Source organism: Girardinichthys multiradiatus, chromosome 23 (assembly GCF_021462225.1).
Source record: "Girardinichthys multiradiatus isolate DD_20200921_A chromosome 23, DD_fGirMul_XY1, whole genome shotgun sequence".
Lineage (NCBI taxonomy): Eukaryota > Metazoa > Chordata > Actinopteri > Cyprinodontiformes > Goodeidae > Girardinichthys > Girardinichthys multiradiatus.
Genome location: NC_061815.1, coordinates 47,554,537 through 47,698,715, shown reverse-complemented (window position 1 = coordinate 47,698,715; position 144,179 = coordinate 47,554,537). Strand labels below are relative to the sequence as shown.

At 39.0% G+C, this 144,179-nt stretch overlaps 2 protein-coding genes and 1 long non-coding RNA gene across 3 annotated transcripts; 2 read left to right on the top strand and 1 right to left on the bottom strand.

The window, feature by feature from the left end:
• Positions 1–31,915: 31,915 nt before the first annotated feature.
• pdgfc (platelet derived growth factor c) lies at positions 31,916–101,566 on the bottom strand. Its single transcript, XM_047352637.1, has 6 exons — positions 100,816–101,566; positions 57,334–57,526; positions 50,012–50,192; positions 38,231–38,438; positions 37,781–37,998; positions 31,916–33,017 (listed from the first exon to the last, which is right to left on the bottom strand). The coding sequence occupies exons 1-6, from the start codon at positions 100,925–100,927 to the stop codon at positions 32,904–32,906; spliced, it is 1,026 nt and encodes a 341-aa protein (XP_047208593.1). The 5' UTR covers positions 100,928–101,566; the 3' UTR covers positions 31,916–32,903.
• On the top strand, positions 32,919–37,945 carry LOC124859798. Its single transcript, XR_007036191.1, has 3 exons — positions 32,919–33,053; positions 36,003–36,101; positions 37,810–37,945. It is a non-coding gene; the product is annotated as an uncharacterized LOC124859798 (long non-coding RNA).
• A 7,595-nt stretch (positions 101,567–109,161) lies between the features above and the next one.
• On the top strand, positions 109,162–142,757 carry glrbb (glycine receptor, beta b). Its single transcript, XM_047354588.1, has 10 exons — positions 109,162–109,698; positions 112,242–112,380; positions 115,333–115,439; positions 124,786–124,853; positions 130,229–130,455; positions 131,312–131,394; positions 131,601–131,741; positions 132,945–133,097; positions 138,781–139,073; positions 141,686–142,757. Exons 2-10 carry the CDS (start codon positions 112,259–112,261, stop codon positions 141,977–141,979), a joined length of 1,488 nt encoding a protein of 495 aa, XP_047210544.1. The 5' UTR covers positions 109,162–109,698; positions 112,242–112,258; the 3' UTR covers positions 141,980–142,757.
• The last annotated feature ends 1,422 nt before the right edge of the window (positions 142,758–144,179 follow it).

The following is a 144,179-nucleotide window of genomic DNA, read 5'->3' as shown; positions in this document are numbered from 1 at the left end:
CTTTTAACTGCATTTTGTGGACATCCTGATAGTAAAGAATTACAATAGTCCAGCCTTGAAGTAACAAATGCATGAACTAGTTTTTCAGCGTCACTCCTGGACAGGATATTTGTAATTTTGGCAATGTTCCAGAGGCGAAAGAAGGAAATCCTAGAAACCTGTTTAATATGGGATTTAAACATGTCCTGGTTAAAAGTAACACCAATGTTTTTACTTTGTTAACAGAGTTCAGTTTAATGCCATCCAGGTTAATTGACTTGACTGAGCAGTTTCTTTTTCAAAGACTCCATCCAAAGACGACAACTTCTGACTGTGACAATCTTTTCACCGATATGTTGCCAATATTTGTGCAAAGAGAGACATTCACTGTTCAGACGGATGTAAAAAGATGTGTCGGTAATGCAAATAAAACATTAGTGAGTAAGGAGTAAGAAACAAGTGCATATGTTTAGATTGCCTCTTCCATTTTTAAATGCATTCATATTTTATGAGTTGGGAATTTGATGGATTAATAGACAAAAAAGGAGTAACAGAGGTACAATAAAGAAATAGAGACAGAGAACAGTCTGTCAAAATATGACTCAAAAAAGAAGAGTCCAGACGAACCACATAAAAAACTGTGCAGCCTTCTGAGCACCTTTAAATCATCTGACTGCTTTCATACTGAAACCTCTAGCTAAGCGTGGTCATAAAAAATCCAAAGAGGAAAACACAGACAGCAAGATGATGTGGGTGTAATTTATCTCTAGACAAAACAGAAAGTATTTTACAAGGTCTCAAACACGTCCGGGCATTTCAATGGGCAGAATCACCCACACACAGAACGGTTTATATTGTATGAGCTTAATACAGGTGAAAAATGGATAAATGTTTATTATAATATCATTTAGATGCATCAGAATCTACTGCTACTGTTTAATTTGTCCCTATTTTTAATCAGTAGAATCTGTTTTATTAGTTTAAGTTACATCTCAACAGAAACCATATCACTTCTGAGTCTATTGCCTTCTGTGTGAGAATATTCACGTCTTATCAACCTACTTGTCAAAGGCTGCACTGTGGGGCAGTGGTTAGCATTGTTGCTGGGGAGCAAAAATGTTCTGGGTTCAAATCCTGAACTGGGCAGTGTCTTCATTGAATTTACATGTTCTCCATACATGTCACCTTCTACACCATATCCATATATACATCTTCATTGGATATCTAAATATCTATATATATATATAGATATATATCTATATATCTATATATATATATAACTATATATATATATAGTACAGACCAAAATTTTGGACACACCTTCTCATTCAAAGAGTTTTCTTTATTTTCATGACTATGAATATTGTAGCTTCACACTGAAGGCATCAAAACTATGAATTAACACATGTGGAATTATATACTGAACAAAAAAGTGTGAAACAATTGAAAATATGTCTTATATTCTAGGTGCTTCAAAGTAGCCACCTTTTGCTTTGATTACTGCTCCGCACACTCTTGGCATTATGTTGATGAGCTTCAAGAGGTAGTCACCTGAAATGATTTTCCAACAGTCTTGAAGGAGTTCCCAGAGATGCTTAGCACTTGTTTCCTTCACTCTGCGGTCCAGCTCACCCCAAACCATCAATTGGGTTCAGGTCCAGTGACTGTGGAGGCCAGGTCATCTGGCGCAGCACCCCATCACTCTCCTTCTTGGTCAAATAGCCCTTACACAGCCTGGAGGTGTGTTTGGGGTCATTGTCCTGTTGAAAAATAAATGATGGTCCAACTAAACGCAAACCGGATGGAATAGCATGCCGCTGCAAGATGCTGTGGTAGCCATGCTGGTTCAGTATGCTTTTAATCTTGAATAAATCCCCAACAGTGTCACCAGCAAAGCACCCCCACACCATCACACCTCCTCCTCCATGCTTCACGGTGGGAACCAGGCATCCGTTCACCTCTTCTGCGCTGCACAAAGAAACGGTGGTTGGAACCAAAGATCTCAAACTTGGACTCATCAGACCAAAGCACAGATTTCCACTGGTCTAATGTCCATTCCTTGTGTTCTTTAGCCCAAACAAGTCTCTTCTGCTTGTTGCCTGTCCTCAGCAGTGGTTTCCTAGCAGCTATTTTACCAAGAAGGCCTGATTCACACAGTCTCCTCTTAACAATTGTTCTAGAGATGTGTCTGCTGCTAGAACTCTGTGTGGCAATGTCTTGTTCTCTAATCTGAGCTGCTGTTAACCTGCGATTTCTGAGGCTGGTGACTTGGATGAACTTATCGTCCGCAGCAGAGGTGACTCTTGGTCTTCCTTTCCTGGGGCGGTCCTCATGTGAGCCAGTTTCTTTGTAGCGCTTGATGGTTTTTGCGACTGCACTTGGGGACACTTTCAAAGTTTTCCCAATTGTTCGGACTGACTGACCTTCATTTCTTAAAGTAATGATGGCCACTCGTTTTTCTTTACTTAGCTGCTTTTTTCTTGCCATAATACAAATTCTAACAGTCTATTCAGTAGGACTATCAGCTGTGTACTGTATCCACCTCCTGCACAACACAACTAATGGTCCCAACCCCATTTATAAGGCTTGAAATCCCACTTATTAAACCTGACAGGACACACCTGTGAAGTGAAAACCATTTCAAGTGACTACCTCTTGAAGCTCATCAACAGAATGCCAAGAGTGTGCGGAGCAGTAATCAAAGCAAAAGGTGGCTACTTTGAAGAACCTGGAATATAAGACATATTTTCAATTGTTTCACACTTTGTTGTTCAGTATATAATTCCACATGTGTTAATTCATAGTTTTGATGCCTTCAGTGTGAAGCTACAATATTCATAGTCAAGAAAATAAAGGCAACTCTTTGAATGAGAAGGTGTGTCCAAACTTTTGGTCTGTACTGTATATACATATATATATATATATATATATATATATGTGTGTGAGTGTTCCTGTACTTGCTGCGGAGGGAGAACCATTTTTCATATTTTACCAGCAATGTAAGGACATTTTTGGAAAGTAAGGACATTTTCCTGGTCCTCATTTTTTGAATGCTGTTCTTGGGTTATGGTTTAGGTTTAGGACTAATGTGTGAATTGAGTTTAGGTAAGGGTTTGGGTAAGGTAGGCACTGGTAATGGTTAGGGTTAGGGTCAGGGTTAAGTCGTGTGAATGAAAATGAATGGAAGTCAATGAAAAGTCCTCATAAAGATGGTTAAACATGGAAGTGTGTGTGTGTGTGTGTGTATGTGTGTGTGTGTGTGTGTGTGCATTCGTGTCATGATGGGTATGAAAATGTGTATATATATATATATATATATATATATATATATATATATATATATATACATTTTAATTAATTATTTAAATCCTGTAAGACTCACAATGAAAAGACACATAAGTGGCAATTAGAGAAGTATATTTCCAAATATTTCTTTGGCGCTTGGACCCCGGAGGAAGACACAAACGCTGAGAATGACTTGAGCTTGAATGAACAACTTATGAATAGAATTAGAGGTGTCTTCCCCCTGGGATCTGACTGGTGGTGGAGTGGAGGCCTGAGGAGGTTAGGAAACAGGGAGGAGCTAGGAAGCCAGATGGTGGAGGTGGGGAGGAGGAGGGTCGCAGCTCAGCTTGAAGAGCGAGGAAGCCCATGAGTGAAGATCTTTAAAGCGGAGCCTTGGACGTTGATTGGCTGAAGTGGAAATGGGGACTCGATGCTGATTGGCTGGAGCGGGTACGCATGGTGGAGTCATTGGACGGAGCAGAGGAGGGGGTGAGTCTTCCAGATTGAATTTTCATCAAAACTCCATTTTTTATGAGGGTCGCCTACGAAAACCTCTCAACCCAGGGGCCTACCGGTAGGTTAAGGTGGCCCTGAATGCCACATATGCCATAGAAAGGTATGGCAGAAATAGAATAATGTTATTGGACTATTAAGGCCAGTTTTGCATATATGGATCTTGTGGTATTTTAAAAGCTCTATGGAAATACAATATTCCAGAGCTATGGGAACTGGGGATCTGAGGGCCACTTTAATATGGATAAACTCCAAGGTTTGAAACTCCAGAGGAAAGGGTTTATATTTTTGACCTTGCAGCTTCTAATCTTAGACTACATAAACGGTTACCAAGCAACTGAGAGCTGCTGGCACTGATGTCTTTTCCACAAAACTTCCTGCACAGAAAGTTCCAATAGGAAGCCACCCAAACAAAAACAGAAATGTCATTTACACAGCCTAAAACACTGTTTGATTTTCAAACACAGTAAACAACAGATGCAAACATGAACCCATTTAAACAAATTTTAAAGGTTAAATTCAACATATTGTGTGAACCATCTTTACCACAGTAGTATACCGCAGTGCTTTATTTCACTAGTGTAGTGAAATAAATTTGTCTTTTAAAATATTGTGTTGATATTTTTTTGAAAAATATATTTTTAACCTAAAGTGTAGTAAAAGTTCACATATTTAAATTAACTCCAGAGGTAGAAAGAAATTATACATTATATTATTATGTAATTATATTTTTTTATGCTATTGTGTTTTCATTATTATTGTACTGTTGTTGAAAAGGTAACACACCTCTCTGACAACTTGTTTTAGTTATAATTTCAGAAAGGTGTGAATATGATTGAGCTCTGAACAATCTTGCCATTCTTTGGACAGGCTGTTTAAACATTAAATTGTATTGTAATAAAATGCTTTGTCCATTAAAAGTTGTTTGCATAATCTTGCAGCACGCACGGGCTAAAATATAATGTGCTGATAGTTTAGAACGTTAAGCTAATGTTACTTTTAGACAAAAACGCAATATAACAATCAAAGTCATTCTAATGTAAACATCATGGAAATAAAGCAACTGGAATTCTTGTTGATAATAAATCATTTATTAATGATGAGGCTTTCAAAGTAATAGCAAAAAATGGTCAAAATGAGCTTGAAGTAAAGCAGTTAATAAAATGCAGTTGAAACCTTGCAACCATGAAGAATCTACCAACAGTGCTCTACAATAATTCATGTTTACAATACATTTATTCTCTCACTGTCTGAATTCGATTGATCAGAGATCATCATCCAGTTTCGTCATATTTTGTGTTTGGCTCCAACTGTTAGTCACTGAATCCAGAGTATGTAAGTCATTTTCATCATAAATTAAAGTTTCATCTCCACGCTGATTCTTGTAACTTGCCAAAAGAAATTTCAGCTATGGACTTTAAAATATTGATAGAAATATGATTTCCTGATATTTACATGGTTTCTATGACATCTCAAATAAAAGCCCAAAGGCATTTAAAAGCCTGTATACGTGCAGGATGTATTAGTGAATCTCAACAACTGGAGCGGACATTCTAGTTGTAAATAGGCAGGCTTGTACAAACCATTTCCTGCTGATATTATGTTCATGGATGAAATAATAATCCACGGAGATACCAATGACAGCCTACACTGTGTTAACACAGCCAGTCGGGTGTAAAGGTTTAATGACAGAATTAACTATTAAAAGCAAATGTTAACAAGTTTGTCCCAGTTACTATTTGTTGAATGTTAACTTTAACCAGAGGCATGCAAAGCGACAATTTTTGTTCATAATGCAGACAAAGTATCATCATTTAAACAGACTTCAGAGAAGATATAGTAAATGGTCTAAAACCTCTAAAAACATTTAACCAAAAAAAGTATTAGGATGGGCACATGTTTTCTCAAACTCACATCTTTGAGCCTGGAATGTGTTTCTATTAAATGTACTAAAACATTTCATATTTGACCTCTGCAGGGTTTACCCTGCCTCTAGCCTGCAGACTGCTGAAGATAAGCACCAGCTCACCCGCAACCCTGTACGGAAGAAGTGGGTATAGACAATGGAAGAATGGATGGATGGATGGATGGATATTTCACTCCTTTCTTTGTAAAGAAAACAGTCAATAATTTAGGTAAATCTGTTTGTAAAGTGTGTTATAGAGTTGTCCCCAATTTTAATGTTTAAGTGTGTTTTTAAGCAGCTGATTTAGTCTCAATAACTTTCTGGGACCTCTCTGACTCTCAGCTCAGCTTAATTTCACACATTATATATAATACATATTTAAATAAAGTCTACACACCTTAGGTCTAATAATTCCTTCTTAGCCATTGTAACATAGGCGTGCTCACACACACACACACACACACACACACACACACTCTTGTTTTGCTATATGTAGTGAGGACCATGTGTTGACTCCCATTGACTTCCATTGATTTTCAGTCATTTTCAACCCTTTCTATGCCCTAACCCTGACAATAGCCCTAAACCTAACCATTACCAGTGTATACCTAAATCTAAATCTAACCTTAACCTAAAGTCAATTCACACCTTAGTCCTAATTCTAACTGTTAGCAAAATAGGTCGTGAGGACCAGCAAAATGTCCTCACTTTGGTACAAATGGTCCTCAATTTGATGGTGAAATCGGGAAAATGGTTCTCACTGTGATGCCAAGACAGGAACACACACACACACACTCTTGTTTTGCTATGTGTAGTGAGGACCATGTGTTGACTCCCATTGACTTCCATTGATTTTCAGTCCTTTTCAACCCTTTCTATGCCCTAAACCTGACAATAAACTCACCCTATACCTAATCATTACCAGTGCATGCCTAACCCTAACCTTGACCTAAAGTCAATTCACACCTTAGTCCTAAACCTAACCGTTAGCAAAATAGGTCGTGAGGACCAGCAAAATGTCCTCACTTTGGTACAAACGGCCCTCAATTTGATGGTGAAATCGGGAAAATGGTTCTCACTGTGATGCCAAGACAGGAACACACACACACACACACACACACAATTGAGAATCATTAGAATCAGAAAAGCTTTATTGCCAAGTACGTTTTTGGACATACAAGGAATTTGTTTTGGCGTAGTCAGTGCAATACAATACAAATTACACAGTATAAACATATCTACAATATAATATAAATATATGAGCACAGTTTTAAGTGAGTGAGAGTAAATGTAGAGCAGTATAAGATGCGAGAGCAGTACAACAGTGTAGGTGATCAGTGTGCAAGTATGGCAGTGCAAGTAAAGCAGGAGTCCAAGCTGAGCGTTAATGTAACACATAGAGTTGCAAGTTACAAGTGTCCTGTCAGCAAAAAAAAAGGGGGGGGGGGGGGGGGGAGGCAGAGTGTCAGGGTGGTTTCCGAGCTTTGTTGACAAGGCTGGTGGCAGATGGGAAAAAACTGTTCTTCCGGATGGACCGCAGCCTCCTGCCAGAGGGGAGAGTTTCAAAGAGTCTGTGACCGGGGTGGGAGGGATCAGCCAGAATCTTCCTTGCCCGCTTCAGGGTCCTGGACGTGTACAGTTCCTGGAGCGACAGTAGACTGCAGCCAATCACCTTCTCAGCAGACCGAATGACACGCTGCAGGCTGCCCTTATCCTTGGCTGTAGATAGCAACAAGGCTTAAATGCCAGGCAGGTATCACTACAGCATAGTAGCATGTGGTTTCCAGAAACATACACCTGGAAGGTAATAAAGAGTTAACTGTCTTACCTTTTTAGATTTTTTTTGCCTGGTGTTTTTAGCAGAAAAAACCCTGATTATGTCCTTAAAATTCAAATTATGAAAAATGTCATGCTTGATGGACATCAGTGTGAGGTTACTGACTTGGTCTTGCTGTATGCTTGATCTCAGTCTATTTTTTACCAAGCCCAGATTGGTAAAGGACCGCTCTTCACTTGAGTTGGTAACTGGCATAGTCAGAAATAGCTTTAGAGCTATGTATGTCTGTGTTTGGAAACACTGTATAGAGTTTTCCCTATCTCAGAAGTTTCAATAACTGCAATGAAGACATGCTGGTCATCTTCCTATCTCCTACAAACTGTCTGAACTGTACCACCTGCTCCACAAAGTCTTCTTCTAAGTCACTGTTATATTTTCTTTTTAGGCTCAATGCTGCTGACTGGAGGACATGATTGGGGGACATCAAGTTAGTTTTGTTTGAAAAGCCAAAGTTTTCACAAACATCATTGAATGACCAGTATCTTCTGTCCAGTTTTGACACTAACCGGTCAACGATGCAGATGTACACAAATACAGAAAAGCGCATGCGGCTCACACTCAGGCTCAGATGACTGGTCAACCTGTCTCTTCCTATTTTTCGTTCATTGGGTGTCTGCTTTATACTCATTGAACACAGTTGGGGACATGTTCTTTGTAGATGTCTCAAAGAGAGCAGGGCCGCAGGCCTGTGAATTAGTCACGCAATGACCGAACCAAATCCACAGAATTGCACAAGTCAAATTCCACTGCTTGTAGTGCAGTACTCACTCTGAAGGGTGGCATTCCACATTGAGCACATAAATGTCATTTCTAGTTTGTTCATCTTTTTGTGCAGTGCCTTTGCTTCTTCTTTTGAGGTCAAATTCTGGTGCATGAGCTATGTTGACTGATGATTGACTGCCGGATTCCTGCGTAATTCTGGCACAGGGCTTTGGTTGCAACAGCGTGTGCTGATCACTTTGTCCCTAAAAGCGATTTTAAAGTTTATATTCTTTGATTATTATTGGGCTGCAGCCCTGCCCTGATCATCTGCCATCGTGAGGTGCTCTTTGATAAAAGGTTTAACAGAGCTTGAATAAAACTGAAAAACTGCTCAGTCTCCTTACAGCAGTTCTCACTGGTAACTCCCATCCGGTTTAGAGTGTGTGCTGCACAGGCTCATTGGCCAAGACCCACTTGGCCAATGAGCTGATCTGCTTGATGCGGGCCTGTACACCTTTGTAGCTCCCTGACATATTGCAAGCATTGTCATAACACTGCGCACTACAGTTGTTAATGTCTATACCCAACTCCTCTAAAACATTAATCACCGAGTTGAACAGGATCATACTGATTAGCTTCATGCCGCCCAAATAGTTGCTATTATTGATGTCTCCAAACCTGTGGCTATCACCCCTAAAAGCAAGTCCCTCTGTAGAACCTGTTGCCAATATTCACACTCATCATTGAACTGTTTTTCAGTTCTGAGTCTACTGCTCCATGGTCAGCTGCTAGACTGACATAGGAAATCATGGATTTTCTGTGGCTGTCAAAACCTTCATGTTCTGCTATACGGTCCCTGGCATGCTTCCAATCTGAGTAACCTTCACTGACAAAGGTTGATTTTTCCTTGCTCTCACCAGCTGTCTTACATGCAAAACAGAACACATTGTCTTTTAAAGGTGACTAGCTCAGTCATTCTCTCTGGGTTTAGTAGGCGGCTGAAAAGAATTTTCGAAAATAATCTTTTCTGTGTCTTATACTACTGTTGAGATGCAGAAATATCGCTATCGTTGCTTTGGCACAACTGTGGCCCAGTTTTTGCCCAGGAAAACATACTTGTTCATTAAAGTTGTTGCCCTGCAGCCTGCATCATTGCTGAAGGGGTCTTCTGTCTGCTTGGCTTCCTCCTCTCCATGCTGATCTGCTTCTAGCTCCTCACCCACTCCACTTGCCCGCTGCTCCTCTTTTGATTAGAAAAATTCCGTCTGCTTTGGTATGTTTTGGAGTAGTTCTTTATCACAAAACTCCTTGCGAAACACTTTTCTTTTTTGAGCACCATTTTCTAATTTGTACGACATTTTTCAAACTCAATCACGGGGACAAACCCTGAAAGCATTAATATGCGTTCTGATTGGTCAGCTCATTGTCCAATAAACCTTAGATGTGTGGGTAACTTGTATTTTGGACTACTCAGCGGCCACAAATGAACAAATAATACCAATGATCGCAAACCTGACAAATAACAAAACAATATGATTTTTTCACCTCATCACGACCCAAATTGGTAGGCCCCCTAGCCTCGTAGGCCCCCTAGCCATGTAGGCCCGTGGATTAAGGCAGCCTTGGTGGCATTGAGTAAATAACCTTCTAACCAGGCATGTGTGGATATGTCCAAAAATTCTGTCAACTAAGAGTCACAATATACTCTAAATCTAAATAAATAAACAAATATATATACAAAATTTAGATTTGTGCTATGGAAAAGTCCTGATAACATTGTCATCCTTCTACGCTGATGTTCTATCTGCACTGATTCACTCACCTTGACATGCTTAGTGCATCAAGTTGCCAAACAGGTATAATTGACTATTTGCCAATTGATTCAGCTGTTCACTTAGAGGCACCCATACACTGTGTATTAGGCAATGAACTTCAGCAGATGGAAATCATTATGCATTTGACAAAAAAAGAGATAATTACAGTTTTCCACAGTTACACTACATCCCAAAGCAGAGTCAACATAGAATAGCTAACAAAGGTTCATCATTAATGATATACATACTTCATGCACATAATAGAATATTGTTAACCGTGTAATTGATAATGTTAAACTAAATCTATTTAATTTCTTCGTACTTGGATCAATGTAAAAAGTATTTTAAGATTTGCCAACATACGTGGCAGGCTGAGAAATTATGTGACCATAGCTTTTATGTCAAAATATAAAAAACGTTGCAGCTGAATGTTCTTTTATATTTTCTGAAGTATTTTATCCTTATTCCACACTATGTTTGTCACCTATCCATCTTCATGTTCTGTGTACTGATCCATGCCACCTGAAAATGAGAGAGAATGTTTCATGTTCTCCTTCTTGTCTTCGGTCACCATTCAAGTCAAGCATATGTAGTCCGTAACACTTTACCTGATATGATTATTGTGGATAAAAAGCATACATATATTCTTTACATCATACATTTTTTTTATACCTTTTAAGAGATTGTGTCTTCTCTGTCACTATACCATAAACCCTAAAGTAACTCTCTCAATGTATGATGCCAGTATGATCCGCTTCTAACCACTGCACCTCCAGGCAGCTTTTCTGTCATTTATACTCCGCCTCTGGGTGATCTTAACATTCAACGACTCAGCTTTTAGAGGCTTTCTCCCTTGTGTACTTGCCAGGATGCTTATTACCATAGCAACACAATCTCTCACAGAGCTAGAGGAGAGCTTTGAACCAACAAAAAGGCTGTTGCACCAATCCTTCTAGCCATTTGCAGAAATGCCGGATCAATGGAAAAACAGTCCCTTTATTCAATGGTAATGCATTTAGACAAGGCACATCAACATGTACATAATGTCTCTCAATACTATATTGAGTGTATATGGTGCGCTTTTGTGTAAAGCCTTTTTTTAAAGCTTCTTTCCAGCTGCAAATAAAATAGCTTAATGTACTTAGAATATAATCACATGTGATGCATAATGTGCCCCAGGGATGAATACGGTGGCCGACAGGTGCAAAGGCAGTGCAAACACATTGATAGTGCAAACTCCAAAACATACAAACGGAAAAACAAATGCAGCATAAAAACGTTGCAAAAGAAAAATCCTGCAAAAACATACAACCAGCAAAACAAAACACCCTAGTGGTCTGGCACACTTCTGTTTTGTGGAGCGAGTTTGCAGTTTTCTTAACTTGTTGTTATTTTGTTGTTTACCTTGCATGTGTCCTGTTGGTCTCTCTATTTTTTGTGATGCAGGATTTTTTTTTTTTTTTGCATCGATATTCGTCACATTTGTTTTTTGTGGGTTTATTAGCTTGCATCATTGCGTTTGCAGTTTTCAGCTCATTTAACAGTTTGCTATGTGTTTGCAGCTGTCGGCCACTGTAGAGGAAATTGCTAGATTTTTTTTATTGTTCCAACTTTAATGATTTAAATTGAATATAATTTAAAACAGAAGCAATGCCTTAAGTAAGTTTAAAAATGGCAAACAAGTCTGTATAAGTGGTATAATGTTAAATTTAAGGGAAAAAGTTCACTGTGCCATGCTGTTGACAAAGTGAAAAAAAAGCAAAACATAGGGCACAACAGATAGGGAAAATGTTTATTTCTTTAATTTTCTTTTAATTTAAAAGTCTTTATTGCTTATTTCCCTTTTAAGGTTGCACAGATGTGGCCACGAAAGGGTCAGGGCTCCAGTGGTTGAAGGTGTGGCCAAAAAAAAGGAAAGGGTTTGTTTTAATATGTCCATTTGGAAAATCCTCAGGGGAAATATCATGGATTCTGCTGCAGATGTTTCACTCTGTTTGTGTGCATGGAATTGGGGTTTGGCCCTTTGATCTGAGAGAAAACGTTCCTCAGAGGTTTGCTGCACCAATGAGTCAAAGTTCTATTCAGACCAAATCAGAAACCCTTCCCATCTCCGGATTTTCCCTGTTTCCCTGCAGAGTGTACCTTCTGTGATCAGAGATGTGGGAATACCACAGCCCCTCGCCTTGATCTTTCTCTGTCTTGGCACAACCTGTGACCATTTGGCATCTCCAGTGGAAACACTCTCTCAGTGCCAACACCAACAGACCACCAACCTGCATTCTTCTTCCCACAGAGTTCATTTTTATTTTGTCTCTGCTCTATCATTAGCCTGTCATGCCTGTGCTTTTTCACCACATTGAAATCTTTAACAAATGAAGATCCTTGCAAACATACAAGTGCTGAATCTAAGTATTTGTTTAAGCAATATAGGCAGAGATGTACAACCTGACCACAAGTTAAGGACATTGGTTGGTTTAAGATGTCAAGTGAAAATTATTGTCTTTAAAGCCTCCTTTACATTGGATAAAATATAAAACTACAACATTAGAACTCAGCAAGAATGTGGATGGTCTTTGGCATGTTATGTTTTCACAGCATTGATTTGTTTTAACTTTTTTATGTAGGTTTATTCCTTGTGCTCAACATTACATTGCATCAGTGTTCACCTCTACCTGTATCGTCCCCCAGCCGTCATCATCACTGATTGCCCTGAGCAGTTCTGTAAACATCTAACTGTCAAATCCAATTACACCACAATCTTTGTGGCTGTGATGTGGACTTCTGGGGTACAAAAATGCAGTGCACTCCTCATTAACTAAATGGAGAGTAAGGACCTTCTGACTATTTTAAGCATGGACCAAACTTCTGTAGGCAGGCCATGATGGTTTATTATTATGGTTGCAGCATATTGGGGTCCTGGGTGTTGCAAGGGAGAGCATGGGGATAGCAGTGAGAGCTTATCCATACGGTCTGATGTGAGTGTCCTACTATGGATTGTTAATTGCAAAATCTGAAGCAGGACTGGTAATGCTGGCTTTAAACCAGGCCACAACCTGACATTCCCTTGTTTGTTCAGAGGGGCAGTCCCAGAGGATATTCCCAAGGGAAATTCAGTGATTAAAAAAGAGGACACAGAGGTCACATATATAGTGCCTTGTGAAAGTACTCGGCCCCCTTGAACTGGTCAACCTCTTGCCACATTTCAGGCTTCAAACATAAAGATATAAAATTAAAATCTTTTGTGAAGAATCAACAACAAGGGGGACACAATCGTGAAGTGGAATGAAATTTATTGGATGTGTCGAACTTTTTTAACAAGTAAAACACTGAAGAGCAGGGTGTGCAATATAATTTGCCCCCTTGCGTTAGTACTTTGTAGCGCCACCCTTTGCTGCAATTACAGCTGCAAGTCGCTTGGGGTTTGTCTCTATCAGTTTTGCACATCGAGAGACTGAAATTCTTGCCCATTCTTCCTTGCAAAACAGCTCGAGCTCAGTGAGGTTGGATGGAGAGCGTTCGTGAACAGCAGTCTTCAGCTCTTTCCACAGATTCTCGATTGGATTCAGGTCTGGACTTTGACTTGGCCATTCCAACACCTGGATACATTTATTTATGAGCCATTCCATTGTAGATTTGGCTTTATGTTTTGGATCATCGTCTTGTTGGAAGATAAATCTCCGTCCCAGTTTCAGGTCTCTTGCAGACTTCAACAGGTTTTCTTCCAGAATGGTCCTGTATTTGGCCCCATCCATCTTCCCATCAATTTTGACCATCTTCCCTGTCCCTGCTGACAAAAAGCAGGCCCATACCATGATGCTGCCACCACCATGTTTGACAGTGGGGATGGTGTGTTCAGGGTGATGAACTGTGTTGCTTTTACTCCAAACATATCATTTTGCATTGTGGACAAACAGTTTGATTTTGGTTTCATCTGACCAGAGCACCTTCTTCCACATGTTTGGTGTGTCTCCCAGGTGGCTTGTGGCAAACTTTAAACGATACTTTTTATGGATATCTTTGAGAAATGGCTTTCTTCTTGCCACTCTTCCATAAAGGCCAGATTTGTGCAGTGTACGACTGATTGTTGTCCTATGGACAGACTCTCCCACCTCAGCTGTAGATCTCTGCAGTTCATACAGAGTGATCATGGGCCTCTTGGCTGCATCTCTGATCAGTCTTCTCCTTGTTCGAGATGAAAGTTTAGAGGGACAGTCAGGTCTTGGTAGATTTGCAGTGGTCTGATACTCCTTCCATTTCAATATGATTGCTTGCACAGTGCTCCTTGGGATGTTTAAAGCTTGGGAAATCTTTTTGTATCCAAATCCGGCTTTAAACTTCTCCACAACAGTATCTCGGACCTGCATGGTGTGTTCTTTGGTCTTCATGATGCTCTCTGTGCTTTGAACAGAACCCTGAGACTATCACAGAGCAGGTGCATTTATACGGAGACTTTATTACTCACAGGTGGATTCTATTTATCATCATCAGTCATTTGGGACAACATTGGATCATTCAGAGATCCTCACTGAACTTCTGGAGTGAGTTTGCTGCACAGAAAGTAAAGGGGCTGAATAATATTGCACGTCCCACTTTTCAGTTTTTCATTTGTTAAAAAAGTTTGACACATCCAATAAATTCCATTCCACTTCACGATTGTGTCCCAGTTGTTGTTGATTCTTCACAAAAAGTTTGAAATTTATATTTTTATGTTTGAAGCCTGAAATGTGGCAAGAGGTTGACCAGTTCAAGGGGGCCGAATACTTTCGCAAGGCACTGTATCATGTCTTTAAGGCTAATGTCTGAAAAAGTCTTGTGTGTGTGCATGATAGCATTCACATGCAAACTGCTTTTGTCCTCCATACATTGCTGATCTTTTATTAATTTACCTCCTCAAGCTTCATGAGCTTGAGTTTTTTTTTTGTAGATTTGTATAACCTTTGTCAGATGAATTCCCATATTTATTGCTGAATAGTTCTTTTTGTTTTTAGTCTGTAATTGTAACAATAAGAATTCTGAAGCATTGACTGTGTGAAAACATTTCACGCTGCAGCTAAATGACTGAGTGAGTCACTGTTTCACTTTTCACAACTTTAGAATGCAAAGTAAAACTTATCTCATCCAGAAGACATTTCTTCAATAAATCAAGACTCTTACCACATATCCACTATGAATTGAATTGGTCTACCAAGCTGGAACTTTTTTAAATGAAAACTAAAATTACTTTTACCACAGTTATGCTAAAGATGTGTATCACTAGGGCCTATGTGTATGAGCTACTGAAACTTCAGACATCATTAGACATCTGTAAAGACCCCAAAGACATCTGGTGGCAAAGGTTTTATCAGCTACACAGAATAAATAATTGTATTGTGGGTAAAATAATTACAAACTGACTCATTCACCACAGAAGCTGAGAGTCCAGACCTCACAAGCTCCTTAACTCTACAGGCTATGGCTGCTTGAGCTGAACTCAGTATGAGCTGAACACTAAAGAGCCAATAAAAGCAGCCTCATTTAGGCTGCTGCTTCTTGGCACAGTACACTTGCAGATGAAAATGAGCCTCTCTGCTCTGTCAGAGTTATGTGGGTCTATGTGATACACGACCTGCCAGTTGAACTAAGAAATATGAGAAAAACTGTTTATTTTTTTAAAATGTAAATTTCTGTAGGTCTAACAGTTTAAATGCAGTTTACCAGCTCTAAACTTACCCTTTTTTGCCATCATCACAAGTCTCTGTCATGGTATGACATCCTTGGACTTGGTTTGTCTTTTTGTATTAACCGTTCTTAGGTCTACGGTTTCCTTTATTGTTAATTAGTTTCACCTGTCCCTTATGTCTCCATGTCTCCTTGCCACACCTGTTCTTAGTTCCTGTGATTACCTGCCTTTGTTTTCTCCCTGTATATCAGTTGGTCTGTGTTCTTTGTTCCCTGCTGGTTCCTCCGTCACTATTCCTCGTTCACTACCCTTGTTTATGCTCAGTTTTGCTACGTTACAGAACTATGTACACATGTAAGTTTTTGGCTCGACTCATGTTTGTACTTGCTGGATTATGTTACGTTTTGGAGACCTTTAATTAAAGAAAAGTCTTCCTCTCATCATGCGGCTGCCACTATCTGTACTTTGGTCCGATCTAAACCAGGAATGTGATATTAGGAACCAGCCATAAACAGGACCAAGCAGACAGAGCTAAAGAACTTAAGATGTGGATAAAGCAGCAAGAGGAGACGCTACAAGCTATGTATGGAGAGGGGGTTGAGATTTTACCCTCGCCTTTGTTGCTGGAGGAGATGGAGTGTTTCTGTGTATCTGACCGGGTCCCCATGGATGTATTACCGGATCGGAATCATACCTCTCCAGCTTGTTCCTCCTCTAGGCGACGTCGGCCTTGCCGCAAGCGCTTCACCCCAGCTGCAGCAGCTCCGGCCAAGCTCAACCTGCCCACAGCTGCTTTGCCGGAGCCATCCACGTCAGCAGCGGCTCCTGCGTAGCCATCCTTGTCTGCAGCGGCACCTGCTGCGGCCGAATTCCCCGCTGGGTTCGGCTCCGGCCCTGGACGACATCGTCGCCGCGGAACAGTCGCCATTGGGGAGGTTCGGATGGGCGCCTCCAACCCTTCTTACGGAGGGTCCATCCGCCATGGCCTCCTCGCAGCTGCTTTCCCCGGAGTTGTTGGTTGGTCACCCAGCGCCCTCTGCAGGTCACCAGTCGCCGGTGCAGCCTCCAGCCCTGAATTGGGTTCAAGCCAGGCTGGAGAAAATGAAAGAGGCTTTCATGAAGGGACGTTGCTCTGATTTTGTGCTTCATCTAATGGAACTGGCGCTATATAAATAAAAGTGAATTGAATTTAATTGAATTAAATAGGTTATTAACTCAAAACAGAAAATGCTCAGGTCACTGGAGACAAAATGTTTTAGACTGACAGATATCTTGTATTTTTATGAACTGCTTTATAGTAAAGTCAGCAGCACATACTGAGACCACAGTGCTCACAAGAGTTATCAGATGAATTGCAAATGATTACAAAGTTGACGAAGATAAAGATAAATTAACTTTGTAACAAAAATCTCATTAGCACTTATTTAGCCCCACTGAATGATTTCTTAGCATTGTTTGAATGATCTTATTGTTAGCTCAGGGTAAAATGTTACAAAGAACTGGGGCAGTTGCTATCACTCAGTCATTCTGACTGAATAAGGGATTCAGAAATGTTGCTTTAAAAATGGTGGTGCTTGAAATCCTTCCTTTTTTGTCAATCATGGCCACCCTTAAGATGTCAGCATTGTGTTCTATCAATAGAGCTTAACAGAAAATAATACTGCTGCTGTTAAGATTGCACCCTACAGGAACAGAGGTTAAACTTTTGTAAAGAACGTTTGTGGGTGCCAGAGAAAGTCCAACAACTGTCAGGACTGTCTCCTTATGAGGATTTAAAGTGAAGAACAGTGCAGGGGTTGCTCAAAAATCAAAGTATGTAGGTGAGAATGGGTCGCAAGCAGGGAGAGACTTTGAGACGATGTCCTGGTATCAAGAAGGACAGCAAGAAGCAATGTCTCTCCAGCAAAAACATTAAAGACTGAAATTCTCCAGGAAATACCAGGGTTGGGCCGCAGAGGTTTCATATAAAGATGTCGATATTGAAAAAATTATGGTGAAAAATGACTGTCCAAAGTAGAAAAAGTGATAAAAATGTGGCTCAGGGAGTAAAACAAAAATTTTAAAAACTTCTTGGCTTGATCCACAACCTGTGTGGAATTCTCAAAAAAACAAACAAACAAGTTGATGAAAAAGTGAAAACCTCCAAACAGCCAGGATTCTCCTAAGTATTCCAGTCTTGCGAAAGCTTTGCATAAACTTGATGCATTTGACAATAAATGTTTTTGAAACTTATGTGAACAAACTTTTTTCATTAGATTTTTGTTGTTTAGAGCTTAAAGATCCTGTTTTCTGTTTGTGGTTGTCTTTCTCCTGGGCTGAGCTCATCACCTTTAGCTGATGCCAGTTTAATGGCCATTTACTAACATCAGCTGTTTAAAACAGATTGAAAATGGTCTCATTTATTTATTATTAACATGAAATTCTTGTTTTCAAAGATTTCACTCTTTTGATGTAGTTGACTTTTTGTCTGGCAGCAGATGTACACCCAGATACAGAGGTCATGTTGTACAGCTTAAACCTTTTTGAGCCAATACCTGAGGGAGTCGGGCTTTGATGTCTTTTTCCAGACAAAGAGCAGGAGTGTATCTTCTTTCTTTTTTGTACATTCTCTATTTAAATATTTTATAGAGTTTTATAGGATTTGATCTCATCCAAGAGAAACTTCAAAGGCATTTTATCAGAAAACATTAGTAGTTGATATGGTGTTTAAAAGAATGGTGCAGACCACTATAACCCATTGGTCTCATGAGTAAAATAAGCTAGAAACCAAGGTAAACCTTTAGATTTAGATGTGTTCTTCTTTCATTCAAAGATCAAAGATAATTAAAGCAAACAGTCCTGAAAACAAACCAAAACAAAATGTGTTACGACAAAGCAAGCAAAGAAAGATCTGGCTTAAACGATAGTATTATTTTTTTCACTTCAGCTGCACAGTATTACTGACAAAAAATGATGCAATCATTACACAAACCCCTGCATGGATTGCAGTAACACTGTTTTCTGTTTCATTCATTGTCTATTTCTACGCTTTATAATGGACTCTGAAGAACAATTGTACTTACTGCTTAAAGTGCAAAATTGACATTCTTAATAGAGTAAAGCAATACCTTAATCTTATGATCTTGCAATCTTAGTTTCCAAGAGGGAAGTTAGTTTTTCTCAGATATAATGAGCTTTCAGCAGCCATGCAGCATCAGGTAGTTTTACAGACAGAACAAAAGAAGTCACTTATGTAGGGACACAGTGTTTACTGAAAAAATATCAGTTTTTATTTTATTTTATTTTTTTATTACAGGGACGAGATATGCCCAGGTAAATCCGTCATAGACTTCATAAACCATTTTTACTCCTTAAATTAGACCATATGTTGTCAAATACCTGTAGTAGTGAGTAAAGATGTGCAGGCAGTTTCATAAGTTTTATTTTTATTTCAAAACAAAGCCTAACTTTTATTTAAATTAATTTAAACATTTCAAATGGGAATTGCATCATTTTAAATTAATGGACAAAATAAGTAGATATAAGTCTGACTTGACAGTGAGCCAGTCACACCGACTTAAACAAAATATCAGTTCTGCGTCAAGTTACACTGAACTTGAAGCTTTAAACACCAACAAATTAGATTCCTGATTTGGATAGTCATGATACACCACATTTTTTAGAGTTATCTTTGCAAAACATGTTCCATCCACTTCATAGTTCTGCACTGCTTTTTTTTTTTTTTTTTTTTGTTCTGTCACATAAAATCGCAGAAAACTGACAAACTAAAAAAGTTCAAGGGGTATGAATATTTTTGCAAGGCACTGTACTCGAACAGAAAGCACTGTCTAGCACTCACTGATCAAAAGGTGGAGTACAAGACAGTGCACCACAGAGACACCGTGCATGAGAACATTTGGAGAGACCAATTAGCCTGACAAGCATATTTTTTGACTGACTTTGCTGGAGTACCCAGTGAGAACCCCTGGATGCATTGGGACAACAGGCAAACTACATGCAGAATAAGGCAACAGTGCTAACAACTGTGTCACCGTGCAGCCCGCATAATATTGGAAAAATGCTCTTTGCCATCAGCATTATGGGCACATGGCCACTGATTAAAGACACTGGCTCCTGTCAGGGCCAGTCTGACAAAGGAGGAATGTGCAAAGTGAGAACAATGATGCAGAGGAAATTGTAAATAAGAAAACCTAAACAGGGATTAAGAGTTGGACGAGACTTGGCATGTGTGTATTCCCAACCATCATGTTGCCAATCATTTGGGTTAAAAATAATATGTATAAACATTGGCCTTCCTTCCTTAAAAGGAGGCTGCTTGCTCCATTTTTATAAGAATATGTGATGTGAAGGTTTTTTGTATCATGACTCAGGATTTATTTGAAATATGTTTCCAGATTGTTAAGAAGCAATTGGAGAAAAGTCAAGCTCCACAGACGTTTGCAATACTTGCCCTATTAAATGAAATGGTGTTTATAAGGGCTGTCTCCAGTAGTTTGTTTTTTGCTCAACTGATTTTACTCAAAGCTGTGCTTGAAGTAGTTATGTTGGGTGTTCCTCTATAATGTACCTTGCATAATTATGAGTGATGTTTCTTTGAGGTTTTTCAGAAGCTGAATGATTGGAATGTCTGCAGGAAAGAAATTGCCCCATGTCATCATCTGCGGCTGGTTTTCTAAGTTTGCAGACCTCCGGTACCAGTAAGTAAACTGACCCCGGTTGTTGTGTTTTTCTTTTTCCCATGACCACATCAGTCAAGCCGATCTTTTAAGAACTGCCCCAGCAGTGCCTCAACATGAATGAGACATTTAGTGGACTCCTGACTGGGACCTGTGTTGAGCCTCACTTGTGGTCTGTGACCCTCATTTCAAATGGAAAAAAGGAAAACAGGATGTGTGAACCATTCCACTCAGCCCATTTGTCCATGTGAGTCAAAGTGAGGTGATGGGGGCTTTCAAAAGAGAAAATAATTAATTTATACCTAAAGTGGCAAGGCAAACATTTATCAGGTTTTGTGCACAGTTTTATTTCTTTGACACATCTCCTGTGAAAGTACTTGTGAAAGTTATTTTTGTTAAAATTGGATTATACTTTCTTGTGTCTGTTTCATTAGCACAATTTCACAAGGATATACACTATCAGAAACAGCTTCTTTAAGCTTTCTCCACTAAACTGTAATAGGGGGTGAATATTTACTTTAATTTACAGCAAGTTCCATTAAAGATAGGCCTTCGTAACCTATGATGTGCAGACTTTGTGCAGCTCACTAAACCAATTTTACTTACTCAACTATATGCTTTTAATAATTAATTTCTACATTAATTAATTTTAAACCACTCGTAAATATTACAAAAAGGTATGTTACTGTATCCAAATGTCTCTTTTAATGAAAGAGCTGTCCTTAATCCTATTTGTTCTTTCAGAGCTAATTGGCTTTTCAGGAATACCAGCCTGAAGGAATAATCTAAGCCCCGCCTCCTATTTCTGACAGCCTGCCAGACTCGCTATGCTGCTCTTTAAAACCATCTTTAGTTGTTTTTTTTTTATTTTTGGTTGAGTTATGAGTTACCGGTAGTCCTGTTTTTATTTATTTATTGATTTTGGTTGTCTGTATCTGGATCGGCAAGGAAGAATTTCAGATCCAACATTCAACTTCTTCATATTTTTGTTTCATTTTGGCCAGGACTGCTTTATCCTCTTGGTTTGTTGGTGAACTTAATTTCAATCAAACCTTAGTTTAACCATTGCCACTGGTCTGGACTTCATATGTTATGTGTCCTTTGAGCCACTTCAACTTAAGGACTGAGGTAACAAAGACAAGTCATTTATAGGATTTACGGAAATGTTTCCTTTATGTTTCCTTTATACCATTTTAAATAAAGTGTTTAATAGAAACTGATTAATTTTCTTTTGGAATCACTCTCATGACTGAGTGGAGGCCTATTTTCTGTTTACAGGTCAGTTTCACAGTATTTACAACGTCTAATTTGCTTTGAGCTTCATGTCACCATTTAAATATAACAGGTCAAACAGTACATTTTTGACCCTTATACATTTTGTTTTCCATATTTTTACCAAAATATAGCCTGAACAGATATAGAAGTTTTTCTGAAGCTAGTTACAGAGAACGCAACTTTAAAATTAATGCAAGAAAAATCATACTTGGTCATCTGTTCATTCACATAATTTCTATTGGATAAAGCTTGAGGATTTTTAACATCACATTGTAAAATATTAACTGTACTCTTTGCCTTTTCATGTTATTCAGGATTTATCTAAATCCTAAATCACAGATAGCAAGGTTTCTTAGCTCAGAAGCAACATGCTCCCCAGATGTCATAAACAAAATGATAATATGCAGTTTCCAAATAGAAAGCTTCTTTACCGTAAACCTCTGTTTATGATATTTGTGAAACAGACCATAGTGTTCTGTTTAAAGAGCAAATGAAATTCTTCCACTCAAACCCATTTTCATTCCCAATGCAATGCAAGATACTTTTTTTTTAAAGCGAGTAATCTTTGAGACTACACAACGTGTCCTTTGGCACTGAAGACATGATGCATCAGGTGCAGCAACATTTGACCTTGATTTAAAATTTTCATTTGGAGGCTGAAGAGCTGGGAGCAAAATGAATTGCAGGACTTTAATCTTGGAGACTGTGAGGTGATTCTTTTGTTCGACTGTCACTCACTGGAATTATGTCTTCCATAATGATAACTTTTTTTTCTTTAGAAATGTATGTCAAATATGCCTGGCTTTGCCTCAGACCTCTAGCTGCTCAGATTTTCAAAAAAAAGGTTTCATGTCATGCATGCTATATCAGGTAATTCCAAAGGGTTGCAAGTTTTAATGCCTCTGCAAATTGAAAGCCAAATTGAGATATCTCTGTCTTTATATAAGTAAATTATTACAGCATATCCTACAACAAACATCTGGGCTTGATACCACACGGTGAGGCCAAAGATTTATTTTACGAAAGGAAAAAAAGAAGATGAAAAAAATTAAGAAGAAAACATTCCTGGGACCTTACCGCCACCAATTTATCAGAAAGAGTGTGGCTAGATACAGTTTCTGTCTGTTATCATTGAAGCGTGAGGGTCCATATCTCTTGGAGGCCAAATGAAGCTCAAAACTTAATGATTATCTACAGATGTCTTAGAGATTATTCTGACATTTTACCTCTGCTCTTCCAGGAAAAACAAAGGACACACTTGCGAATGGGCTCAGAACACATTACTCACTTGCCATGGTATGTCTACATGAATATGGATGTTTTTTGGAACACTCAAATCCACAGAAAACAATCAATTTCCACAGAAAAAGGGATACCAGGTTACCATATGTGCTTCCTCGCAATATATAAAGTAACATAATTAAAACTAATGTATCAAATAAATCAAACAATAAAAACTGCACTTTTAAAGAGTTAAATGTGGACATTATAGATTAGTAAAGCAAGCTAGAGAATTACATTGGATTCATCCCAGTCTGACCTACAGTCTGACCTACAGTACATGCTGGTTTTCTGGTGTATCTATAGCACACCCAACTGCATGTGTATAAAAGGCAATAAGTGGTCACATGTACTGTAGCCCACACTCTGAATTGTTTAGGAGGTAAAACAAAGTTTTTAGTCAGGCCATACTAATAAATACAGTTATGGATTATAGTTCAGCATTTCAACTGTGGAAGTTCTCGTTTTTTTTATTCATCATTTTTTTATGCATCTATGCATATATTCATGATTTCTTTATCCAGCCGAAGTGTTTGATGTATCATTGTGTAATGTAATCCATTTAAGGAAAAATGTTTATTGCATGGGCTGTATTAGAGTTGAGACTAACTGAAAAACTGTGTGGTAAGGTGGAACACTTAGAGTTTAGACGTTGTAAGAACAGAGAGCATAAACAGAAGATATCTGTGAAATCAGGCAGAACTGAATGATGACCTATCATAGAACAACTTCGCCAGAGCATATTTTTACATTTTTACATGCTGCAGAGCCATTTTTTGAGCATTTCAATTTGCTAGACATCAATACAACCGTTACACCCCAAATCTTAATTATTTGTATATAATAAGTCCATATTAACTAAATGAATTGCTAAAAAGTGCAATCAACCACCAGAAATATCATAGCTGTATCCCTTAAATAATTGTAATGTAAAAAAGTTGCACAAAACCCTTTCAAACCACAGACAATTTATTTGGAGTGTGTCCATAATTTCATTTTTGATATATACAATTTTTTATAAACAGAGACAAAAACAGTGTTGGTTTATTTCAGAGCTGCATACTTTAAAGCACAATGTTAGAAAATTGGAGAGAAAATGGCGCTCTACACACCTAGAGGATTCCTACTTAATCTGGAAAAATAGCCTACTGTTGTATAAAAAGACACTTCACCAAGCTAGAACAGCTTATTTCTCATCATTAATAGAAGAGAACAAGAATAATCCTAGGTTTCTCTTTAGTACAGTTGCTAAACTTACACAGTCACAGCTCTGTTGAGCCATCCATTCCCTTAGCTCTCAACAGTCATGACTTTATGGGATTCTTCCAAAATAAAATTGATTCTATTAAAAAGAAAATCTTTGACATAATCCTGAAGATGATTACTTCATCCTCAGCAAGTGAGACAACATTGGAAGTAATTGTAGAACCTGATCTGTGTTTGGACTGTTTTGATCCTGTGGAGCTTCCTGAGTTATCAGAAATATTAGCTTCATCTAAACCTTCAACTTGTATGTTAGACTCAATCCCAACCAAATTATTTAAGGAAGTGTTCCCTCTGATTACCAGCCCCTTTTTAGATATGATTAATTTATCCTTAGTAAATGGATATGTACCACAAGCTTTTAAGGTAGCTGTAATTAAACCTTTGCTTAAGAAATATTTGCTTGATCGAGATGACTTAATAAATTACAGACCTATATCAATCAGGCTTCTCTCCTTTGGAACCAGCTTCCAGTTTTAGTCTGTGAGGCAGACACCCTGTCTACTTTTAAAGCTAGGCTTAAAACTTTCCTTTTTGATAAAGCTTATAGTTAGTGGCTTAGGTTACCCTGAGCTATCTTATTTTTTACCTCTGCCGTCTTCCCTCCCGGTTGGATGGAGTAAGGGGGAGTCAGGTTTAGCCTAAACCGACTCAGTTACGGTTGAGGTGCAAACACACCCTCCATTTCTGCTACCTGCATGACCCCCTCTGTTTTCCAATGGTTATGGTCAAACAAAGAGAGGTATCCCAATCATTTTTAGTATAACACTGGCCATCAGTGGGCTCTAGATGGACAAACTGTCTACTTTTAAGGCTAGGCTTAAAACTTTCCTTTTTGATAAAGCTTATAGTTAGAGTGGCTTAGATTATCCTGAGCTATCTCTGTAGTTATGCTGCTATAGGCTTAGGCTGCTGGAGGACATAATGACCACTTTCACCCTGTTCGCTACATTCTCACACTACTCTCCAATTTTGCATTATTTGCTGTTATTTCAGGTTTTAACTTTGTTCTCTCTTTTCTCTTCCTAGAAGCTACACCTGGCCTGACTCTGTGTCTACCTATGACACCTTTCTGGAGAGGGGCATCGTCCGAGCTTCTGCTGGCAACAACTTAATGCTCACCTTCTACAGATGATCCACATGGCCCTGTCTTTCAGTGTTTAACCCTTTCTCTCTCCTAGACATGGCGATTGACTGAGCTTTTACTGTGACTAACTGCATGTGCTCTCTTTCAGACACTAACCTTGAAAACTGGCTCAGAGTTTATCTGTTCTTTCTTTCTAGGTGAAACGACTAAAGGAGCTACATCCATTAACATTTACTTTTCCTTCCCATAGAAAGTACTCCTGGATCAGTGCTTCTTTGTTCTCTTTGTGTCTCTTCTCTGTTCTCTCAAATCCCCAGTCGGTCATGGCAAATGGCCGCTCATACTGAGCCTGGTTCTGCTGGAGGTTTCTTCCTGTTAAAAGGGAGTTTTTCCTCTCCACTGTCGCTACATGCATGCTCAGTATGAGGGATTGCTGCAAAGTCAATGCCAGTGACTGTCCACTGTCTCTACATGCTCATCTGGGAGGAGTGAATGCTGCAAGTCACTGACTGGATGCAATCAGCAAGTTTTCCTTAGATAGAAAAACGTTTTATCCAATTTAAATAAATAACTGAATCTGACTGAACTGTTCAATGATTAGGATTAATTGGAATGTATGAACCTAACTTTTAAAAAGTGCCTTGAGACAACGTGTGTTGTGAAGTGGCGCTATATAAATAAACTGAATTGAATTGAATTACTGAGCAAACGTTTTAGGCAGGTGTGAAGAAATTCTGTTAACAAAGAATGCTTTCAGAAATAGATATTATGATTGTTTATCAATTTACAAAATGCTAAGTGAGCGAACCCAAACATACAGCCAAAGTCATTAAGAATTACCTTCAGCGTAAAGAAAAACGACTGGAAGTGATGCATGGCCCCCACAGAGACCTGATCTCAACATCATGGAGTGTGTCTGGGATTACATGAAGAGACAGAAGGATGTGAGAAAGCCTCCATCCACAGAAGATCTGTGGTTGGTTCTCCAAGAGGTTTGGAACAACCTACCAGCCGAGTTCCTTCAAAAACTGTGCATGTGTACCTAGAAGAATTGATGCTGTTTAGAAGGCAAAGGGTGGTCACACCAAATATTGGTTTGATTTAGATTTCTCTTTTGTTCATTCACTGCATTTGTTGATTGATGAAAATAAATTATTAAGACTTACATTTTTCAAAGCATTCATTTACAGCATTTTTTCACACCTGCCTAAAACATTTGCACAGTGCTGTACATTGTGAACAATTTGATAAAATATAATATTTACATCAAAATAAACTATTTACTGTAGTGCAATCAAATCTCAAAGTGTGCCAGACACCTATGAGCACATGTTCATATGACCATCTTCAAACAATAAAAAGTGCCACAAACAAAAAATAAAATCATTTTAACTGTGTTGAAACTTTAGAACAGTTGAACACAAATTCAAATATATTTTTTATCAAGATGCAAAAAAGCTAAATGCAAAAAGACAAAATGAACATAAAAAAAAACTATTTACAATCAATTATGCAATCGCAGGCACAGCCAAACATGACCAGTGGAGCTGTTATAGGTCTTGTGACAATTCCTGTCCACATTCACTTGCTTGCCAGTGGAACTACTGATGCAGCTCCTGTTTCTTCCTCTCCTTCTGCCTCTCCCCAGAGTACTGAGTGCCTCAGGGGAGCAGGAGGTCTGTTCTTCCTCCTCATCATCAACAGCAGTCAAATATTTAAGTTTAACGCTCCAGTTTTATTTGCAAAAAATATATATATATATTGCTCTATCTTATTTGGTTGCAATTTACAGGCAAAAATCGATATGCAAACGGGAGCTCCGGCGCTCCCGTCGGTCATAAAGGGTTAATTGTAACTCGCAACCATCAATTAGGAATTAGGCTTTCTGTCCAGATGCCTTAAACCAAGAGATGTAGTGTCAGTGGGACTTCCATATTTGCTTCTCATCAGGCGCTCTTCAAAGATGCAGCATCTGTGCTGATTTAAGGGTGTTTTGGTCTTTGTTTGGGTTTTAGTTATCCTTATTTTCAGTTTATGTTTTTGGATCTTGCTTCTGTTTTCCTGGCTGTGCATCCGTTCCTTAGTATTGTTCTGTACGTTAAGTTTTCCCAATTAGTTTGTATTGTTGGATTTTTGTTTGCCCTAGTCACGTTTTGTTCTCCCTGCATCTGTCAACCTGCAATCAGCTTCATTCACCTGCATCATGTAATCAGTCTTCTCATTTCACCTGTATTACACTCCATATATACACATCATTCGGTTCATTTCTCGTGGAAACATTTCAGTTCATGCTGTTTCTTGCCTGCCTGACTATGCCTGTTTTTGCCACCACCTGCTTAAGTAAGTTTAATTTATTAATTTATGCTTCCTGCTCGTCTGCATTCTGGGGTCCTCCGCTACAGACAGAATGTTTCTGCCTAACTCGGACCTCCCGGACCAATGGCAGAGAAGCTCCCTGGACCTCTTCACATTTCCTGAGTGGAGAAAACGCTGTGCCGTTCTGCGGGCCTGTCTGCCTCAGTCGGCTTATGACGATTCCAGGTTGACGATTCCTTGTCTGGGGACAGGTTCCCTAAGACCCTATTCCTCCTCTCCTTCCCAATGTCCGGCAGCAAAGGCCACGTCTTCTTCCCACCGCAGAAAACGTTGGCCTGGAGTGGCTTCCTGCAGTCAAACTGTGAAGGAGGAGGTTTCCATTTCCTGCTGCAGCAGTTTTTCCCACGCCTTCGTCTGGCATAGCACCATCTCCAAGGCTTGCTCCAACTCCGCCCATGCTGGCTTCACTCGCTCCAGCCTGGATCTTTGTGGCAGGAGCGGTTGAGGTTTTTTGAATCAAGAAATTTAGGAAAATAAGTCTCCATCCATTACCTCAACTGTGGGTGGCGTTAAGGAAGATGGAGGAGGAATATGAGACAGCAGTAAGACAATTTTACTGCCACCCACCTTCATCCACCTCAGACCTCCAGAGCGAAGCTGCAGCTCAACCCACGTCATGTCTCCATAGCGAAGCTGCAGCTCAACCCACGTCATGTCTCCAGAGCGGTGCTGCAGCTCAGTTCACACAGATCTTCAGAGCGGTGCTGCATCTCAGCCCACGCCATGTCCCCAGAGCGAAGCTGCAGTCCAGCCCACGCCATGCCAACACAGCGCTGCTGCAGCTCAGTTCACGCCAGGTCTCCAGAGCACTGTTGCACAGCCCACGCCACACCTCCAGAGCAGTGCTAAGGAGCCTGCCTCAACCTCTTCCACACTGGTCCTCGTCTTGGCCTCAGAATCCAATGACGAGGGGTTCCAGGACGAATCACTTCCTGACCCTGTTCCTGAGGGGTTCGTGGTCGAACCGCTGTATGGTCATGTTCCTGGTTTCACCACCTAGGGTTCTGCTTCAGCCTCCAAGAGTTCACCAGTTGCCATCTCTGCCTCCGAGGGTTCACCAGGCGCCGTCTCTGCTTCCGAGGGTTCACCAGGCGCCGTCTCTGCAGGCCACCCAGACTCCTGCTCAGCCGCCGCGGGCCGCCCAGGTCTCCACGCCTCTGCCAGCCTCCTTGTCTTTGCCATCGTTGCTGTCGCCAGCTGCCCAGGTTCCTGCGTCTCTGCCAATCTCCTTGTCTTCACCTTCATGGCCACCACTGGCTGCACAGGTCTCTATGCTGCGGGTCCTGGCTCCCACCTGAACTTTGTGTCTGCACGGGATGTTCTCCCGGCCACCCGTCTGAACTTTATGCCCGCACCTGAACTTTGTTTCTGTTTTTTGTTTTGTTTCTGGCCCGTCTTTGGAGGCCGCCTCCGCCCGCCCTGTATGGGTTGTTTTTGGTTTTTGTTTCTGTAATTTACAGAGTTGCCAGTTTTAGAGGATGTATTGCTGCAAACACATGAACCCTGCAGAGGCTGCAGTAAATAGTTTTGTGATAATAATTATATGGCCAAAGAGAAAAAGTTGGAGAAATGAAACATGTAATCTTTGGAAATACATTTGTCTTATAGGTTGTGCCACACACCTGACTCATGGTGATTTTAGAAAAAAAACTTAGTGTATCTGTTTAAAGTGTCTAAAATAAATGGATGGCATCAATGGTATTCAGACACAGCGGCTCTTGTTCAAGGTTGTGTGGGCTTAAGGAGAAAACAATCATGCTACATGGTAGTTTAGTTTGTGCTAAATCTATTGCAGCATTAGACAGCAGTACAGTTTTAAATAGACCCCAATGACTCACATTGAGAGTGAAACAATAGTCTATAAAGGACATGATAAATTGATAGATCTAAAGAGCAAACAACAAATGTTCCCTCAATCCTTTCCATAAAATAAAGCATACATTAATAAAGCATTGCACCAAACAACAGATTTATGTTCTTACTCGTTTTACATGATGCAGCTTCAGACCTTGCAGTGGTTAATTGTTTCATTTCATAATTATTTCTGAGTATCAGTATAGAACTGAAAATTTCTGGAGGAGGTAGAAATAATGTGTCTCAGCATTTGGACAGAGCAGGTCCAAGGGCTTTTGTGAAACGTCTTGTTTTGTGATATTTTTAATACCATTAGCAGTTGATTCAGTGGAGACACTTGTGTGCATGCCCCAAAACAAAGTATTTTTATTTGTCAAGCAAGTCTGAACTGAAAACTGCTCAAAAACATGTAGCATGCTTGTGTATTCTGGCGTGACGCTGACTGGTCCTCAATGGAGAAGCAGACAAAGACAGGAGCGCCATGCAGATGAAGGCTGGAAGTGTCAACTGTTGGATTGTAGTTACAAACCTCCTCACACAACCTCACAAATCCACAAACACAGTCATGGGCCAAACTAACCAACCACAATATCTCACATCCTGTGCCAGTGGAGTCAGGTTTCCTTTGCAAAGTAACGCTGCTACAGCCAAGGAAAGGCCACCTGTTTAATGTCCAAAAAGCCACAGTGGGAGCCGGCGGGCTTATGCTGTAGCATCTGGCGTCAACTCAGATGCCTGCCAGAGTGGACATTAGATCAGAATAATCAGCCAGGATAGCAGTGTGAGAAGGACAAATGAGTACCTCCTCCTGGGTGATCTGATGGCGAAAAGAAAAAGGAGCAACACTTCTGTTTGCATTAAGGACTTGTGGAATAAAACTAGTTTGAGGCAAACAAAAAAATAATACTCAGAAAACACCTCTATTCCTAATTAAAGATGCAAAATATAACTCAATGTTTTTTTAAATATTTTTAAACATTATTCATTCTTACACTATTTTTAATTTGCAGGCTAAATGTGTCACAATGTGGAATTTTGGTTTGGTATTTGTTTACATTTATTCAGTCAGGTGTTTTTCTGTTTACTCCAGTGCATGGTTATTTTGTGGTTCTATGTTTCAGGTGCATTTTCCTTTCCTTATAGATTGTCTAGGTTCTGCTTTGCTCTGTGTTCTTATGGGTTTGATGATTGTCTGTTTAGATCTGTTCCTCCTGTTTTTAGTTATGAAGTTTATTTCCTGCCCTGCCCTGTCCTTCTTGTCTCTGTTCTCTCCCATGTGTTCTGGTTCCCTGGGTTTGTTTACAGTTTGTTCCTCGTCTAGCTCCTCATGTTCCTGTTACTCCTAATTTGGTTCACCTGCCTCTCAGTCTCCTAGTCTGTCCACACCTGTGTCCTGTTCACCCTGATTACCTGCCCTATTGTTTCATGTCCACCATCGTTTGTATTTAAGTTCATCTTTGTCCTTTGTTCCATGCGGTGTCGTGATGTCTCTTTGGATTTCATTTTTGCTTTGGATCCTGTTAGGTTCTATTTGGAAAATGCCTTGTAATCAGGATTATCCTGTCATCCTGCACCTCGCCTGCAAGTAAGTGGACTCTCTTTAAATTAAAGGAGTTTCAAACCCACTCTGCTTTTCTCTGTGCTTGTCTGCCTTTGGTCCAGCAACAACCGCACTATGACAAAATCATCTGCGCAAAGCCATCAAACAGTTCTATAAGCCAAGTTACAACTTTTACTGTGAAGGTGATAATGAGAAAGCTCTGCAGCAACACACAGAATCAATGTGAAGCTGTTAGGTTTTAGAACAATAGGGACACAATGTAAATTTTATACACTGACTCAAAAAGTAGCAGACTGTCCACTTAGACAAAACCAGACCATCAATGGGTTCAAACTGCTTTATCATTATTCACACAACATAATGTACTGTATATCAGAATAAAACAAATATGCTCTGGCCTTTAGAAACGGTACTTACTCATATTGATCACACACCTGGGATGCAATTGTAATTGATTAAAAAATACATTACTAATACCTTTGTCCTCTCAGTTCCCAACTGTGAAAATTTTATGAGTCATTACAATACACAACACTGCTTAATAAACTCCCAGGTTTCTTATCCAACCTTTTTATTTATCAGTTCCAAAAAAACAGATGTTTCTGGTGTTAAACCTTCAGAAAAGTCTATCTTCTGAAAATTACTGACCTTTTGGAAATGATGGCATATATACTTACAGGTTTAAAACATTAAAGCACAAAAATATTATAATTTGTTGTAGTAGTTATTTTTTTATTCATTATAAAATAATTGTTTTGTGTAAGAGGCTGTAGATAAATCTGCTTGTGTTTTTGATGAATTTTGCATTTGTTTATCACTCATTTTCACCAGCCACAAGAAGTTCAAATTCAAGCAGAAACTGAAAACATTTATTTTTAAGCTCAGTACTAAAAATACACAAACAGTTGTTTCAAAAGTCGAGTTAAATAACATTGATGTTCAAAAAAAAAAAAAAAAAAAAGAAAAATTAAAAACACCCACAATAAAATTGCAAAGTAAAAATGACTCAAAATAGAAAATGGAAACTAATTCTACTGTACAGTAAAAATGTAGCAAAAAAGGCACATTAGACCTAAATCCCCTTTTTTATTAAAGAAATAAATATTTATTATGAACAATCATTCAGGAAAAACAACTTAATGCAACATGTTCCTCAAGCAAGCGCATTTCATACTGCTGATATGGATCACAGAGACCTTTTCTAGACAATGTCCAACTGGGTCCTAATGAACAACATTTTCTCCTTGAGAATCTTTGGATTAAAGCATATTTATATATAATATTTACACATAATGCAGTTGTATGGCACTGCATTTTGCTATTGATTAAATCTGTAGCAAACCCCAAAGATAGCAAGTGAGAATGACTTCTCTTTGCCTTGATTGTGAAAAAAGTGAAGCTGGTAGAGTTACAGCTGGAGCTAGCTCACTTACAGACATAAAAACGTAGTTAAAGAAAATACTCCCTTAATTTTAACAGTCCACAATGAATGAACTTAAAAAAACAGACACGTCCAGACGAGTAGGTGAGAATGTCTCTGAGTTATCTTCGTCCTTTGAGCTTTTTTGGTAATAGTCCACATCTGCTTCAGTGAATTGCTGTTCCTCTGAAATACTATCAGAGCACACTATTAGTATTCCTCAATGGTCACATCCATTCAGAAGATTTATTTAATTCCAATCTGTTCTGCTTCATCCATTTAGTGAAAGGACAACAGTATGAAAGAAGAATCTTGTTAGCTCTCGATTGGAAGTGGATGAGATACAGAACGGCAGCAGGAGTTCATTTCTGACATTGAGTGTGCTTCCTCTGGCAGCTTTTAGGCCTATTTCAGGTCAGTCCAAATCATCTTTACAGGCACAAGAACACTCTTCATGGTGCTCCAAGGCCACATCTGTCATGGACTTCTGCAGGCCTCTTGCTCCGCTTCGATGTCTCAACAGAAGAACCTATTGAGAAGGAGCATGTAGTGCATGAGCTCACTGGTACGTATTGAAATCTTCATTGAATCACTTTTTATATTAATAAACACATAGCATTTCAATCATTTCTAAATTATCTGCAATAAATAAAATACAGATCATGTTGGAAAAAAAACAATTACACGTGGTGGATGTTGCCATAAATAACTTTCTGTCATGCAGTATTCTATTTTTGATCATTTTGTTTTAGCTCTTTGTCCTTGAAAACAAAATAGAGTATAAACATCATTCAAACATGTTGATTTAATTTCTGGTCAAAGGTTCTATAACTGCATTCAATTCAAGAAATTGGTGTGAAAAAAGTTGGCAAAGAATGAAATAATAAACATCATCAATTAGATGTTTTTAAAAAAATGTCATGGTTGGTTATCAGAGAAATCTAAAAATGTAATAGCAGTACAAGTCATGATGCTTATCAGGCAATCCTCTTTATCTTTCATAAATAAGCCTGCCTTCATTAAAAATTCAATTCAATTCAATTCAGCTTTATTTATATAGCGCCAATTCACAACACATGTCGTCTCAAGGCACTTCACAACAGTCAGGTTCATACATTCCAATTAATCCTAACAATTGAACAGTGCAGTCGGAGTTAGCTTTTTATTCAAATTGGATAAAAGGTTTTTTTTATCTAAGGAAACCCAGCAGATTGCATCCAGTCAGTGACTTGCAGCATTCCCTCCTCCTGGATGAGCATGAAGAGACAGTGGACAGTCAGTGGCGTCGACTTTGCAGCAATCCCTCATACTGAGCATGCATGTAGCGACAGTGGAGAAGAAAAACTCCTTTTTAACAGGAAGAAACCTCCAGCAGAACCAGGCTCAGTGTGAGCAGCCATCTGCCACGACCGACTGGGGGTTTGAGGAAACAGAGCAGAGACACAAAAAGAACAAAGAAGCAGTGATCCAGGAGTCCTTTCTATGGGAAGGAAAAGTAAATGTTAATGGATGTAGCTCCTTTAGTCGTTTCACCTAGAAAGAAAGAACAGATAAACTCTGAGCCAGTTTTCAAGGTTAGAGTCTGAAAGAGAGCACATACAGGTCCTTCTCAAAATATTAGCATATTGTGATAAAGTTAATTATTTTCCATAATGTCATGATGAAAATTTAACATTCATATATTTTAGATTCATTGCACACTAACTGAAATATTTCAGGTCTTTTATTGTCTTAATACGGATGATTTTGGCATACAGCTCATGAAAACCCAAAATTCCTATCTCACAAAATTAACATATTTCATCCGACCAATAAAAGAAAAGTGTTTTTAATACAAAAAACGTCAACCTTCAAATAATCATGTACAGTTATGCACTCAATACTTGGTCGGGAATCCTTTGGCAGAAATGACTGCTTCAATGTGGCGTGGCATGGAGGCAATCAGCCTGTGGCACTGCTGAGGTCTTATGGAGGCCCAGGATGCTTCGATAGCGGCCTTTAGCTCATCCAGAGTGTTGGGTCTTGAGTCTCTCAACGTTCTCTTCACAATATCCCACAGATTCTCTATGGGGTTCAGGTCAGGAGAGTTGGCAGGCCAATTGAGCACAGTGATACCATGGTCAGTAAACCATTTACCAGTGGTTTTGGCACTGTGAGCAGGTGCCAGGTCATGCTGAAAAATGAAATCTTCATCTCCATAAAGCTTTTCAGCAGATGGAAGCATGAAGTGCTCCAAAATCTCCTGATAGCTAGCTGCATTGACCCTGCCCTTGATAAAACACAGTGGACCAACACCAGCAGCTGACACGGCACCCCAGACCATCACTGACTGTGGGTACTTGACACTGGACTTCTGGCATTTTGGCATTTCCTTCTCCCCAGTCTTCCTCCAGACTCTGGCACCTTGATTTCCGAATGACATGCAGAATTTGCTTTCATCTGAAAAAAGTACTTTGGACCACTGAGCAACAGTCCAGTGCTGCTTCTCTGTAGCCCAGGTCAGGCGCTTCTGCCGCTGTTTCTGGTTCAAAAGTGGCTTGACCTGGGGAATGCGGCACCTGTAGCCCATTTCCTGCACACGCCTGTGCACGGTAGCTCTGGATGTTTCTACTCCAGACTCAGTCCACTGCTTCCACAGGTCCCCCAAGGTCTGGAATCGGCCCTTCTCCACAATCTTCCTCAGGGTCCGGTCACCTCTTCTCGTTGTGCAGCGTTTTCTGCCACACTTTTTCCTTCCCACAGACTTCCCACTGAGGTGCCTTGATACAGCACTCTGGGAACAGCCTATTCATTCAGAAATGTCTTTCTGTGTCTTACCCTCTTGCTTGAGGGTATCAATAGTGGCCTTCTGGACAGCAGTCAGGTCGGCAGTCTTACCCATGATTGGGGTTTTGAGTGATGAACCAGGCTGGGAGTTTTAAAGGCCTCAGGAATCTTTTGCAGGTGTTTAGAGTTAACTCGTTGATTCAGATGATTAGGTTCATAGCTCATTTAGAGACCCTTTTAATGATATGCTAATTTTGTGAGATAGGAATTTTGGGTTTTCATGAGCTGTATGCCAAAATCATCCGTATTAAGACAATAAAAGACCTGAAATATTTCAGTTAGTGTGCAATGAATCTAAAATATATGAATGTTAAATTTTCATCATGACATTATGGAAAATAATGAACTTTATCACAATATGCTAATATTTTGAGAAGGACCTGTAGAGTTAGTCACAGTAGAAGCTCAGTCAGTAGCCATGTCTAGGAGAGAGAAAGGGTTAAACACTAAAAGACAGGGCCATGTGGATCATCGGTAGAGGGTGAGCATTAAGTTGTTATGCATTCATGTTTGTAATTTAAGAATAATGAGAAGTTGAAGTTGGATGGAGAAAGAGTGAGGTAAAATCTCTTTGGCTCATTCATAGGAAGGAATTGCTGCATACATTCTGACTGCAAATCAGTCCAATCAGCAGCTTTATTGAGATCCCTGCTGTTAATACTTTGTAACAACCCCATTTTGTCAACAGATAGCACCTTGTCACTACCATGCCATTTCCAAAGGTTGAACCATAAAAAGAGAGTGGGATAACATCCAGAGCCTTGGAAGAACATTGATTTTGTGCCAGGTATGGTACACAGGCCCACACATTCATATTTTACTATCTTTATGAGGACTTTTCATTGACTTTCATTCATTTTCATTCATTTCTGTGGCCTAACCCTAACCCAAGAACAGCATTTCAAAAAGGACGAGGAAAATGTCCTCACTTTCCAAAAATGTACTCGCTTTGCTGGTAAACTATGAAAAATGGTTCTCACTCAGCAGCAAGTACAAGAACACACACACCTAACCCTAATGCTTAACCCTAACCCTAGACCTAACCATTACATGTTCATACCTAACCCTAAACCTAACCTAAACTCATTCCCACATTTGTCCTAAATCTAACCCCTAAACAGCACTTCTTATGGGGCCCAGGCTTTGGACCCCATGAGGAGCAGTGAGTCCTCACAACATATATGTTGGAGAATCGGTCTTACAATGTAACAAATTCTAGAATACACACACAAATATATATGTGTATATATATATTTGATATACATATATCAGTATAGATAGAGTCCAGCAGAACTGTTTTAAAATGTAATTCAAAGAGTTCACGATGCCACGCAATCTAACAAGGTTCCAAAGGCTTTGGAAAAGAAACAGCCCCACGTCATTACAGATTCTCCACCATGTCAAACAGTGGGTATTAGGGTGCTCTTCCACATATTAAGGTTAATCAGTTTAGGCAAGCAGCTGTTTTTTGGAGCTATTTCCTAGCCTTTTTGGATCAAAACACATATGCTTTCCTTTAAATGATTTGTTTTGTCATTGTTACCAGTTTGTAGAGTGGTAAAGGAGTGTGTCAGATCATATTCCTCCCCAGGAAGTCACTGATGACAAGGTTAATATGTATACATACTTAACATATACTATTTAATCAGACTATAAATCTAAAAAACACACGTGTAATTATTTCACACAGATAGTTATGGGTACTAAATATGTCACCAGTGATTTTATTTTTGTTAATAGAATGTAAAAATCGGGGCTGCACGGTGGCACAGTTGGTAGCACTGTTGCCTTGCAGCAAGAAGATCCTGGCTTCAACTCCCAGCCGGGGGTCTTTCTGCTTGGAATTTGCATGTTCTCCTCGTGCATGCGTGGGTTCTCTCCAGGTACTCTGGCTTCTTCCCACAGTCTAAAGACATGCCTGTTAGGTTAATTGGTCTCTCCAAATTGTCCTAGGTGTGTGAATGAGTGTGTGCATGGTTGTTTGTGTGTTGCCTTGCGATGTACTGGAGACCTGTCCAGGGTGTACCCCGCCTCCTGCCCATAGCCTGCTGGAGACACCAGGCACCAGCTTCCCCGCAACCCACTATGGAAGAAGCGATAGAAAATGACGGATTTTTTCACCCCTCTGGATAAATGTGCTAAATTTAAGGACTTTCATGCCTCTTTACCAGGGATGCCAATTATTTTGGAGGCTATTGTGATTTCATACAGATAAATTTTAAATTAAATTACTCATTAATTTCTGTTTTTCATAGTTTCTGAGTCGATTGTGTGACCAATTTTGTCTCAAGCATAGAAAAAATAAATATTTTTCTTAAAATTTTCTTTAATATTGTTAATCTGGTATGGTGTGTGAACCATCTCATACATTTCAAAACCATGCACTTTTCTGTTCACAGGATAAATAAAGCTAAAGGTGGATCTGCAGTTTCATCTCTAAAGTTTTATCTCTAAAGTGATGATTACCTCATGGTATTTCTTTGTAACCCTGGCAGGCACGCACTGGCAGTCAAAGCAGCGATGAGAGCAGCAGGCGCAGTTTCCACCACAGCGTTTTACAAGGAGACAGCTGGGCCAGAAAATGACATCTGTCCTTTTCAGCTCCTCTCGCAAAGACACTGAGTAGTTGCGTGGCGTGCAGCTGTACAGTCGAACTTCCTCCCTCAGCAGATTGAGATCAACTCCTTCTCAAAGAAACAGAAGTTTTAGAATCACTTCAGTGTAAAATATTTAAATTTATCCCAGCTAAAAAGCAGAGATAAAGCTTGTGAAGTTGTCGAAACTTCCATTCAGTCCCCATTTTTCCATGTTTCAGTAATGCAGGTTTTAAACATGTTAAATTGTAAATGCTAACTTAATTTTTCTAACTTTTGGATCTACTGTAGAACCTAAAATTTAGAATATGAAGTGCCATACCTTTGGCCTTCTTGTTGAAGATGAAAGATTTCCCCAGCACGTGCCATGTGGGTTTGTACAATTCCTCCATATCCAGCTGCCACCGCTCTGGTTCCAGGTACTTCATGACATCCTCCACTGTGCTCAGCACTGCCACCGCCTCTGACAACTCCTCAACACCCTGCAGGGATGGAGGGGGAGCTGCGGGAGCTTCTGGCTCTGATGCAGTCTATAGAAACAATAATAACAAAATATGATATTGGAAGTAATTCAATCCAAATCTACAGTTTATCCATAACAATTCATGTGCAATCCTTAAGATTTTAGACAGTCTGAAATCACCTCCAACAAGTTGTCTACAGATTGTTGATTTTACATCAACATTCACCTTTTAGCATCGATTGGCTGAGGACATTTTAATAGCAGACTGACACAATTAAGCACTTGCAAATTTACTCCAGGGTCTAAATATGAAAGTAGAATCTTGCCGAAAAGCAGATAGTCAGCTGCAATATTTTTCCTCATTGTTAAACATGAATTAATGTCAAAGGAGGGGGATTTTTACAGTTTGTTATTTTTAATGTTCAACATTTACAATAACTCACTAACTTGGGCCTGGATTATGTCTATCTCAAAGTTAATATATATGGAAAGGTTAAAATTTTATTTTATTTTCAATAAGTCAGAGACAGGCAGAAAAAGACTAATGGAATTAAAATATCAGACTTTTTTGTTTGAACAAGCTTTAACTCTGTTTTTTATGATGACAAACCATTTTTCTTTTTTTTAAATAAGCTATTTTCTGGAATGAACTTAAGATGCAATTTACATCGTTTTAACACAACTAGCTTGTTAAAATTTAAAGTGCAGGCATTTTATCTGTTTTATGGAGATGATTTGGACCTTTTGTGTGACATGGTCATTGATCCCTCGCATTACAACTCGTCAAAGTATCTGTGTAATAAACTGTCCATTTAATGCATCCGGTGAAAATGAAAGTGTTATTTAGGGTTTTGCAGATCCTAATCAAGGTTGAAAGACTAAGCAATGTGCCGTTGGTCTCCTAAACCTAATTTTAGTAGTTTCTCATTTGATTCAAGTGAAAAGTTGCATCAAATGTTGCATCGAAAAGTGAAAAGCAGGGGGATTTTAAAGGAATTTTACATTTAAATCTCTGATCCATAGCCTTGTGTTCACTTTGAATTTGTACATGATGCCAAGATATGAAGAGCTTTCTCTGACGTGTAGAAACAAGATGTTTTAGATGCCGACGAGAACATGGGAGTTATAGTCTTCAAATAGAAAAAAATGTGTTTGAAAAGGAATTTTCACAGCAAAATGTTGATTTAAAATGACTAACAGATCAACCTGAAGAATGTTGAAACTATCAAACTGTAAAAGCTGCAATAACAATAAGACTTTGCACTTCTAATTCTCGAAAATGAATAAAGAATATTTTGCTATTATTTAGGTTGTATGACCCTGAGAAATAAATCTCTTAGAAAATGTACAATTTTTTATTTGTGGAAGTCAGTTAGGGAATAAACTTCATCAGAATTGTTACCTGGATCTTTTGGGTGTTCCAGGTCTTAATAAACACCCTCTTCCACCCTCATCATTTCTAAGGCTTGAGATGCATCATTGTTCATGTCTGCATTGCCCAAGTGGCAAAGTCAACAGCAAAGTTTTACCTTAAATATTTTAATGTTTCAACGAAAAAAATGAGTCATTTAAAAAAAAAGGGTTGTATTGAATTTTGTGAAGGCAACTGGAAAAAAAAGTAACCCAAAATGGTTTCATAAACTTTATGAGTCTGATACTTTGAAAAAAAACAAAAAAAAGCTCTGCTGTTATACTCAGGCGAGAGGTGGGGTACACCCTGGACAGGTCGCCAGTCCATCGCAGGGACATCACAGAGACACACGGGACAAACTACTGCACCTACTCATTCACACATAACAGCAATTTAGAGATACCAGTTAACCTGACAGTCATGTTTTTGGACTGTGGGAGCAAGCCAGAGTACCCAAGGAGAACCCATGCACAGGGAGTCAAACCCAGAATCTTCTTGCTGCAAGGCAACAGTGCTACAAACTGCACCACCTTGCATTCCAACTTTAACCACATCATAAGTAATGTTTACTTTAGAGAATTAAAAAGTAGATGAACTCTCTTCAAATTTAATGGCTACCTTTGCTGTTATTCTGTGTTAAAATCTTCCTGTTTTCATGACTAAATTTGGGGACCAGGCCGCCTCGCACTAATTTTTCAGGAATTAACAGTATGGCACTTTCAGCAGTAAGATTTGGAAGCTGGATGTAATTATAGCATTTATTCTGACTGGTATATTTCTCAGGAAGGTTGATTTTTACAGCTTCTGAAACATAATAGCATGTGACTTTATTGGTCATTTTTTAGCTAAATTATGCCATGTCAAAGGATCTCAATGTATGTTTTCGAAACAGACTGGAACAGTCATTAGCATATTTTAGCAAAACAAACTTTACTGTGATAATTTTTAGGAATTTGATGCCAGACACAGATGAACTGTTGTGCAAAATGATTAGTTAATATTTAATTTCATATTGATTATTTAATTTTGCATGTTCAACTTTAAATAAATGAGATTTCACAATTCACATTCTCCCTGACAAAAAATATATTCAGTATAATTCTACTACATATGGTCATGGAAATACTGTGTCATACGAAGACAAGACATCAAAATGAAATATTGACAAACCTTTATTAAACTGTCAAATGCGATTTCATCTATTAGCCCCTCTATCTACTTTGCATACCGACTTGTTGTATAGCTGCTACTGTGGTGACAGTATTATTCCTTTCCAGCTCTCAGCTCTCCTGGCTGCAACGTGCTCTCGCACAGGAGATTGATAAGTTGGCTTTGGGTCCTCCCACAAGAGTAGAGGCTAATCTGTTAAACCTTTCAGTCCTGTAGCGTCACGTTTGTGCAAAATGTCAGAATGCCTTTTTTATCTTATTTGACTGACATGTAGAAGGCAACAACGTGACAGAAAAAAAGAGCAAGACAAGCATTTAAAACATTGCCTGCAGCTATGCCTAAAAGCTTTTGAAAAACAAAAGAGAACTCTTTAATGGGATTCAAACGGGTTTTCCAGGACTCGATATGTTTCCTAAATAAATTATTTAGATGAAATAATTATATTGGTGACAAATGGTGGTTAAATAAGTTTACATTTTTAAAGGATTTGTTTTCTATTAAAGATTAACAGTACAAATAGACTATAAAGACACATGTGTCAATCTGGGCATGTAATAAAGGTAACCCAAATGTATAAAATGCATTGGATTAATAATGCTGGAAGCATCCATAAAAAATAATCACTAGGTTGCACTAGGTGTTTTGTATCTCTGGGAAAAGGACTGGACCTGTGGCAATACATGCTGTAAACTGCTAAGGCCATTAACAGCTTTTGAATGCTAACCAGCCTCAATTAACAGCATGCTTTAAGCTTAGCTCCATTCAGAAAACCCAAGGGGTCCTTTTTAAAAACATGCCAATTGTGTAAATTAGTTTTAGTTAACAAATGAAAAGACATATTTGATGAATTAGAAAAGCTAAATGGACCCTCATTTTCAGTATTGATGTCAAGGCAGTCAGTGTTTGTTCTGTGTGAACAATGGAAGATTAAAATCAAGAATAGTGGAAATAAATTGAAATGAGGTGAGTGGAATAACCTTTAACTTTGGCTTGGAGCAAAATCCAAAAACAGGATGCTGATTTGACTTTACAAGTAAAAATGACAGCTGTACATGGACCCACTGGGCCAGCAGTCAGTTTAGGTTGTGAAATATAATTTTTTAAAAGCTCAGATGAGTGACAGCATAAAATCAACGATTAAATATCCATGCTACATTTTACCAAAAGGTGACACTGATGAGACTAAATAAAATACATATTGTGGTAATTAAATTGCCAGACTGAGTTGAATTTCTTGCTGTTTAACATTTATCACTTGGTTTCTAAGTAATGTTTGTACCTCATTATAGCTATTTATAGATCTAAAAAGAATGTAAAGGAAAACAAAGCAGGCTAGAATGAAGTGATGAAAAAACACTAAATTTGGGCATTAATGAATCACAATGGCCCAAAAAAAAGTTATGAAAGTAAAATCTAAAACTTGAAATCAAGTTCATAATGTCAAGATTCATCATGTTAATTCTCCAGTGAAGAGAAGAAAGTCAGAAAATGTGATCCGAGTGCAGCAGCTGGGGGACCTAACAAACTGACACCCTACCCAGCAATTCAAAAGCGATCTGTGGTGTCTCCAGTGGGCCTGGGATTATCCACAGTGGTGAATGACTGCCTTTGACAAACAAACTGTAATTCAAAGAAACTCCTTGGCCAAATTTATCCCGCCTACCCACCCACCCAGTGGGGGGACCCACCCTGGCATTTTTGAGAATCTCTAGGGGGCTCCCGGCCTTGGTTGGGAAGGACAAGAGGGTGCCAGTTGGGGAGCTGGTTTCCGGGATGTGCTTGGGTCACATCCCGGAGTGGTGGGCTCCCATTGGGTGGCCTTTTGCTCCTGCTAATGTGTCGGGCTGTATGGCTGCCCTAGGGTGATGCCTTGTGGCTGTCTGTCTGGAGCTGCTGTGGCCTTCCAGAGCTGGGTCCACCTGTCCTTTGCTGCTCTTGAGTGATGTGTGTTACAAGCCTTCTGTTGTTTTTGGCACTCTTAACAACTGCACATCTCTAGGTGATGAACTTGCTCTGATACACCCACTCAATTTAAACACTCATTTCTACACATATGCCCCCCCATCACACACACACACACACACACATCCAGATGGTTGAAGGTCATACAAACACAGGTTACTACTACACCAATGTTGCCTGCTGACTTTGATGCTGAATCCCGTCCTGATTTAACAAAATCAATCACGCAATTAGGAGGCAACCAGCTTCTCTATATGGTATGCCTTATTTGCCGCACAGGACAAGTGAAGAAAAAAAACATTCAATGCCAACAATAGCAATGAAGAGAAGTTATTTGCAGATACAGACAGCACATTGTCATACATATAGTAGTACCTCAAAGTTTTAGAGATATAGTTCAAAAGGCTCTAAAACAGGAAAAATGTGTTTAAAAATTACTTATTTGCTTTAAAAAAGGAAGGGAAAGGCCAACTGAGATTTATTCATATTTTATACTTTCAAGATTTTAACATTTTATGGATCTATAATTCGATGTTATTTGGCAGTTATTATTGAAATGTGTTGCGAATTGGTGCTATATAAATAAAACTGAATTGAATTGCATTAAATATAAATAGCATGAAATTATATTCAGAAAAAAATGTCAGGTCCTGAGGTTTAGAGTGACCAAAGCACAGACAAGAGCTTGGCAGTTGCATGTTTAAAGGAGTCTTCTTCTTTAATTCAAAGATAAGTTCAAAAGGTTTTCCAAACGTAGCAAGAACGTAGCAAAAATCACTGCAGGTACAAAAACACAAGTTGAAACTCCAAAAACTTACATAGTTGAGTCTGCAGGAACATAGTAGTCAAAGCTTTAGACGAGGATAGGTGAACGTACCAAGGAACCAGCGAAGAACAAACAAAAATAGAGAGCTTATGAACAGAGGGAAGTAGAGTATGGACCAATGAGACACTGAGGCAGGTAATCAGATGAAAATGGAAATCAGGTGTGGACCAGGTTATAGAGAACTGAGGGAATCTGGATGGTTGCTAAGGTGACCGAACTAGAATACAAAGGGAACATGAGGGAAGCTAGACAATAACATAACCAAAGGAACCTGACTACAAAAACAAAACTATAAATAACAAAACTCAGGGAAACAGAACCTAGCAAAACTACAGACGAAGATAATAAACCAAAAGAGACATAAGAACCTAGAATAATCATTAACTAAAGTAAACTGAGAAACTAGAGGGAATAGAAGAAACACCAAAACCTAATAATCAACAAAGAACCCATAAAGAAACCCTGACCGTAAATAAACAAAACCTAAACCACAGAAAGGGAACCAGGACGAGGAGGAATAGAGAAAATAAACTAGTAAACAAAGAGCACAAGGTGAACAAATACCAAAACATAAATAAACACAGATATAGTAAATGGGAAACTAAACTAGAAACTACAAGGAAGACAAAGGAGCTAGAATAACAACGAATATAATAATAGTCATGAGAAAACCATAACAAGTAATAGAAAAGAATCCACTAAAGGAACTTAGACAAAACCCAAACTAAATGAAAGGTCGAAAACACAAGACCACAACAAAGACCAAAGATGTCGCTTCACGACAAAAATAGATCACTTTTAAATTTAGACTAATAACAATTTAACTTTTATATCTACCTATGTAGAAAAACAATTCTTCTTTAAGCTAATTTGACATTTTTCCTCAAGTCTACAATCCTTAGCAATAAATGTGAAGAAAAAACTTTGCATTCAAGCTTTAGTGGCTGTGAGAGTTACGCAGTACTGAGTATAATAATAAATAAAAAAAACATCAACTATTGTTGTTAAAGGAGGAGCTTAAATCTGACCTGACTGACATCACATTTGTTTCATCTCATTTTGACTATGAAGCACATAAACTGTTCTTGTAAATAAAAGAGTGATTGTGTAGCAGGCATATTGTAGTTAAGTATGTGTTGTGAGAAAAGGTGTTGCTTTTCCAATAAGGTAAGTGTTTTGTTCTATTGTGCCAGAATAAAAGCGTAAAAGTTTGCAATGAAGTCTTTGTCCCCTGCCCCTTAAGAACAGGTTCGTTTTTAAGCAGTGTTCCACATTTGGTGTTCTTGTCACACACAACCACATAATCTTATTCCTGGTAGCTAAAATGACGGGTTCAACAAACCATGTTGAGATGACAATTCTGAAATAGCATCCTGGGAGAGCTCTTGAAAACAATATATTCTTTTTCACATGCAGCTACAAACCACTTCCTTGCACAAGAAAACTTTGAGTAAGCAACAAGGTTTGGTGCACACAAAAAAGTATTTTATTTTCATTCACTACACATAATTAACTGTAATTGAGGTTGAGATAAAAACAGACCTAAGTTTAATCGTGGCAATGAAAACTCCTACACTAACTTTTAACTAAGCTGTGTTTCAGGGTTTTCAGCTGCTTCTTTATTAGTCTCTCTGTTCCAGTAGTAGATTATGCTTTGCACAGTATAAGTTAGTATTTAAACAAACATGAGTGTGTTACGTCTCAACTGTGTAAAATTTGTTTTTATCCATTAAAAAACAAGTTAGTAGAGTGATCTTTTAGACAAATGAATTAGGAATGTTCAGTCCTGGATTGAGACCTCAGCACCCCCAGACAATGATGTATGTTTTGTTCGCTCCCTTAACCCTCAACGCCCACCACCCATCACCCGCCACCCTCTATTGAACAGGCCCCTTCTCCTCTGTGTTTTAATAACGTTTTTGCCTTAACTGTTTCTTTTTCTCCCTAAAAATCTCTTCCTGTGGATTACAGACTGGGTTTTTATTTTTTCCCCTCTTCCCTTTTCATGGAAGTGGTAGCTAGGAATTATTGCTTGTTTAAATATAAACTAAATGTCTGGCCTCTGCATAGCATGAGGTTCCAGTAGCTCCTGGTTGACCACAGAGGAAACACAAGAGCGCTGCTGTTCAGCGAGCTCCTCCTCTGTCGGACATAGGTTCAAAGGGAAGACAAACTGAACGTTTGAAGCCCAAAGCTTTCCTTTCCTCCCAGATGGTTTTCCGCACCTTCTACAGTTTGACTATGAAAGAAAAACTTTGTCTCAAATGACAGATCTGTTAACTGTTTTAAAGCTATTTTGGTAACAGAGATAAATTGAAATTGTTTATTAATTTTCCAAGTAGCTGTACTCAGCCTGTTTTTAATTTTGTAGCATATTTTGGTTTTACGTGGATCTAAACATGAAGAAATGAAGCAGATTTTTTGAAACGTCAGGTCCTATCATGTACAACACCAGTCAGGTTTACAAACATTCATCATGGGCACAGAAGTCTCATTAATTTCGGGCTTCTAACATTCATTTTTAACCCTTTTTTAAGGAATAATTATAAAACATTTCATTTCAGTGAATTTTAAAAGCATAGGGTGAAATTTAGTGTGGATGTTCTCTAATCCACATAGTTTCAAAGCAATACAGGCTTACAAATATATACATACTGTACATACAACTAATTTCTGGCCCCTAGCTGGTTGCTGCAATAGATTTAATTTTTAACGATGCTTGACACATTTTCAGAAAGGTTCGAGTTTGGTTCAAGAAAGGCCACATGATTATGGTATAAGTCGTAAGTAATAAGTAAGTTATAAGTTGGAAAGATGGGGACGCTCCTGTATGTAATTAACCATCTGATTAAATATGTTATTTACATGTTTACACCTTGAATTAGTGTCTCCAACCAAAAATTTCAGGATGACTGGAGGGGAAAGAATTACATTTTCTAATATTTAACTCTAGTTTACTGTCCATAACATGGGACTGTCAGATCCTGGTCATCTTTTGCCTGCTACTAACCTATTTCCACCAGTAGGAGCTGAAGGATCAGGGTGGTCAGGTGTTTCGCATGTTGTCATCAGCTGGAGGACTATAAGAGGGAGGCGAGCCAGTACTTCGATGCCTGAGTGTTTCGCCTCTTCGTGGTATTTCTACCTGGCCAATTTCATGTTTAGAGAAATTTGCTTCTCTGAGAAAACTCTGGTATCTTGACTAATAGTCTGTTTTGTCTCAGGTTACCCAAGCCTCGTTCCATTAAGAGACCTCAGGAAAACCGTCTAACAGTGTGTGGACTCTGGATCTCTTGTTTCCCCGCTGGCTGCCGGATCGGACGATTCCTCACAGCTTCAGACGAACCCTGTCCACCCTCCTCCGTTCCTCCCAAAACTGCCCAGCTCCGGCGGCTCAGCGTAACCCACTGCCTCCTCCAGGATCACAATCTCTCTCCCTGGCGGACCAATCCCAACCTGATCGTAAGCTCCCTTGCAGAGTACAGTTTAAGGTTTTCAGTTGTGGTGTCTTACCTGCATCCGTTTCCTTGCAGCCGCTCAGCAGATTCTGTTTCCAGTACCTGGTCCTGAAAATAAAGCTCCTGAAACGCTTCTCTGTTTTTTCGTGTTTTTCTGCATGTGGGTCAAGTCGGCCATCTCCAATATGACAGGGACTTCACAACGGCTTAGCAAATGTGTTTGATTTCAGGGAATGATTGATTCTTTTTAGTCACTTTTAAATGGAGGAGCCATTACTCCACTTCTTCAATTGTTCATGCACATTTGTATGTATTTGTTATATATATTCAGTTGAAGGTTGTAAAATATATAATGTGCTTACTGTTTAGACAGAGCTAGTTTCTTTTTGCATACTCAGTGATTAGCTGACCATCTTGGGTTGAACGTTTAATGCTCTGTACAGAGTCTTTGAGTGCCACAAAGTGATCAAACCGTTATTAGCTGAATTAATCAGAAATGTCTTGCTGCATGCCGAGGAAAGTGAATCTTCATCCATGGAGACAGAGTGTCGTGCATGGGTCTTCATGAGTTTGAGTAAATTCATGTTTGAGTTGCACCTGCAGTTGAAGTGTTGCAGAGACATCTTCTAACATCATAATTTTGCCACAAAAACACAGCCACAAATAACTTATTTTTATTAATGCATTTTCTTTCTACATAGTTTGGCAACAGTGAGACATACATTTCTGGATTAATTATTTAGTGTTCAAACCTTTGACCTAACAAAGAGGCAAGTTCAGTTGAAAGATTTTTATAAACTTTTTGCTGTATCAAGAAGTAAGAGTGTGGGCTTTTATCTGTTTCTGCTCAAAGTTCCCCTGCCCTGCACCTTTATCTGTGTGAAGTACACCATGACCTCTCTTTTGTTTTTCATAATATCCACGAATTCCTTGTTAGTTCATGCTCCTGTCATTAATCTTCTTGTGGGATTTAATGTATAAAGACTGCTAAAGCGACAACCATAAAACGCACCAAAAAGTTACAAAAACAAAAATAAAAGTTACATAAGCATTAGAATGTGCTACAGTAACCTCAGCTGCTTATTCCCAAAGCAGCCCATTGGGATTAATGCACTGAGGTTTTGCTTAAAGCAAGTAAACAAAAGATGACAGGTTAAAACATGGCTGTTGTCTCTAAGTTTATCTCTGGGCTTATGCTGGTAAAAAAGCTGGGACAAAATGATCTGGTGCATGCGTCGGTGTGTGTGGTCTGCAGTACAGAAGAGAAAAAAGCTCTAAAGTCAAGAAGCAAAAATAAACGCAAAGAAGATGGATGAAGAAAAAAAATCAACAGATCTACGGTCTAGGTCAAAATGTTAAAATTGTGTCTGATTTCATTACAACAAAGGTTTAATTTGATTTATTTCTAAAAACAGGGGGCACAAATGTCATTCTATATAAAAATACATTTTCACCTTCTTTGCCTAATGGAATTGTATATACAGAATGATTTTTAATCTCCCAAATACCCAAATACCACCATTAAAGGTTGAGTGAATTATTGAGTGCTGTATGCCCTCATAAAAACATCGTTATGGTCCCGTGTCCCAAAGTGAAGTTTTTTCCTGAAAAAAACCTAACAAAAACAAACCCCAAAATAAACTTTTAAGTAAGATGGTTATTGTTTAATTACTTAACACTTCATATTAACAATAATATATATATATATATATATGTGTGTCTGTGTTTGTTGCCAATGCTATCCTGGGCAACTGCCCATGTGGCCCCTATCTAAAATCACCGCTGATTTGAATTGTACTTTATTGTACTTTGGAGATGTGACTTTTTTTAATCTTGTTATCATCATCTCATTTAAAAATTTTTACCCTCTTAATTGATCAAATATTCCCCTTTCACACTTCTAAAAGCAGATCATACCTCAGTAAAGTAAAATAACATGGGCAAACAAGAGAGCACCTTTCATTCTAGTAGGAAATCCCCCCAAGAGGCAAAAGAAGATTGTTAGGCCACTAATGATTTCCATTTCAGTCAAATGCAACTCCATTATTGACTATACAAGTTCTCAGTGTAATCTGACAGGATGTATAGTTCCAACCCCTCAAAGGTCATACGATCAATTATATGGACAATAGAGGTTTGATTACTCTAGACGCAAAAAATACTACCTACATAAAATACACATTACAATACACATGGCATTAAAAGCTACACAACAGTTTGAAATTTACCTATTTTGTTTTGTTATGAGCTATGGTTTGTCTCAGAATCTTAGAAGCAAAAGCTGTTTTGTTTAAAGAAATCTTGGACAAAGTACTTCTTATGTGCTACTCAAACGTCTGCTACCAAAACCAGGAAGACGTATGCAGCATACCAAAACTTCACAAACTTCATAAAGTATATTAGTTGCACAGGTCATTTCAAGGTTTGATATCTATAAGCCAATTGTCAAGTTAATTGTTCTCACTAATTGCCTTGCAGCACATGTTGACATTGTTTTATTTATTTAATTATTCGCCTCTGTAAATGCATGTGCAAAACTGTAGAATCTTATCATCTTTATAGGTGCAATAAACAACAGCACATGTAGCAGATGTTCCTACGCTTTAACATAACTTGAACATAATTTCTCCCATATGACACATAAAACCTTGGGAACAGAAAATAGATTATTGCAAATCAAGACACCATGTGGGGATGATTATCAATTGAGCTTGCACAGAGTGGGACTGCTCATTGACATGTGAAGTCCCCAGCTAGGTATAAAGTTTAGAAATGCTCATTCTTCAACTCCTTTTTAGTAATAATGTTCTTACCACAGGAAGTACAGAGTAGTGGAGGCAGAATCCTGGCTCTGAGGGGAAGTATTCATCTGAGAAGAATCGAACAATGATTTGGTTGCCTTTGGATTTTTGACTTATTGGTGCAGACTGGGACCCACACCAACGGCCCAGGATTGTCTTCTCGGTGGGATCTTCAATTTCCACAAAATCATACCTAGGAGAATGAGACAGAACAATAGCAGAAAATCAGTTTATAATACAACGTGGTTCTTAATATTACCTAGTGAGTTTTGAAAAAGTAACAAGTTCCATGAAAGTTCCATAAATGTACATTATAAATATTGGAAAGTATATCTACAAGTTTGAGTAAATTTCCAGGTAAGAATCTGTTAGGTTTCTGGAAAATAACTAGTACCTTCCAGAAAAAGTTCTATGAAAGAACCTGGTTGATTCTAGAAATAGCCTGGGATGTTCTGGAAAGTAACCTCTTAAGCTTTGTGACAGCACCTGGTACGTTAAAGCTGTCTAGAAATTACTATGAAAATTCTAGGAAAGTACATGGTAAATTCCAAGAAGTTGCAAATGACTTCCAAAAAGTATTTGTTAAATTTTAGTAATGCTTCAACAAAGTTGAAGAATATGGGCTGTTTTAGGTAGCGCTATTAAACCCTCTGATGCATAAATTATGAAATCCCGAGTCAAGATTTTTTGTAAACGTGTTTTTATAATTCTTAGGGCATGAAAAAAACAAATATAATTTTTTTCAAAAATAGTATTTTTTCAGGAAGTTACTGAAATGTCCATTACAGTGTACTACATGTGCTTAACCACTCAACATAAAACTCTATAAACTTAATGGCTGAATAAAACAAACGGAGTTTTGTCATAAATCCAGCACCACTAATTTCACTGTATGCTTTAAAAAGCACCTTAACATTCTTTCAAACACTAATATTCTATAGCCCTTTTATTTAGACCTAAACAACAGCACTCACAACTGTAAATCTCTCATGTAAACTAAATCAATGTTTCAAAACATCTGTAAAAAGAAAAAAAACATTTTTGTGAGTCTCCATACTCCATACTACAGTGTTATGTTTTCAGAAGCAAGAACAGACAGTCACTGTATCACCGAACATCTGCATCTCCTAAACGTCTCAGTACGTTCAGTAGATGCTCAATTTATGAATCCTGTTGTCCGTTAAAGTTGGCAAAGCATCCAGGGCACAGTCCCATACGACACTGCATGCAGATGTATTTGGTCTTTCATGTGCATGCAGCATCACATCTGTTTACATTTTTGACCTGAAAAGGCTTGGGCCAGTGATTTCCTGTGCTGAATCTGACCTCACTGGGTACTTTGGTCACTGTTTTTCCCTTTGCTGCAGGCGGAGTCCCACTGGGTCTTCCTCTTTTGCTTTGCTGGAGGGAGCCAGCTTTGAAGATGATGGGATTCATTTTTTCCAATCTAGACATCAGGTATTGGTACCACTTATTAACAAAAGTCACATCCAAAAAATAAGATAACAATCGGATATACCAACGCTTGTTCCGCTTGTTTCTAGGTCTGCTGGGAGACTGCCACACACTGGTCAACAAGTTCCACCCCACTCATGCATTGATTATAAAGGGCCACAGAGAAGAGTCTTTGGACACTCATCATTGCTTTTTTTTTCTAGAGGCACCTTTTGGCCATGTCTTCATGGAACTAGCACAGGTTGATGTCATGTAGATAACTGTTAACATGTGACAGTGATGTTTCCGTTTGTGCTGACAACTGAGCAGGCCCCTCTGCCATCTTCTTTTTTTTTTTTTTTTTTTACCGTGCCCTACCTACAGATTAACTTTCCCAAGTGGAGCATTGCAGCTAACGCTTTAAAGCACTGCTTGATATTTATAAAAGAAACTTTATTAGAAACTGCTCTCGGATTATTTCAATTGTTACGGACACAGAGACAGAAATGAAAAGGAAAAGAAATAAGAATCACGTAAGAGAGAAAGGTGAGGCAAAAAGGAAAAGGGAAGAGAAGGAGAAAAGAATGGAGGGAAAAAAAAGGATGAAGAGAATACAAGATGACACCCTGCTTGCTTCTTCACTTGCAGAGACGTTCATATTAACAGCTTTTTTACCAAAAAGTGCACGATACGTATGAATGCAAGATGCATTTAGTGGTAAATGTGGCTCAATATAGAACATTTGTGTATCTGTTAACACCTGAATCTATACACGTGTGGGTCTGAGTGTGAGCGTGCTTGTGTATACAAAGTTTCTCTATAAAAATATGCAATAGCGAGTGTGAGAAGCCACAGACCTGCCCCCTTGACCCAGGACAGATACGGAGGAGATCCGAACCACAGACATCCAAAGGCCCCCCAGAGCACAGGAACCCGAGGAAAACCACCGCTGGTACTACTGCAACCCCCCCAGAGAAGAGCAGGGGAGAATCCCAGGGGAACCACCCAGCAGCCGCAGTGCAGAAGCCACAGGGAGCTGCAGCAACAAGACCACAGGCCCCGCCGGCAGCCGTCTAAGCCCGAGCAGATCCAGCCATGGACCCAGAGACCTGAGACCCTGAGACATATCACTCACCAAGCAGAGGCCCGACAGAGCCCAGGGGTCCAGGCCCCGGCAAGCAGCCACCGGGAGTGAGCCAGCACACACCAAAGCACCCAGCTCCGGACACCAAGAAGCAAAAGTACATCGGCGGGCAGAGACACCAACTACCATCAGGTAGTGTGGCGGGGAGGAAATAGGCCCCACATTTGATCGGGGGCCTAAACTGATCCAGGAGAGGGAGCAGCCCAAGACCCAATCTGACACAAAAAAAACACACAGTCACAATCATACATTCCCACCCTCATGCATACACATAAAAACACTCACACCCACGCACCCAACATAAAGACAAACAACAATGGACGTCGTACACTCCCCATACATACTTCCAGGTCCAGGTGCCGATACCCCATAGGTGCAACCAGCCCACGGACCCAGGAGGTGGTCCCCTTCCCTCCGGGGGGGGGGACAGGACAGGCCCGGGCTTATGCCTGAACCTGAGGGACCCCGGCCCAGACCCCAACCCCCCGCCCCGACCCCAGTCCCTAACGTCCCCCGTCCTCATCCAGGGATGAGGCCATGTACAAAAGAGGGGTCTACATGATCCAAACTAGCTCGCCAACCAGAGCCGCCACAGAATGAAATAGTCCCAGACTATTTTATAGTCTTCCCTATTCTTTGCTGCTGCTCTAAACATATGACAAAATTATAATTTAACTAACACAAACCACACCTAATCTGCCCAAAAATGTATATTTTTTAAAACTAACTTTAAGGTATACCCAAAATAATAAATCATATTAAAATATGTATCAACTACATGACTTATGTTGGAAATATATTTGCAATGCTTGATGTCCACTTCATTGGACACATAGTTAATTATTTATTATTTTAAAAAAAAAGAAAACCAAAAGAATAATATTGTTACTTAGATACTCCTGCATATAATCATATGTTGTTGTTTTTTTTGTTTTGTTTTTTACCTCCAGGGTTACCTGACAGGATATTCCAGCAGCAACAAGTGTGGCTGTCTGTCATCTTGGATTCAGATGAGGTTCACTTGTAGTTACAACCATTAACAACTAAATGCAACTCAATGGAGGGGGGCAGCAGAGAGTACTCTAATGGCTGATATGCATTTCCACCGAAGAAACCATTGCAGTTAGGAGAAAATAACTTTTGAACAGTTGTCCACTGTAGTGACTATGCGCCTGAGGGTTTTAATAAAGATTTATTATTTGACATATTGCATAAAATTATTGAGAACTTGATAAAAAAGTTACAGATACAGTAATATATCTTTAAATATGAACTTTAATCTATGCATTTTATAACTACCATTTTACAGCATCGAAGGTGGGCTGCAAAACTAATGCATATTATGTCTATTATGTTATGATTAAAACATTGAGAAAAAGTTTTAAGTAGACTCTGTAGCAACACAGCTGCATTAGTTATTAGTTTGGGACCGCAGGTACTGGTTTTTACTGGCTTCAAACACCAGGGATACATTTTTTATTATATATAGATTTCTTATTATTGAAACACAACTTTTGTTATTGTGAAAGTGGTGAAAGTGAAAAATTAAGTGTGTGGTGGAGAAGTCATATAAGCAGAAAATATAAAAAATTTGTTTTTGAATATATTGCAAAAATATTCTTCGGCTTGTTTGTATATTCTAATTATAAAGTTTTCTGGCTATAATCATGAAAGCCATTAAATGCTGAACAAAGACAAAACATTGCTTGGACTTTCTGAAAGCACAGTAAATACCTCAGGACAAATTAGGATTTCAGCTCAGTGTCTGAATAAACAATACAAAAGCATTTCCTTGGTTGCTTTGTAAAACTATGTCGTTTCTCTAAACTATGTAAGTTTCTCAGCACTGGCCAACCTGCAGCTCTTAGTCACAGTCCAGTTTCCTTTGTTGTGTCATTGCTAACAGAGTGACATTAGTACTTAAAAAATTGATTAATTGCATTCATTTAATTTAGTTCAGCATTTATTTTTTATATGTGTGTAGGTAGGTTGCCTTCATTTCGGCCTTCTCTGACTCCGAGCAGTCTGGAATTAATTACTTTGCAATTTATGTCAACAGATGTGATAACCTCCCATTTACTGCTGCCAATTCAGATATTTGCATTTCAGAGACATTGCTTACATTTTCCATCAGCTTGACGGTTGAGTTCAAAATGGTTTCTACAAAGCAACTTGGGCAGACATGAGCAAAGGTAAAAATGAGTTTACTGCAAAGGGAAATAAACTGAGGGTTACTGGGTTTCAGTAAATAATTTTTATTTCCCCTTTTTTAGTTGGACATTCACATGTACTGCAAACTGTTGTCTGCAGAAACAAACTGTTGGGAAAAGTCATTTTGCAAATGGTCCTTTGCAAAAATATAAATATTTTCACCCCATATGACACCCAGTCTATTAAAATTTTTAGTTTTTTTTTTTTTTTGTTTAATCCATTCTGAGTAGTTCCTAGAAGGAACTCTGATAACTCCACAGTCCTGACAGATGGCTTATCAATTATGCAGAATTGCCTGATCATTACACATCGCCATGTGTTCAGACTCACCATGTTAAACTGTGATTTCTCAAATTAATCAATGCACTAACTAAATGTACACACCAAACTTTATGAACGGTTCAGAACAGAGAAATATTTTAAATGAAATATTTACCAGAAAACGGTGCTTAGTGCACACAGCCATGCAAAGGAAACTGTTCAATATTCAGAAAGCTTTCTCCCACACTGTTTTCACCCTGTCAATAATTAATAGGTGAAATATCTGCCACAGAGATGACGCAGATTAGCACAACAAACATTTTTTTTTAGTTCTCTCTTTTCATACTGAAAACAGAGGGCACAAATGCATTTCTGAAAACAGTTGTTTCTGGGGACTGCCAAACAAGACTCTGCTGCCATGCCAACCAGCAGCGAAAGCAATCCCTCTTCAATATGCCTCTCCTCCAGTGGATTTGGTAAGAATGCTTTTCATCTTGCCACAGACAAACAGCATAGCAGATGAGCATCTCGACTATACAGCCCCTCTCTCACATCTTAGCAGAGAGATCTTGCCCCAGGCTTGGAACCTGAGCTGAACACGTCTCCCACTGCTTGTTTGCTTTAGCCCCTGTCATTGCTGTGGATCACTGCATAGGACACGGCACGCTTGTTTATTTGAATCACATTGAGCAGTGACACGAAGGTAAATGCCTAGTATCAATAGCATTGTGTGAGTTTTTTGTCTTTTCTGCGTTTTTGTTTTTTTTTTTGCACTAACAACCATGAAAGGAATGTCTGAGGGTGAATACTGTGAATCAATTTTTAAACACAGATATAAGAGAATGAAGACGAAATGACCAGGAGCATATCTGTGTCATTGTGAGTATGTGGGGCAAAAATTAAGAGTATTTAAGAGGAAAAAAGGATAGAATGTGAGGAAAAGACACAATGATACATGCTTGTACATGTACATCCCTGCTTGTGAAAGCATCTTGCATTCACTTTGTCTGCCAACTCTGGCAGAAGTGGGGGTCTGACCAAAACCTGTTGTGTTGAGGGGGAAGAGGGTGAAAAACGTTCCAGCTAATATGGATGTGCTGACTTCTTTGGCCCTGAAAAAAGGATGTTGTTATTGTCTCTTACTACGGTTTTTAAAGTTTCCGACATGTGTGGGCTGGTAAAATCAGGAACCACAAAAGCTTAGTAGTCACCCAGAATCATGAGGCAACTTTTGCTCTCAGGGTTTTGACGTCTTCTGTCAACAGACACCCAGCACTACACAGGTGTGCTGGTGGAGAGTTAGTTGTGTTTTTTGTTTCGTTTTTCAGTCAGCAGCAAATAAACACATAAAAATGCAAAGTCTAATGTTGAGCTAAAGCCAAGTCCAGGGTGACTGCCATATTAGTGGAATTTAGGTAAATTCATCACATTTTTAACAAGGATCTGGGTCAAGACCAGAGCCAGAATAAAAAAAGTGTTTTGAGAACATGCTTATTCAAAGCTTCATAATATTTAGAATTTTATTACAGGACCTGTCAACATTTGCAATCTCTGAGGGAAATAGTAGTTCATTTTACCATCCATTAGAGGGCTCTCCAGGTATTTGAAGTAAGGTCTCCATCCCCTTGTCTTCTCCACCTTTCCCTAACCAGCCTCCACTATGTCAGTCATTAAGTTCTGATTTATTGACATCATGGCACTGAGCATTATGCACAGTGGATAAATCGATCACTGGAAATTGGGAAGTCCATTTAAATGGAATGAGGACACAGACAAAGCCTACCAGTAATTGAAAGTGGACTCCTCAATAAAATGATTATATACTGCATATGTAGGCGTGTATTTGTTTTTCATATGTTTCCATTCAGATGCTGTGGCGTGTCATTCGAACTATTCAGTAAGCAGCTTCAACTATTGGCGTCATCATGTAAAATATGATGGGCTGACCAGCGTCATTGTGGTGTCTCCAGTAAAACAAATCATTCTGTTGTGGGGATTTCCAATATTCAGGAGAAGGCATGGAAGCCCAAAGGCAATTTCACCAATGGCTACACTCTGACTTTTAATCTTTAAAGATGGACGGCAATCCAGATAGGGCAGGTTTTTCTTTCTAGCAACCAACATGTATCTAAGCTATGCCTTTGTAGAATGTTCCTACGTAATGGGAGCTTGCCAAGCAAGCAGAGGAAAGTGAATTTTGATCATCCAATTAAGTAACACATATAACTGACTTCTGTCTGCTTGTGAATAATAATGCAGAGTTTTTTTCTAAACATTGTCTTACTTGCATATTCCATCTTCAGGATCCTCCAGACCAAATCTCTCATCAAATGTAAGCTGGATCCTCATGTTGTTGGTCGCCAGCACTCTCCAGACCAACATGGTATTCCTGGGATAGGTGTGTGGAAAGTCTGGGCTGTGGATCATTCCTTCTCCGGACACAGCTAAGACTTTTTCCTGAAAGGACTCTTGCACTCCTAAAATGGAAAACAAATATTTCATTTATTTTGGGTTATGCCAATTCTGCTTTGACTGACAGATCAGATAACAGAGAAAGTATTCACATAAACCTTTCCATGTTATAAACACAAACTTCAATGCATTTTATTGAGATGTGAAAGAGCAGTAGTGCAAAACTGTGATGTGGATGGAAAGGATGCATGTGTTCATAATATTTTACAAATAAAAATATATTAAGAGTGGATCCATATGTATTCAGCCGCAAGAGCAATAATACCCCTAAGTAAAATATAGTGCAACCAATTGTCATCAGAAGTCACCTTAATATTACTTAAAATCACACCGTGTGTAATAATACAGAATTTCTGTGAAGGCTTCAGAGGTTTGTTATAAAACATTACAGAACAAACAACTTCATGAACACCAAGGAACACAAAGGACAGATCAGGGAGAAGGTTTTGGAGACTAAAGCAGGATTGGGTTCTAAAAAAATATCTCTAGCTTTGAACATTGCACAGAGCTCTGTTCAATCCATCATCTGAAAATAAACTCAGTATAGCGAAATGGAAAACATGCCAAGCCATAGCTGTCCTCCAAAACTGGCAGGCCAGGCAAAGAGAAGCCCATGTTAACTCTGGAAGAGCTGCAGAGGTCCACAGCTCAGGCATGAAATTGTTGACAAAACAAATTTTTGTCTCTAATGGACGATTTTAGCGATCTTATTAGACGATTCCATGACAGGTTATGCAATGTGGATCTAATGAACTTTGGTACGACATCAAGTTTGATGTGTGCACATTGTATGACGACCATTTACTTCTAAATCGGTTAGGACATTCGGCAGTAAACAATGTTTTAAAATCAGTGTTATGGCAGTGGAGACACTCCACAACCCGTGCAGATGTGAGAGGTTACTGCTGTTCCTGTCCCTGAGGGGTGCGAGGATGCACCCTCTCTGTCTGCTGTGTCTCTGCAGATCTCCATGGCCTCGCCGAAGGTCCCAGCGGTCTTTGCACCGCGCCTCTGAGCTCCATCGTGGGTTCTCCTGGTCCCACCACTGGCCGTCAGATCATCGGCTCCTACGTCACATGCATGCTCAGCTCCTACGTCGCCGGCCCGCTGATCGCCGGATCTGCTAAGAATGGCCACTGGTCCGGCCGCTTGAACTCTGGATCTGCCGGGGACGGCTTCCGGGCCGGCCGCCTAAACTCTGGGTCTGCCTGAACTCTAATCCTTTGTTTTCTGTCTCCCTGCACCCAAGCCCACACCTGTTCTGTGTTTTCCCCTGATTGTCTGGTCACGTGTGTCATTGGTTCCCCCTGCTGTCCATTTTTGTATTTGAGACCGTTTGTTTCCTTTGTTCCCCGCTGGTTCCTTATACATTGTTTTTTTTTGTGCGTGCACGCCTGGTACCCTGTCCATATCCAGCCATGAGCAATAAAGTGTCTTCTTACCTGCAAACTTCGAGCTTCAGCAGTTCTTCCCCGCATATTGGTCCAACAGAAACCCTCATTATGTCACGTGGCATATATATACCCTGCTAATCAAATGTTCCCCAAACGCTTTCATCAACTTAAAACAGGTAAGGTATTCATTAAAACTGACCAGTTATACATATTCATAGGTGTGCACAGTTTCTAATGAAACATCTAAAGTAATATAAGGACATTTCATACAATAACCAAACGTTCGAAAGTTATTAACTACGAGAGATCTAGTCAGTAAAGCAATGATACATTTCTATTTGATTTACTATATTTTGGACTGACCCCTATTTGTATAGTAAAATGTATAGTAACATGTTTTAAACTGTCTGCACAAATAGCTTTTTAAAAGCACATTTTTCTCAAATATTGTTGCTTTCATTCACACAGTAGTAAGTAAGTTGTTTACTTGTGTTTATGGCAGTTCCCTGTTCAGGTGAATTAATTTGTGTTTCTGATGAGTCGTTCTGGATTCTCTCAGCAGTCTAATATGATTGATCAGAAGAACCAGGAGGTGTTTAATGGGCACAAATGAGGTAATGTGCTCCTGGACATTTGACAGCATATTAAATAGATGAGTAAATCTTTACTTCTCTGCAGTACAGAGAATGCATATTGAGACTAGTCTGTTTAATTTTATATAAACTTGATGTTGTTTGTGAGAGAATAAAAAAACACTAGCAGTTTAAGTTCTGTTTATTGCAAAAAATAATATATACATACAGCACCATTTTGTATGAGGATCCAAAAAGCAACAGAAATGAAAGAAAACCTATTCAGTTATCCTTGTCAAGGTTGCGGGTTTGGAAGCGGGACCGGGATGCAGAACATGGCGAGGAGGATGCATGGTGAGTAGATGAAGTTTTAATATGATGGAACACTGACTTACAGGCAGGTAGGCAGAGTACAGAGATCTGGCAGGAAGTCCAAAATGAAATTTCAGGAGGCAAACAGAAAACAAACCACAAGGAGGAACTCTGGAAGACTAGAGAGCTTATAAACTGAGGGAACTGGAGTGTGGACCAATGAGACAGGGAGGCAGGCAATCAGAGGAAACATGTAACAGGTGTGGACCAGGCTGCAGGGAACTGAGGGAATAAGTTACTATGGCAACGGGAGCTAGGGAACTCAGAGACAGGAGGGGAAACTAAACACTAAACTAACTGGGAGGAACAGGGAAAAGAAACCTATACATAAGCTAACATAAATAGTAACTCTAGAAAGAACTAAATCTAAGGACATGCAAACAAGCACAAGACTTCAAGCAACTATTAACTAAACAAAAGTAAACTACTAATCAAAGGAACAGGGAAAACCTTTAAAGGCAAAGTAAATAAAAACAAAGAACAAAATGGCCGATTCTGACAATCCTAACAATTTTAACTGTAAGAGAAATTAATCTGGTTTTCTTCTTAAACTTTATCAGGTAAACAGTTCACATGTGATTGCTATTATAATTTGCAGGTTTAGGAAATATGATAGCAATCTTTGAGTTTGTATCACAAGTTTGTCTTGAAATGTTCACTGAAGTTAAACCTTCTTCTAACCTTTGAGCTCACGTCTGTTTTTCTAGTCTTAATTTGATTTTTTTGTTGCTTTCAGTCACGATCGCTCATTCAGTGATTAAGCAACCCTCCTGAAAAGACTCTAATTCCTGCTCCCTGAGTTATATTCAATAGCAAGTCTCCTTGTTTCCACCATCGACTCTCTTCTTTGCATCACATCTTCTCCCAGTGAGCACATTTAGAAAAAACTAAATTCAATGTCCTTTCAGATTAATTCCATCAGTCTAAATGGACATTTACTGTACATAGTTAATATTTGTGTTTCTCAACTCATTGCTTTTCTATTAGTCTTTCTATAAGCCTTTCTATAAGAAGTCCACTGCCTTATGCCTTCTTTCAGCCATGGAAAGAAGGCAAAAGAAAAAGAGGATTGTGTGGAACATAGAGCTGTTGTCACCTTGTTGTTTATCTTGCTCCATATGTTGGCAAATCTAAAAATCTGTTGGTCTCAGTGAAAAGAAATGAAGTGCATTTTGTGACAAATTGATTTGGAAGCAATGGTGCATATACATATGGCATCACAGTGTTGCAACTTGTTGAGGTTTTATGTTCATACTTAGTAAATGTCCTGATTATTTGGGGCTGAATGTTCAATGAGCTTCACACCATCTATACTTTCTCCCAAATGTTTAAATAGTTATTGTCTAAATTAACCACAAAGTTTGTCACAGTGGGACAACTGGAGCTTCCCCGAGCATTTAGCTTGCCAAGGTGAATAAATCATCAGTGCAGACAGAGAATCTGCATAGTATAGCATGAGATAAGCAATGTTATTATTGAGTCATTGTGGTGACATTTGATGCGCATATGCTGCAGATATGGCCTGGTATTTAAGGTAAGTTTGGTATAGCTGAATATTACATTGCAAATGCTGCAAAATCAGATGTGCTGAAAGGCAATGCTGTAGCATTTACTTAAACAAGCCTATATTCACGTGTCATTGAAACACATGGCAGACATACAATAATGCTATAGGGGTATTAGTTTTGATTAGATGCAGCCTCTGTTTTATTTTTCTAGTTATACACACGTGGACAAAATTATTAGTACCCCTCGGTTAATGAAAGAAAAACCCACAATGGTCACTTGAATCTGAGAAAGGTAATAATGAATAAGAATTCTATGAAAATGAACAATGAAAGTCAGAAATTGCTTTTCAAACATGCTTCAACAGAATTATAAAAAAAAAAGTAGATTAGAAAGACAATTATAGACAAGCATGTTAAAGGTACAGGTTATAAGACCATCTCCAAGCAGATTCGTGTTTCTGTGACTAGTGTTGCACATATTATTCAGAAATTTAAGATCTATGGGACTGTAGCCAACATGGACGTGGCCACAGGAGGAAAATTGATGACAAAACAAAGAGACAGATAATACAAACGGTAACAAAAAAAGCCCAGAAAAACTTCTAAAGAGATTAAAGGTGAACTTCAAGCTCAAAGAACATCAGTGTCAGATCGCACCATCCGACGTTGTTTGAGGCAAAGTGAACTTAATGGGAGACGACCAAGGAGAACACCATTGTTGAAAACAAATCATAAAAAAGCCAGACTGGAAATTGCCAAACTACATGTTGACAAGCAACAAAGCTTCTGGGAGAATGTCCTATGGACAGATGAGACACAAATTTAACTTTTTGGCAAGGCACATCAGCTCTATGTTCTCAGATGGAAAAATGAAGCATATGAAGAAAAGAACACTGTCCCTACTGTGAAACATGGAGGAGGCTCTGTTATGTTCTGGGGCTGTTTTGCTGCATCTGGAACAGGGTGTCTTGAATCTGTGCAGGGTATAATGAAATCTCAAGACGATCAAGGGATTCTAGAAAGAAATGTGCTGCCCATTGCCAGAAAGCTTGGTCTCAGTCGCAGGTCATGAGTCTTACAACAGGATAATGACCCAAAACACATAGCTAAAAACACCCAACAATGGCTAAGAGGAAAACATTGGACTATTCTGAAGTGGCCTTCTATGAGCCCTGACCTAAATCCTTTTGAGCATCTTTGGAAGCAGCTAAAACATGACGTCTGGAAAAGGCTCCCTTCAAACCTGAGACAACTGGACCAGTTTGCTCATGAGGTGTGGGCCAGAATACCTGCTGAGAGGTGCAGAAGTCTCATTGACATTTATAGGAATCGTTTTATTGCAGTGATCACCTCAAAACGTTGTGCAACAAAATATTAGGTTAAGGGTACCATCATTTTTGTCCAGGTCTGTTTCATGAGTTTATTTTTTTAAATAATTCTGTTGAAGCATGTTTGAAAAGCAATGTTTGACTTTCATTTGTTCATTTTCATAAAATTTGTATTCATTATTACATTTGTCACATTCAAGTTATTTTTGTGACCATTGTGGGTTTTTCTTTCATTAACCGAGGGGTACCAACAATTTTGTCCATGTGTGTATATAACTTTTTTGATTATTATTGTATTAGTTTATTTATTTTAACAATGAGGACAATGTCAGGCTGCATGTTTGCTGTGCTCTAATTGGCCCATCTAAACTTAATCTAAACATAAAAACTCTTCCATAAAGAATAAATTAAGAAAGAGAAGACATTTGTATCACAAAAAAAAAAAATTGTAACTTAACAATGTCGGTTAGATTTTTGTTGGTTTATTGTTGCAAGTCAGCTTAGTTTAGTTTGCTTGGGAGCCAATTAAACTATAATTTGTATTAAGCTAGAGCAAAGCATTCAATTTAATCAATTCATGGTACTTGATTAGGATCTAATAATAAAGTTACAGCACAGATATGGAGGATTCTATGTGTATTACCACCCTGCCATACCGTAGCCTTTAATGATCCTATGCTTTTGTAATGGGAACCCAGCTTTTCAGGTTAATTGTAACAGCAGCCCGCCTCTCGCCCATAGACTGCTGGAGATAGGCACCAGCTCCCCCGCGACCCACTATGGAATAAGCGGTAGAAAATGACTGACTGACTGTAACAGCAGCTTCACTCATGGTGTTGCACCGCTTGCCATGCCCCTAACCAAACAGTCAACAAATGTGTATAACTGCTGCCCCTCCAACCCTTTGCTTAGCGCGGGCAGACACGTACAAATATTGACCAATCACGTACAGCTTGGAGAAATAAAAAGTGCTAAAGAGAGAGAGAGCAGGGAAGAAATAAGCTCAGTTTTCACTTCAAAGAACTGGCTGCAAGAGCCATTTCATTCACGCTCGACACATTACTACTATGCTTGGACCTATAAAGGTGACTGTGGCACAGTGGGAAGAGCAGTTATCTTTCAATCCAAAAGTTGTGGGTTCAATTCCAGCTTCCTTCTGCCACCCTTCAATGCACCCCTGGGCAAGGCACTTAACTTCAAGCTGTCATTCTGTGTATTTGTCTACAGATATGAGTGGGTGAATGTGGCTCTCATGTAAAGTGCTTTGACTGGAAAGTTACTATATAAGGTTAGTCCATTTAATTGCTAAGAGAAAACCAAAAGTTATTACTATGAATATTACACTTACAATAATGTTATCTGTAATATTTATTGTTATTTAGATTTTGATCCACCTTTAGTTTCCCTGAAACTCCATGTTTCCGTGACTGAAAAAAAATTCCATACACCTACATTTGTCTTTACTATAAGTCAGGAAAAAGTGTAGTAGCTTTTTACCCAGCTGAGGAGCAACACACAGAAACAGATGGGGGAGGGGCAAAGCTATTTTATTAGATAATTCAAATAACTGGTGAAACACTGGCTCTTTCTCTCGCGAATCATTCAAAGCACTTTTAACCATAAGAAATGTATAACAGTAACCATTTAAAAACTCTGTATACCTTCAAAATGAAAATGATACTTTTTTGAGAAGTCAGCCACAGTTAAACCTCTAAAAAACCATGTGGTACAGTATTCTGTGCAAAATATCTCAATATGTGAAGAAATCCCCAAAGATCTGTTGGGACTTGTTACAGCTGCTGCAGGATAATTCAGAGATCAGTGAAGGGATTAGAGGGACAGCTATGGGTAATTAAAGGCAAATATAAGGTGCATTTTATATTGTTTTAGGATCTATCATTCAGAGTATAACAGTGACTTGGATTCTTGTTTTGATGAAATGATCAAATTCTTTTTGATCCACATTTGGAATTTCTTCTGACATTTTCTAAAAAAAAAAAAAAAAAAAAAAAGTGGGGGTAGCTGAGGCATGAAGAAAATGATTCTTGAGAAAAGAACCAATTCTTCTTATTAAAATGTAACTTTGATGTTTTCATTTTGGGTTTGGTGATGAGCCAGGAGGGAAGAGGCTCAATGACGGTGTGCCAGATGCAAAGAAAAACAAAGCCTGGGCATGACTTCTCAATGAACAGGCTCTTTCATAACTGCATGAAGATTTTGGCCTGTAGTACAAAAGGTCTCATCAAATGCATGCTACCATCTTTGTGCAAAAGAACAAGCTTTCCTCAAGGCTACAAAATAATTACACAATAACTAAATTTTTTTTTTATCCCACGTTGTCTTTAAAATGTGCTGCAATTGTTTTACACTATTAAATGATATAATGATAGTGAATAAAATTATCTTTTTTTGTGTACTTTTTTCACTGTGGTGCAATAAGTTACAACATACTTGATTTGATTGACAGTTTTTACATCCTTTGCTAGCTGAGAAAGAAACAAGCAACAAGCCGATAGCTTTCATGTGATTAAAGCTTGGCCCTCCATCACAATGACATGTTTTTAATTACATCTCTATTACTGTTGGCACCAGCAAACAATCTCCCTATGAATAATGGGAAAAATATATGCTTCTTTAATGTGTGACTCCAGAGGCAGATGGTATGAATAAAAGGAGTTGGGAATTACTTGTATCATTCTGAAAACATGCAGGACATTATTTCCTATTTGCAAAATGAGCAGAAAGTCTGTTTGATAAGACTCTGAAGAAGGGGTGAAGTGTAAAATTGAGCTTGCTGTTGAACAGAAACGCAGAAAAAAATCCAACACCTCTCGATGAAAAGACATTCCAGACATCTTTATGAATGGAACCTTGCATAATCCAAAAGGTCTGTTAATATGCAGCATGATCCTACAAGGTCAATGCAAATAACTGCAGTAGTTAAGGGAGCCAAATGTTTTCATTCACCTTTGGTTTAGGTCATTGTTCACAAATCTCAGGTATAACCTCCAACAGATTTTTCATTGGCTCTTTTGTTCACCTGCATCAAATCGAAATGTTCTTAAAAGTGACCTTCATCAGGGTACAGCTGCAGAAAACACTGATTAAAGCAGAATGCACATTGGTTGAAACAAACTTATGGTTTTATGTAAACATTAATCATGTTTCTTTCTTTTCCAGCCCTTCTTCTTACTGATCGCCCCCATTTAATTCATTCTGTAAACTGAAAAATCTCTCAGACACACTACAAGGCAGGAAGGATTCTGGGTGTAACGTTGCCTTGAATATGACCTCACTCTTAGGGTTAACCAGTGTCATCTAATGATCACAGAAGCATTCCCCTCGAGTGAATTACCTCAAACATGACTTTTCCTTGACCTACTTTCTTCCTCTGTCAGGAAAGTGAGCTGACTATTAAGGGAGGAAGTGACTCTGAATAAATACGGGCCTATACAGTGCAGCCATTGTGCTTTGTTCACACATTAGTGGCTGAACCAACCATGCTGTTAAACATTAACCTTTCCACGGCCAAAACTGAACTGAAATGTGTATGCAGAGAGCCACAGATTGGTGCCTATATCACTGCATTGTTGCACACTGAACCACTGCTTGCAGTAGTGGTAGAGAACATGCTTTTCTGTCCAACAATCCCACACGCTCATGCAGACACTCTAGTGTGGACTCAAACACAGTGATTCGTCTTCCTGCATACCTGAACTGTAATAAATGTTCAAATAGCTTTTAGCAAAGATTAACTGATACTGACCTCTTTGTCCAGCTTCTGAACAACTCAAGGGAGAAAAAAATAACCATTCGTGTGGCGCTCATTAGCCTCTAGAAATTCATATATCTGTATTTTATGAAATTACCGTGGTTAATTACAATGATCCACAGGTTTATTCTGGTGATTCTGGTGCATACTGAAGAACTTTAGCTCTCCTCCCTCTGAAAAAATGTCTAATTCTGAATGCTTAGAATATGAAGACGCAATAATTAGCAAAAGAAAATCTCAAACAATCCATCTTGCTACCGAAGGCTGTATTTGAAGAAGGTTTTCATAACTTTTGCACACTATGAGCTAAATATTTGTCCATCTCTGCACTGAGTTTTTCCCACCATGTACATGGATCAAACATAAGTGCTCCTGACAGTTATTTCCTGTTCTGTAACTGACATCCAGGTCAGTGTGACACTAAATCCCAATTGCTTTTAATTTTAGCCTCATACTCCCTGATCAAAATGAATGGGAGACTCAGCGGTTTATGGCTGAAAGAACTTTGCTTGGGTGATGAAACTGTACCTAACAAAGAATTTTCTTCTTTTGAGAGTGTGTGTTTTTGGGCCTACATTCAAGTGCCCCGGCATCTGCAGCTTATTAAGGCCATGCAGTGTATACAGCAGGTGCAGTAAATTCCCAACCATGCTTAGGATATTTATTGCCTTAGGTTTACAGTAGGTCAAGCAAGAAAGGAAGCTGAAATACACCAGAGGAATTCTATACCATTAAAAAATAATTTGGCTTTATGGGAGTCTTTCTGTAGCTGTTTGATCTGCTGGGCATATGGTGCTGCGTATTTGACCAAAGAAGGAGTGTTTGGCAATCAAAATACTGAGGGATGTTGCCAGTAACAAAAACTAAAAACAAGAGAATGTAAAGAAACGGACTGCTTGAAGAAGATGGAGCAAAGCAGCTTATTCTCAAGTTACTTGTCTAGCCAGAGATTAGACACCACCCGAAAATTAACTGATAATATTGATCTATGTATTTAACACAGTCTATTGCACTGTACAGATTTTGCTCTAAAATAAATATATGATTAAATTCAGTCAGTCCACTGTTGTACAGGTCCAGTAAAGGTCCAACATCCATAATAAGTATGTCTTTTTATTTGGATCAGTTTTAAAGTTAGATTATTTTTGCAGTATTAGAAAACTAAAGTAGTGAGGATAGAAGACATAAAAGGTTAACCAAGGCTTTGCAAGACTCACAAATACAAATAATGTCACCGTTTTTTTTTATTCCTAAGTCATTCCTGACCATCCAGCATTCTTCACTAATTTGAAGACATAGCCTTAGCGGGTAAACCTAGTACCAAACACATCAACATTTTTCTCTGTTTAAATATTTCTAATGGGGCCACCGAAATAAAGTTTACACCAGATGTCGGCAAAACCCAAGTAATCCATGCATACAAGCAAATTAAAGCAATTTAGCCCGTAGAATTACAGAGTGGTACAATTGCTTAAAGCAATGAGACCTTCACAAAAAAAGTGGGGTTTGAGTTTTAACTGTAAAGAATAAAAATTTTAAAACTGAGTAGCTACAATAATCATTATGTGCTCTGCTGAATGTATGGAAACTCATCTGCAATTGCTGCTTTTGTGGCTTTGTTTCCTTGTCAGCGCAGGCTTAGGCCCCTAACTAATCCATTTTACATAAAAAAGAAAAAAAAAATACTTTGTTTTGATTTAAAAAATCTTGTCTTGAAAATCAAAAGATGTGTATATTAAGGTGAGAACAGTTTGACAATCAGAGGGCAGAATGTCCTGAAAGTTTTCTATGATCCCATTATTCAGGTAAAGATTCCTGAAAGATTCCCCTGAACACTTTAAAGGTCAGCTCTCTGTTTTTTCAAGTCTTATAATCTTCAGGTCCTGATTATCCTCAATAGGCAACTATGACATGTGAAACCATTTTAAGTGTGAGGGGGTCGAAGGTTAAAACAAAAAGAATTTTAAAAACCAACTCAAGCCAGGAGGTTCAATGATCCAAGTCCTTTTGGTTCTGGGCTGTAACATAATAAGAAAATACTTTGTTAAACCATCCATCTAAGTTCTATACCTACTCAGAGTGGTGAATGGTTGGTATCTATCTCCAGCAGTCTATTGGTAAAAGGTGGGGTGCACCTTGTACGCCTATCAAGTTCATCACATGGCAACTCAGACACATCCAAGGCTTAAAGCCATTTATACTTATACCTGCAGCCACGTTAGACATCCAAAGTATTAATCAAACATTTTCATGATGCATTATTCCAGGAAGGCCATGGTAGTAACTCTAAACCTATTGGAGGCATGAAGAGCCGTTGGGGGAGGGGCTGATCGAGTTTTGTAGAGCAGATGAATTGCACCAAACTGCTGCATAGAAAGGTCATCTGAGTATGAACTGGTCTAAGGTCTCCACGGCCAAACCAAAGGATCAACTTCAACCACAAGAAGAGGAGAAACATCTGTTAACACCTACTAAAGAGGTGAAATGTAAGATCTGTCCATTATCATCATCAGATGCCCCAACTTAAAATATCTGTTCGCAACTGCAGCTCTGGTGCAACTTGTTTGTGCAATACATTTAAGCTGACAATGACTTGTTTAAATTGACTTAAACATATTAAAAATGCAACTTGCTGGGGTTGTATGTAAAACAAGACTGCAAAAACTTTGATTAATGTCCTTTAGGACAAACTATAATACATGTTTGTGTGCATAGTAGATTGTTAAGCAGCGTATTGTTAAAAGAACTGTAAACATTAAAGTTGTAAGACACCTTTCTGCATTAGGAAGCACAATAACTTTATAAATACGGGCAGAAATTGAACACCAAACATTACAGTTGCTAAATTTCAAAATGCTACAGTTTCCAGTAAACTGAAAAAATTAAATAAGATGTTTAAATAAAATAAATATTTTACTTACAGCCAGATAGAAAGAAGAAGAAGCCCTCAAGTCATGACGGTTATAACTCTAGTAACAACTATGAAACATATCCTAAATGCAATTTACAAAGTGTTATCTGAGAGGCGATTAGACATTGTGATAAGGTTTTCCAAAGCCACAGCTGCAGGCTGTTAATGAAAGGAAATGCACAGAAGTGTGTGAGCACATGTAGTGTGTGAAAAGCACACAAACCGAAGCTAAACTGAAGTTTTTTTAACACCCCAGGCTTTGAGTTTATCCTGCACAGAGCCTGTAACACACATAGGACCTCTCCTCATATTACAATGCCTCCCAACCTTAGTTATTCTTTTTAGTCTCTAATTAGTGCCCACAGTTGTGTTTGGCATCCAGGGACTGTAAGATTGAGTGTCACTCTTAACTGCAGCCGTCTATTTGCATTGACCCTCTGAAATTCTCAGTCTGAACCTTTAACCCAGCTTCAGGACATGATAGTTAAAAGAAAATATATATATATATATTTTTTCATTTATAGAGTAGGCTGGTGTGATTTGTCTCTGAGAACAAGTCAGTCTCATTTCTGCCACAGGAACAACCACAGATATTGTTGTATTTTATACTGATTAACTGAAATTACACCCTAGCAAGACTTTAGTAAAGATCATAATTCAAATTTAAGAATATTGTTACAAACACCAACAGCAAATAGAAGAAGAAGAAAGTAAAGGCTTCAAAATATTTCATACAGCCAATCCCAACCTCCCTTTCTGGCTGGAGCCCATGTGTTGACAGATGAACCATGTCTTTTTCAAACTCCTCCTCACAGCTGTGGACGGCAGCTCCAGGCTGCTTTGTAGTCACATCTGTATGCTGGACAGCTGGATATTTGGAGAAAATTACAGTTTGATCTGTGGCAAGCCAGACTGGAGAACAGCTTTGCTGTACCAGAGTCAAACATTGCAATTAGGACTGATCAAAGTTCCAATTTTCCCAATGAAAACAGCTAAAGGGATTGGTAGCTGATCACAAAGCAGCAACCGAATCGCCCCAAGACAGAATCAGTAAAATTAGTCAGAAATGCCTCAGAAGACTTTGTCAATGTTTGCAATGAATTATCTCTAAATGTACTACAGATCCCATGTATCTGAGCTTAAACTGCAATTTGTAGAATTAGGTCATTTTAAATGTTTCTGTCCTAACACATTTCTCCCTTTGAATTTGAGTTATATGAAATAATTAAATGACTGAATAATGCCATCTAGGCAGAAAAAAAGTTCAAAAAGTTTGTTTAAATGTTTGGCACAGATAAAACTGTCAGGTGTGGCGTGGTGGAGGACCCCAGAATGCAAGCATCTTAAACGTAAATAAAGACGGTTAATTTTAAGCAAAGCACTCAAACAAGGAGGCAGGAACAAAACAGGTACAGGCACAGATGATAGCAAGAAGTAGTGATATTTCCACGATGAGTAAACAGAATGACTGTGTATATATGGAGCGTGGTACAGGTGAAAAGAGAAGACTAATTACATGGTGCAGGTGGACCGAATGCAGCTGATTGCAGGTTGACAGATGCAGGGGAAACAAAACGTGACCAGGGCAAAACAGAAATCCAGTAATATTGGAAAACATAACATACAAAACATGAACTAGAAAACAATAATAAGAGACTAAAGCACAGACAAGAAAATAATAAATAGAAACAAGATCAAAAATGAAAACTGGAAATTAGAATAACTAAAACCCAAACAAAAACCTAAAAACACCTTCAAATCATGACAGAAACACCTACTGTTCCTCTACTGTTCCTGATTATGTCAGCCGCACCCTCAGTGAGAAGTGGGGTAAAATTTTGCACCATAAATTTTTTATGTACCCAGTGTTGTGATTATGAATATGAATATATTATTTAATATTAATATTTTAATATTTATTAAATAATATTTCAGTCTGTTAAGGGTTGTCCTGTGAATACCATCCCAGTAAGGCGATGGTATTAGGACAAAATAGAAAGGTGTGAGATGAGCTCTGACATTATTGAACAGCATAAACTCTGGACACACATGGAATGAATTCACACAATTTCTTAAACTACAAGAATTTATTAACAAAAATAAGTCAACTCAAAGTCAAACATATTTCAATCAACAAATTCTTCACCATGCTAAAACAATCCAACTAAACCACCAAGCAGAATTAAAGAATAACGAAGACTAATGGGCTATGTACAATATAAACAAGTTGATTAAAGATTATTGAAAACCATGACAAAAAGAGTGATGCAACATTACCATGCAATGTTTATGTTTGAGAACCAAGGATTATCTTGAAGAATCTGGAAATGAAGTTAAGTTAGTCTTGGAACCAACTTAGACAATAATTGGTGCACCTTCAGACAACCATTGACAATGCAAGATCAGATAAAATATAATTTTGAAAAAATAATATTTTAAAGAGGGCTGCACGGTGGCGCACTTGGTAGCACTGTTGCCTTGCAGCAAGAAGGTCCTGGATACGATTCCAGGCCTGGTGTCTTTCTGCATGGAGTTTGCATGTTCTCCCCGTGTATGCATGGGTTCTCACCGGGTACTCCGGCTTCCTCCCACAGTCCAAAGACATGCCTGTTAGGTTAATTGGTAACTCTAAATTGCCCTTAGGTGTATGAATGAGTGTGGTTGTTTGTGTGTTGACTGGCAACCTGTCCAGGGTGTACCCCGCCTCTCGCCCATAGACTGCTGGAGATAGGCACCAGCTCCCCTGCGACCCACTATGGAATAAGCGGTAGAAAATGACTGACTAACAAATATTTTAAAGAATGATCTGCTGAATAAAACCAACCTTTTGGATGACCAATTCTCAACGGTGTTTAATTAGCTGTCTTTATTTGTTAAAATAATATTTAAAGAAATATCATTAAGGAAATAGTAAATTGTTTAAGGAAATATTTTGAAAAATAACCAAATCTTTCTGGAGAAATGGGGCTTAATGGTGTTTACTTAGTTATCGTGTTTAGTAAAATAAGGTTTTATAAGGTATTATTTTACTGGATTGAAAACTAACAACCTTTTTGGGTAAATGATCTTAGTAGGCGAGCGGGTGTTCTTAGCTGTTAGCAGTTAAAGCTAACAAGAAGCTTATAGGTTATCATCAGAATCAAACACACACCTTTAAAATGCCATTAATAAAAGGGCGCGTTATGATCAATCTTCTGTGTTTAAAATCACCCTTCAAGTAAAGTCCGTCTTAACTTTAAAAACACACAAACACAGTACACACAAACTGAGCACGTGTGCTGAGCAGATAATCTGCTACCACTAAGATTAAAGAGTTTCACACAAACAAAACCAAACTTCATAAAACAAAAAATGTTTAGATTATTTAATTCTAAAATATTTCTATCGCTCTCTGCCCAAACCACCTAACCTCTCATGTGAACCCTGCTGAGGAAAAGTTGTCCGGCGACGAAGTTTGAAGAAGAACAAAGTTAGCTTCCAGCTAACCTTCGTAGGTGTGGGTGGAGGGGCGACTCGCTCTGTCGTCCGGCCGAACCGCACACTACAGCTGCAACCACGGTGCCGCGGTCCCGTTGTCCCTCCTTCAGACCAGGAAAACTGCTCCACTCGGCGTCGTAGAGACGAGGTCTCAGCTGGGAACTCTCTATAAGAGTGTTTTTATTCAGCCAGTGACATCACGGAAAGTCCGCTGTTATCCCCTTTCCTGGCTGGTTTGAAGTAGGTTAATGCGATTTATTTTGAATGTTCCAGAAACGTTCGTACCGCATGCTGTAATCCATTGCTGTGGGTCCCAACACCAGCTAATAAGCCTAGAGTAGAGCTTGGCCATGGTATTTGGTTGATTAAATCTGAACCATTTTCACTCTTAACAAGGACAGTCACAGCAAGAGACATAGCAGCAGCTTCCTGTCTGTCTGCCTGTCATGTGACCTGCTGTGCTCACTCTGCTCAGATAACTACTCACAACTCTCATTGTAGAACAGAGAGCTGAAGATTAAATACTTGTCTTTAAGTCCCAGTCCACATTAACACAGATATTTAAAATAAAGTACATTTTCTCCTCTCCTTTTCTCCAAATCAGAAATCTTGAAGAACTCTGTTTCTGGGGTATAAATGTAGAAAACACAACAATAAGGAAGATGTTTTTGTGTTTGTTTTATCATCTGTCTCAATTTGTCTTGATATTTATTCTGTTTTGGGATAATAGTCAGCCAAGCACTTGAGCAATGCTTAAACTTAATTTGCTCAGATCTGTATTGGAGACAAAATACGAACTTCTAATAGAAGCCCCTTGGCACAGCAACTTGCCAAGGGGCTGGCTGTGCTAAACCAAGCAAGTGTAGGCTGGGAGTTGTTCACACAAGTGCCAATTTGAGGATTAGAAAAAGGGAAAATTGACAATTCTGGGGAAAGCGATGCTGTCTGTAGACAAAGCAGTGCCTTAAAGGATACCAGGATACCAGACTAAAGAATCCATTTATTCAGCCCTAATTTTTCTTTATTTCTTTTTTTTTTAACTGAAAACACTATGAAAATATACTCTAAAGAAACAAAGGTTTGGTGTTAAAAACATTATTACAAGATCACAGACAAACTTTTTAGATTAATGTCAAAAATATTTTATTACTTTTTTAGGCAATTTCTGTTGGAACTTTTAACTTGAATTATAGATGAATTTGGCTGGCATTCAAATTTGTTAGAGGTGGAAATATACAGGTCCTTCTCAAAATATTAGCATATTGTGATAAAGTTCATTATTTTCCATAATGTAATGATGAGAATTTAACATTCATATATTTTAGATTCATTGCACACTAACTGAAATATTTCAGGTCTTTTATTGTCTTAATACGGATGATTTTGGCATACAGCTCATGAAAACCCAAAATTCCTACCTCACAAAATTAGCATATCATTAAAAGGGTCTCTAAACGAGCTATGAACCTAATCATCTGACTCAACGAGTTAACTCTAAACACCTGCAAAAGATTCCTGAGGCCTTTAAAACTCCCAGCCTGGTTCATCACTCAAAACCCCAATCATGGGTAAGACTGCCGACCTGACTGCTGTCCAGAAGGCCACTATTGACACCCTCAAGCAAGAGGGTAAGACACAGAAAGAAATTTCTGAACAACGAGGCTGTTCCCAGAGTGCTGTATCAAGACACCTCAGTGGGAAGTCTGTGGGAAGGAAAAAGTGTGGCAGAAAATGCTGCACAACGAGAAGAGGTGACCGGACCCTGAGGAAGATTGTGGAGAAGGGCCGATTCCAGACCTTGGGGGACCTGCAGAAGCAGTGGACTGAGTCTGGAGTAGAAACATCCAGAGCCACCGTGCACAGGCGTGTGCAGGAAATGGGCTACAGGTGCCGCATTCCCCAGGTCAAGCCACTTTTGAACCAGAAACAGCGGCAGAAGCGCCTGACCTGGGCTACAGAGAAGCAGCACTGGACTGTTGCTCAGTGGTCCAAAGTACTTTTTTCGGATGAAAGCAAATTCTGCATGTCATTCAGAAATCAAGGTGCCACAGTCTGTAGGAAGACTGGGGAGAAGGAAATGCCAAAATGCCAGAAGTCCAGTGTCAGGTACCCACAGTCAGTGATGGTCTAGGGTGCCGTGTCAGCTGCTGGTGTTGGTCCACTGTGTTTTATCAAGGGCAGGGTCAATGCAGCTAGCTATCAGGAGATTTTGGAGCACTTCATGCTTCCATCTGCTGAAAAGCTTTATGGAGATGAAGATTTCATTTTTCAGCACGACCTGGCACCTGCTCACAGTGCCAAAACCACTGGTAAATGGTTTACTGACCATGGTATCACTGTGCTCAATTGGCCTGCCAACTCTCCTGACCTGAACCCCATAGAGAATCTGTGGGATATTGTGAAGAGAACGTTGAGAGACTCAAGACCCAACACTCTGGATGAGCTAAAGGCCGCTATCGAAGCATCCTGGGCCTCCATAAGACCTCAGCAGTGCCACAGGCTGATTGCCTCCATGCCACGCCGCATTGAAGCAGTCATTTCTGCAAAAGGATTCCCGACCAAGTATTGAGTGCATAACTGTACATGATTATTTGAAGGTTGACGTTTTTTGTATTAAAAACACTTCTTTTATTGGTCGGATGAAATATGCTAATTTTATGAGATAGAAATTTTGGGTTTTCATGAGCTGTATGCCAAAATCATCCGTATTAAGACAATAAAAGACCTGAAATATTTCAGTTAGTGTGCAATGAATCTAAAATATATGAATGTTAAATTTTTATCATTACATTATGGAAAATAATGAACTTTATCACAATATGCTAATATTTTGAGAAGGACCTGTAATATGCTATTACCTTTATGATATCATAAGAGGAAAACAGCTGAGTACTTGAGTTAGGTTGTCTTCTCAAAGGGAAATTCACCTGAGTCACCATGACCTCATTAAAAACCAAATGAAGATGTGGATTTACTGAGCTTTTATAAGTCACCTTTCTGGATCACTGCTTCTGATGTAAAGGTAAAATGAAATGATCAAAATTAATTCTCAGTTGAACCAACTGCTCTCTACAAACACGTATGAAGATTGCCACCGTAACTGAAAAGGTCAATCACATGTATTAATTTTAACGTTGGTATATTTTTTACATATAGTCAGGTTTTTATTAGGGGTGGATTTATTGAATCTGCTTTTACAGGGAACTGCTTGTAATTGTTGTTCACTCCTCCAGCAAATTTACATCCTCCTGTATAAATAGCAATGACTAACATCTGGTGAGGCATTGTTAAACTCAATGGGTCCCTTGTTAAACTGCTTTTAAAGATATTGAAACATTTTGGACTTCAAATTTTATCATACTAAAATCCCAGACTTCAATGAATTTTAGTGGGACATTATCTAATAAACCAACACAAAGTAGTACATAATAATGAAGTGGAAGGAAAATGATACATGATTTTCATATTTTTCTTTGAAAAACAGATCAAACAAGGATTTTCAAGTCTTGCTGCTGATTATTTATTGGATTTTGTTCTGTGCTTTGACTGGGTCATTCTAACACATTAATATATGCTTTCATTAAACCATCTCATTGCAGCTCTGGTAGGATGCTTAAGGTTCTGATCCTCCTGGAAGGGGAACCTTCATCCCAGTATGAAGCTTTTTGAAATCTCTAAAAGGTTTTCTTCTTAAATTATCCTGTATTTACCTCTATCCATCTTCTCATAAACTCTCTACCGAACAGAAGCATCCCCACAGCATTATGCCACCACCACCCTGTTTTACTGTGGGAAGGGGGATGTGCAGCATTGGTTTTTTGCAACATATTGTTTTGCATGTAGGCCATAAAGTTCAGTTTTGGCCTCTGACTATAGCATTTTCCTCTACCTGTTTTCTGTGGACTTCCTATGGCTTTCTTTAAACAATGGCTTTCTTCTCACCACTCTCACCACAGCAGAGAGGAACTTCTAAATATCAGACAGTCCTCTCTTGGCATTTTTTCACCATAATTCATCGACATCAGATTCACCGAGATCCTGGCCAGCGGAGCGGCAGCTCTCAATGGGATATGGATGGCTGAGAAGAAAGAGGGCTCTCCCTCTGCATTACCAACAGCTGGCTGAGTGAGAATAGCCTGGACTGTGTACTTCTGACACCAGGCTTTCAGCCGTTAAGCGTGGACTGCAACACAGACTTATCGGGAAAAAAGCGAGAAGGCGGAATCTGCTTTTATATAAATGAAGGTTGTTGCAGAGATATTAAAGTGTTGAAGAAGACATGTAGTCCTGACAAAGCAGATGTTACAAGCCTGCTTTGACTGCACAGATTGGACTGTTTTTGCAACTTCAGCCACTGATTTAAACCCTAACCAACTCAATGAGGTGGTGCCATCATACATTAGTTTCTGTGAGGACAGACCAAGACATTTTGCACATACAATAACAATAAACCTTGGTTCAGTTCTCATTTGAGGGGATAAGGACTAGGCTCACAGCAGGGGGGACCCGACTGTGTATACGCAGGCCAGGAACAAACTGACCAAGCAGATCAAAGCAGCGAAGAGAAGCTACAGTGAGAAGCTAAAGAAAAGCTTTTCAAATGGCGACTTGTCTGCTTTATGGGATGGTTTGAAAAACCTGACAGCCTACAGGGGCCCCTCCCCCAACCCTGAGCAGAATCCTCGCCTGGCAAATCAGTTGAATGGCTTCTACTTCAGGTATGAAAAGCAGCAGTTCACACCTCAACTCAACTCCTCCACATTCCAGTCAGACACAAATTCTTGCCATACACCAACCAACCCCTAACTTCAGACCCCCTGTCTGCACTAAGGATCTCAGAAGAAGATGTAAATAGGCTCTTTCAGTGCTTGAAAACAAATTAAGGCCTAAGGACCTGATAATGTCTCCTCATCATGCCTGAGAGTCTAGCAGCAGCAGGTGAGGCCGGGGAGCATCTTCTCCTGCACAAGACCAATAAGCATCGGCGCCCCCCAGGGCTGTGTTCTCTCTCCACTCCTCTTCACAAATGACTACACCTCAACGGACCCATCTGTGAAACACCTGAAGTTTGCAGGCAACACCATTGTCATTTGGTCTGATCCAGGACATTGATGAGTCCACGTACAGACAAGAGATGGATTGACTTCTACACTGTTGTGGTCAGAAGCATCTTGAACTTAACCCACTCAAGACTGTGGAGATGGACTTTCGGAAAACACCACCCCCACACCAGTGGCGATTGCTCTAAGACTGCAAGGGAAGTTCAGCTTCCCCTAAAATGTCAAACAATAAGTGATGAAATACAAGGGTTGGACAATGAAACTGAAACACCTGGTTTTAGACTACAATAATTTATTAGTATGGTGTAGGGCCTCCTTTTACGGCCAATAAAGCATCAATTCGTCTTGGGAATGACATATACAAGTCCCGCACAGTGGTCAGAGGGATTTTAAGCCATTCTTCTTGCAGGATAGTGGGCAGGTCACTACGTGATACTGGTGGAGGAAAACGTTTCCTGACTCGCTCCTCCAAAACACCCCAAAGTGGCTCAATAATATTTAGATCTGGTGACTGTGCAGGCCATGGGAGATGTTCAACTTCACTTTCATGTTCATCAAACCAATCTTTCACCAGTCTTGCTGTGTATATTGGTGCATTGTCATCCTGATACACGGCATCGCCTTCAGGATACAATGTTTGAACCATTGGATGCACATGGTCCTCAAGAATGGTTCGGTAGTCCTTGGCAGTGACGCGGCCATCTAGCACAAGTATTGGGCCAAGGGAATGCCATGATATGGCAGCCCAAATCATCACTGATCCACCCCCATGCTTCACTCTGGGGATGCAACAGTCTGGGTGGTATGCTTCTTTGGGGCTTCACCACACCGTAACTCTCCCGGATGTGGGGAAAACAGTAAAGGTGGACTCATCAGAGAACAATACATGTTTCACATTGTCCACATCCCAAAATTTGTGCTCCTTGCACCATTGAAACTGACGTTTGGCATTGGCATGAGTGACCAAAGGTTTGGCTATAGCAGCCCGCTGTGTATATTGACCCTGTGGAGCTCCTGACGGACAGTTCTGGTGGAAACAGGAGAGTTGAGGTGCACATTTAATTTTGCCATGATTTGGGCAGCCGTGATTTGATGTTTTTTGGATACAATCCGGGTTAGCACCCGAACATCCCTTTCGGACAGCTTCCTCTTGCGTCCACAGTTAATCCTGTTGGATGTGGTTCGTCCTTCTTGGTGGTATGCTGACATTACCCTGGATACCGTGGCTCTTGATACATCACAAAGATGTGCTGTCTTGGTCACAGATGCGCCAGCAAGACGTACACCAACAATTTGTCCTCTTTTGAACTCTGGTATGTCACCCATAATGTTGTGTGCATTTCAATATTTTGAGCAAAACTGTGCTCTTACCCTGCTAATTGAACATTCACACTCTGCTCTTACTGGTGCATTGTGCAATCAATGAAGACAGGCTACCAGGCTGCTCCAATTTAGCCATGAAACCTCCCACACTAAATTGACAGGTGTTTCAGTTTCATTGTCCAACCCCTGTATATACTGTTGTGTGTACATGTCATTGACTAAATATGCGCTACGACGCGCTCAACTTTTGTTCAGAATCAGCTTCTTATCACTGGTAATGACGTGGCTTTCCTCTCACTCATTCCCACAGTCTCACAGTGCTTTAAACAGTGAGTTTAATAGTGAAGCAGAAATGCTGGGCTTTGTCCTGCCCATTGGATGCTCAGCGTCTCTAGGGGTCTATGGGGCAGTGGGCTGGCCTCCGCTGGCCTGGACGCTCAGCTTCTGCATGATGATTGGATGATCTGTCTGAGGCTGAATCTCTTTTTGATTGACAGCGAAATGAGCGAATCAGCGAGCTTGAAATTGAGCTTCCCCTCCTTGAAAGACCAGCATCTGCCACTGCCCCACACACACCCCTCACTATCCTCAACAACACTGTATCTGCTGTGGACCACTTCCGGTTCCTAGGAACCACCATTTCTCGAAACCTGAGATGGTCCTTACACAAGGACAATGTTTGGAAGAAGGCCCAGCAGAGACTGTACTTTCTGAGGTAACTCAAGAAGTACAACCTTCAACAGGAGCTGCTGGTCTTCTTCTCCACTGCGATCATTCAGTCTGTCCTGTCTTCATCCATCTCAGTGTGGTTTGGCTCACCCACAAAACAGGACAGGTCCAGACTGCAACCAACAATCTGGTCTGCAGAGAGAATCATCTAGGCTGACCTTCCCTCTATCCAGGCCTTATACAGGTCTATGGTCAGGAAAAGGGCAGCAAAAATATCTGCAGACCCCACACACCCTGCATACAAACTGTTTAGGCTTTTACCTTCATGCCGGTGCCACAAAACGCTGTCTGCTAAAACCAGCCACCACAGAGACAGTTTCTTCCCCCAGGCTGTTTCTCTGAAGAACACTTGACAATCAGAGTTTCAGAACAACACCAGGCATACTTGGAATGATCTCACATTATATTCTCTTGCAATGTGTATATATGTACATTTAATTAAATATTCTTTAATTTCCATTTATTATAAAAAATAAATAACACTTCACTGAGAGCAACGTGTACCAGAGTTGAATTCCTTGATTTTGTAACGAACATGGCAATAAAGCTGATTCTGATTCCCTAAAGGTCAGATTTGTGGAGTACGTGACAACTAGATGTCCTGTCGCCAAAGTCTCCCACCTGAGCTGTGGATCTCTGCAGCTTCAGAGTTACCATGGGCCTCCTAGTTGCTTTTCTTATAAATGCTGTGCGTAGCCACTGGTCAGTTTAGGTGGATGGCCATGTGCTGGTATATTTGCCCTTGAGCTGTACTCTTTCCATTTCCAGATGATGAATTGAACAGAGCTGTGTGAGATGCTCGAACTTCAGGATATTGTTTTTTAATCTAACCCCACTTTTAACATGATTTTCTCCCTAACCTGTCTGCTGTGTTCCTTGGTCTTCATGACGCTGTTCTCCAACAAACCTCTAAACCCTTTAGCTGCATCTATATTTATGTTAAATGAAGTGGTCCGAATTCAAATGCACGCCACACTTTTTAGATTTGTGGATGTAAAAGACCTGTATCCTTTTTTTCTCCTTCACAATCCTGCACTACCTTGTGTTGGTCTATTACATAAAATCCAAATTGGATAATTTAATGTTTTTGTTTTTTTAATGTGACAAAGTGAAAAACCTCCTGTGGTGTGAATACTTTAGCATAGCTCTGTTTGTGCTTATTTTGGGTAGTAGTTTAATAACTGGACAAAAAAATTGAGAGTCAAAACACTTAGAAATCAGATTGCCTGTTTTAATATCCACACAGGTCAGTGACTGACTGCTGTCTGATAAATTGACTCCTCTCTGGCCCACTTAGCTCATTAAAAACAACTCTTAGTCATCAGTATCCATTTGTTCTCCAACAGCATATTTCTGTTCCATCAAAACGTAAACATGTATAAGATCTAAAAGCACACTGCAGAAATCCCTATTTTGTTTTTGGACTAATGAGAAGTGGTAAAGCTGAAATCAGGGAACAGGAACAGCTTCATTACCTCCTGAGATAAATGTTCACAAAGCAGATGCCATCTTCCACAGGATGCTCCTTTTGTGCACCCAGGAAATACTTCTTCCTAAAAATTCACATTTAAATTGCTCTAGTGTCTAATTAAGAGACATGGCCAAATGAGAGAATTAGCATTTGGATGTGCTAATGACACAGTTTAAAACAACACCAAAAGTCAAACATGTATTACGACCAAGACATGGTCACCCACCTTAACAGACAGGCCAGGCAAGAAGAGTTTTGATCAGAGAAGCAGCCGAGAGGGTCATGGTAACTCAGGATGAGCTCTAGGGATCTACAACTCAGATGTGAACATCTGTTGATAAGTCGACTTTTAGTTGTTTACTCCACAAATCTGAACTTTTTGGAAGAGTGTTGAGAAGGGAGCCATTGTTGAAAGACACCAATAAACCGTCCTGTGTAAAGTTTGCCACAGGGCCTTTAGAGGGCAAAGCAAACATGATGAAGGCCGCATTATGCTGCTGGGATGCTGTACTTCAGCTGGAACATGAAAGCTGGTCTGAGTTTGTTGAGAAGACTAATTGGTTAGAGGTTAACCCTTAAGAAAACCTGTAAGATGGCTGCAAACATTTGAGCCTTGGGCAGAGTTTCACCTTTAAACCTGACAATGACACTAAACATACAGCATGAGCTGTAATTGAATGGTTTAGATCAAAGCATAGTCATGTGTTACAAGGGCCCAGTCAAAGCCCAGACATAAATCCAACATAGCATCTGTAACAAGACTTGAAAATGTATCTTTAATAACAGTTTGCATACAATCAGACTGAGTTTCAGATAATGGACAAATGTTTCACCTGGTAAGGATGTACCCTGAAAAAACTACAGGCCTAACTGCAGCAAAGGTGGTTCTCCAAACTACTGGCTCAGGGGGAATACTTCTGTATGGAATATCTTTTGTACAAAATGTTAAAAACCATGTTTAAATTTCCTTCCTTCAAAATCAAAATGTTGTCCAACTTTGTGCTTATCTATCAAAAAAAAATCCCACTGAAATACATAAGTTAGTGGTTGTAATTTGACAGATGTGAAAAGGTTCAAAGGGTATGAATACTTCTGTGAGTCACTCATGAACAAGTTACACCAGGGAGTCTCTGTTGGCACTGTTTATACTTTATTTATATTCTTTGAGTTTGCAAACATGTGGGACATGCCTGGACATCACCACCAGGCTTCAGAATCAGGAGCTAGAATTTCTGCTAAAAAAACAAGCCACAACAGCGACCTGCCTCAGACTGCAACTAAAGCCTGTCGACAGGTGTTCAGCCAGACAACATGTTGAACCAACTTTGCTTGTCGAGGCAGAAAATGAAAGATATAATTAGACAAATGGAGCTGGCCATGACACTTCTGCCTTGTCATTGGAGTCTCATTAACAGCAGGGGTAATTTTTATCTGTTGTCTTGGAAACTCCTAATTAGAGGTAGCTAAAGAGATGTGAAGTAAAGAAATGGAGGAGGAGAAGAAGGATTAAGAAAAGAGAGTGACAACTGCCTTTCCAAGAAACTTTCATCCTGCCAAATAGTTTCTGCATTATTATGTCGTTTTTCTCCAAACTGTTACTTCACTGTTTAATTTTTTTTTTTATTCAAAACTCGTGGTAGAAGAGATGCTCATACTTTTGATTTATGTAAATTTTAATTTCAAGTTAATAAAACATTTTGTAATTTAATTCTATAGAACACTACATGTTCAGAACAATGTGAAAAGATTGTTTAAAAAAGTGGCTGGAAACTTATTCAATGCATGGACCAAGTCAAGAATAATAAACTACTTTCATATTTCAAAATATGTAAATACCCATACACAATCCTCAAAACCTGCTCAATGAAGAATAAATGGTTACCTCATAAGCAATGATGTAATAGGAGAAAATATCTACAGTCCTAGAGCAAACCCAAACAATTCATAAAACTCAATTTATTGCTTAACATACAGACAATAAACAATATTTGTCCTTTTTATGCCAGTGGACAACCATGCAAATACAGCAAAGAAATGTGCATCACCTTATCTTGGGAGACTGTTAAAAAGAGTGTTTCCCTGCAACTAAAATGAAAAGAAAAGTTCAAATTTAGAGTTCAAAGTCATTGGAAGACAGGGACCCGAAGTAGAGTAACGCTGTACAGTCCATTTGGTGACACAACCTGAGTTAACGGTAAGCAATATATATCTAAAATGACTTGTTTAACAGACAACCTAAAGTAGACGTGAATGACATTGACTAAAGTTATTCTCTCAGATAGTAGTTGATATTGTCAGTCTTATTTAATTTTTTTCCCAAATCTCATATTAGCCGGGTATAAATGAAGTATACCTACAACTGAGGTTTTTAGTCACTTCTGTATTTTTGTTGCTCCAATAAACCAAAAAAGTCATTTTTCAGACCCATTATCTGCCCAACAATTTGACTTTTGAACATTGTTTTACAACAATAACATCTTGCTGATCAGCACAACATAGCCAGCCTAATCTGAGTTTGTTTTAAGCAGGACTCTTCTGGAACTTTTCTTCTTGCTTTAAAAGTTTAATGTGTTGCATTTTTAAAGGCATCACAAGCAACTCACAGTGCACACAATCACATAGAAAATGAACAAATAGACATTATCACAACTTCAGCAATAAGCTGGATTCCAAGTAACAAAAGCACAAAGGGAGGAAGTACTGAGGAATTGTTCCCAACTTACTGGAAGACAGAGGGCTGAAAAAGTAAAATGCATTCTTCCAGTAATTACATGACTCCTGCCACGTAATATTCTACATTGTACAAGGACAGCAGCTCTCATGCTGTAACAAAGTGGCAGTTTTATATTCAACCCAAGTTTATTCAACCTGCAACTGTGAATGGAGCCCACAACAAGAATCCCAATTTAATATAATTAAATGTTTATAATGTCTTTGAAGAAAGCTAACACTTTAAGATGTCCAAGAACATGGTTTCTGGAGTGCCTAACCTCTTTTTTTGTTTGTTTTTTGAAGATGAGCAGCTCCAGGACATCAGAAGTGATGGTGCTTAAAAGATAAAACAACTCCCCATACAACAGAACAGTTCTGATACATATAAAGTAATGTCATCCTTGTTTTATCAGGAGTTTTTTTTTTCAGTGCCCTTATATGTTTAGACAGCTACACACACACTCTGAAGGCACACACAGTGGGCAAAGTAACTCCAGTTTCTCATAAGGTCTAATAGCTAATGTGCATTTTCATTCCAGCTGGGCTGTAGAAATGGATACCCTCTCAGGGGGGTCCAAGTGTAAGCATACTATGGCAGAGCATTTCCAGCAAGCACTAAAAACCTATTTGTGCTTTGGGAAAAGCCATACATTCTCAAAATAGAGTACATTATTGGGTTACAGGCTATGTATGCCACTGTCATAGTGTCATATACCACATCTCTTCATGTGCTAGGTGACATAATCCAACCATCATGAGAATGCAAACTGCTGGTGATTACTGTGACAGGTGCGCTTTTTTATTTCTCCCGCTAAATGTATCATGGCTGGTATATTTCACATTTACATTTAATAGTTTCAGGACATTCACATTTAATAGTTTTTCTCTCTACCACCATTGGCACTTTAAGATGATAGAGTGGTGATTTGATTCCTGCTGGAGGGAATGATTTCTTGCAAGTTCCCTCTTCTTAGGATGTTCAACTTGAAAAATCAGGAGGATTCTGTTATCACATGCACTGCACTTATTTACATTGCTTAGTTTCCTGACAGAACCTGCTTTTAAGCTTTTAAGATGTTTGAGTACAGCCCAAGAACCAGTTGCAAAATCCTGGAAAGCCTGTGAAATGGACCAAAATAAAGAAACTTTAATATTAAGATGCCCCGAGAGGGGGCTGACCAAGAAAAAAAAAAAGACTGGACTCCATTACCATAACCTTCTGGAGAAAGATTTTTTGGGAAGAAGAGACAAAGATTGATCTAGTTGGCCACAACAACATTCAATTCAATTCAATTCAAAAATATGTTTGGATTGAATTGAGCTTCATGTTTGGAGGAGTCAAGGTGAGACTTAAAACCTTAGAACATTTTACCAACTTTCAAGCACAGTGGTGGTAGTGTTATGCTGAGGGTCTGTTTCACAGCCAGTAGAACTGGTGCACTACTTAAATTGACTAAATTTTTCAACTTCATCTTAAACTAGGTTGAAACCTGACACAGTTGTGCATTCCAGCAGGACCGTGATCTCAAACACACACCAAAACTCATTTTGAAATGAACAAAACAGGCAAGCAGCAGATTTTGAAAGGACCAGACCTCAACGCTAATGAAAATTTATGAGCATGTTTAAAACCAACCCCATTTTCTGTAAGCGGTACTATTTCGGATAAGAGAAGCAGTAAAATACTTAGCCAGAATTATTTCTATGATCTTGTTCTTGGCTTAAGAGTGCATGTGGTTTCTCTGCAACTTGCTAAGTGACATATATCCTGATGTTAGTGAGCCGCTATAAATTTGAAACAAAAATTTAAATGACATGATAAGTGTATGCAAACTTCTGACCTGTGTCTAAGTGTCTAAATTCAACTTTGTATAAATAAAAAACTTTCCTCATTATATTAATTCAAAAAGAGTATTGATAAAAGATTAAAGAATACATCTATTAAGAACTAAGAAGTTCTATTTATATAGCATGTGTAAATAATATTAATGTAAAAATGGACTAAAAGAACAGGAAACAAAGTGAAAGGTTTAAAGTAGCTGTAAACAAAGTTTTACTGTATCTACAGCTGAAACACCCATTTGATCATGACTTGTTCCAAACCAGTTAAAAGGAAAACATTAATACAATGCACTTTAAATGACAGCTAATCAAGTAGAAAGCAGCACGTCAAATGCTGATGAGCTTTCATGCTCCTAATATTCCCATTAAAGCATTTAACTTTCCTGCAATCTGCCAACTAATGAAAAAATCAAATCAATCAAGCAGAAATATATTTGCACAAGTAGAACAAGCCGAGAAAAATACAGATCCTTCTCAAAATATTAGCATATTGTGATAAAGTTCATTATTTTCCATAATGTCATGATAAAAATTTAACATTCATATATTTTAGATTCATTGCACACTAACTGAAATATTTCAGGTCTGTTATTGTCTTAATACGGATGATTTTGGCATACAGCTCATGAAAACCCAAAATTCCTACCTCACAAAATTAGCATATCATTAAAAGGGTCTCTAAACGAGCTATGAACCTAATCATCTGAATCAACAAGTTAACTCTAAACACCTGCAAAAGATTCCTGAGGCCTTTAAAACTCCCAGCGTGGTTCATCACTCAAAACCCCAATCATGGGTAAGACTGCCGACCTGACTGCTGTCCAGAAGGCCACTATTGACACCCTCAAGCAAGAGGGTAAGACACAGAAAGAAATTTCTGAATGAATAGGCTGTTCCCAGAGTGCTGTATCAAGGCACCTCAGTGGGAAGTCTGTGGGAAGGAAAAAGTGTGGCAGAAAACGCTGCACAACGAGAAGAGGTGACCGGACCCTGAGGAAGATTGTGGAGAAGGGCCGATTCCAGACCTTGGGGGACCTGTGGAAGCAGTGGACTGAGTCTGGAGTAGAAACATCCAGAGCCACCGTGCACAGGCGTGTGCAGGAAATGGGCTACAGGTGCCGCATTCCCCAGGTCGAGCCACTTTTGAAACAGAAACAGCGGCAGAAGCGCCTGACCTGGGCTACAGAGAAGCAGCACTGGACTGTTGCTCAGTGGTCCACAGTACTTTTTTCGGATGAAAGCAAATTCTGCATGTCATTCGGAAATCAAGGTGCCAGAGTCTGGAGGAAGACTGGGGAGAAGGAAATGCCAAAATGCCAGAAGTCCAGTGTCAAGTACCCACAGTCAGTGATGGTCTGGGGTGCCGTGTCAGCTACTGGTGTTGGTCCACTGTGTTTTATCAAGGGCAGGGTCAATGCAGCTAGCTATCAGGAGATTTTGGAGCACTTCATGCTTCCATCTGCTGAAAAGCTTTATGGAGATGAAGATTTCATTTTTCAGCACAACCTGGCACCTGCTCACAGTGCCAAAACCACTGGTAAATGGTTTACTGACCATGGTATCACTGTGCTCAATTGGCCAGCCAACTCTCCTGACCTGAACCCCATAGAGAATCTGTGGGATATTGTGAAGAGGACGTTGAGAGACTCAAGACCCAACACTCTGGATGAGCTAAAGGCCGCTATCGAAGCATCCTGGGCCTCCATAAGACCTCAGCAGTGCCACAGGCTGATTGCCTCCATGCCACGCCGCATTGAAGCAGTCATTTCTGCCAAAGGATTCCCGACCAAGTATTGAGTGCATAACTGTACATGATTATTTGAAGGTTGACGTTTTTTGTATTAAAAACACTTTTCTTTTATTGGTTGGATGAAATATGCTAATTTTGTGAGATAGAAATTTTGGGTTTTCATGAACTGTATGCCAAAATCATCCGTATTAAGACAATAAAAGACCTGAAATATTTCAGTTAGTGTGCAATGAATCTAAAATATATGAATGTTAAATTTTCATCATGACATTATGGAAAATAATGAACTTTATCACAATATGCTAATATTTTGAGAAGGACCTGTATGTTTGCATTGGACCTGGCAAACACACCCAGCATTATGTTGTAACTGCAATGCAAATAGTCAGACTGTGAAAATCTGATTAAGAGTGTAGCAGTAGTTCACTGGACTTGCATTTTATGGCTACTTAATATAAAACATGGTTTTATGTTCTCTAATGGCATCCATTTCAAGGAGCAATCAGTACGTTGCACTGGGCCAATTACTGACACACAGGTCGTCTGCAGCCTCCTATTTACTTCTGAAACCTACTCTGGTGGGCTGCACGGTGGTGCAGTTGGTAGCACTGTTACCTTGCAGCAAGAAGGTCCTGGGTTTGATTCCCGGCTGGGAGTCTTTCTGCATGGAGTTTGCAGAACACTGCAATGCCTGCAGGGGTTCTCACCAGGTACTCTGTCCAAAGACATGCCTGTTAGGTTAATTGGTCAGTCTAAATTGCCCTTAGGTGTATGAATGAGTGTGTGTATGGCTGTTTGTGTGTTGCCCTGTGATGGACTGGTGACTTGTCCAGGGTGTACCCCACCTCTCACCCATAGACTGCTGGAGATAAGCACCAGCTTCCTCGTGACCCACTATGGAATAAGCGGTAGAAAATGACTGACCTACTCTGGTCTCTTCGCTATGTGTGTATGTAAACAGTATGAGGCTATTCACACTTCCTTTAATGTTTACTGATGCTTTCTAAAATTAGACTGCTGAATGACGGAGCTTGATAACCATGAAATGCCTCTGCCGCATCAGATGAACTTAGTGGTTTGGTTTTACACATGATGGGTCCTTCAGCTCATCACAGGAAGAGAGAGAGGGAGAAATTGTGAAATAAAGCCTTTTTACCTCAGCTTTGTGACCTCAGAAATGCTGTTCATCAAACATTGTAGATTTAGTATTCTTTATAAAAATCCTATGAAACGGATTAGGGAATATACTGTATATGACAGAGAATATACAGTATAAATTTCATGGCTTTCAGAGTTTTTCAAGTAGGTCTTGGAAATGCATTATCATTGTTTTAAATAATGAATTCACCAAAACTCAAATCAACAAATAAAACAAGGATAATTTTTGCAAAATATGTACTGGTTCTAGAGACTGATAAACATTATAATCATTTAAGTAGCAGACTGCTATCAGTGCGACTATAGCAGGTACACAACGTTTTTTTCTCCAACAGCCCAACCTTAGAACCACGAATAACAATCAGTCCTATCTGAGGTTTGATGGGTCAAATGTTTGGATAGGAATACATTTAGAATGACATTTTTTTTGTTTACAAAACAATTATTACATTTTTGTGCACAATCGGATGAACAGAAACATTGGAAAGTTTCACTGGGAAAGAATGTGAAGAATGCACAGCATTAAACACTGTTTCATCAACAACATGTAGCAAGCAGTCTGTGGCAAATTAACAGTGTGCCACTAATTCAAGAGAGTGTACAAGATGTTCATAAATCAGACCCTGCTTTGAATTTTATTCCTCATCCATCTTTGAATAAATGCTGTTTTCATTTGAAAGCAAATTTCATCATAAAATCCCTTTTTAGAACTTTGTTTTTGGCTTCAGCTCCATGTCACTCCAACACAAGGTCATGCCAACGAGGCCCACTGAATTGAAGCAAAACCTTTCAAAAGACTTAACATTTTTAGTCAACTGTATCACAAATTCTGGCAGCCATTAGAAAGCTGGTGGTTATGGGATAAACAAGCTTTGTATGAAGGCAGAATCCCATTGGATGAGTTTCAGACTCTTGCAGCCATAAGATGGTTAAGCTGCTTTAAAAGTGGAGGCTCCTGTTTCAGAGGAAGCATGATCTGTTGCAGCAAGAGAGGTCATTATTCTTGTCAACAATTAAGGATTGTCAAAACATCCCTACCTTTTCTCGAGCTCCAACTTCTGATTTTATCATTTTTGTTTATATATCTATATATTATAAATCCTTGGAGGCAAGCACATATTCTTGTTCTGTTTGAGCTTGTCCTATCATCAGTGGGGAAATTACAACTAGCTCAAGATCACAATAAATAGAGATTCACTGTTCATTGCAACCCTCAGGCCGATATATTTTCCAAACAACATTCATCACGCTGCGTTCTGCACTCGGATGTTGGAATTTCCCAGTTCCAAGTTGGAAAAACAACTGAACCACCATCTGAAGTCAGAATTCCAACATAGAAAGTCAAAGGTTTGCTGCCAGCGAATATTTTAAATTCCAGAATGGCTTCTATGTATCTAACATGTAATGAAAACTGGTGAAGTGAACAGTTTATTTCCTGTACATGTCTGATGGTTTATATATAATTACATCAGTTGTACACATTGTACTGGACCTCATGTATTTGAAAACATGGTCCAGTAGTGTTTGAATGCAAATGGCCATTATTCTGCCATTATTCTGCTGGGGGACTTCAACGCCCATGTGGGAAACGACAGTGACACCTGGAGAGGCGTGATCGGGAGGAATGGCCTCCCCAATCTGAATCCGAGTGGTGTTTAGTTATTGGACTTCTGTGCTAGTCATGGATTGTCCATAATGAACACCATGTTCAAGCATAAAGGTGTTCATCAGTGCACTTGGCACCAGGACACCCTAGGCAGTAGGTCCATGATCGACTTTTTTGTCGTGTCTTCAGACCTTCGGCCGCACGTTTTGGACACTCAGGTGAAGAGAGGGGCTGAGATGTCCACTAATCATCACCAGGTGGTGAGTTGGATCCGCTGGAATAGGAGAATCCCGGACAGACTTGGCAGGCCCTAGCGCATAGTGATGGTCTGATGGGAATGCTTGGCGGAGGCTTCGGCCAGGGATGTATTAAACTCCCACCTCCGGGAAAAATTTTAGCAGATTCCGGGGGAGGTTGGAGACATAGAGTCCGAGTGGACCATGTTCTCCGCATCTATTGTCGATGCTGCTGCCCATAGCTGTGGCCATAAGGTCTGCGGTGCCTGTCGCTGCGGCAATCCCTGAACCCGGTGGTGGACACCGGCAGTAAGGGATGCTGTCAAGCTGAAGAAGGATTCCTATCGGCTGTGGTTGGGTTGTGGGACATCTGAGGCAGCTGACGGGTACCGTGAGACCAAGCGTCCCACGGCCCAGGCTGTGGCAGAGAAAAAACCCGGGCCTGGGAGGAATTTGGTGAGGCTATGGAAAAGGAGTACCGGTTGGCCTCGAAGGGATTCTGGCAAACCGTCCAGCGCCTCAGAAGGGGGAAGCAGTGCTTTGCCAACACTGTTTACAGTGGGGGTGGGGAGCTGCTGACCTCGACTAGGGACATTATTGGACAGTGGAAGGGGTACTTCGAGGATCTTCTCAATCCTGCCGTCACACATTCCCTAGTGGAAGCAGAGGCTGGGGACTCGGGGTATACTCTTTCATCACCCAGGCTGAAGTCACTGAGGTGATTAAAAAGCTCCACGGTGCCCAGGCTTCAGGGGTGGATGAGATCCGCCCTGAGTACCTCAAATCTCTAGATGTTGTGGAGCTGTCATGGTTGACACGCATCTTCAACATTGCGTAGTGGTTGGGGACTGTGCCACTGGACTGGCAGACTGTGGTGGTGGTCCCTTTTAATAAGAAGGGTGACCGGAGATTGTGTTCCAACTACAGGGGGATCACACTCCTCAGCCTCCCTGGTAAGGCCTACACCAGGGTATTGGAGAGGAGAGTCCGGCCAATAGTCCAACCTCGGCTTCAGGAGGAGCAGTGTGGTTTTTGACCCAGCCGTGGAACATTGCACCAGCTCTACACCCTCTGCAGGGTACTTGAGGGTTCATGGGAGTTTGCCCAACCGGTCCACATGTGTTTTGTGGACCTGGAGAAGGCATTCAACTGTGTCCCTTGTGGTGCCCTGTGGGGGCTGCCCCAGGACTACAGAGACAAGGGCCCTTTCTTAGGGGCCATCCGGTCTCTGTACAAGTGGAGCAGGAGTTTAGTCCGCATTGCCGGCACTAAGTCGGACCTGTTCCCGGTGCATGTTGGACTCCAGCAGGGCTGCCCTTTGTCACCGGTCCTGTTCATAACTTTTATGGACAGGATTTCTAGACGCAGCCAAGGGCCGGAGGGGGTCTGGTTTGGGGACCAGTGGATTTTGTTTCTTCTTTTTGCAGATGACGTGGTCCTGCTGGCCCCCTCAAGCCAAGACCTACAGCATGCGCTGGTGCGGTTCACAGCTGAGTGTGAAGCGGCTGGGATGAAGATCAGCTCATCCAAGTCAGAGGCCATGGTTCTCGACCGGAAAAGCGTAGCTTGTCCTCCTCAAGTTGGAGGGGAGTTCCTGCCTCATGTGGAGGAGTTCACGTATTTTGGGCCTTGTTCACGAGTGAGGGGAGAATGGAGTGGGAGATCCGTAGACGGATTGGTGCGGCTGCCGCAGTAATGGGGACACTATGCCGGTCCTTTTTGGTGAAGAGAGAGCTGAGCTGAAAAGCGAAGCCCTCGATTTACTGGTCGGTTTACATTGCTACTGTCATCTATGGCCATGAATTTGGGTCATGACCAAAAGAACAAGATCCCAGATACAAGCGGTTGAAATGAGCTCCTCCATAGGGTGGCCGGGCACTCCCTTAGAAATAGGTTGAGGAGCTCGGCCACATGGGAGGAGCTCGGAGTACAGCCGCTGCTCCTCTACATCAAGAGGAGGCAGTTGAGATGGCTTGGGCATCAATACCGGATGCCTCCTGGATGCCTTCCTCGGAAGGTGTTCCAGGCACGTCCCACTGGGAAGAGGCCTAGAGGACAGCCCACGACACGCTGGAGGGACTATGTCTCTCGGCTGGCCTGGGAACACCTTGGGCTCCCCCCTGAGGAGCTGGAGGGGGTGTCTGGGGAGAGGGACATCTGGGTGTCTCTACTGAGTCTGCTGCCCCCGCGACCCGGTCCCGGATGAAGCGGAAGACAACAAGTACAAATATGAGTTATTTTGGCCACTGATCGCAATAATCAGCAAATCCCACTCATTTACCAACTTGTTTAAGTTGGTTTTGATATTATTTTTAGAGGTCCAACTTCTAAGGGAAAGTTAACATAGTATTGTTCAGCTTTTTGAAATGTGTTATGGTGCTCCAATTTAAACACTTGATTCTTTAAGTTGTTTAAGCAAAAGCATTAATATATTTCTTTTGGTAGAAATACATTTCCCACATGGGTCAGGTTTAATGACCCTTAAAGTCCTCAAGTTGACAGGCAGCAAAAAAGAGAAAAAATTCAGTTCGGACTATTAGTAGGCAGATTAAGGCCAACCATAAGTCTGAGAAGAGATTACATTACCTTATAAGAAAAGTGAAGAAATGTATAAAAGTATTTAACAAGTAACAATAAAAAAAGCTATGAATAGGAAATAATTATGCCAGCTTGTAACATGCTTAAAACCCTTAAGTAGTAATAGTTCAGAAAGTGAAGCTCAGAACACCTGCGCACCACTGAGGGCTTAACAAGAAATAAAAAAAACTAAAAGAAAAATGTCATGCCAAAATAAAAAATGTGTTTTAAAACAGGCAACTTTTTCGCACCAACATCAAGATTAGATTCAGAGTTTCAGACACAGTTTTACTAGTGGGCTTAGACCGATCTGAGACGAACCGATAACAGTACATACAGGTAAAAGCTGCTATCAAACACAAAATATGGTTAAGGTTGGGATATCCTGATCCAATCCCACGTATAGGTTCAGGTCTCTATCATGACATTTTTAGATGATCAGTGTTAGGAATCCCAGATAAAACTCAATCCTGATACGGGTTGCTGGTTTACTTTCTGTTGTTGTGTCAGCCTCACACCAGAAAAGACGAATGTGGGCATGTTTCATATGGTCAATTTTTAACAGCTCATTTTCATGTGCACAGCTAGCTAAACTGTAATATCTGTCTGTCTGTCATGTGACCTGCTCTGCTCGCTGAACTCAGATATCCACAGCAGAAGTTGTTCCACAGCAGAATATTTTCCAAAAGTTTTATCCACACGCAATTAAGTGGAACCACATTGAAATATAATACTAGCCTAATTTTATCGTATCATATCAAAACAGAGAATAAACATGCTAGCATTAGCCTACCAAACATTTTAGCAAACAGCGCTGCATGAAAACAACAGGAGCAAGACATTAGTTATAGAAGACAATAGCTCTATGTAATTTTAGTAGGGAACAGAGTATAATCAAATCTAATTTCATGTTCTGTGCCTTACTAAAAGTAAACAGCTTTGGTTTCATCAGCCAGTTCATCTTCCTGCTTGTGTCTGGACTGGTTCTGTATATGGGTCGTCCAACCACAACTCACGATAGGGTTGCTGTGTTTGGATGTTGTTCTGCCAACTTTTTGCAACAAACATAAAATAACCCTTAAAATTGTTTGCTCACTGGAGACCAGGGTAGATCTATCCCAGAGCATCGCCTTCCCACACACAGTTTGGCAAACATTAATTTACTATGGCACAGACAAAATGTGTGTGGACTCTATTCTGACATTATAAGTCAAACATTTGACCCAGTCTCGTTAAAACTCCTGATTCTGGGACAGCTGGAGTGTGGGCTGCCTTAAATGACAAGCAGCAGGCATACTTGCTTTTCCTGGCAAATACAGCATTACATGTTCAAATAGTGCTGACAGGGAAAACATAGATACTTTAATAGATGGTTTTATAATGAGGTTTTATGTGAAAGTACACACACAGGGCTTCCTGCATTGAGTAATCTCTGCCATGGCTGGTAGTTCCACAAAGAATTACAAAAAAAGATTTTCATTTTGACATAAATGGACTTTTATGTGATTTTTGGGAAATGCAGGATGTGTTGGATATCCATGAGAGTAAAAGTAGAAAAAAAAACATATTTATAAACCAGAATATTTATTATTCTTCTGGGAAGATTTGTGTTAGACCTGTCTTTGGGTATGTGGTTTTTAATCTGACAACCATCCTAAGTGGCTGTAGCCCATTTTGCCTTCCACTGACTTCATCGAACGTAGAAACCTTCCATGTTCTTGGATGGCTTTAATTCAGCTAAGCATTCTCATTGCCATAAAACTACTCAACACAAAATTCATTCATTCTAGCATCAAAGGGAAGATAATTCTAAGCTATTCCATTAAGGTATGTTCAGGAAAAACCTAAACTGTGTTAAATAATGAATGGAGCTACAAAGCCAAAGTAGTTTAATTTCACCAGTTAAAGAGCCAAACTGCTTTAAAATTAAATCATAAAGTTAAGCACTAAGGAGGAAAACACTTAAAATAACATGGATGAAATCTGAATGCCAGCTGGCTACTTTTGTCGCAGCTGACAGAAGAGAGTTGAATCTATAAAAAACACTATGTTTGCTTTGAGCCAAACAGATTTTGTAACAGTTGGCTAGGAAGAAAATAATTATAGTTTTATTTTCTATGCATACATTCAACAGTGTAATATAAGGTGATGAATAAGTGTTTGCATTTATAAGAGAGCATTTCTGTCAACATAGAAACTTAAACTGTGACTGATGAATAAGTCAGAGCATCTCCAAAACTGTATCTTGGATGGGAGAACCTGCACCATATTGCTGTCGGTAGTCACAGTGTTGCTTTATTTGTGTTTATATAAAGACAACTTCACTGGTGACCAAAATGACTCTTACCATAGTGGTTTTCTGTAAGTTAACTGAGTGAGAGGTTGTACTACATTTTACATTACAACAGTTATGAGTCCACAACAACTACCCTTAACCTATTCTTGTTTTTATTAAAAAATCACCACAGAAAAATTGTGTTTGTTTACATCATAATCTAATGAATATACAATGCACCTCTGTCCTTAAAGTATGCATACATGGAACAGTGCTCAGGTTCCCCATATGCCCGTGACCCTCATTAAGTCCTTCCCCCTAATCTTATAACTTTTAGAGGAACAGCAGTTCCTGTGATCACTGGCAGGACCAGTGGGCTGCAAACATTCCTCTATTGGATCAGGGTGTAATATATTGGAATATCACAGATAATTCTCATCTTCGGTAAATATCTCCTGCTGGATTTCTCTGATGAGATCTGGGCCTGTGCTGATGACTGGGTAAGGCAGGAATGAATACACTACCTTCCACAGTAAACACAAGAGAAACCACTTGTCTCAGAGAGGTGATATGAAGAGGCGCCCTCTGAGATGACCTGCCTGATTGGGAAGCTGAGATCCATTCTCTGCTGGATGTGCAGTCTTGACAACTGGTGTCTCCACCAGCAAATCATAGCCTACAGTAATGTTAGAGGGCACAGTGAACTCTAAAGCATTAAGAAAAGCCATCATAGCTTAATAGCAGACCCTTATAAAGGCCAGGAGGTAATAAACTTGAAATCAGGTTGAAGTGTAGCTTTATTAAAAACTATTTGTGAAGATGACATGCATTGATTTAACCCCCTACAGCTTTTAAATAATCAAAATATTCATGCTTATCATGTTCCTTGTCTAATATAAAATACATTTTATAGAAACACATAAAGAAGATTTCCTGCAACTGGCTGTAGAAAATAAATGATGTCTCTCCTATGGCTTCAAGCTTTATTAAAGGGCCAACAGTGTATTTTTGCCCACTGGTTGGGGAAATGTATCCCTACCAAGAAAATTCCTAAATAATTAGCTTTTGAATAAAATCATACCACAACATGTTATTCTTTGTTCCAGTGGTGATAAATTTAGGTAGGTTTGCTGTGACTTGATAAAACTGGAGGTCGGGTATCTGAAAACCAATGTTATGTGTAAACATTGCACTTATGTCTATGAAGGAGAAAATAGTGGAAAGGTGGACAGACATACATAATTTAAATGATCCAGTAGGACTTTGTGTTTAAAGCTAAGCATAGGCTAAAATGTTGTCTTTAAAATGCAAGTATTTCCTGTTCCATATTGCCTGCAGCGCACAGCAGATAATTCTGTCAGTGCCAGCTCAATTTTACTATCTAAGCATTGGTAGCATTCTAAGCATGCAACCAACAGCGGAAGAAATGCTTTGGGTAAATTAACCAAAAGCTTAAATTAAGTAAAATAAAACTTTGATTGATGTGGCCGTTGTAGCCTGTTGACTTTGGACAATTATGTAAGACAAATAACAATAAAGAATAACCAAAAGGAAGCAGAAGGCTAAAAGATAAGCATATTAAAAAGGAAACAGATGTCAAATGAGTTATCAAACTGTTATTCCTAAGACTTCACATGCGGACATGTTACCAAAGCCTACTATGATTGGTATGTGCACAAAGTATCTTGACATTATGGTCACATTAATATTAAATGACAACATCAAACACATTAGATATCATTGTACTGGTCTACAAGAAACAGCTCATCATAACAGGACTAAGGTTGAGTGAGGCATTAATGCTAGTTCTATTTTACTTTGGCATTCTTGTTTATTCACCTATTACTTTCAGTTTGACCTACTGTGTAGCAAATATGCTTTGATCTAAACCTCAAGGTCCAATGTGCAGCAAGCTGTAGATGTGCCCCTGTTCTAAGCCAGCTAATTCAAATGGTTGAATTACCTCCCCAGCATGTCATCAAGTTCTGTGGAGGCTTGGTTATGAGCTGCCAGATGTGTTAAACCAAATCTAAGACATAAGAGACATCACCTTCCCTGTACCTGCAGAGGAAAAGCTGCCCCACAGCATGATGCTGTCACTACCATGTTTCACAGAGGACATGTGTGTTTAGGGCAGAGATGTTTACAAGTCATTCCACAATAGTACTGTTTTTCCTTATGTCTAAAATATTACATGAACATTTAACAATTAATTTACCATCCACAAATCTGCTAAATGCTGCCTTATATTATTTTAATAATTGTTCAAATATAATTTACCCCTTTAGAGATACAAACAGGCATTTATGTTCTTTGAAAAAAAATACAAAGAAATTAAAACCTGTCAATGTTGAATTTCAATATTAATCAAAGTGTTTGATTCATTAGTGAAATAATTTTTCTAAATTCATATTTCAAAATTGTGTTCTCAATTCTAAGTGTTAAAGTTCTTCAAATGAAAGGTATACATTACAGCATAATGAAGGAGGCAATGTGTAGTAAGTAAATAAATGAGTGTTAAACTTCTGAAGTAGAGATGCACCATGTGGCGTAGCAGTAGAGGGCACGACCCACATACGGAGGCTTCAGTCCTCAACGCAGCCATCCCAGGATGGAGTCCCAGCCTGGACATCTATACTGTATGTCTTCCCCCTCTTTCCACTTCCTGTCTGCCTACTACGTTCTGAAATGTTCCAAAATCATTGAATAAAGCATTGACTTTGGAGCAACATCAGAGGGTCACATTATGAGTCAAGTCTAAGTTCAGTCTTAAGTCTTATTTTTTGGGACTTAAGTAGGAATCGAGTCGTAGTCTCAAACTTGAATTGCCATCTGCCACATGTTTGCTTTGTTCCTTACATGAATTGACCTTTAAACAGAAAGAATTATATTTAGGAGCATCACAGGAACAGAGGCTAATAACCGATTTTCAAAATCATATAATATTTCCTTCTGTGTGTTGGTGTATCACATAAAATTCCAGTAAAACACACAGATATTTGTGGTTGTGATTTCTCAAAATGTGAAAGTTAAAAGGGTATGAACATTTTTGCAAATTGCTGTGAGTCTAAAAGACAAAACAGTACTATCCATGCTGCAGCATGTAGCCCAGTAGGAGGGAAACACAGTGTATTCACAGATCAAAATTATAGGGTGGCATTGGAATTGACACTGAATTTATGCTGATTTTTTTTAACATTGTTGGCTTAGCTATCTTTTCAAAACCTTTTAAAATGTTGGTTTTGGAAGTTTTAACCAAATTCTTAAATAAATAGAATATTTTAATCATAAAAACATAAATTCCAGAATATGAAAAGATGCTGTGGTGTTGATCTAGCTGGAGGACCTATTTCAATTTGCAAACTGTGCACAGCAGTCGTGGTCTTCTGATGAGAATGAGATATAACTTTTTTTTTTACTTCTGTGTATTAGCCATGCAGTAAACACATGAAAATGCCATGTGCAATATTGAATTCCCAATGCTGGTGGAAGTAAAGTGTTTATTTATGAGCACAATGTGCACAGCTTAGACTGCAGAGTTAGTACCCATTTCTTTCTTCAGTGTTGTCAAAATAATTTACTGTGACTGATGGTTTTCATCACAGCACTTGCTCTCAGCTGGAGATGTTCCCATCTGATATCTTATGGAGTCATCAGCAGCCACTTGCCAAGTTTAATACGACTGGGGACTGTAACTCTCAAGGCAACTACTACTAAACATGCCAGACAGGTTTGGCGCTCTCCCCACAATCAGATGGATATCACATTGTGTCTCAAAGCGTCAGAAATCAAGTGAGGCAGCTGAGTGAGCATCCAGACACCTGTTAAAGGTCACAGACGACCTCTCCTCTACCAAAGTGAAACCGATGTTCTCGACCTTTTATTCCACTCTCATCCTTGTTGTTTTCCCTCCCCAGTTGTCCTGATTAAACGTGAAACTCCCTCTGAGGGGCTCTGATTTCCTAGCCCTGACTGTTACTGTAGTGAAGACAGTGTTGCATGTCTTCACACACAACCAGCCAAACCTTCCGGCTGTTAAATGTTTGACATATCTAAAAGATAACGGTGTATTGGAACTTTTTTCATCCTACACAATAAACATGAAAACCTCTAATAGTAGACTATTTATCTTACTCATTTGATATGCAGTGAAAGTAAGTTTAACTTGTTAACAGTAAAGTATTTAGCCACAGTTACACTTTTGGTTGAAAGATTTTGAAGCTGTAAAGTACAGGACTTTCTGCGCAAGGAATAGAACCATCCCGCAGTCACAAAAGTCACTAAAACAACAACAATAATTAATTTAAGTTGTTATTGGTGAAATACTGAGCTAGATGGATAAAAACGTGTAATGGCTTACTGCCACATTTCACACCTCACTGAACATTCAGCCTTGTTGTAGGACTCTGTTAATAATTGAACCTCTCAGCCTTTTACACATAACTGGTCATTAGTCGTTTGCTTTATTAACCATAAAACCAAACATGTTACTGATTTGTTTTGTCACAGCAGCATCACATGCTTTCTTTAGGATTTTTTTCAGGTTTTCAACATGCACACTACTGTGGAGAAAGTTTCAGGTCGATACATTTTCTAATTAAATGTCATGACTGTCAGTCATATAATGTCGTGATGAGCGCTAAAGAAGTTGTGTGTAACGTTTTGATTAAGTTCTTAAACATGATTACTTTCTGCAACCACTGCTGCACACTCCCAAGTCCTCAAGCAACAAAGAACGTGGTTGTCAAATTTCCCATGACGACAAAATATTCATCCAGCTTGAAACAATCTTGCCCTTAACATAAGTTGAACGTGAAACCCTGAAAAACATAATTTCTGCATTAATGCACTTGATCCCAGTCAGTTCAGTAGGTAAGTAAATTACATGGCCTTGAGCGATTTCTGTTGGATGAATAGAGCCTTTTTTTATCCTCACAAGGAAAACATTCCCCAGGGGACGTGGAATTTCAGCAGGGTTTCCCCTCTTAGGTATATGCACGGGTAAACTTTAAAGGTAAAAGGTAATTTGCAACTTCCCATCCTGGGTAATGCTGTTTGAACTAACTCAAATGCGACCTTTCACACAATTTCAGATGTGAATTTTGAAGTGACTTTAAGCCAAGCAAGAATGAATCCTTTGTTATGGGCGTGTGAGAAGCTTACAGAGCAATGTGCACATTAATACCTTTAAAAAAAAAATAATAATAATAATAAAACTTACCGTTTGGCTCCTTTATACTTGAAAGTTGAAATTTGCTGACATCACTGGATTCGGCTTCGGTGCCATATTGTTGGAGAAGCGATGCAAGAAGGAATATTAATAAAAGGATCATTTGGATGAGTGGTGGCTGGCGATCACAAAACTGTACTCTGGTCTGGATCACCACAAAAACGCTTAATTAACGGGACACAAATGCTGTTTTGGACACATTTGGGAAGTATAAGCGATGAGTAAAATCCGCATAATCTTAATAATCAGTTTTTCTTCATAGAAAAAATTTTTTAAAAAATAACTGATGAAGGAGAACAAATCCTCTCAAAGGTTTCCAAACTTGTTTCTGCTGTGCAATGCGAGGGCGCACCTGTTGGCTCTAAGGAAAGTCGAATACTTGTGCTGAAGAACGTTTAGGCAACTGAAATCCCGGCAACGTGGTTGGAAAATTGCCTTTATGCACGCATATCATCTATGGTACAGGATGATCAAAAATACACAGATGCATTTCGGCTCAAATGCGCGCTCATGGTGAGCTCTACTCTCCGTCATTTAAATCCCAGCAGATCTTTACGCATTAGATCCAAAGCTCTCACACACAGAGAGCGGGCGAGGGAGTCCAGCAACCTGATACAGTCCGAGCAGAGAAAACTATCTGCAACGCCGAGACCAGATCTGTTGTCTGGCGCAGTTAAGAGTCATAAGTTAAGAGACTGAGATAAAATATCGCTGCGCGGACGGGGTTGGGTTTTCGGAGACTGGCAACTGACGGCACAACAGGTGCTGCGCATAAGGCACAACTTTCCAGCCAAGGAAACTCCCCTGGATGTTAACCATTACGTTGCTGTCTGGTTGTATGAGGTCCTTTGCACTCCCATTAAGTCCTCCAAACGCCTTTTTTCCACTATTTTCAAGTTTCATGGTTTAAACAGAGCAAAGCCACCTCAGTTTGCCCATCAGAAAAGAGATGGGATCTAGCTCTTGGAATCTACTGATTCATAAATCAATACCAAGAACAGTTTAAAGTCTTTTTTCAGTCGAAATGAAGAAATAAAAGTATACAGAAACAACGCGGTACAATAAATTAATACAAATTTAAACAAAAGCTACTGAATAAAACAGTATAAAAACATCCTCACGTATCTCGCCTTGTCGCAAGAAGCGTGAGGAAACAAACATAATGAATAGTTTATTCCACTGTGTTTAAGGCTTAGGCAAACTTGTTAAAAACTCAAAGCACATTCCCCCACTAGCAATTCATTAAAAATGCTTTTTTTCCTGGTTTTTACACTTAGAAACCACCATTTGTTTCAGTTTAATTTATTACATCATGACGGATCTAATCTGGAATTCTTGACTGAAATAAAAGGTCAAGATGTTCATGATGCAAACTTCCCTATTCAGAGATAAACGCAAATATGTCTTATTTTTAACATGCTACTTTAACTTCTCAGTGTAGAGAATTTAGGAAAAAAATCCATTTGGAGACTAAATTCCCTTATCCTTCATTTTTCTACGGAAATAAATGTTAAAAGCTTCTCAATTTGTTATATCAAAGCAGAGACGCTGCTTGAAACAATACTCCCTCCTGTTCCTAATTTCCTTTTCTTTCCACCACAGTGCAGTACCTCATCAACTGTTTTATGTGGTTTCTCCCACCCCATTGTTGGCAAAATCCACCAGTATATCCCCACGCTGTAGGTTAAGTCTGCTGCGGCACAGACACAACAATCAAAGAAGTTCTGGAGACATATTGAACCTATTGAGTTCAACGCATGATGCAATGCTCCAGCAATTTACCCCTAGTCTCGCATATCCCAGAAACCACCACCTCAAAGACAGCAGAGAGCAGCCTTCTTTGTGCCATCAAGGTTTGAAGGGAGTTTTCTTTTGTGTTTTTAATCAAAGTAAATTGCTTGAAGAAAAAAGGCATGGCACATTGATACAGTCATTTCATAACTATATTGCCCCTTTTGAGGGGGGCAAATGGAGGTCTTCATGTGCTTGCTGGAAGGGCTAAGACCCTTTGTGTAAAGGAGAGTATCACATTCCAGCTCTGCAAGGGCCTGCAGCAGATGTCAGCACTTCACATTGTGGAATCCCTCTCTTTCACACACACACATACACACACACACACACACACACACACACACTCATATATATATATGTGCACACAGTCTTTCACCCCATGAGGTTTTGCCTGCAAGAGCTGAGTATTTTGTCTCTTTGTCCACATTTGATCACCACTTCCATGGTGGTCTTGCAAAATGTGGAGGCACTGATATAAGAAAATTAAATTAACGAGAGAATTAAGAACAAGGTAAACCATTTGAGTCTCAGCTTTTGGGCAAAGACAGGCCAACTGGTGGAAGGGGTCTACATCCAACATGTGCATGAAATAAATAAATCAGTTCTCAGCTTACAGATGAATATTGAGGATTGCTTTATTTGTTTTGGGTACATAATCGATCAAACAAACAAATGTGCTTTTCAATCACTGCTTACAAAAGATTAGAGCAACTATTAAAGAAATTGTAAGTTTTGTTCCTAGGAAAGCAAAATAATGACAAAACTAATTATTGTTTTTCACAAGGATTCCAAATCTATTCAGCTCAGAAGGGGAAGACTTTTGAGATTACTCAATTTAAATCCTTAAGCAACATCTGTGGATTTTGTTCTGAAAAATTCTTTATTTCCATCCTTATGTCTGAAACATTTCTATCATTAAGGAGGGGCAAATAACAGGGTTTTGAAGATTACTGGTCTGATTGTGGATATGAGGTCAGTTTATTATTTATAGTGAAACTGATAAGTTCTCTTGCTTGTAAACAAACCATAGATAGCATGGCCACTTTGTAATCAATTGCCCCAAGTTGCACTTCGCTTTGCAACCAGAGCCCCCTGGTGGTGCCCCTTGGGGCTACAGACAACCAAGGACCCTCAGAGCAAACTTCTTCTAGTTCTAAATGTTGTGAAAAATGTAATTTTACAGTTGGAAAGGAAATGTCAAAATATTTTCTAGACTAAATACTCTTCTACTTTAATGTATTACAATAATCCACCGATCTACTTTATAATCTGCTTATTCTGTTTAAGTTTAAGTAAGTGTTTAAACAAGCATCTGAAGTATTTTTGATTTACATCTATGTTGAACACTATAAAGTTAAAGTTATGTTAAAGTATATAAAGTTTTTCTCCACCAGATTTGTTCTTGTCTCAAAATTATTGAAGAGTGAAATTTCTTTAAAACCATTGGGTTAATAACCTGTTGGTCAATATGTTATGCCAATCATTATGCCTTATCATTATGGCCATCTGCTCAATAGTATGCCACCCCATCTCACACACACACACACACACACACACACACACACACACACCTGGACACTTTCATGAATATATTTGTGACCCTGAAGTTCTATGCTCAAAAGTATTTTATAAATATATGTGAATATGTGTGAAAGTATCTCTTATTTGACTTGCCTTTAAAATAATACATGATTAGTCCTGATGTTAAATGGATATGAATGTGACAAACTCAGGGGGTAAGCCTATTTTTATCGCTTAGAATATTTAGATGTCAGATGTGAGAACTGGTGATCCCATAGGTTAGTGATACACATGCATCTTACCATCCATGTGTTGGAAAAGAGACTGATTTATCAGACCAGAACAACTGATGGTTTTTATTACATTTGGTCCTAGGTTTATGGACCGCTCTGTGTATAGAAACATTGGCTTTCTTCTCTGGTGAAATAACTCGGAATAATTTAACACATGCTAAAGCATTATTCCATACTTTAATAAAATTTTTTAGAATCATATACATCAAATTCTGTAAAAGTTATGCTATTCATTTGATAGATCACTCTTTATCCAGCTTTTCATGCATTTCACCTCTGTACATAAAAAAGTAAACCTAAAGCTTGTGGTGCCCTATACATTTATGTTAATGTTCTCTTGTTAAACTATAATATATCACAAACTCAACAAGACAGTGAACAAATTCAAACTGAAGCAGAGAAAAGATAGTATTATGATGTTCACAGCAGGTCACTGTTTACACCTGTTAGATTTTACCTTTATTCTCTGCCCTCAACATTTTAAAATAGAAAATCTGTCTCCCAAATAAGCTTCCTAACCCAACAGATTTCTGGCTCACTGCCCCTAAAGTGATTTTGGTTAGTGTTGTACTTATGAAACTGAAGCTGATGGGAAGTACCCAGCTTCCATCAAAACTATCTGCTTATTTAATGATTGAGAGGTCAGATGCACTGTGCTGCCAAATGTCATCATTATACTGGAAACCTGCACTCTACAAATGAGGAATAAGGAATGAGGAATCTTATAATAAGAATGTCTGTACTTAATGGATTGCTAGCAATACTAATTTGCTTAAATGTTTTTTTTTTTTTTTTTTTACAAGATTGGCTAAGCCTTAATGGAGAATGTACAGTATGGGTTTGTTTGGGGTTGTATACAAGACAGAAAGTATAATGAAAAAAATAGATTTATCAATTTAATAGGGCACTGAAATATTTAGAATTTCAATTTGAGGACTTTTTCTTTGGGATATTTTCTAGATTTTTGTCTTCATGCAGAAATTCGAGGGTATCAAAGTGACAAGATGTAGTTCTTTGCCTGTTCATGTTTCACAATTATTAAATGTTAGACTCAGCCCTGTGTCCTCAGATACTGTTGGTGGCCACTGAGGTAAGATAAGGTAAGGTAAGGTAAGGTAAGGTAAGGTAAGGTAAGGTAAGGTAAGGTAAGGTAAGGTAAAGTAAAGTAAAGTAAGGTAAGGTAAGTTTATTTATATAGTGCTTTTCAGTAACGAGACACTCAAAGCGCTGTACATACAATTACAATACAATCACAAAGAACACAGAAAAACAAATCAAATGCTAAGAAATCTAAAAATGTATGAATCCTTCTGAGAAATCTAAAAATCTCTGGTCAATATTACATTGATACAGATAACATTAATAATCCTTTGGGTTTTACTGGTAAGAGCTGGTTATAAACCAATCTTTCTAAAAAGGTAGTCCAGGATCCACTGTGACAAGTGGTGGTCAACACCAGACAGCTCCAGGTTGTCCCACAGATTTCCAGGCTGATTCCCACAGGCTTTTCCAGGTGGATCAAAGCTCAGGGCAGGTGGAAGGTGTCAGGCTAGTAAACAAACTGGCACAAATTCAAGGAAGATCTCACCAGGGACAAAGAAGTTTGAGAACCCTCTTTTATTTTTACTTTACTGTTTTAAGTTGATTAGACATTGAAAGAACTTCCAAATACCAACAAATCTCTGTTTCTCTGGGGTATAAAAAGCAAAGACTGAGCATTTTGACAATACAGTTGGGTTTGAAACAAAGGATAAATATGTGGAAAGGCATCTCATGCTCCCTGGTTAGTATGGCGGAGAAACTGTGATGCTGTGGGCTGGCTTCTCTTTCAAAATCCTGTGGCAGGACATCATAGGCTCTTTGAGTTTCCAACAGATAAAATAAAAACCTGATAAACTCTTCCAGTGAGCTAAAAATCGATCATTCTGGAGGTTTCCAATGAGATAATGATCCAAAACCCATGGCCAAGTCAACATAGAAATGGTTCACCAAAAACAAATGAATTCTTCCATGGGCATCTCAGTCCCAAGACCAAAATCCTGTATAAAACTTGTGGGCTGAACTGAAGAAAGAAGATTAAGGAGATGACCCAAGACTCATGGCGAGATAAGAGAGAAAGAGGAATGGCCAAAGATCCATCTCTCTGTATGCCTCATCATTTTAAAATGCTGCAGGAGAGGATTAAGTGTTGGTCGGTTGACAATAGGGAGTTGTGCAAAGTATTGAGCAATCACCAATAATTTCTTAGTTATAACATATAAAATGGTAATTTTCTTATCTTATTTAGTATATTTAAGTTCAACGTTTGAGTGTGAGCTCATGCTACATGTATTATGAAGTTTTCAACAAATCTTTCCACACTTTCTAAGTTCCATGAATTAGTACAATCAATGACAGTGATTCTTGATTCAGCTATTTGATGTACTGGTTGACAGTCACCCAAGTCTTTATGTTCAGTGGAAACATCAGATAATTGTATGGTTCCATTGTTCTTAATTTGAACAGAACTTCTAACACAAAAATGCAACCTGTAATCAATTTACAACCAATATATCTCTGTATAAAACATTCCTTTATTCTCTTTGCTCTTTGTTGTAACGTCTTATTTCAATTTGCATTCCTGCGATATATCTCTCACTTTGAGAGTTCCTGTGAGATGAGCTTTGTTTTGTCCACCAAGCCTCAGTGGGTTCAGTTACAAAAAACACCCCTTACTTCTAAAATGAAAACAGACCCAATACTAAGCAGTTTATAGAGAATTGGATGTGCTGTTGATGACACCAGTGTTTCCAGTAGAGAAGTAGTAGCAGAGGAGGCATTTGCATGCCAGATAATATTAGATCACAGTAGATTGCAACAATTCAGTCTGACACATTCCTGGATCTGCACCCTGTTGTGCATCACACCCATGTTTTAATCACCACAAAAGAATATTTGTGCTCAACTGATTGTATCTTCAGTGCAACAACAGAACCATGGCCTGGGTCATAAGCTATTTATCTATATGAATGACAATTTGATTAACTTGTTTCTTAAAATAAAACCAGAACATTATACTATGGGAATTAGTGTGGAGTGTTGACTGACATTAATTAAAATTGTGAGCTAAATTGTTTTGGTTTTCAGAGTTCTTGTATGTTTCCTTTCGTGTGTGTGTACCTTGTGAATGAAAAATAATACAAACCCTTCTTGGTAATGAAACACATTCTCTGTGTAGATAAGTTCTGACTGCAAATAAAATCAAGAGAATGTTTTTTTTCATGGAAAGGATTTCCAAATCCAGACAAAGATTTATTTTTGAAACAGATGAAAATCTTCAGAAGCGTATTGCCAGTCTTCTTTAAATAATTCTTATTTATGGCTGACGTCAGAAGCGTTTTCTTTCTTGTGAGAGAAAGTTGAACAAGGGGACTCTGGAACATCTGTAGATCATTGTGCAATAAAATATAAAACAAATATAAAACTCTGTTCAGCACAAAATGTTCCTTAGTGTGAAGAATATTAATCTCATGGCACATAAAAGTTCTATGCAGTATATGATCCATGAAATGAATATAAAAATAAATAGCATGAAAATATTGAGCAAATGTTTTGGATTTTCGTAACTTTTTGGTGTCCTGCCAAAAAGTCCACATTCAAAAGTAAAAGTAGGAAGTCATCAGTTCATCCGTTCTTCATAGTATAGTCAGTTGGAGGAACATAATATCAACCTACTCTGATACCACGGTAAAAATAACTTTCCACTCCATTCTAACTCTGAAATGTGATTTAATGGACAGACAAGAGCTCAAAGAGGTGACCTCTACCATTTTCTAGTAGGGATTTGTTTAGGGCGAAATGAAAAATTAGCTTTTGGCAACGCACTGTATTTTACATGTCGGAAAAAATATTCAGTTTTAGTCCCCTTTCACCAGAGTACTTTCTTCCAAATGTTTGATATGGAAGAAAGTACATTTGAACTGTTCACCACGCAGATTGCTGGAGTGCATGACTAATATTTGTATTGTTGACAGATTCTCCCACCTCAGTGATGCATCCTCCAGAGTTGCCATGGGCTGGCCAGTTCTACTGTTTCCTTTTCTAGATGGTGGACTGAACAGTGCTCTGTTAGATGTTCAAAGCTTGGAAGTTTGTTTTAAAAATGTATTCCCTGATTTAAATTACCCCACACCTTAGTCCTGACTTGTCTGGTGTGTGCATTGGTCATCACGGTGCTATTTATTCTCCAAATGTCTCTAAAAAAAACTTCTGAGGCCCAAAACAGCTGTATGCATACTCAGAATAAATTACACACAAGTGGACTTTGTTCACTAATTATGTTACTTCTGAAGGCAATTTTGCATTTAATTGTATTTAGGGGCATCAGTGCGAAGGGGAGCTGAAATTGCAACATTTTTAGATTCTTAGTTGTGGAAACGTTTGAATGCCATGTATCATTTTCCTTCCACTTCACAAATATGCACTACTTTGTGTTGGTCTATCACACAAAATCCCAATAAAATACAATGAACGGAGTGGTTAAAAAAGGAAAAGTTTGAAGGTTACGCATATTATTGCAACGCGGTGCAACACTTGCATCTACCAGATAATATTAGGTCAGACATTTATTTATTATCCTTTCAGATTTTAATCTCAATAAATTGGTATGAATAGTTTCTAATTTACTGCATTCCGCCGAATGAGAGACCTGCTGACTGAACTGGGGCTGCATCCATGTTTTGCGACATACGTTCTAGGAGTATGTCCGTGGGCCGGATCGCGTCCGTGGGTCTCATACCGTCTCACACAGAAGCTGAAGCTGCCATAAATAGAAGCGTTTGCTCACATCACGTGTGTGACAGGATTCCGCTCAGCTGGCGTCACGCAGCGGCCGCCGATCAGGAGGCGGGGGGCGGCTGTCCGTGGTGCTGATGGCAGTGATGCTCTCCAGCTCCACGATGCCGCTACTGCGCATGTTGCATGACAGGTACACGCAAGCCTCCATCTTGGGCATCCCGAGCTAAGGCGAAAGGGCAGCAGCCATATACACTCCGATTCCCAAGAAAACAACCAGCGGGCGCGGAAACAACCACAAAAATTGGCAAATTGCCGAGATGTAACTTTTCCCCAAAAATATCCGCTCAACAATTTGCTTCACAGAGCTGAACAGAGAACAAAATGGAAAAGAAAGACAACGAATGGTCTGTGAGGCTTTGATAGGGATATCTTGCACATTCGACTGTTCTGGGTTTATCTTTCTGAAGAACTGACAGAAAACATCCCCAAAAAGGTGAGTGGAGCTGTGCAGATTTAGAGATTAACGGCTTTCATGTGTTTTGTGTGTTCATAGCATGAAGTGAAATCACACCCTTGCATTGCCATCACCTTCCTGCATCCCCCGTCATGGTGGTCGCGGTTTGCTGTCTAGTTCTCACTCCCGTCCGTCTGTTCCGCTGATGCTCAGAGCGTCAACTTTATACTTTTCTATTGTTAGAAGATGACTGCAAGCGAGGAGCAGCTACAGGTTGGAAGAGCTTCGAGGAGATTCGTAATTTCTTTTGATTTTTTTTTTTTTTTTTTTTTTGGCATATTGATATGAGCTGAGGACAGGCCTTTGGTCAGGGTCTTAAAGACTTGTGCATTCAAATATTCAATAGAATTATGCGAATTATGTAAGTTTTTTTTAACTTAATCGCGTAAATGGTTCAAAATCGCAATTGCTGGTTTAAAACTGTGGGTATTTGCAACTAAACATGAGCGTTTGGACATTGTTGGAAGACAAGAGTTGAACATGAACATTGAGCCTTTAGGCTGGAAACGTGAGTCACTGTGTGACACAACCTCTGCACGTTTAGCATCGTGTGTAGTAAAACAGAGCGTTGATTATTGCAGTGTGGACTAATCCTGCACCATGGTTGAGTAAAGTCTTTTAGATCGTGATATTTCTGCTTAGTTTTTATGTTCATGCTGACTTGGGAGCTTGACAAAGGTGCAGTTTTTAGCACTGTTGTTTCTCAATAAGAAGGTCCTGAGTTTAGATCCCAGCATAGGGTCTTTCTGTGAGGAGCTGTAATGTTATCCTTCTGCCTTTTCTCATGTGCTCTCTGGCTTTCTCAGACCATCCAAAAGGATGCATGTTAGGTTAATTGGATCTTCAGTTGCCCAGTGACAACAGGAACAGGCTTCATCTACCTGCGAGAATGGACGAATTAAAAAAATATCAGTCCACCAAAACTGATAAAAATGTGAACAAATTTGAAAATAACTGATGTGGTTGTATTTCACTGATAACCTAAAATACCCTGCCCCTAATTTTAAATAGCTCTTTCTCTTATTTAAATCTGTGTTCATCTTCATATCTTAAAACAAGCTTTATATGTTTTTAAATCATTCAGTTTTCTAAGCTTTAAACAAAAAAAGTGTCATTTATTTATTTACTTGTGTAGATTAAATATTGTGAGAACTATTTTTTTTGTGTTTTGTGTTTAGCATTTTGGACTGTGTTTTTTTTTAATATTGTGTCTTTCAGGACTCCTTAATTGGCACATTATGAATAAGCTGAATTGAATGTAGCTGCCAGGGCTGCCATTTCTCACTGATGTTTTTTTTGGCATTCATAGATTGGATCTCAAGGCAGAAGGAGAGAGTGTGTCTGGTTCTGGACCTTCAAGGTCTCATATTTGCTTTTTGAAGAAAACGTGGTCCTGTTGTGTCTACAGTTCATGAGCTGCAGCATGCACTGGAGCATTTTGCATTTTGCAGCCAAGTATGAAGCAGCCAGTATTAGCTTGAGTTCCTAAATGTTTGAAGCCATGGTTCTAAACCAGAATGGACTCCTGGTCCACATACATCCTTTTGTTGATGTATGTTTTTAATAATTGAACATTTACCCCTTGACCTGATCTCAGGTATGTGGAAGGCAACAGATGAATGGGCAGACAGATGGATGGAATAAAACTCATTCAATCCCCTGACAATGATGCATACATGTTTTTAATCTTACACTGTTTTGTCCTCTTGTTTTTAGAAAACCTGAAAATGTAGGCCTTTTAAAAGAGAGAAAGAATTAGAGGATTATGGTTGGAACGTTTGTAAGAAATGAGCTGGTGAGCCACCATTGTTGCTGTTTTTGTCAACCTTATAAAGTGTTGCTTATGGTCAACAGGAAATGCTTGCATTTAGAGAAAAGAAACTAAATACAATTGAGAAAATAATTTCTCCAAAGGCAGCTAATAATCTATGTCCAGACGAGGAGCAGACGGAGTTAAAGAGGCAGTGAGGAGGAAGGAGAACGTCTCTGTCTAGACACTAAACTGCCTCAGTTAATATACAGGCTTGCCGGCAGAGTGTGTGTTTGGGGTTGGAGGGGGAAACTGCTGGCTTTACTGTTTATCTCTGGTGTCGCTATGCAATAAAAGGGCACAGCTTTCTAATACAGGGCATGAATCACACAGGTACCATGGTTGTTCACTGATTAATGGGCCCACATAGGAAAAAAATCAGTGTGGATGTATGAGAGCATTTTTGAGTTTATTAGTTGTAGTTTTTTGTCATAAGATGTTAAGTTTAATAAGGCATGTTTACGTCTTACTGCAGTTTTTCTCACTTAAATTGACCAGATATGAATGTGTGTCATCTGAAAAGAGAACATGTTTATGCATCATTTAAAGAAATAAAAGCAAAGAAAGCAAGGAATATGTCTCCACTCAGGATAAGGGTTAAAGTAACCCTGAACCTAAAAAGAAACTGGCAAGTTCTATTTTTTTACTCAGCATTCTGCCTGAGTAATTTTGAATTTGTGTCTTTGTAATTAAACTGCTTTATACTTCACAGGCTCCACTTACACCAGAATGGAGATGCAGAAGTTTGCCATCTTCCTCCTGGTCCTCTCATTTTGTCTAGAAGGAGGATCTGCCAAAGATAAAGGAACTAAGAAGGGGAAAAAGAAAGGGAAGCAGGTTTACTGTCCATCGTAAGTACAGAACAAATACCACGCCTGTCATGCTGTATGTGGTAATATCCTCCACATGTGTCTCTTGGCATATATTACTAATTTAGGCTGACAACAACACTTTCCTGCATAACTAGCTTTTGCGGGTCATTTTCACTACGTGAACCAATAAAGGAATAGTCCCAAAGGCCCCTCACTAAAATGTATTAGTAGTTTTTATTTAAAAAAAACTAACCTTCAGTGAATATAAATACACACTATATTGTCCTGAGTTTTGGGGCACTTGGTCAATCCTTTGCAGCTTCAGGAACTGTTCTGTTTAAGCTGTCCACAAGTTTTGTAAGTGTGTTTATGGGAATATTTGACCATTCTTTCAGGAATTATGAGATCAGGCACCAACAGACACAGAGGTCTGGCTTGAAGTCTCACCTCTAATTTATTCCAAAGGTCTTCTATCAGATTTAGGTCAGGGTTCTGTCAGGCTAGTCCAGACTTAAGGGTTCCTGTCAGTGGAACTACACGCTTAAGTCCAACAGCTAAAAGCAGCTCTACACCATAATACTCCCTCCGTCAAATTTTACACTTGGTATAATACAGTCAGGCAAGTATTGCTCTTCAGGCATTCTTCTATCCTTCTGCCAGACAGAGAAGCTTGATTTGTCACTTCAGAGAAAATATCCCCGGTGCTCTAGAGTACAGATGGCAAAAAAACAAAAAAACCAGAAAAAAAACCAATATTTTAAACAGAAATTTCAGGCTTGTTAAAAGTATGTTCATTTCTATCCACTCAATACTTGAATGAATTACTGCATCAATACAGCATGATCTGGAGGCGATCAGCCTGTGGTTCTGCTGAGGTGTAATGGAAGCCCAGGTTGTTTTGATAGTCATCTGCATTGTTAAGTCTGGTTCCTATTCTTCAGGCCAGGGCAGTTTCGTGGTCAATCAATCACAGTAACACCAATGTCATTGAACCAGCTTTTGTTACCTTTCGCAGTGTGGGCCGGTACCAGGTTCTGCTGCATTTACCACTGCAATTACATAAAAGCCTTTCACTCCATGTGCAACAGATCTATATACAATTTTCACTTTATGAAATTAAAGTATTCTATTCACGGTGTTCTAATAGAGATGTACCTGTATGAATAATCCACAATAAAGTCAAACCTGTGCACCGAGTTCATGTTGTTCAAAGTCATTGAAGTGTTTTAGTGTAAAATCATTCAAACCCAGGAAAATTACTATCTAAATGCAAAGCCACAGATTATGCCATATATGCAGATGATAAATGTCAATTTATCTAAGCCATGCTTCCTGCCGTGAAAGGGATAAACATCCACAGAGAGTTATTTCATGACCAAACAATCTTCTTTTGTTTCTTTCATCATTTATTTTATGGAATTGACAGAAATGTTTTGAGTTTTTGGTTTTCAGTCATATTTTCAGTTGACAAACATAGTGAACCTTTGGTTTTATTGGTTCAATTGTTCTCACATTAACAGCTACACCAGCTGACCTGTTTGGATGAAATTGGCTGAACTCTACTGGTTTCATTTTTCAGCTTCAGATAAAGTGTATCTAACTACTTGTACAACTGGCACATACAAGGTTTATTCATCAATCATGTGTTTCTGATTGTTTCTGCATTTCAAAAAGAGCAACAAGCTTTTCAGAAACCAACAAATTTGCATTCAAAATCCAAACTCACAGTAATATGCCAGGTATAAAAGAATGAGATTCACATCTTTTGCACTTTTTTATTCTTGTTTACTATGTGTTGCACTATTCGACACAGAAATTTTCTATTTCTGTAAAATGTTTTTTTTTTTTTTTTTGTGGTACCTGGCAATAGAGTGTTTCTGATTCTGATGGATAAATAAGAGATTTGATGAATAGTGCTCCTGAACAGAATCACCATGACCTGTCACTCCTTTGGAGTGTCTATTTTCCCTTCCACAGAGGATCTGCGTTTTCTGTTTCCTTAAATGGTAACAATTGGATCCACACTGAAGCTTCCTGAAATGAGGAGTAAACTGTTTGATGTGCTTCATGCACTGGCATGTGCAGGCTGCGTGACATATTTTATGTTTAATGCTTCAGATCAAGAAAGCCACTTGGTTCTAGTTAAGCTCTTGTGCTTGAGGCTGTCAAAAGAGCTGGTTAAGGCAGAATGAGGAGAAAAATAGGTTTTGTGCGGGGGAATTGTGTGTTTCACTTTGATCAAGGAAACTCATCCTCAGAGCATAAAGTTTACTTCTTGTATGTAAATTGCTTTGAGAGGAGTAAGTTCTTTGCCACCCATGAAGAGGCTTTACTCCTTTTCCTCTGCCAGATCCCACTCAGTCTTTGTTTTGCTGCATTGTTTCGTTATTTTTAAGTTTTAGAAACAGACGATTTTGGGCTGAATTTTAGTAAAAGTCTCCATCCTGTTATGGTGCTCATATTTAGGACACACTTGATTTGCTTCTTCTTATTTAGGGTGATTGAGAAGAAGATTTTCAAGTTGGATACACAAAAAAATGGAAATAAAGTATGACAGTAATCTCTTTAAAATAAGTGAATGTTTCTGTTAAGAAAAACACATATTTGTCAAGTACTGAGTGTACAGATTTGGTGGTAACATTGTTAATTTATTGAGTATTTGTTGCAAAGGCCCTGACTATTCCTATTTGCCCTCTAAGATCCCTACAACATCATCCATCAATCCAAGCCAATGTCATCTTTAGCAGTCAGGATCTGGAAACAACTCAGAATAACAGCACATCTCATTTTGAAACATTGCTTCACTCTAACATTTGTTGGGTGGTCCAAATTTTAAAAGCCAATTTAATCCCAAAGTGGTTCCTCTCTCAGGATGTAGTTTAATCAAAAAGTACACAAAGCAGCTCGAAGTGGGCGCGCTGTCCATTTGTGCTGTTCATCTGCCAGGAATTTAACCTGCTAAAGTTTCCTCTCTGTCTTCTTTGTTTGCAGACAGCTGTCGTCCGAAGATCTGGCTCGAGTCCCTGCTAATTCAACCAGTAACATCTTGAACAGGTTACTGATCAGCTACGATCCCAGAATAAGGCCCAACTTCAAAGGCAAGTCCCATCACATCTATAACCACCCTGCTTTTGATTTTATGTATAATTTAGCTGGGCTCTTGTTAAGCTAATTACAAATGTGCATCTTCAGTTTTTTCTGCATATAGTTCTGTTGGAAGTATATTAAAAATGTAAAAGAACAGACATTAAAGTTCAATTTCTGCTGAGGTATACTGATCAGGCATACCATTATGACATCTACCTTGTTGTGTGTTTAAACCTTTTTTGGCTGAGAAAAACATCCTTTGCCCATCAGGGCATGGACCCCACTAGAGTCCTGAAGGTGTGCTTTGGTATCTGGCACCAAGGTGCTAGCAGCAGATCCTCTAAATCCTGTACGTCATGAGGTGGCACCTGCATTTCAATTTGCTTGTCCAGCGCATCCCACACATACTCGGTGCAATTGAGATCTGGGGAGTTTGGAGGTGAAGTCAAAACCTCAAACTTGTTGTTGTGATCCTTAAACCATTCCTTTACCACTATGGCTTTAAAAATGTGATTCATCAGACCAGGACACCATTGCATCTATACAGTTCCATATATGACAAACTGAGAAGTACTGGGTGTTCTGAGACCTTTCTATCAGAACCAGTATTAAATGCTCAGCAGTAGCTCTTCTGGTGAATCAGAACACATTAGCTGTCCTTCGCTCCCCACATCAATCAGCTAGTCAGTAGCCAATGGCCCTGTCGCTGGTTCCCCAATGTTCCTGTCTTGAATCACTTTTGATAGATACAGACCATCATCACATCACAATTTGTCCCTTTATAAATTCACTCTAATCCTTATGCTTATCTGTTTATTTGGCTTCGGACACTTTTACCTGAATATGATAATCAGTGAAGATTTTACTTATTTTTAGTCTAAATTTTATTCTGTGAAATACCAGAATTTTAACATAACTTCTGTATGATTACCTCATTTTCACAAATTAAATCAGATGTTATGATCAGTTACCAGCCTTTTTAATCAAATCCATTTTTATTCATTCTTGAGTATTGTATTTTTTTTTTTTGGACAACTAATTTTTACCACTACTTGAGTAAAGATGTACTGATATAATGCTACGCTTATTTGCGTACAATTTTAACTAGTCTACCCACTTGTAGTAAAAATGACTATAATCATTACAAAATAACCAATTCAAGCACAAAAAACACAAATCACACTTTTTCACAACAGAAAGCTTGTGGAACCAATTCTTACAGTAGCTAATTTGTATATGTTGGATCAGTACTTTCTGTGACAGTATATATTGTTTACTGTATATTGACTTGACCTCCAGATGGTACTGCCTTTTCCACTTTGACATAAACTGTGTGGATGTGTCTCTGTGTCTGGTGCAATGTTGGTTTAAACATGCTTGTTACTTCAAAACTATAACACTCAAATAAGAAGTATGGTGCTGTAAAACTACTTCTAGAAGTACATCTTTTCCAAAATGCTTCTCAAGTACATGTATCTAAGTGCAACTAGTTATTACCCCCTCTACTTATAGCTGGCAAACACATAATCAGTTTTTCACTTTACCTGTCAGTGGCCATAATGTTATGCTTTTTTGTTGTATATTTATATTGAGTATGGGAGACCACAAAGTTGCAATTAGAAGGCATAATTAAAGTGCATCATTTAAAGCACTTTAAATTGTCTTGTTCTTGAAATGGGATATATAAATAAACTTGTCTTAGCTTACAACCAATAGTTAGACAGACTCTCTGGGGTTGATTATATGGGAATGTTTCAAATCAATATTTAGTTAAAATTTTAAAAAGTATATTTCTTTACAAACAATAAAAACATCCATGTTTCTTACACTTTGCCTAGAGCTTGGATTAAACAGGATAAAAACAACACAAATATAATTTTAAGCTTTAAAAGCCATTCCCTTTGAAATTTATAATTTTGTATTTATTGTCATTTTGTACAACAATGAATCTGCACCAATGAATCTAACAAGAAAAATTAGCAGATGGACGATCAAACATCCTTGACCTTTTAAGCCAAAGATCACGAACCCGATTGATTAAAAAAATACTAAAAGTTTTATTTTGCTTTTTTAATTGTATCTTTGTGAAAAAAATATATTTTATGTTTTGTGTTATATTGTGTTTTTACTAGGAAACAGAAATAAACCCATTAAAAACTGGTCTTTGAGGGAACTGGAGCTAAAGGGAACCTTATGTGTGCCAGTCTTAGTTTGAGTTCTGACTGAACAGGAAGCAGATGTTTCCAATGTTTATATTCTAATGTGCATATCGTAGAGATGTGTTACCCTGCTTCATCCTCCCACACACAGCTATAGAAATAACAGAGAAGTCACCATTGACTGTTTTGTCTATCTGACTGATAGTTTTGTCGTTCTTCAGGTGGATTGCAAATAGCTTCCATTCTCTGACAGTTGGTAGAGGTGTATCTGAGCCTCTGTTTTAGATTTGTAGGGAGCAGACGGACCCTTGCTCTGAACGCCTGTAACTACTCTAGCAGCCAGACATCTGCTCCTGATTTCAGAGCAGGCTGAAAGCTCCCTGTCCCTTAATATCCATGTCCTAATCTCCCATATTAATATCTGAACTGCACGTTGGACATTGCTTTGTCAGCAGCTTTGAAATGCCAAGCTGCTTTTACAGACCCTATAGAGAATTTACGAGGAAACACAAAATGTGTGAATATTAATTAGCTCGATTTGTTTAATGAATGCAACTAAGATAAAAGCTCTGTGCAGCCTCCGCGTTACGTGCATCAATGTAAGGGAAGAGTTACTCCTTGACACATCCAGTGAACACCTCAAAAGAAATTATTTATTCAAAGCTGGGTGACGAGTTGGGTTTTATGGAGGGCTTTACAGGTTTATGCCAAATGGTAAAGTGGAGCGAAATCCCAGACCAAACATTTGCAGGCTTTGCATCACAAACAGATGGGTGGCTCATGCAAATACATTTTTATTTGTTTTGCATTGTTTAGTCTTCCATCTTATCAGAAATTAACTTACCTGAAAGCATTACTTTTAGGTATGTAAATGAAAAAGGGATATATATACAACAGCATTAAAACAGGTGCACTTGTATAAATAGAATATCCAAAAAGCTTTTTAAATTTAAATTTATTTCAGTAATTAATTCAATATCAGAAATTCATATATTTTATAGATTAATTACACAAAGAGTAACATATATTTTGAGCATTTTTTTCTGCAAATTTTAGTGATAATGGCTTATAGCTAAAAAACAAACCCAAACGGTCCTATTTCATAGGACCAAAAGAAAACTACTGGGAAAGACTTCTGACTTAACAGTTGTCCAACAGACAGTAACTGATACCTTTCATGTCATTGCTAAAGAAACTGACTTTTTACAGAATACTTTTTCGAAGAATATTAACCAAAACTTGTGTGGATGAAAAAAGTAAGGTAGCAAAAGGTACACAAGAAACAGGGAGAACCACAATAAAGAAAAAAGCCGTAAACTGTCAGGTACAACCAGACACAGAGTTAATATCAGCAACTAAGTCATATAAACTGGCGTTATTGAACATAAGATCTTTGTCAGGAAAATAATTTTTAATCAATAACTTCATTACTGACCACGATCTTGATGTTATGTTTTTAACAGAAACATGGTTACATGAATTTAATGAAGCTCCCATTCTGATAGAGTCGACGCCTCGGAGATACAGTTTTCTTTGTGAGAGCAGACAACAAAGAAAAGGTGGATGGAGGGCCACTTTGTTTAAAGTTTTATTAGAGTGTAAAAAAGTATTTCTGGACAAATTTGACTCTTTTGAATATTTGGCTCTCCGGTTAAAGAGCCCGGTCCGAACCATGTTCTTGAATATTTACAGGCCTCCTAAGTCCAAAACAAACTTTTTCAGTGATTTTAATGAACTTTTATCTGTGATATGTGGTGATTATGACTGTTTAATTATTGTGGGAGACTTCAACATTCACATGGACAATCCTGAAGACAGAAGTGCAATAGATCTATGTGACTTTCTTAGAAATGTTGGTTTGACTCAACATGTTAAACAGCAAACGCACAAACAGGGACATATTTTGGACTTGATCATCACTAAGGGTCTAAACATTTCCAAGGTGTCTATAACTGATGTTGCTCTATCTGACCACGTTTCTGTTATTTTTGAAAGCATCATCTGCAATGACTCAGTTTGCCAAAGAGACATGATAAGAAAACGCATCTTTAAGGACGGTGCTGCTGAAACCTTTAACCAGATTTACTCTTCTACCTCCACTTTGCCCTGTAACACTGTAGATGAGCTGGTAGATAACTTTCATTCTAAAATCTCGGACATCATAGATTCAATTGCTCCAATTAAAGTGAAAGTCGTTTCTGGGAAGAAAATGTCTCCATGGAGAAGTGCTCCACCAGTCAGAAGTGAAAAAAAGGAGTGTCGAAAAGCTGAACGCAGGTGGAGAAAGACTGGACTCCAGGTTCACTATATTATCTATAAAGAGAGACTATACATATATAACCTTCAACTGAAAAATGCGAGGGAATCTTTCTTTTCTGAGATCATCAGCAAAAACATTAACAATGCTGGTGCATTATTTGCCACGGTCGACAGGTTAACAAACCCTCCTTTAACTGTAGCATCTGAACTCCACTCTACCAGGGCCTGCAATGAGTTTGCTAAATAATTTACCAAAAGATCAGAGGGGCAGTCAGCACATCCACATCAACTCCAGTACCAAAGTTGTCTCCAACTAGAACTGATTTTGACAAAATTTCCCAATTTCACCAAATAAACTACAAAAACATAGAAGTACACCAACTAAGCTCTTCTTCCTGCTCGATGTTTTACCCACAGCTTTCCTTAAGAAAGCTTTGCTTGTAATAACACAAATAATAAACACGTCCCTTTTGTCAGGTGTTTTCCTCCAGGCCCTAAAAACAGCAATTATCAAACCTCTATTGAAAAAGAGCAACTTGGACAAGCTGCTACTACAGAACTACAGGCCTATATCAAACCTCCCCTTCATCAGTAAGATTATTGAAAGAGCTGTGTTTCAACAGCTAAACAACTTCCTAACAACGACCATCCGCTTCGATGTCTTCCAGTCAGGCTTCCTGCTCACCACAGTACAGAGACTGCTCTTGTCAAGGTGTTCAATGACATCCGTATAAATGCAGACTGTAGAAGAACCCCAGTGCTGGTATTATTGGACCTTATTGCAGCATTCGACACTGTTGATCACTCCATTTTATTAGAGCGCCTGGAAAACTGGGTCGGCCTTTCTGGTACAGCACTCAATTGGTGTAATTCCTACTTGAAGGACAGGGACTGTTTTGTGTCAGTAGGTAACTTTAAATCAGAGACCTCAAAAATCACATGTGGCGTTCCCCAAGGATCCATCTTAGGACCCCTCCTATTCAATATCTACATGCTCCCCCTATCTCAGATTTTAATAAACAACAACGTAAGTTATCATAACAATGCAGACGACACACAGCTATACGTTACGATGTCACCAGGTGACTATGAACCTATTCAAGCACTTGGTAAATGCTTAGAAGAAATCAATGCATGGATGGGCCAAAATTTTCTACAACAAAACAGAAGTAATAATCTTTGGACCAAAGGAAGAGCGTTTAAAAGTTAGCACACAGCTTCAGTTGATACAGCTAGAAACCACCAGTCAGGCTTGAAACCTGGGTGTAGTGATGGACTCAGACTTGAACCTTCAGAGGCACATAAAGACAGTAACAAGGTCAGCCTTCTATCACTTAAAAAACATCTCCAGGATTAAAGGACTAATGTCTCAGCAGGACCTTGAAAAACTAATTCATGCGTTCATCTTTAGTAGAATTGATTACTGCAACGGTGTCTTCACGGGTCTGCCTAAAAAGTCGATCAGACAGCTGCAGTTGATCCAGAACGCTGCTGCCCGCGTCCTCACTAGAACTAAGAAAGTGGAGCACATCACCCTGGTTCTAAAGTCCCAATACTGGCTCCCTGTAGCTCAAAGAATAGAGTTTAAAATACTTATGTTACTCTATAAATCACTGAATGGCTTAGCACCAAAATACATTACAGACTTGTTGTCAGTGTATCAACCAGCCAGACCTCTCAGGTCATCTTGCTCAAATCTTCTCTGCATACCCAAAATCAGAACTAAACATGGAGAAGCAGCTTATAGTTCTTATGCTCCACTAATCTGGAATAAACTGCCAGAAAACTGTAAAAGCGCCGAAACCCTAAGTTGCTTAATATCAAGATTAAAAACTTATTTGTTTAGTGTGGCCTTTGAATGTGTTATCTAACCCTATCTTAAGTTTTCAGTCCAATTTTCCTTTCATTTTCTTATCCATCATTCTATTCTCTTAATTCTTTTAATTACCTCTGTTGTTTGATTTTCTGTATCATTGTAATGTTTTTCCTTATGTACAGTGCCTTGAGTGCCTTGTTGCTGAAAAGCGCTAAATAAATAAACTTGACTTGACTTGACACAGTCTAACTAGGGACAACCATAGTCTAAAGAGGATTGTAAAGCAAAGCCCTTTCAAGAGCTTAGACTACAGCTGAAGTCAGTGCTTCAAGGGCTGCCACACACAAATGTATCCAGGACATGAAGTAAAACTGTCACAAACCTTGTGTGAAGTCACTCTTGAGTCATGTTTAGTCCTGAACGTGGCCTCTGGCTAAGAGGGATTTCAGCAGTAAAACTTTTATCCATAGTAAACTGGTCTCCTGATAGCAATATAGTGGCTTTGGATTAGTAGAAAACGGAGCTGCTTTTCTAACGCTGTTTGGAATTTCCCTTTTATTTTTAACCAAGAGCTTTCCAGGTAATAACTTTGCTGCTTGAGTCACATCAGGTCACTGGGTGGTCCTTCAGTGTGTTATGATTATTAATCTGAGAATATTATTTAATATTTAATATTAATATTTTAATATTTTATCAAATAATATTTTGGTCTGTTTAGGGTTGTCCTGTGAATACCAGCCCAGTAAGGCGATGGTATTAGGACAAAATAGAAAGGTGTGAGACGAGCTCTGACATTATTGAACAGCATAAACTCTGCACATATATGGAATGAATTCACACAATTTCTTAAAATACAAAAATGTATTAACAAAAATAAGTCAACTCAAAGTCAAACATATTTCAATCAACAAACTCTTTACTCTGCTAAAACAATCCAACTAAACTACCAAGCAGAATTAAAGAATAGGGAAGACTAATGTGCTATGTACAATATAAACAAGTTAATTAAGGATGATTGAAAACCATGACCAAAAGAGTGATGCAACATTACCATGCAATGTTTATGTTTGAGAACCAAGGATTATCTTGAAGAACCTGGAAGTGAAGTTAAGTTAGTCTTGGAACTAACTTAGGCAACCATTCACAATGCAAGATCAAATAAAATATTATTTTAATAAAATAATATTTTAAATAATGATCTACTGAATAAAACCAACCTTCTGGATGACTAATTCTCAACGGTGTCTCATTAGCTGCCTTTATTTATTAAAATAATATTTAAAGAAATATTATTAAGGGAGTATTTTGGGAAAAGAGCCAAATATTTCTGGAGAAATGGGGCTTAATTGTGTTTACTTAGTTATCAAATTTAGTAAAATAATGTTTAGGGACTATTATTTACTAGCTTGAAAACTAACAACCTTTCTGTTAAATACTCTTTAGTAGTAAGCACATGTTCTTACTGGTTAGCAGTTGAGCTAACAAAAGAAGCTGCTAGCTTAGCACCGGAATCAAACAGATACCTTCAAATTACCAGGGTTAATAAAAGGGTTAAAATGCATAAGCGCGGACGGCGCGTTATGATCAACCTTCTGTTTAAAATCATCCGTTAAATAAAGTTTGTCTTAACTTTAAAAACACACAAACAAAGAACACAACCTGAACACATGTGCTGCAGATATTCTGCTAGCACTAAGATAGCTGAGTTTCACACAAACAAAACCAAACTTGATAAAATGAAAAATGTTTAGATAATTTCAATCTAAATCACTTCTATATTATTCTGCCAAAACCTAACCTCTGACCATGCTGAGGAAAGCTGTCTGGGACGGCGAAGTTTGAAGAAAGCATCCACAGTGAACAATGGTTAGCTACAGCTAACCTCCTTAGCGGCGGAGGGGTTTGAAGGTGCGGCCGCTCTGTCGGGCCCACTAAACTGCACGTTACCACGGTGATGCGGCCTCCATTGTCCTTCCTTGGGAAACTGCTGCACTCGGTGTCGTGCTGGGAACTCTCTGGAAACAGTTCGCTTCTGCAGATGTCAGAGAGAACAGTCAAGCAATGCTTGTACCTTGATTACCCCGTTCATGAATGAAAATCACCAGATACGCAGACAGTGATTTATTTCTATTTATCTTGTGCATATGATCACATGATCTTATGACACCCTTGGATCCAGTTGAAGAGAAGCAAAGAGACATTAGCGTGCTGGGCCTCCCCTATTCTGGTCCCGCAGAGTGGAAAGAGATCGGACCATTGGAAAGGGGGTGCTTTTATACAGCCAGTGGCATCATGGGAAGTCCGCTGCTACCCCCCTTTCCTCAGTTGTTGGAAGTCAGTTAAATGCAATTTATTTTGAAAGTTCCAGAAAAGTTTGTACCGGAATTGTAATGTTGTTTCCATGGCTGTGGGTCCCAACAAGTGTGTCCCAAGATGGCCTGTGTTCAGATTGACAAATTAGGAAAGACGACTCACCGGCCACCAGTGAAAGTGGTCTGGAAATATAAACATATCTTTATTGTGTTCACACCCAAGATTAAGGTTCAGTATGAACTTTCCACAGTTCGTGATGATTTGGAAAGCCAAGTCATTGCACTGTTTTTTTAAATCCAAACTCAGCTCAGCTGATAACCCGGAAATATCAAAACGCTTGATGTGTCTGTCTGCTTTATGAGGATACAAATACCTGATTTAGTCACCATGGTATCACTGTGTTTGGTTGGTCTGCAAACTGCTTGACCTAAACTTGATAGAACATCTGTGGAGTATTTTCAAGAGGACGATGAGACCTGGGCTTCTTGAACACCTAAGCAAAACCACAAGCAGATCGCCTCCATGCCACGCTGCATTGATACAGGAGCCCATAAGTATTTGGGAGCGTTACTTTATTGTTTCATTGGTCTTATGTAGTATTCAAATTATTTGATAAATAAAAATAGATATTCTTCACTTAGTATGTAATCAATCTGTATTACATAGGAGTTTATGATTTTGAACTAAATTACTGAAAACAACAACATTTTTTATATTATAATTTTTTGAGATGCATTTGTTCACATGGTGGTGCTACTATCAAAAATGACACTAAATACTAAAATCTCTTATTTTCTCTTTCTGAAACAGGAATTCCGGTGGAGGACAGAGTGAACATTTTCATCAATAGCTTTGGCTCGATTCAGGAAACAACAATGGTGAGAAATTACTGTAGTCTGACTATTAATAATCCATACCTATGCTGGTCAACAAGAAGGTTTTAAACTACTCCAACCTAAGGAGGTTTAAGGTTTAAGGAGAAATAAAGAAAGTAATGATTCCTGCTGTGACTTTAAAACAGTTAAAAATTAATTCTTATGGAAATGGCAGGTGTTGGAGCCTCATCAGTCTGATGGCTTAATTACAAATAAAGAAGTGCAGTTTGAATGCCATGTATGTTGCAAGGCCAACATAATCAGAATCAGCTTCATTCGCCAAGTTTGTGACACAAACAAGGAATTTGACTTCCACTTCGCATTTAATAAAGAAATTTGAAACGTAAATATATAAAAAGGAAAAAAAAAACATTTTCTAATTATGTACATATACAATGTTTTTACAAAAGAGAAAGACATGGTTAAATAGGTGCAAATTTGTATGATATATGGGCCATCTGTTAAGTGTTCATGTGGTGGTTTCATGGAACCAGAAGTGATCTGCAGTAGACACCGTGTTGTTGAGGATGGTGAGGGGAGGCAGTGTAGAGGGTGTTCTCTGGAAGTCCACCATTGTCTCCACTGTCTTGAGCGGGTTAAGCTCCAGCTGGTTCTGACAGCACCAGTGGAACAGCCGATTCACCTTTAGAGAAACCCTTAAAGAAAATTTCCTGACTGGTTGAAGGCCACCTTATTTGTATTTTTCTTTATTTTTTTAAAGCTGCTGAAGGAACAGTGCTTATTTATAGACTATTTCCAAGCTACACAGCTCACTAACATTATGAATGCAGTACCAAAGTCTCAGCTCTCTGTCATGTATGATGTAGAGTGTATTTGATTGGTTCTTCCTTCACGTTTGTTTAATCTCACATGCATTTAAACTCCCATGAACCCTCGAGTACCCTGTAGAGGGTATAGGCTCTACAGGCTCTCTCCTCGGCTTCAGGAGGAGCAGTGTGGTTTTTGACCCAGCCGTGGAACATTGCACCAGCTCTACACCCTCTGCAGGGTACTTGAGGGTTCATGGGAGTTTGCCCAACCGGTCCACCTGTGTTTTGTGGACCTGGAGAAAGCATTCGACTGTGTCCCTCGTGATGCCCTGTGGGGGGTGCTCCAGGAGTATGGAATCGGGGGCCCTTTACTAGGGGCCATCCGATCTCTGTACAAGCGGAGCAGGAGTTTGGTTCGCATTGCCGGCACTAAGTCGGACCTGTTCCCGGTGCATGTTGGACTCCAGCAGGGCTGCCCTTTGTCACCTGTCCTGTTCATAATTTTTATGGACAGGATTTCTAGGAGCAGCCAAGGGCCGGAGGGGGTCTGGTTTAGGGACTAGTGGATTTCGTCTTTTCTTTTTGCAGATGACGTGGTCCTGCTGGCCCCCTCTAGCCAAGACCTACAGCATGCACTGGGGCGGATCGCAGCTGAGTGTGAAGCGGCTGGGATGAAGATCAGCTCCTTCAAGTCCGAGGCCATGGTTCTCGAAAAGGTTGGCCTGTCCTCTTCAGGTTGGAGGGGAGTTCCTGCCTCAAGTGGAGGAGTTTTAGTATCTGGGGGTCTTGTTCACAAGTGAGGGAAGAATGGAGCGGGAGATCGACAGATGGATCAGTGCGGCTGCCACAGTGATGGGGGCGCTGTGCCGGTCCGTTGTGGTGAAGAGAGAGCTGAGCCGGAAAGCGAAGCTCTTGATTTACCAGTCCGTCTACGTTCCTACCCTCACCTATAGCCATGAACTTTGGGTCATGACCGAAAGAACGAGATCCCGGATACAAGCGGCTGAAATGAGCTTCCTCCGTAGAGTGGCCTGGCACTCCCTTAGAGATAGGGTGAGGAGCTCGGCCATCCGGGAGGGGCTCGGAGTAGAGCCGCTGCTCCTCCACATCGAGAGGAGCCAGTTGAGGTGGCTCGGGCATCTATACCGGATGCCTCCTGGACGCCTTCCTCGGGAGGTGTTCCAGGCACGTCCCACCGGAAGGAGGCCCAGGGGACGGCCCAGGACACGCTGAGTCTGCTGCCCCCGCAACCCGGTCCTGGATAAAGCAGAAGACGACGGGTACGAGTGCATTTAAAGGAATTTAGTATCATGGAGATTAAGTTCCATGGAGGGCTTCAGGGAGAGAAGGCAGAGGTGCATCCTGCACATTGGTCTTTTATGAAATTTTGTGATGCGCAGCTCATGCCTTCTTCCATGTTTTGATATTAACATCAGTAACAGATTGCATGCAAACATTCCTGATTTGTCATTGATGGCTTTCCTGTCTGGCAAGTAGGATGTAAAACAGGAAGAAAGAACAATAAAGTCAGGAAAGGGAGGAGACACGTTGGTGCATTGAAAAATATATAAAAATATAAAATATAAAAAATGTATTGTGAACATGTCAGTAGAATCAAGGTGTCTGGTATACTGGGTCAGAGTGCCCAAATCTACTAAATGGATAAATAATTCAATAATTAGTTACAAATACACTATTTTGCCAAAAGTATTTGGTCACTCCACCAAATCAATGAATGCTGGTGCTCCAATCACTTCCATGGCTACAAGTGTATAAAGCTTGGTGGAGAACCTTGACTGCCCTGCACAGCCTTGACCTCAACCTTCCGGAACACCTTTAGGATGAATTAGAGCAGAGGTTTAGGTTTTCTCCTCTAACTATGAACACACTCCTAAACCGTGTGGAAGATATTTACAGAATAGTTAAAGTTGCTATTGGCAACGCTGGGTCCATCAACAAATTGACGTTATAGATTAAGAAAAGAATGTCATCAAAGTTCAATTACGTGTAAAAGTAAACGTGTAAAACTCAGGGCTGCATGGTGGCACAGTTGGTAGCACTGTTGCCTTGCAGTAAGAAGGTCCTGAGTTCAACTCCCAGCTGAAGGTCTTTTTGCATGGAGTTTGCATGTTCTCCCCGTGCATGCGTGGGTTCTCACCGGGTACTCCGGCTTCCTCCCACAGTCCAAAGACATGCCTGTTAGGTTAATTGGTCTCTCTAAATTGCCCTTAGCTGTGTGAATGAGTGTGTGCTTGGTTGTTTGTGTGTTGCCCTGTGATGGACTGGTGACCTGTCCAGGGTGTGCCCAGCTTCCCCGTGACCCACTATGGAAGAAGCGGTATAGAAAATGACTGACTGTGTAAAAGTAATAAATTAAATATTTATACATGTAATCATTTACCTAAGACTTAAATTAATATTAATGCATTAAATGACATTTTTCCAGTCTGCATGTATTTTTAATATTTATTAAACTATGTGTCACATTATGAAATCATTTAATTTGTCCCTAAGTAGCTCATCAAGTTTAACCCAACATATGAATGGCTAATCTGCACAGCAACAATTTAAAACTAATTACCTTTAGCAAGAACATTTTGCCCCACCCATTAAAATAAATCCTTGTGGTGTTGCATGACAGGTGTTTCTGGGCTGCAATTGGCAGCACTGTTGACAGCTGCCAACTGTGCCATCGTGCAGCCCAGAAACCCTTCATAATTATTTCATTCAGACCTTGCAGCAAAAAGCTCAAATATTTATTTAATAGATCATGAGAACATTTTATTATTTCCATCCACCCAGGGGTCAGTGGGTGAGAAGTGCTAAACAACCAGGACAGGCTATTTAGTTTCTCTCCTCATAGTAGATTTGTTGGATTTGGCTCTCAATAGTGACAGAGTCAGAGCAAGAAACACATCTAGACAGAAAGAAGAAAGGAGAGGCAAATGATGAGACTGAGCAGAGAGGAATTATAAGACAGGAAATGTGAAATAAAACAGACTGGGAGAAAGTCATGAAAATCATTGCAACTTAAGCAAGTATCCACCCAAAGCAAGATGCGAGGAAACAAGCAAAGGACAGGTGTAAGAAATCGGAACATGAGCCAAAAAAATGGCAACGAAGGAAAATAAGAGAAGTACCAATGGTCCTCTTTCTCTCCCTTGGGTTGCCCAAAGATTCAGAAAGTTAAGAAGGTTTAAAACGATTCATTGAGGAGAAGGAAACAGCAGCTGGTCACCTCTCCCCCCTCAATTTATCACTCTGTGGGGTGTTTGATCTCTGAGAAGCATCCCTCATCATTTACACCTTACTCAGGTTAACATGCAGCACACGTCTGCAGTATTTAACACACCAATTTTCACTTGAAGATTGTGTACACCTCTGTAGAATATGATGTTCATGCTGTTGAGACATAATAAATTGCAGTGCAGTTTTTACTGCCTCCCAGCTTGAGTTTTCCTTGCTGATTACAACACACAGTTCTGTTAAATCTCCCTGGAATCGAATGTCGTACTGGCAGCTTGACACTGAGCCAGAAGGAAGATATATTTCCTTGTCTGGTTTTCAGGAAGGATAAGGTGTGGGAATTGGCTTGCATCTCAGAAAGGAAAAAAGCCAGCAGAGCCTGTTTGTGGAACTGGACACGCACAGGAATTAGAAATTAGGGTGGGGTACAAATGACAGCTTGCTTTCTAAATGTAGAGCAAATGGACCTCAAGCTTCCATCGCAATACTAAAATCTTTTCTAACAGAATATTATGAATAGTCAGGCTGAATTTAAAAAAGCATCAGAAGGCAAATGTGAATACAGTGAGGTTTGGTGAATTTCTGTAAAATTTCCAATATATTCCTAACATAAATACATTCAGCACATGTAGTTCCCAACAACAGCAATCCACTGATTTCAACAAACTTCGGATGATTATTCATTAATCTTATAATATCCAGCAACTTTATAAATCTACTGCGTCAACAAATAGTGAAGAAACAGAGAAATAATCTAACCAAATTGTAAATGATAAGCCACTTTTCTTTTACTCACAAAAAGCTGATGTGTTTGAAGTTTATGATATATTAAACATTTTCATCCTTCTTCACTTCACAAAATCACATTTTCACAAGGTTAAAGAATAGCCTGCTTTAGCTCAAGACCAGCAAGAATGTGGAGATTTCACCAATAGGCTCCCTAATGGTGTCAGTGATGCTGGAGTGTTGAGAACATGTGACCTCTGGGCTCTGCAGCTCTTTACGCGTCATCATCTTTGAGTTCAGTCATAAAAGCTAACTCTGCATGTGGCTTGTTTTAGTTTTGCTTTAGAAAAAATGTAATAACATGAATATGCAATCAGAACAAGTGACAACTTTTGTCGGTATCAAATAGTCAAAATGATGGTTTAAAGTGCTTTTCTTGCAAGCTTAGCTAACCTTTCTCATTGTCACAAACATAAGGTTGTTAAATACCTTCTTGCTAGACGCTTTAGAGCAAAGGTTCAGTTTTTCTGATGTGGAAAAGTGACTCTGTGTTTATTTCTCTCTACTTTTGCATTTCACTCAGTGTTTAGTTTAAACATAGTCATGTCTGAACTTGTCTGGTGTCAAACCTGACAGGATTACAGGGTGAACATCTTCCTGCGGCAGCGCTGGAATGACCCCAGGCTCAAGTTACCCCAGGACTTCAAGTCAGACTCGCTCACCGTTGATCCCAAGATGTTCAAATGTCTCTGGAAGCCTGACCTGTTCTTCGCTAATGAGAAGAGTGCAAACTTTCATGATGTAACCCAAGAGAACATCCTCCTTTTTATCTTCCGTAATGGAGATGTCCTCATCAGTATGAGGTACTTTTATTTACTGACTTACTTGTTTGTTTTTTTCACAGTTTTTCAAAATACATGAAATACATTTCTGTGTTTGTGCAAATTGCATAAAATGTGGTCAGGTTGTGTATTTGGAGAAATTTTTCCTTTTAATTAATTTGCTTTCCTTCAAATATTTATTTATGCCTTTTAAACTAAATCAAAATTTGTTGATGCCACTAAATCCATTTTTCAATGCATTGTTTATTCACCACCGCTGCAATTTGATATCAGCTTTTCCTTTTATACTTTATGTGAAAATCCCTTTACAATTTCCTGCTTCATTGTTTTCCATCAGTTAAAGATGTTTATTCGTGTACCAAAAATCAACCAAATTAACCTTTGGATGACTTTTTAAGTACTGTGCTTAAAAAATAAAAATTGATCAGACTCCATCCATTAATTTAATTAACATTTTTGAGATGGGAAAATATTCTGATAACTAGTTCACCAATTATAGCAGCTTTCTTTTTTTAACATTTTACTCAACTTTTTGGTGACTATAGGTTCACATATAAACAGGGCTTGACATATTTTGGTCTGTTTAAAATATTTTATTACAGTGCAAGGTTTGCATATGTTAACATAAATTATTATTATTTTTTAAACTGAATCTGGAGGCTGCAAGCCTAAATGCAGAAAACAAGTAAATGTTGAAAGACTCAGCAATTGTTTGGTGTTTAAAAGTCACATGTGATCCAATCCAGTGAAGTCCTGGAAAATTCCAAGGTTCACATCAATGTTACACAACAAGGCTTGTATGTGATTGTATGTAAATATACAGAGAGGCAGGCAAAGGTTATAAAGCTAAAACCTGCCAGTTTTCATCCTCTTCCAGGTTGTCCATCACCCTTTCTTGTCCTTTGGATCTGACTCTGTTTCCAATGGATACGCAGAGGTGTAAAATGCAACTTGAAAGCTGTAAGTTTAGCAAAAACACCCAATTATTAGTCTCACAGCTAATTAAGCTTGACTTAGTGATGGTATTTAGTTCCAAGCACATTAAGGTTTGATCCAGTGCCAAACCAAGCTGCTTTAGATTGTTGTGTTTTTTCGATTTTTTTGAATCTGTTATAAAAGTATTTTTAACATACATCTGTATGTTTTCATGTCTGTCCATTTTCCAGTCGGCTACACAACAGATGACCTGCAGTTCATGTGGCAGACAGGAGACCCTGTCCAAATGGATGCTATTGCTCTTCCACAGTTTGACATCAGACACGAAGATATTGATTATGGAAACTGCACCAAATTCTATGAGGGAACAGGTGATGTTTCTGTATATCAGTGCAGTGTTTTTCATATCTAAAAAAGAGAAAGCAAAATGTAGTCTGTAAACATACTCATCTGAGCTCTTCAGGTAAAAAGTGTCCAATACAATAGAGTTGATTGCATGTTTAAACTTAGGAAAGTAAATTTAAAAGTTGCTTCCACAAAGTATTTGTTTAAGGGTGTGCACACATCTGCAGACATGTCATTGCAGCTTTTTCTTTTACATTTCTCAGTTACTTTTCATTTGAACTGTTCATGATATACATCACATTAATGATGATCATGGTCTAAGTATTTTCAAAAACCTGGAGTAATAAATGGGGTGTGTAGACTTGGAGAGCCACTGTACTAAGATAGCTTAAAAGTTATGGTAAAATAGTCGTAATTTAAAACTAATTTAATGTTTTTGCTATTTGTGTCTCTAGCCAATGTTTAGGTGTTTGATGTTTATCCATCTGAAAACATTTGCTAAATACTATGCCTTAAAAAAATCTGTAAATTTTTGTTCCATGTTAACTTTATACTTCCATCTACTGTAAACTATTTGAACTTACTGCTCCAAACAGTAATCAGTTAAATAAATCAGGACACCACATGTCTGCTCACTGACATGGGAGTTCAAACGTCTGCGACACAATTCAGTTTCAGCAAATGGATCCTTGTTCTTTCCTTTAAAATGATGCCTACAGTTTGTCATCCATTGCATGTAAAGCTGATCTGATTTTGATGGCAACATTTTTGTTCCGTCAGGCTTTTACCTATAAAGATCGTCTTTGTGTTCAACTGTTTTGAGCCAGCTTCATGGCACAGCCAGCCTTTCTTTAAAAGCAAGTGAGAATCTGGAGTTTTTAAATATTACTTACACTCAACTGTTTTCACTGGACAACCACCTAGTTGTTCTTGGGCTAAAACACACAGATCAAGAGGATTTGAGCTGGCTGCTCCTTTTTAATGCCGGATGTACAGTTAATGAATAAAATTGTTCATTCTGCTGTGTTTCATTAAAACAGAACAGAACTTTTTTTTTTTTTTTTTACATTCAAATACCCATAACAGTTATAAAAGTCAGAATGGACCAAAATCATGATTTAATTTAGAAATATATCCTTAAACCAACATCCACATTAGTTTGTGTTTCATTACAAAAACTATCACAGTTTTTATCCAAGGATTTAAAGGTTTTCTTCTTCCTCATATAGGGTATTACACTTGTGTAGAGGTTATCTTCACCCTACGGAGACAAGTTGGCTTTTACATGATGGGTGTTTATGCCCCGACGCTGCTTATCGTGGTCCTTTCCTGGCTGTCTTTCTGGATCAACCCTGATGCAAGTGCTGCCAGGGTCCCTTTGGGTAAGATTCATATTACCAATTCCAACACGTTTCACTAATATTTACAAGGATGTAAACACTGTAAACACCCATTCTGCTCTTTTAGCTAGTGTTATTTCGTTATTTATGGAGCAAAGTGTCTTGAGACTTATGGTCTCATTTACAAGATAGTAACTGCAGTGAAAAACTGAGTAAGTGGGAGAGAAAACATTTACAGGTCCACCTCGGTAATAAATCATCAAATGTTCAATTCATTTCTGTAATTCAATGTAAGAAATGAAACATTTGTTTAGATTTGTACTATTTTTTGAAGTACTCGTTACTGTAAAAGTTGATGAATATGACTTACAGATGAGAAAAAAACTCCAGTTTAGTTTCTCAGAAAATTTGAATATTACATACGACTAATAGAAAATGATCTGAAATAAAGAAATGTTGTGTTGTGGCCTAAACGATCATGGGAAGATGAATAAGTCGCTTATTTTTATAAAAACTCAAATTTGTCCTGATATCACTGTAAGAGAATATATTGGTTATTTATCAAGAGGAAGATGGGAGACCCCAGAGTCAACATTGCAGATAAGTTTAAGTTCACTATTAAAGCAACCTTGGCTGATTGCCTTCAATCTACAGTGACCTGGTGGAGTCATTCACACAAAAAGAGCCTGACTAAATATTGACAATATATTTTAGAATAAAACTTTTCAGTGAACCCATTTTTCTGTAATACAATCCTATCCTTTGCTTTATAAGTCATTTTATAGGTCTTTCACTGAATTTGGGGTTTTTGCTAGCAATGAGCTGAAGTCATCAAAACTAACAGCAACACATGCTTGATCAGATCACTCTGTGTATAATGAATCGATATAAAATAAGTATCACGTTTGACTGGAATAACTGAAATAAGTGAACTTTCTGATAAGATTTATCAGTATATTCTGAATTAGTTGATTGTGTACCAAACTCAACTTCTGTTATGAACAGAAACAGACAGAAGTTGAAGAGATCATAAATAAAACCGCTCTAAAGGTTTTAGAGGTTTGGCCTGAGAGATTTGAGATATGCTTCCTCATACATTGTCTTTCCGAAATACATCCACTGTAATCTGGTGTTAGCTATAAAAGAAAAAAACAGTTTTTACTCCTTCTTCACTGCACAACATGTGGAATATGTCAGTTTCACCCTCATATGCTATTGCAACATTACCCTTGTATGTGTGCCCAGGACTGGCTGGATGAGATCTTCCATTGTTATCCCACCTCATTCACCTGCAGCCTCTGTTTGTTCCATCTTCATTCCAGCTGTTCATCATCACTTTCATTCCATCATCTCTTCAAACCCTGCTGTGACTTTTCTCTGAATGAGATGGGTCCAGGTCAGTCAGCATGTGTATGTCCATTCAAGTTCATTTTTGTGTTACATTATATGCACATGTGAACAAATTAATTGGAACCCCTCATAAAGATGTATTCCTAAAATACTCTTTTTTTATTGGAGCAGGATAATCACACAATGCAAAAATGTAGAGAAATCCAAACGTTTTTTTCACATTTATTTGATTGCATGAGAATAAAATCGATGTTAAGAAAATATTTTTGACTAAATCACTGTTGGTAAAACTGTTGGAATCACTGCTGTTAATACAGCCTCCTTTTTCCTATAGGGCAACACAGTTGCCTTGTTCTCTAACATTTTACAAGGTTATGGAGAGAAGAATTTTCTGTCATTCCTCCTTGCAAAGTTTTCTAGATCAGTAGTTTTCAATCCAGGTCTTCAGGACCCTGTCCTGCATGTTTCATGTGGGTCCCCAACTCTAAACACCTGCCTTACATAAATGAGTAATTAACAAGCTTTTGCAGCACTTTGTGGCGTGCTGAGGAGGTAAAGCAATCATTTGATTTAGGTGTGTTGGAGAAGAGAAACATCTAAAACATGAAGGACCCTGAGGACAAGAGTTGAAAACCACTGTTCCAGATCCTACAATGTTTTGCTCAGTTCATTTCATCCTTTCATATAGGATTTAGGCCCAGAGACTGAGATGGCCATAGAAGAAGGTTGAATGTTTTTTGTCTTGTAAACCTTTTATGTGTTGAATTAGCCATAATTCATAATGCCGTCCACAAACTGAACATGTTAACATTAGTGACAGTGATGGTGGGGCAAAAATAATTGTCTGCAATCGCTCCCGAACAATTTTTCGGCATGTGGTTATCGCTTATCGGTTGTCATGGAGATTTTTTGATACCACCTTTTGCTGCAGATCTCCAACAGTAATCCATGCCTGCTAACAGTATTTTCAATAAAAAAAATATTACATAATGTAGGAGTTTTTTTGTTTTTTTTCCTAACTGAATGAATGTGCTCACATTGAAGGATGGATTTCTACATGTTTTCAGTGTGATGTTTTCAATGTTGGGTCAAAAAACAATGAATTTATTTGAAGACTTTTTACACATCTTTTCCAGGGGTGCCAACAAATCGTTCTAGATCTATGTGTTTGAATGAATAAATGTGTTTATTTAATTGCGCTTTAAGACTTAGTATGTGTTTATTTCATCAAGATAAAAAAATATATACAATATGATTATCCCTTCACTCTAATATTAAGGCAGTTTTGTACAACCAAGAGATTGTGTGAACTTCATTATCTTGTTGTGTTTTTTTGATTATGTCTGTTTACTGATAATGGTGAAGCAACAGTCCAATTTTCCTTCCATTTTCTTGTCCATCATTCTATTCTCTTTATTTTATTTAACTTTTTTTAATTACCTCTGTTGTTTGATTTTATCATTTGATTTGTTTTTCTGTGTCTGTATCTGTGTTTATTTGCTTTGTGATTGTATTGTAATTGTATGTACAGCGCTTTGAGTGTCTCGTTGCTGAAAAGCGTTATATAAATTACCTTACCTTACCTTACCTTAACAGCCTTCAAATTCATTCTAGTGAGAAGGGAAACCTCTATTTGATTGAATGGCCCTAATTAGGTATGAGATTAGCACCTATTAGTCATTTGAATGTATTAGAAGTCACTTTTAAGACACATTAACAACAAAAAGTGAGATGCCAAGAAAAGAAGTGTGCAAAGCACATCGTTGATGTTAGAATAACCTTTAATGGTGGTCATGATTGCTGTTTCGACTGTGGCCTGGAAGATTTGCTGCTATTTAAGGAAAATCACCCAACTGTAATGATAAGAGATAAATACACTTTGGAATTACTTTCTTGTTAGAGGCTGTCTGTGCTCCTAACAGAAGGAAAACAAATCAGCTTTGAATACTGATTTCAAAATGTTCTCAGAACCCTTTTGTAGCTGTTTCATTACAGTTTTTGTGATGAAAGGGAGGACATTTTAAAATTTTCCTTTACAGCTGACTGAGTACCAGTGTTTCCTGTGTGAAAATAAATATCAAGTCTCTATAATATCAGATGCCTTATTGTATGTTTATACAATAGGGTGGGACATTTTTAAGCACCAATACTTTACATCTAAAGAATCAGGCATTCTTGTAACCTTTAAAAATGTTTGGATTAATGGTTTCTCCAGATTCCCGGAAGTGTTTCTGTGGATTTTGTTTTTAACTTTTCTTTAAACATTCTTTGAAGTCATCTTACATCTTATTATGAAGCTTGTGCATAAAAATTAAAGGGACAAGAGGAGGACAGAAAAAGGAGTATCAAGCCAAAAAAATGGATTAACAGCTACTGAACAGTTATCTGAAAAAATGTCTGAAAAAGCACCTGAGAATGCATCATCCATCTGTAAATCTCTACAGTGCCATGAAAAAGTACTTGCTTCCTAAAAAGTTTTTGTTCTTCTTTTGTCACAGTACGGTATTTCATCATTACACAAATATTAATTTCAGATAAAGATATCTGTAGAAAATAAAAAAATATATATTTATGTTTCTAAATGATGTATTGATTTATTAAGTGAAAAGCATTACAAATCAATTTGGCCCTGTTTTTAAAAGTAATCACCCTCCAAGCCTCGTAACAAGTTGTATAGGTATTTGCAGTAACTGGGAATAAGACTTGTGCATCCCTGTGGATGAATAATGTCCCATTCATCTTTGCCAAATTGTTTTAATTCAGCCACATTGGATGGTTTTTGAGGCTATAGCCCTTTAGATTTAAGTCTGGAGTTTGACTATGCTCCTTGAAAACTCTTTCTTCAGCCATTCAAAGACAGACTTGCTTTGGATCTGTTGTGAAAGGTTTATGTATGTTGTGCATCAGTGGGGTGATATTCACAGTGTCCTGCTGTATCATGATAGGATCTGTTATTTTTCAGTGACATTGCTGTCTCATTTTACTTTTTCTTTTCATAGAAAAAGATTAATTGACCATCAGGAAATAAGATTTCAGTGCTTTATCAGTGTCCCCAAATGGTTAAATAAATATTAGCTGAATTAATTAAACATGAGGTAAGGGGTTAAGAGTCACTAATTCTCCCATGCCATGTGCGAGCAAGTTATTGATGTGTCGTTGCTGCGAAATCTGAGTTGTATTTGTGTTGTTTCTGCAGCCGTGGTACATATGAGCTGAGTACTTGAGGTATGAGAGCTGTAGTGTTCATGTGGCAGAATTTTTCAACATGTCTCCAAACATTGTTTGTCCATATAGACATAAGTACATTTCTTTTAATATTGTATCCATCACTGGATTACACTACCAGTCAAAAGTTTTAGAACACCTTTCTCACTTCATAGGTCTCTTTATTTTCATGACTACTTAAATTGTAGATTCTCACCAGAGACAACACACCTGTGAATAAACACACATGGAATTATGTAGTAAATAAAAAAAAACTGTGAAATAACTCTAAACATTTTTATATTTTAGGTTATTACAAAATATAACCTAAAATAATATAAATTGGGCTGCACGGTGGTGCAGTTGGTAGCACTGTTGCCTTGCAGCAAGAAGGTCCTTGGTTCAATTCCCAGCCTGGGGTCTTTCTGCATGGAGTTTGCATGTTCTCCCCGTGCATGCGTGGGTTCTCACCGGGTACTCCGGCTTCCTCCCACAGTCCAAAGACATGCCTGTTAGGTTAATTGGTCACTCTAAATTACCCTTAGATGTATGAATGAGTGTGTGCATGGTTGTTTGTGTGTTGCCCTGCGATGGACTGGCGACCTATCCAGGGTGTACCCCGCCTCTCGCCCATAGACTGCTGGAGTTAGGCACCAGCTCCCCTGCGACCCACTATGGAATAAGCGGTAGAAAATGACTGACTGACTGACTGACTTACAAAATATCCACCCTTTGCCTTGATGACTGCTTAGATCTCTTGGCATTCTCTCCATGAGCTTCATGAGGTGGCCACCTGAAATGGTTTTCCAAAGAGTCTTGAAAGAACTTCCTAGACGTTCATTGAGAGATGGCCAGAGGTTTATATTTCAGTCATTACAGTAAAGGGTGGCTACTTTAAGGATTCTAAAATATAACATATTTAAAGTTATTTTACAATTTTTGGTTTGCTACATAATTACATGTCTTCATTCACTATTTTGATGCCTTCATTAAGAATGTACGTACAATATAATTAGTCATAAACATAAAGAAAACCATTAAATGAGAAAGGCATTCTAAAACCTTTGACTAGTAGTGTATGTAAGCATTACTTTCTTTTTAAAGACAGTTATACCTCATTTTCATGCACATTTCTGACTGACAAGGGTATCTGTGCTCTCCCTCTATGCAGGTATCCTCTCGGTGCTCTCCCTGTCTTCTGAGTGCACCTCCTTAGCTTCGGAGCTACCCAAAGTGTCCTATGTCAAGGCAATTGACATCTGGCTCATTGCATGCCTGCTGTTCGGCTTTGCCTCGCTAGTGGAATATGCTGTGGTTCAGGTGATGCTCAACAGTCCAAAACACATCGAGGCAGAGAAGGCCAGGATAGCTTCCAAGGAGAAGGCTGCAGGAAAGAGTCCTGTAGTCAAGAACAACACCATCAATGGGACTGGAGGGACACCTCTTCATGTCAGCACCTTAAACGTTAGTGACTGACTTTGATATCATGAACGTGTGTAAAAGAATGTATTAGGAAGGAATTTGGCTATAGCCACAAAACATTTTTATAGATGAATTCTTTTGGATTTTTGAGCTCTAAACTTGCATTTTTGAATCTTACCGTTTAGGTTTTACTTTGGAAGGTTTGATATTGGGTTTCTTTGGGTTAGTAGCTCCTTAAGTGCTTGGAAATTCTAATTATGTGCATTAATGTGAAGTTTATTCCAGCCATGATTAGTCATGTCTCTCCTGTTGTTTTCCTGCTCTTCCTGTCGGCATGTACACTGTGACAATCTAAAAAGCTAAAATTACAACAGCCAATCTTTGCAAAGGCAAGAAGCAACTCAAAATTTACATTTCTAGTTGTTAATTAAATCAATATATTATCAGGGTTATGAGTTGCAACAAACAGAAAAGCTTAAATGAAACTGTTGTTGCACTTCAGGTTTGCAGAACTCAAAAGCTTCAAAATTAATTCTGCAAACTATAAAATCTAAAATACCCACTGTTAGAGCTCTTACTATTTTAATCTCTAATTTCAGTCCAGTGCCCACATTCAAGTGATGAAGCATAGATTTCAGATCCAACACTTTAAGTGGTGGTTTGTTGCAAAGATCAAATCTAAATGCATATCAGGAAAATATATCCATTACATTTTTATTGTCCCAATGCAAATAAATGTGGGATCAGGATGCAGGTTAAACATATCAATATACAGAAATAATTTTACATTGGAGTCCCTCTGTTTGACATAACAACTCTACTCCTTTGAGGTTTAAATTAGTTTTCTCATAAAAACCAAATTAAAATAACACACCTTTAATTATTTTAATGACTTCAATCTGATTAGATCCTGTCCACCCTGCAGGTCATCAGTGAAGCCGTTGAAAAGGATTATTTCAGGTGACCTTAACCTAAATCCCTCTTCAGATTGTGTTGAATAAACAACCGTTAAGATAGCATTTATGGGGCTTAAAAGACGCCTCTGGTGAGGTAATGTTACAGAGAACAAAAGATTTCCTTTTGTTGGCTCCAAACATGCCCTTAAAATAGCATCAGGTGATTTATCAGTGGGAGTTCTGTCCATGTTTCATGATCAAATGGCTCATTTACTGCATTGTTAAAGTGTTTGTTGTCAAGTCAAACCATTTTAAAAGCCTCAGATAAATGCTTTTTTCAGTTTATGTAATTCAGTAAAGAAATTAGATAATAGCTGGAGTATTTACACAGACCATTGTGTAGTTGTCAAAACTCAGTGCATCATTCCTTCCATCCATTCATCCATTGTCCTCCGCTTCTCTTGGGTCGGGTCGCGGGGGCAGCAGACTAAGCAGAGAGACCCAGACTTCCTTCTCCCCAACCACTTGGGCCAGCTCATCCAAGGGGAATAACAAGGCGTTCCCAGGCCAGCCAAGAAACATAATCCCTCCAGCGTGTCCTGGGTCTTCCTCTGGGCGTGCCCGGAACACCTCACCTAGGAGGCGTCCAGGAGGCAAGGCATCCTAGCCAGATACCTGAGCCATCTCCACTGGCTCCTCTCGATTTGAAGAAGCAGCGGCTCTACTCTGAGTCCCTCCCGGATGACGGAGCTTCTCACCCTATCTCTAAGGGAGAGCCCAGACACCCAGCGGAGGAAACACATTTTGGTTGCTTGTATCCATGATCTTGTTCTTTCGGTTATGACCCAAAGCTCATGACCATAGATGAGGGTAAGAACGTAGATTGACCGGTAAATCGAGAGCTTCACTTTTTGACTCAGCTCTCTCTTCACCATGACAGATGCAGCACTAATCCATCTATCAATCTCTCGCTCCATTTTTCCTCATTCGTGAACAAGACCCCAAGATAATTGAACTCCTCCACTTGAGGCCGGACCTCACCCCCCCCCGACCGGAAAGGGGTCCGACTTACTGCCGGTAATGTGGACCAAGCTCTGACAGCGGTCGTAGAGGGACCTAACAGCCCATATCAAAGGGCCTGGTACCCAATACTCCTGGAGTACCCCTCACGAGATTCCCTGAGGGACACGGTCGAACGAGAAGCTCGGCCATCCGGGAGGAGCTTCACATTAAGAGGAGACAGTTGAGGTGGCTCGGGCATCTATACTGAATGCCTCCTGGACGCCTCCCTCGGGAGGTGTTCCAGGCACGTCCCACCGGGGAGGAGGCCCAGGGGACGGCCCGGGACACACTGGAGGGACTATGTCTCTCGGCTGGCCTGGGAACGCCTTGGGCTCCCCCTGGAGGAGCTGGAGGAGGTGTATGGGGAGAGGGAAGTCTGGGTGTCTATACTAAGTCTGCTGCCCCCGCGACCCTGTCCCGGATGAAGAGGAAGATGTTGAGTATGAATATGAGTATGAGTATGAGTATGAGTATGAGTACGAGTATGAGTTTTACCACTAAAGTTGGTGCAAGCTTTTATGGAATGCAAATGAAGTCTATTGCTTGATTTAATCTTTTCTCCCCCAAGGGCTGCAGGCAAAGCTTCCAAATTATTTTTGTCTTAACAGTTATGTTTAAATGAAAAAAGAAAAAAATTGCAACTACCTTACATTTTGTAGAATAATATTTTTTTTCCTTCTCTCTGTTGTCTCCCAGGTGGGTGAGACCCGCTGCAAAAAGGTGTGCACATCCAAATCTGACCTGAGGACCAACGACTTCAGCATTGTGGGCTCTCTCCCACGGGACTTTGAACTGTCAAACTTTGACTGCTATGGGAAACCAATTGACACTGGCTCTGCTCTTGGTAAATCTCAAGCGAAGAACAAGAAACCACCTCCTCCGAAACCAGTCATCCCCTCTGCTGCTAAAAGAGTTGACCTGTACTCAAGAGCCCTGTTCCCTTTCTCCTTCCTCTTCTTTAATGTTATCTACTGGTCCATCTACTTGTGATTAGCTGGTGTTATTATCTCAGTGCTGTAGTTTCACGAGTTCCTTATTGATTAGATTGTATAAAAAAAGACTTGGGTTTCCAAGAAACCATTGAGAAATGTGAACCTTCCCAAACAAGTGCTGTGAAAAAAGTAAAAGTATCATTAATCCCCACTTAAAAAGCAATTTTTATACAATATATAAACTTTTTTTCTTTTTCAAGATTATGGATAAAGAATCTTATAATTAAAAACTTTATGGATGAAATATGGTGCTTAAAGCAATATTGCTAAAGTAAAATCTCAGTAAGAATTCCTCAAATATTGTGTAAGAGTAAAGCTGAAGATGCATGAAACACTAAAGATGATTTGCAGATTTGCGGATTGCTGTTTTATTTCTTTTGCTCTTGTCCAGTTTGTGTAAGCTCAAAAGGTTAAAGCATTTTATATTTGCTTCATTACAAAGTGCTACATTGTAATTGCCTTGCATGTTGTAAATATTGCATGTATGTGAAGAGAAAATCTAAATATATACAAAAAAATTTTATGAAATATTAATATTCCTATGATTAGGTTTTGAGAAGAATTGTGGATACATGAAGCACTCCTTTTTCTGCCCAGATGGTCAAGTGACACTGCCACTCCTACAACAAATGTAACACTTGACTCATCATACCTGTATCCAGTGCAAATGGGTCACTACTGAGCTGGGACCATATATTTGTGATATTTTTGAGGAAATAAGATAAATGTTCAATGACTTTGCACCATCTATTGTTATTAAAAATAAGGACAAGAAATGTGGCTATTGGTGTCATTATAAATCAATCAATCAATCACACTTTACATCAGAGTTATTATGAACAACACAATGCTAAAAAATAATAATAAAATAAATAATAAAAATATAAATCTAAATAAAAATAATCACAAAAACGAAGAAGTTGAAAATTGTATAACTTACATTTAATTCAACTAACAGCTTAGAAACCTCATTAATTAAAGTAACTAAACTAAATAAACACAGTAAACAAGTAATGTATACAATGAAGCTCAAAACAAGGAATAAATAATGTTAATTACCAATAGTAAGCTAAAAGCCTAACATAAATGATCAGTCGACAAGTTCGAGAAGGCCGTTATGCACATGAGGGTCCTAATAAGAAGTTATTGTTCAAAACAACCTTGTGGTTCAGGTTTAAAGTTAACATTTCTCTGTCAGACTTCAGATACATTATATTGTCATGACTGGGAGATAGTCTATGCATGTCCAGCATGTTGTTCTTTTTTTCCATACTTAAATCTTACACTACAACAGCTGCTTTGCAGATCGAGAGAAAGCATATGACAGGGTGCCGAGAGAGGAGCTGTGGTATTGTACGAGGATGTCTGAAGTAGCTGAGAAGTATATTAGAGTGGTGCAGGACATATATGAGAGACGTGAGACAGTGGTGAGGTGCGCTGTAGAGAGATGGACGTTGGTTCTGGAAAGGAGCGGAATTAAGGTTAGCCGGAGCAAGACAGAATACATGTGTGAATGAGAGGGATCCAAGGAGAGGTGTGATGTTACAGGGAACAGAGATAAAGAAGGTGGAGGATTTTTAGTACCAACGGTGAACAGTCCAGCGCAACGGAGTCTGAAAAAGAGGTGAAGAAACGTCTCCAAGGAGGTTGGAACAAGTGGAGAAAAGTGTGAGGTGTGTTGTGTGATAAAAAGAGTATCAGCGGGAATGAAAGGAAAGGTGTACGAGAACGTGGTGAGACCAGCGAAGTTGTATGGTTTAGAGACAGTGGCACTGAGGAAGAGACAGGAGGCAGAGCTGGAGTTAGCAGAGATGAAGATGCCCTCTTTAGTTGTCTTTGGAAGTGGCAAGGATGAAAAGGATCAAGAATGAGTAAATCAGAGAGATAGCTCATGTTAGATGTGCTAGAGATATAACCAGAGAGGCCAGACTGAGATGGTTTGGTAAAGAGGAGGGATAGTTAGTACAATGGTAGAGGGATGCAAAGGCTGGAACTGCCAGGTAGGAGACCTAGAGGAAGACCACAGAGGAGATTTATGGGTGGAGTGAAAGAGGACATAAAGGTGTGGGTGTGAGAGAAGAAGATGCAGAAGAAAGGGTTAGAGACAGATTACTCGCTGTGGCAACCCCTGAAAGCGAAAAGATGAAAAAAAAGAGAAGATTTATTTTGTGGATCCTGCTTAGGAAATTATTCCTGAT

Coding starts and splice junctions, on each gene's coding strand:
- glrbb (XM_047354588.1), top strand. CDS start 112,259: ATGGAGATGCAGAAGTTTGCCATCTTCCTCCTGGTCCTCTCATTTTGT. Junction 131,742..132,944: donor CAAATTCTATGAGGGAACAG/GTGATGTTTCTG, acceptor TTCCTCATATAG/GGTATTACACTTGTGTAGAG. Junction 139,074..141,685: donor TTCATGTCAGCACCTTAAAC/GTTAGTGACTGA, acceptor GTTGTCTCCCAG/GTGGGTGAGACCCGCTGCAA.
- pdgfc (XM_047352637.1), bottom strand. CDS start 100,927: ATGATCCTTTTATTAATATTCCTTCTTGCATCGCTTCTCCAACAATAT. Junction 57,527..100,815: donor AAGTATAAAGGAGCCAAACG/GTAAGTTTTATT, acceptor TTTCCATTTTAG/GAGTGCAAGAGTCCTTTCAG. Junction 33,018..37,780: donor TTACAAAGAAATACCATGAG/GTAATCATCACT, acceptor CCTTCTCAATAG/GTTCTTCTGTTGAGACATCG.